This window comes from Mesoplodon densirostris, chromosome 10 (genome assembly GCF_025265405.1).
Source record: "Mesoplodon densirostris isolate mMesDen1 chromosome 10, mMesDen1 primary haplotype, whole genome shotgun sequence".
NCBI lineage: Eukaryota > Metazoa > Chordata > Mammalia > Artiodactyla > Ziphiidae > Mesoplodon > Mesoplodon densirostris.
The window spans coordinates 25,054,511-25,170,449 of NC_082670.1; the positions used below are offsets into that span (position 1 = coordinate 25,054,511).

At 43.8% G+C, this 115,939-nt stretch overlaps 4 protein-coding genes and 1 pseudogene across 5 annotated transcripts; 4 read left to right on the forward strand and 1 right to left on the reverse strand.

Moving 5' to 3' along the window:
- Positions 1 to 4,617: 4,617 nt before the first annotated feature.
- Positions 4,618 to 25,766, reverse strand: FBXO9 (F-box protein 9). The gene is made up of 13 exons (XM_060109994.1): positions 25,591 to 25,766; positions 22,515 to 22,601; positions 20,200 to 20,355; positions 17,901 to 17,958; positions 16,403 to 16,502; positions 14,252 to 14,382; positions 13,344 to 13,458; positions 10,488 to 10,606; positions 10,199 to 10,289; positions 9,519 to 9,614; positions 8,980 to 9,073; positions 7,042 to 7,193; positions 4,618 to 5,205 (listed from the first exon to the last, which is right to left on the reverse strand). Exons 1-13 carry the CDS (start codon positions 25,591 to 25,593, stop codon positions 5,097 to 5,099), a joined length of 1,311 nt encoding a protein of 436 aa, XP_059965977.1. The 5' UTR covers positions 25,594 to 25,766; the 3' UTR covers positions 4,618 to 5,096.
- LOC132497080 (collagen alpha-2(I) chain-like) lies at positions 25,592 to 26,197 on the forward strand (annotated as a pseudogene).
- Positions 26,198 to 28,976: 2,779 nt separating this feature from the next.
- On the forward strand, positions 28,977 to 46,898 carry LOC132497389 (uncharacterized). Its single transcript, XM_060110532.1, has 2 exons — positions 28,977 to 29,183; positions 46,756 to 46,898. Exon 2 carries the CDS (start codon positions 46,779 to 46,781, stop codon positions 46,896 to 46,898), a length of 120 nt encoding a protein of 39 aa, XP_059966515.1. The 5' UTR covers positions 28,977 to 29,183; positions 46,756 to 46,778.
- Positions 46,899 to 46,927: 29 nt separating this feature from the next.
- CILK1 (ciliogenesis associated kinase 1) lies at positions 46,928 to 81,974 on the forward strand. Its single transcript, XM_060110531.1, has 13 exons — positions 46,928 to 47,028; positions 50,354 to 50,408; positions 54,835 to 54,956; positions 56,223 to 56,302; positions 63,233 to 63,365; positions 64,636 to 64,807; positions 67,326 to 67,493; positions 69,752 to 70,063; positions 71,437 to 71,627; positions 71,741 to 71,889; positions 73,962 to 74,090; positions 77,352 to 77,474; positions 78,443 to 81,974. Exons 1-13 carry the CDS (start codon positions 46,928 to 46,930, stop codon positions 78,595 to 78,597), a joined length of 1,890 nt encoding a protein of 629 aa, XP_059966514.1. The 3' UTR covers positions 78,598 to 81,974.
- Positions 81,975 to 85,475: 3,501 nt separating this feature from the next.
- Positions 85,476 to 100,658, forward strand: GSTA4 (glutathione S-transferase alpha 4). 2 transcript variants are annotated; one of them, XM_060109955.1, is made up of 7 exons: positions 85,476 to 85,564; positions 86,522 to 86,626; positions 93,554 to 93,605; positions 95,091 to 95,223; positions 96,095 to 96,236; positions 98,029 to 98,160; positions 100,054 to 100,658. In XM_060109955.1, exons 2-7 carry the CDS (start codon positions 86,537 to 86,539, stop codon positions 100,174 to 100,176), a joined length of 672 nt encoding a protein of 223 aa, XP_059965938.1. In that variant the 5' UTR covers positions 85,476 to 85,564; positions 86,522 to 86,536; the 3' UTR covers positions 100,177 to 100,658. The 2 variants fall into 2 exon arrangements, with proteins under 2 accessions (XP_059965938.1, XP_059965936.1); XM_060109953.1 differs by lacking the exon at positions 85,476 to 85,564 and adding an exon at positions 86,187 to 86,297.
- The last annotated feature ends 15,281 nt before the right edge of the window (positions 100,659 to 115,939 follow it).

A 115,939-nucleotide genomic window follows, 5' to 3' on the forward strand; every position in this document is an offset into this window, starting at 1 on the left:
GCTGATTCCCTTTCAGGCAAGCCACACAGGGACCCGCTAGCAACTGTCTACCTGCCTGGCCCACTGTGACTCATTCGTGGCCCCCCGCGGACCCTACCACAGAGAGGAGGGCCGTGCAGCGTTGCGTGATGTCATGGGCGCTAAACTTGTAATTTTCTCTTGACTCTCTCAGGTAATTTCTCAGGCTCTTCTGGCTACCCCTTTTGGGCTGCTCCTGGTTAGAATTAGGAAATCATTGAAATTTGTCCAACATACTATCAAGGATTTCTCATGATCTTCCACACCTTTCCTTTTGTATCAGCCTTTGGAGCATCACTGCCTTTCATTTATTTCCCCTGAGCTACCCAAAGCCTGACCGCTGCTCTAGACGTCCAGACCCTTGCCTGTGTTAAGAGCAGTCTTATGCATTGGTCAGTGAGGAACAGAGGGTAATTATGTGCCACCCCAGTCCTGCACCCAGGGCAGGCATCATTAATCAATCAATTCTGGCATGCTTCCCTGAGTTCAGACTCAGCATCAGAATCTTTCTCAACTGCACTTCAGGCAATCCCTACCAATTGATCAAGTCCAGTCATAGATTTGACATAATCTGACTTGCCCCAGGATTAGAGGATTTCTGATATAAACTGCCCAGTTGAGATAGGTCACAATGCATCAGGCTCTGTGTATAGTCTTAGGGCTTTTTTCTCTTTCAAGATTTATGATTTTAGGATCTTCTTTCTGGGGGCTCCCAGTCATAGAGCTATTTCCCCCACCTACCTGAGTGTTACTGTTCTTTTACATAATCCTAGGCGATAATAGTTCCCATTTATAAAAGCCTATTTTGTGCCAGGGCTTAAGATGTGTAGTATTTTGCTGTCATGGCAACCCTGCAGCTCGTTACCATTATGCCTAGTTTACAAATAAGGCTCCAGGTGTTTAAGTGAATTTGACTACGATAATAAGTGCTGGTAAGGGTGGATGTTCAAACCCACAGCTATTCAGCTCCAAACTCCAGCGTGTTTCTACCATTTTACACAATTTCCATACTTCTCCCTTCAAGTTCTGAGTTAGGGGAAAACCTTACTCCTTCACATCTGGAGGAATAAGATCGTTTCCTTCCTACTCAGATTCCAGGGACTCAAAGGAATCATGCTTAGGTCTGAAGGATGCTTAGCCAAAAGAGCCTTAATCTAGAGAAGCCCCAATGTTTGTAGCTACCACTTGCTCCGAACGGTACAAGCATCTATTACTGGAGGCTTGACTTGGGAGCCCCAGGCAAGGATCTCCTCCTCTGACACGTTGCTGGTCGAGAAGGCCACAGAGGCTGCCCCTCCACTGCTCCCCGGCCCTGCATTGATGAGGATGGTCTGACTGGGAGTTGGCTCACATTTACCGAGCACCTACGATGCATCAGGCTCTGTGCTAGGCGCTCTGAGTGCAGGTCCTTTGATCCAGTTGGTGGTCTTTGAACCACACCATGTCACGGTGCTCCAGATAAACCCGCTCCTCCAGATGATCACACAGAGTAGGTGTCCACAGATGAGAACAAAGAAGGAACAAGGCAGGAAACTTGGCTTCTAGCCAGACACTTGGAGGGAATGAAAGTCATAAGGCAAAAAGAAGACGTCTCTCGGCAACTGTCCTCAGTTACCTGGGATTCTGAACAGAATCCCAGCACAGATGTGAGAACGAATCCAGAACAGACATGAGAAAAGTAGAACCTGACAAAGAGTAGAAATCAGCACTTTTTCTTGCTGTCGGTGATGCCTCACAGCAAAGTCTCCATCAGCCAAGTGCAGACTTGGTGACATTCTGAGGGAAATTAGCAGGGCCCAAAGCAGTCACTTCACACACTAGGAAACCAAAAGCATTTTCTTCTTTTCTGTCAAGAGGAAGAAAAATAGATCAGAACAAATAACCTCATTCAAGTGAAATCTGATGAAAAGCAGGTTGTAGGGCCTTGGCAATGCCTGGTATGTAGAGTGGCCATCCATCCCCACTTGCCCAGGACAGTCCCGTGTTATACTGGTTGTCTCAGTGTAATTACAAAACACACTCCTCTTTCCCCTAAAAAGTGTCCTGATTTTGACAATAACCTGACTATACAGTCACTTTGCTTCCACAGCAGGTTTCAACTTACTGCTCCTTTGGCCTGCGCACAGTATATCAGGTTGAATGTATTTCCAGTGTTCAAGGAAAAGTTAGTCTGCACAGAAATCCATGTTGTCAGAAAGAAGCCTGTGCTGCTGATGGAATTTCCACACTCTTCCCCCTCGATCTGTTGCACGCGCACACACACGCAGCATCTGCTGTCAGTCAAATCTTGGATCAGTCTTGCAAGCTTTTATGAATCTCAATTCCACGACCAAATGTCTATTGGAGTCACAGGCAGAAGGTGCAGATATAGAAGCTTCGAGTGGATTTAGGGGTGATGCAGCAAATATCTGCACTGGGCAGAAGACTGGGAAGTAGGGCTCGGGGCCTCCCAAAGTATGCAATAGTTATAATAAATCAGGCCGCGTGTGTGTCAAAAGGGGAAAGGCCGGTCTCTCTTGTGCCCCTTTCCATCTTGTCTACCTCCTAACCCGACGCCAGATGCCTCATCCCAGGAGCCCTTTTCTGTTCATTCCAAACAGGATATTCAGTTTCCTCCTGCAGCCAAGATAAGCCGGCCAGATAAACACTGGCCAAGAAGACCGGGCTTCCTTGGCTGGCTATTGAGGAGTTCAGCAGGCGGGTGTCAGGGCTCTGTGGTCAGGGTGGCATCTCATTTTGGATACACACCTTGTCTTAGTTCCTATCACGTGCAGCTTTGAAGGCCAATCGGAAGGCCGTGGGACGCCCCATTTTCCTGTGTGAAAACCAGCTCCCTCCCTCACACCGACGAGAAAAAGAAGCAAACTTTAAAGGAGTGGGACAAGAGCGTCACCTAGTGGCAAAAGCATAGTTCATTCATTTGAAAGAAGAAACGTAGTGTTGACTACTATATATAAAAGATAACTAATGAGAACCTACTGCATAGCACAGGAGCACTATTCCAGGAGCACTATTCGGTGCTCTGTGATGACCTATATGGGAATGGAGTCTAGAAGAGAGTGCATATATGTATATATATGGCCGATTCACTTTGCTGTATGGCAGAAATGAACAACATTGTAAATCAACTATACTCTAATTTTAAAAATAAAAAATAAATAAAAAATGAAGAAGGCAGTGTTGAAAGCCCCGTGGAATGTCTGCTGCTTCCTAGGGGTTAATGTTCACAGCACAGAGGTGCTTTGGGATCAGGAATTTAAGAGAAAGAGCCCCTGTCCTAAAAGAACCCAGACTTTTATCAAGGGACACTGACATGTACAAAAATTAGAATAGTGTGATACCTGCTGGGATAGAGGGAATGTGGGGTATTTTGAAAACGCAGAAAAGGGACACTTGCTGGTGGAATCAAGGAGGGTGTCACAGAGGCGCTGAGCCTAAGATGAAGTGGGACCTAGCTCCGGTCTCGGCTCACCCATCCCAGCGAGGTTGAGCATGGCACACAGCATCCACCAGCTTACACTTTCCTGTGACGTGCCCACATTTCTCACTTCTCAGACTGCTGCAAAAAGCCAAACTAAATGGAACTTTGTTTCCTAAACACACCGGATGGGGGGTTTTCATCTTTTTTGGCTGCACCACACGTCATGGAGGATCTTAGTTCCCTGACCAGGGTTTGAACCTGCACCCCCTGCATTAGAAGCGTGAAGTCTTAACCACTGGACCGCCAGGGAAGTCCGGTTTTCATCTTTAACATAACATATATTAGCTTTTTAAAAGGCCTGACCCACATTGAATTGTGGGAAATTACAAAGCATCTTTTTTTTCTCGGCTGCGTCGGGTCTTCGGTGCTGCACGCGGGCTTTCTCTAGTTGTGGTGAGCGGGGGCTACTCTTCGTTGCAGTGTGTGTGCTTCTCACCACGGTGGCTTCTCGTTGCAGAGCACGGGCTCTAGGCACGCCAACTTCAGTAGTTGTGGCGCACGGGCTTAGTTGCTCCAGGGCATGTGGGATCTTCCCGGACCAGGGATCAAACCCATGTCCCCCGCACTGGCAGGCGGATTTTTAACCGCTGTGCCACCAGCTGAGTCCCCAAAGCATCTTTTAATGTCACTATGAACTTGAAAGCAATCCTGGCTGCAGCTGTTGACTTCTGAAAGTACACAGGTACTCGACTCTAGCTGTATTTGAATCACCAAAACCAAACCTGAATCTGGTAGAGATGTGCCAAACGCAAACTCTGAAATTACTCATAGCGTCGTTCCCAGGGCAGTAACGGTACAGTTCACTTGGTGGCTGGCTCTCTCCCAACTTTAGTTCTGGAGAGAGTTAGGCCTGGGTTTATATGATCCGCTCCCGCTCTTTTAGGAACAAAGATGATTGGCTGAGCTTGTTGAAGAGTTCTGGCCCCGAGGGAGTCACCCTTTCTCACCTAATGTCACGTATCTGTAGGGGGCCTGGGTGGGGTCAGAGTACAGATACTATAGTCTGTGGTTGTGTATGAAGACCAAGACGAAAGAGGCGCTCATTCATTTGTAAGCCTTCACTGGCTACCTGAGGATTGTTTATCATTCTGACATTTTAAAAAGGCTGTCCAGATACATTTTCTTGAAAGAAACATTTATTTATGATCTTTATTGGTCAAAGTTTCAAACAAATCCAGAACAGGTGTTCACATTTTGAGCCTTTAGTGAAAGACACTATGTCACGCGTGAAATAAATGCTGATCCCGTGGAGTGCTCCCCTGATGCATTGAAATACTGGGCTGATCAGTCAGAAGACGACCTATGTGACAGAATCTGCTCAGAAATCTGCTCGAAAAAGGGCATGATTTAAACCTCACGTGGTTTTTCACAACATAAATGTACTGTAACTTATAATAATTTCAAAACAAACTCCCCAAGAATCAACTCTCTCTTTACATAAAAAAAATAATCAATTTATACTCTTCTTGAAAGAACTCCAACAATGTAAAATAAGTTCCAATTCCATATATATATAATATATGTACATTTATAACTTAGGCGCTCTGTTTCTCTATATACTTTTACTCATGCATCGTGGCAGGGGTGGACGTGAGGGCTACAGGGGCCTCTCGGAGAAGGCAGTGTAGCTCCTCACCCTGGCAAACAGCAGGGGCGTGTACATCTTGTCGATCTCAAAAGCTGTGACCGCAGTCTCTCCAGTTGATCTGGAAAGAAAGCACAGAATCCCTCGTTACCAGGAGATATCAACTCATTTGAAATCCTTGCCTATTTGGGGGGGGAGGAGTTTATTTTAGGCTTTAGCCTTTTTTTAATTTAATTCATCTCAGTCAATTCTAAATAATATAGTGTATTATAGAAAATTTGAAAAACTTAGAAAAATGTGAAGAAAAATCACTCATCATCCCATCACCTAGATACGGCCTCATGAAGCATTTCTTCCAGGTACTTCAACCTTGCTATCAAACTTTACTGCTGAGATCATACTCTACTTGTCACCCTGCTTTTTTAAACATTATGACATAAGCATTTCTTCATGTCATTAAATACTCTTCAGAAGCCATTTTTGTGGCTGCATAATATTTCACTGTCTGCTTATACCACATTTACTTAATTCTCCTTTTGCTGGAGATATAGGCTGTTTCAATGTTTGGCAATTAAAAATGATGTTGTGATATTTTTGAATATGAACAAAACAAAACAGATCCCTAAGAGTAGAATTTCTAAGTCAAAGACTATAGACTTTGTAAAGCTCTTGTTAAAATGTATTTTAGAAAGAATTATAATCCTAGAAGAGAATTTAATGAGTTCATATTTGCATGATCAACAGCACAATTTCAGGTTGGAGGGGAAGCAGGTGACGAGTTATACTACCACAGCTTTTAATTTTCTCCTAAAAACAAAAAAGGAGAAATAAACAGAAACATAAAATTCAAGTGACTTTATAGATATTATTATAAGGAAGTCAACGTGATCATTAGCAGTTACAAATGACATCACTTTTTTCTCTTAAGATGTGATGCTTTTCATTTGCTTGGCCCTACTTCTGGGTTTGGTTTCTTTCTTTGAAAAGAAAAAAAAAAAAAAAAGATTCCACTTCACAAATTACTCAGAGAAGCAAAAAGAAGATAGGAGGACCAGTAGGTAAGGATGAGAAGAGAGAAAAATGCTCTTTCTCAGCTGTCAGGACCTCCCAGATGAGTGGGAAGAGTTATTCGTAAGATGGAAATGTGACAGAGGAAGTTTTCAACAACATGGTCGAGGCTGTGAAGGAGGCTAATGGAAGCTGACCTCACAACCTGCCTCTCAGAATTCTGATTTCAACTGGCATGGAGACCCTCGGGCACACACCGGTGTTCTTTCAAACCTAACATCAGCTAAGATCTGTATCCACACGAACTGACATTTCACTTTCCTAATTCCTTTTTTTTTACTTTACTCATTTCTGCACTGTTCCTTTCTCACACATTCTCATCTGCTCACTAATTATTTCATACAAGTATATCCTAACTCATAGGACAAAGAGCTTTAAATAGGAACCAGTAATAGATTTGGCTTTGGAACACACGGGATATTTCCAGCAGACTTACTTTCCTAACTACAACTTATTTTAAATTTGGGTATAATCCCTGGAGATAAACCAAATGGAAATAAGGTGAAAAATGATAAGACTGAAACATGGAAGAAGAAAAAAGGTCTTGGTGCTTTACAACTGCCTTGAGTAAGCCAATGAATGAAGTCACGCACAGACAGCTTAGTGACCAGGCACCATCCATGCACGGAAGCTGCTCTCAACCCCACAGGGTAGGTGCCCACTCGCATTACCATGGGCAATGGGCAGGAGCTCTGAATGCTCCACTTCCTGGTCCATTTTTAGGTTTTTTCCAGTTGGCCGTTTCCTTGGTTTGAAGGATTATTATGCTGTGGTTTTGCTTTGTAATCGAACATTAACTCTGAGGAATCAAACCCTATCTGAGTCCCTCAGCTGAACAGGAAGGACACATCTAGTCTGTAACCTTGGGATTTTTACTGCATTCGCCTACTTGTAAGTAATATGACAAGAATGATGTATCCAGATGAGTTTGTTGAACCTCTGGTGGCCACTGGAACACAGCTGAAGCCCCACGTGAAAATTCTGATCGGCTTCTTGTACAGGGACACGGCGAAAATATCTGTATTTATAGTCAAGTGGTTTCTGCAAAAGAAGAGGTGCATGAGCAACAGTGAGGCCTCACTTCACTGACAGAGAGACAGAGAGATGGATGGTGCTACATCTATACATAAATACCTCAGAAACATGTTAAGTTACATACTATCTGAACATAGTAAACAGCTATTTTGGTTATCAACTGAGAATGTGTGTGAGTGCCTGGAAATACACGGAGGACTCTAAACGCAGAAGGCTCTTCCCTCCAACATCACCATCTCAGTCAGCCATCACAACAACCCCAGGTGTGACGTGCGACCGCATCGTTGCCGTGTGATGGCCGACAGGATGAGGACCCAGGGCGGGCAGCCCAGGGCCAGTGTCAGAGGTGCGAACTAAAGCTCCTGTCTCCCATCTCTAAGCCTAGTATTTCCTTCTACTCAAAAACACTTGGGAATTTTTTTTTTTTTGCGGTACACGGGCCTCTCACTGCTATGGCCTCTCCCGTTGCGGAGCACAGGCTCCGGATGCGCAGGCCCAGAGGCCATGGCTCACGGGCCCAGCCGCTCCACAGCATGTGGGATCTTCCCGGACCAGGGCACGAACCTGTGTCCCCTGCATCGGCAGGCGGACTCTCAAGCACTGCGCCACCAGGGAAGCCCCACTTGGGAATTTTTAAAGAGGGCAAGTGATAAACTGGTGAAGGCTGCAGAAAAAGCAGAGTATAGCTGATCCTTTGCGAAAACAGTAAAATAGCCAACGGAGAAATAGATGTGACAAGGTCCACTGGAATCACACTTCTGTAAATACTGCTAAAAACACAAGAATGTCGCCACTACGCACGGCTTCACTGAGTCATATTCTGCAGAGAAAGCTGGCCATCAGCATGGGAGTCCCTAAACTCTCTTATTAGATAAAATCTAAACAACTAGGGCCTCACGACTCCCCACCTCTGACCTCAGGAAACTCACAGCCAAGGTCACAGTGATAGCAAGCAACTCTGCCCCTCAGACTGTTGCCCCCGATTCCAGGAGCCAGAGGGAGCCGGAGAAGCCACAGCCGAGGGCCACAGGACTCACAGATGAAACCCGCCCTAACTATTCCCATACATGGTGCTGGGGGGGTGGGAGGGAGGGGCGTGTTTAACACAAGAGAAACTTCATTCAAGAACTATATTAATTATAAAAGCACCAGGCAAGTATTTATTCTAACTACCTCACAACTGACTTCTTGAGCACACATTAGTGTTTTCAACCAGGACTGAAAAAAGGCACATGGAGAAAAGGTGTGGAAAAAATTAGCCCCTTAATCTGTTAAGAGAATTTAGAATACTCTGGAATGTAATAATTCAGCCACCGTATTTGCTCGGCATTTTTTTTTTTCCTTTTGCAAGAAAAGGAAGAAGGAAATTATCTCACTTCAGCTTATTTCCAGTACAAACTGAAATTCTAAAAATATCCTTGTGAAAGAATTATCTCTATGAGTCCGTTTAGGAAGAAAATCTCCTAGGATTCAAAATGAGAAAAGCAAAAACATAGTCATATATAACTCTACTAGTCATTTCACAGGAATAACTAATAGTTACTTTGGCTTTACGTTTTCATGCGTAAAAAACCTGGACCAGAAAAGGAAACTTGGAGAAGAATAAGTTGATCCAATAAAAAATAACTGTATTTTAGAAACCCTCCAGCTCTCCTCAGAGATATGCTATAAGTCAACACCCATGTTGTATAAATTATGAAACAGTATTTTTCAACCTTTCTAATCAAGAATGCTTGAATGAGCAGGGTAAGGAAATTAAAAGGAAACTGCCAATTCCACCTTGCATACTCACTTCTTCTTTTTTCTTAGTTATCACAGCAAATACTTTCGTCTGATTGTCTATATCTTGTGACAAGCGATAATGACCCAGTAGAATTGCATCAGTTCTAAAAATTAAAAAAAAACAACACTTTAAATCTATTAATCAGTAATGTGTATTTATTTAAGTAATCGAGAAAGTAATGGGTTAGTTAGAAGTGTTTATTCAATTTGCCTGAGGACAATCAGCTAGGATGTGAGTAAACCTAGTTTCCAAGGCCCCAGACCTACTGAGGGACATCTCTGGGGAGAGGCCCAGGGATCAGTTTTTTTTTTCTTTTGGCCGTGCTGCACATAGCTTGTGGGATCCTAGTTCCCCAACCAGGGATTGAACCTGGGCCCTCAGCAGTGAAACTGCCAAGTCCTAACCAATGGACTGCCAGGGAATTCCCGGGATTGGTATTTTTCACAAGTGCCCCAGATGACTGCTTCTTTAATCCAGTATTAAGTTACATAATCTGCAAGTTACCACCTAAGATGTGGACTGGATAGAAAACTACAGAAAGACACTACCTGGTATTCCTGGTTCTCAAACGCGGAACAATGGACTGGGGCTCCTCAGGGGTGGTCAGCATCATCACATGGCCATCTGGGAAGAACCTTATGTACCTGTGGAAAAAGGAAAACACCAAAACACCACATGCAAATATAAAACACATCCTTATTTACTGGTACCGAAACCTATTTATTCATAGCTGTGAAACCAAAATGGAAATACCATGGACCAAAGAACTGGCAAAACATCATTGACACAAACATGACCTGTGAGGCCAGCAGAAGAGAACCAAAGTATTTGTGTGTTTTTCCCTAAAGCACTAACTAATGTCAAAAAAAAGTGAGGCCCAATGCTATTACAGAGCAGTTACCATAGCTTACGCGTTTCTCAGTGACACTAGTATCTGGTGAACAATAAGCCTGAGTAACAGCACAAGCTATCTGACAAGGCAGAAGACACGGAGGAGCTCTAAAATGACTTTATAGTAATTCTTAGATTTAGAGCCCAGGAGGAATTAACTGATTTATCTTAACCTACTGGTTCTTTGAGTGCAGTTCCTGTTATAACACTGGATGAAAATACTGAGGGCCATTTTGTGGATAAATGCAAAAGCCACAAAGAACAGATGTCCAATAACTAACGAACCAATACTTGGAGAGAGAGAATTTTTCACTCACTCAGTTTACTACAGTTGTACCTGTAATATTCCACTTGGTGCCAGGCTCTATAGAAACCATCAAGAGACTGTTCCCCTTGACGAATATATGTGGTTTTACTGATATACACTCCTATAAAAAGAAACAGATGTTTTAAAAAGAAAATAATAAAAAACTTTTACAACCATGTAACATGTTTCCAGCTTTGTTTTTATTGCGGTTTCCTTTAAATATACTTAAGAGTACTCAGCTCTGTTATAGAAAATTAAGACTGTGTATTTCTCAAAATCAGCACAACAGGTCACCATTGCTCTAAAGAGTTCAACTTACCATCAAACCGAACACGCGGCCTTTCTAAAAACATCTCTCTCCAGGATGTATATGCAACAAGTTTAATACAGCTTCTGCCCCAAACTTTCAAGCAGGCCAAACGCCATATTTCAGGATCTCTAGGTAATAAAAGCACAACATTAATACATATAACAGGTGAGTCCCTATCCGCACTCAGACATGAGAAGCATTCCTGCCACCAGCCATCTTCCATTCGGCAATATTGGTTGAATTCCATTCGGCACTGTCCTGGGCACTGGGGACAGACTGATAGACAGGGCAAAGGCCCTGCTCTTTTACAGGGAAAGCAAACAAAAAAAGAAGAAAACGAGAGAAAAGTTTCAGGTAGTGTGCTCAGTACGAAAAGAAACAAAGCGGAGTAAAAGGACAAGGACGATGGTGGTGGGGAAACAGAGACTATTTTTTTCTGGGCAGGTGTCTACGGTGACGAGGAAGGGTATCCTGGCAGAAGCCACAGCATGCAAGGCCCAAGGGCTGGAAAGTGGCCAGCATGTTCAACAAGGAGCGAGAAGGATCATGTGGCTGCAGCAAAGTGACTGGGTGAAGTGCAGTCTACGTGTGTGAAGAGGCGGTCAGGGCAGGTGACGTAGTGGTCTACAGGCGGGAGTGGCCCTTTAAGTGAAGTGGAGGCCACTGGAGGGTTCTGAGCATGACTGATGCTTTTAAAAGATGACTGGTGGTCTATGGAGAACGTGCTCCCGGTGTGTAAGAGCGGAAGCCCAGAGACCACACAGGATGCCAATGCCATAATCCAGACCAGGCCTAATGGTGGCTGAGCCAGAATGGTACTCGGAGAAACAGTGAAACGGTCAGACTGCAGATCAGTTTTGAAGACAGCACCAACCCTAACCCTAACAAGACTTTGTTATGGGATTACTGCAAAAAACGAAGCAACTGACATGGTTCTAATACAACTAAAAATAATTTTAACACCATCTTTAACGCTATCTTTAACTGAAAACATTCAGTTTTAAAGATGTAGGAATTACTTATATTGAAGCCAGATTGCAAAAAGAGATAACCCCCCCAAATTTACATTGCAACGTATTTAAATTTTTTTCTTTTAACGAATACTTTTATAACCAAATTTTATCCTACCCCTGAAAATTTATTTTCTTAATTCCCTTTTTGTTTTCTCATATGTAATTAAAAGGAAAGTTAATGGAATAACAGTGCTAGAGACTACAATTTCAAAAGGCTGGGTCAATCCACTAGATGCTTGATAGGTACCTGTTAACCAGAAATGCACATAGAATCACCAAAAAAAACCCAAAGGCTTTAAAGTAATTCAAATGTTTTACCCAAAACACAAGACTCCAAATGAAATTAGGTTATTTAAAAACAGTGCATCTGGGGGCTTCCCTGGTGGCGCAGTGGTTGAGAGTCCGCCTGCCGATGCAGGAGACACGGGTTCGTGCCCCAGTCCGGGAGGATCCCACATGCCGCGGAGCGGCTGGGCCCGTGAGCCATGGCCGCTGAGCCTGCGCGTCCGGAGCCTGTTCTCCGCAACGGGAGAGGCCACAACAGTGAGAGGCCCGCGTACCGCAAAAAAAAAAAAACCCAGTGCACCTGAATTTTAAGAACTACATAGAGTTATTTAAAAAGTTCTAGATGCTAAGGATAAAGTATTTATTTTTATATAAGACATTCATAAAGGACTACCTATCTTAAATAAAGTTACACTAAACTATGATTATTCTTCACATAACCAGATTTTAAAAGTATAACTCTTTTCCCAATTTTACTGAAAAATATTTGACACACATCACTGTAAAAATTTAAGGTGTACAGCACTATGGTCTGATTTACATCTATTGTGAAATAAGCCACAATAGGTTTAGTGAACATCCATCATCTCATACAGATACAATAAAAAGAAAAGGTCTCCTGTGATGAGAACTCCTAGGGTCTACTCTCTTAACAACTCTCTATCATATGGCGATGGTAACCATAGTCATCATGGTGTACGTTACATCCCTAGTACTTATTTGTACCTTTTGACCACCTTCCTCCCTCCCCCACCTCTGGTAACCACAAGTCTATTCTCCTTTTCTATGTAGACGCCACATGTAAGTAAGATCATACAGCATTTGTCTTTCTCTGACTTATTTCACCTAACATAATGCCTTTAGAGTCCATCCATATTGTCAGAAATGGTAGGATTTCTGCATTTTTCATGGCTCAATAATATTCCATTGTTTATATATACCACATGTTCTTTATCCATTCATCCATCCACACTTAGGTTGCTTCCATGTCTTGGCTTTTGTAAATAATGCTTCTATGAACATGGGGTGCAGATATGTTTCAGAGTTAGTGTTTTTGTTTCCTTTGGATATATATTCAGAAGTGGAACTGCTGGATCATATGGTAGATCTATTTTTAATTTTTTGAAGAACCTCCATACTGTTTTCCATAGTAGCTATACCAATTCATAATCCCACCAACAGTGCGAAAGGGTTCCCTTTTCTCTACATCCACATTTATCTCGTCTTTTTGATGATGGCCATTCAAACAGGCATGAGCTAATATCTCACTGTGGTTTTGATTTGCATTTCCCTAATGACTAATGATGTTGAGCAACTTTTCATGTACCTGTTAGCCATTTGTATATCTTCTTTGGGAAAACATCTATTCAGATCCTTTGCCCATTTTTTAATTACATTTGGGGTTTTTTGCAATTGAGTGGTATGAGTTCTTTATACATTTTGGATATCAACCTGCTATCAGATATATGGCTTGCAAATATATTTTCCCAGTCCATTGGTTGTCTTTTCACTTTGTTGATATGTTTTTCACCACTGCCAGAGTTGCTTAAAAAGAAACAGTAAGTACCTGGCACAGATGTAGAATCCTCTGCACACCTGTGACAACTGCTCTAACGATCTGAGGTCCAGGTCGCTCGACACCACCCATCGGAAGATGTACATCAGGACCTCCATCGGCAGCGCTGCAAAGGAAACTGTCCTCTCAGTGACTCTCCTTCCTATACATCGCTCTGCTGTCACGTTCTCCATGCAGATATCTTTATGTATTCCTTAAATTTTATAAACCACACCTTCAGTACTGCTCAGAGCTACAGCACAAGTATATTTAACTACCCAGAAGTAATAATGGTTCCTAACATCAAGACACAAATATCTTTGTTTCTTCAGGATTGAACAGATCCGAAGGTATTTTTATAAAGTACCCCTTTCCCTTGGAAGATCATTTCATCATCAAGATACATAAAAATAGGTATGTTAGAAAAATAGTCTAGTATGTATGTGTGTGTATGCATTTATTAACATTAAAAAATTATTTCCATCTCCTTGGAAATTTTCAATTGTCCTCCTCTGGAAAGTCCCATAGCTAATTAAACAACATTTAACATGTGAAAAGCAAAAAAAACCCATCAATTTTTAAACATTCAGCCCATCTCAGGACTACCGTCCAACTTGGCTGAAGTGCCCGATGATGCCAGTGTCCCTCCAGTTTTCTGAGGGCCGCCCCAACTCACACATTCACCCTCACAGAGCATCACTGAAAAAAGAATGGCACCCTTTAACGACTGTGCTACAAACTCCACTCTACTTCGGATCTTGAAAAGCTTATCAGTGTGCACAAATTAATTACAATTAGATCTCCCACCATACTTTGAACTACAGCAACTCTCTGACAAGCTATCTGACCTTGTAAGTTTGGAAAACGTACATCTAAGGAAAAGTATTTCTCACTGAGTTATAACGACCATGAAGTCACACCTGATATGTGAGTCTGACTGCTCTCAAGTTCGGGCTGACACAGTTTGAGCACAGACTCCTGAAACGTGAGCTGCTGCTGGAAGTAGGACAGGAGGTCTGCCATCTTGCTGTCATCATCAGTATCTTCGATGCTGAGAAAAGAAGGGAGGTGAGTGAACGCAGTGCCACAGTCTACACAACACAGCTTAGAAAATGATTTTCCACAGTACTTTCAAAATCTGCTTTAGAAAAAGTCATCTAAAAGCAAACTTCTTACTACTTTTTTTTTTATATGATAAATGGTTACCCTGCCTTGCAAAGGAGTACCATACCAACTTTTTGAAGAAAAAAGCTTCAGCAATTTTAATTCCCACAAAGAATTAGAATTTTTGGATACAGGTGTTGAGATTTAATTAATTAGTTTTATGGTAAATAGAGATTTCATGAATTAGTAAAAAGATACTTTCAAATGATTTTTTAAAATCTTATGTAAATATATCCTATTAAGTGACCATAATCCATTGTAACTGGATAAAAATAAAATATACAAATGTTATCTGAGGTGCTTACTTACCAAGGATTTTCTAACGTATGTGCCTTATCACCCTACCTTTAGAGAGGAAAATACGTAATTTTAAAAAGCAGGGTCCACAAATAATTTAGCAGTATAAACAAATACATAGTTAGAGTTCTAGAAAAATATATAGCTTTCCATTTTTGCTAATAGTAACCTTAAAAGTGATCAGACTTACAAGAAGGTTGGGTGAGGATGAAGTTAGAAAACCAGGATGGGCTTAATTATAAGACAACAAAGGGCACACGCGGCTGAGGCGAGATGGACTGCAGGGCTATGCTACCAGCTTTTTACAGAAGGCAAAAAAAACCAGCAGAGGCTTTTAGGGCCTGTTAAGTCTGATAAGAAAATAAACTGTACCCTTAAAGAACTTTCATAGCATCTGGGTTTGTGTAACAGGACGGGAGAGAAAGAAATGTTTCTTTAATGTTTTCATACAACCTTTCTTAACAGCACTTGGTGTCTATTTATAAAACTGGCTAAGAGCTGGGTCTAAAGGACTCTACCCAAATTTAAAGAAGGTTTAGAAAAAGCCCAAATGAGTCCTTTTGAGTATGAACTACCTCACGTGATTAAATCTAATTTAGTGAACAATATTATTAGCCCCAAACAGACAACAAATGCTGACTTCATCAGGATTTTTTTAATGTGGCTTAGCCAAAGCTTAAGTGTTAATACTATAAGCAGTTAAATAGCACTGGCGATCAGCGTTAAGTTATCGATAAAGGTAACCTCTTAATTGTTTCATGGCAGAAGTAATATAATATCTCATCACCAAAATTCTATTTTTCTATGTACTGCTCATTTTAAACTTGACATCCTCTTGTGGGGACAGACTCCCTTCCCTTCTAATATGAGCTTTGGGAGAGAGAGGGGTTAAGCCAATACAATTTTATAATTGTTTTACACACAGCTTCAAAAGTATTGGCTGAAAAATATGTTCTCTTGGTCTCTGTCCATATAAACAGTCAATGCTTGACCAGTCACTCCATGACCATGATGCCAATGGCATCTGTATGATGAAACACGGTTTCTTTGGTTTCTTTTAGGAGCGCTTATGTCCGGCCCGTGTTTTTAAACAAATGTTACAGTCTTAACAGTGTTCTATCTACAACAAAGTCTGGTTAGAGTCCAGCATTTTCCTAATAAAAAGCCTTTTAAAAATTGTATTATTTCAAACGGATACAAAAGGAGAAAGACTAGTGTAATAAAACACTATGTACCCAATTTCAACCATTAACATTTTTCAGGCTTGTCCTGATCACATTTTAATAGTTTTGACTTTATAGGTTTCAGAAAGTTGAAATGTGTCCTTTAATTTACTCCTTTCAGTAATCACTGCTTTTATTAAAAAAAAAAAACTTTCATCACCTAATTTTTGTTACACCTGTTTAAAATATGCATTTCTATACTTTACTCTTAAAATTTCCCTAATTAAAAATTTTCTACAACTTTATAAACAAGTCTTTATACTAAAGACTATATAACAACAGAATTAGCACCGTCTTCTTATCATTATCATGTTAAGAGTCGACAGGGCAAAGATACTTAACTTTAACAAACTCTATATATTACTGTCTATCAAATTATGTACGCACTAGCTGTTTCCAACGCCATCACCATCTGGAGACCGGGTATAAGTAATCTTGAACTCTATATCAGGTACAAGTTGCATAGCCCTACGATAAAACTTGATGGCTAAAAGAAAAAATAAAGCTAAATTAGCTATGACCATACATTTTTGTCATTTCCTTTGATTACCCTAACTGTGGTTTAATTTGGTAACTTTCTTTAGAAACAGCCAAATTCCCTTTTTCTACATGCAACAGTAGCAGTGAGCAAACTTATTTCCAAACCCTACTAGTCAGAAATAATCTTTTTCTAAAGCTCTCTCGTTACAGAAACTTAAGATGTTGCATTTTACTCTTAGCTTTTAGCCCATCTTTTCCCTCTGCCTCTCACATATTGTCAGAAATGATCTTATATATGGCTGTCTTCCTCTGTGCTTTGAAAATGCCACTGCTGCAGCCCCAACAAAAACACCTTTAAGCAAACTTCTTCCTAGGATGCAGAGTTGAGGAAAATCAAATGTTTCCTCCTGAGTAGAATAAGGAGAAGGGTTTTTTTGGAATTTATTGGAATTTATTCTTCAAATCCAACTTCCTTTAGTCTAGCTGCCTCTTATTTAGCTAAGTAACCTATACAACCTGTTTTTAAATCAATCTGCTGGCCAGGTGGTCTAGAACTAGAACACTGAGCAGTCTCTCCCACAGAGACGTCCCACAGAACTTGGGGCTGCAGAAGCCGACTAGTTCTTTCCCCACAGATGAAGTCCACTCTGCCATGTTCTGCTGCTCTGGGTGAGTGACTGTGAACTACGTGGAGACAGGAATCTCACAGGCTAATAAAGACTGGCGGGATATCACCATTTGGGCCCTTTTCATACCTCAGAGTGAAAAAACCCCTAGAAGAAACTTGCAAATAAATGCAGTAATTTTGAAAATGTTATTTGGGGGGCATTTTCAAACCACTGAAGTGTTAGCATTTCTTTCCATGTCCCAATTAACAGCTTTTCTATCAGGAAATGAAAGCCTAATTACAAACCTAATCTGGTAAACAGCCCCACCACTTGGTTTACTTACACATTTCTACTGGCCTAAGAAAAGAGACAATTAAGGCTGAAGAGTATTCCTTCTCTAAAATGTACATTAGCATTTAGAAAGCACGTACATGTTCCTCTGAAATAACGTTCACCTATAAAAGGAGTATATCCTATTTTTTCAATAGCATATCCCGCTATTTTTCAATAAGCAACAGTATTTTTAAGACTTTAATAATGAAGGATAAATACTAAACCCTAAATGTAGAAAAAGGTTATTTTACTAATCCTACCAATATGATGATGTTTCTCAGCAATATTTTTTGGAAAGAGACAGGTTATATAAAAATACAATTTTTATTTTTAAAAAATCAATATCAAATATAGAGACTGATGTTCTGTATAAATATATTCTATTTTTTAAAAAATTGGTGAATAGCAAAGAGTTCTTATTCAAAACTGTCAAGACAAGATGATCCTGGGACCTGAGTTTTTACCTTCATAGAGAGCTCCATTTTGTTCTTCTTCTACCGCTTTTAGGAAGAGTTCTCGAGCCTATAAAAATAAACAGTGAAAAACAATTTCTGAAAATCTGTACTAAAAATGAGTGTGGGTGGTAGACGGATAGCCTTTTCAACAAATGGTGCTACAACAGTTAGACATCCACAGGCAAAACAATGAATGTCAACCTCAACTTCACAGCTTACATAAAAAATGACTCGAAAATGGATCAAGGACTTAAAGGTGAAACTTTAAAAACTTTTAGAAAAAAAAGAAAGAAAGAAAATCTGGGAGACTTGGGCGAGGAGTTCTTATACTTGACACCAAAAGCACAATCTATAAAAGGAAAAACTAATAAATTAAACCTCATCAAAATTAAAACTTTTGCTCTGTGAAATTCCCTGTTAAGAGGATGAAAAGACAAGCTACAGAGTGAAAGAATTTACAAGCCACATATTCAACAAAGGACTTGTATTTGGAATACATAAAGAACTCTCAAAACTCAACAGTAAAAACATGAGCAATCCAATCAGAAAAGACAAGCAGGTATTTCACAGAGGGGCGTATAAAGATGGGAAACAGCACATGGAAAGATATTCAACATCATTAGCCATTAGGGAGATACAAATTAAAATCACAGGGAGGTATCACTACACACCTATCAGAATGGCTAAAATTAAAAAGTAATGACAACTCTAAATGGTGACGGGGGTGTGGAGACACTGGATCACTCATACACTGCTGGAGGGAAAATGGTGCAGACGCTCTGGAAAACAGTTTGCAGTTTCTTTTAATCAAACATGCACTTACCACACGACTTAGCAATTGCACTCTTAGGCCAGAGGGATGAAAACTCATGTTCATGCAAAAACCTGCATGTGAATATTCATAGCAGTTCTAGTAATAATAGCCCCAAACTATTATAATAGCCCCAAACTAAATAATAGCCCCAAATGTCCCTCAACAGGTGAGTGGTCAAACAAAGTGGGGTACGTGAACACCATGCAACACGACTGAGTGGTAAAAAGCAACAAACTACTGACACACACAACAACTGGGACGGACCTCAAAGGAATTAAACAACACTTTTTGAATATCCAAATTATAGAAATGCAGGCCAGAGTAGGGGCTGCCAGTGGTTAGGAATGGCTGGGGAGGAGGTGGAGAAGAGAGCGTATAACTATCAAGGTAGCAAGAGGGAGCCCTGTGGTGACAAAACAGTTCTGTATCTTGATTGTGGTGATGGTTACATGAAGCTACACGGCTAATTGCACAGAACTATTTATACACATACACACAGTGAAGTGCTTGGAAACCTGAATAAGCTCTGTGGACTGTACCAAGGTCTACTTCCTAGAAGTCTAGCTACGGGAGGTGTCACCATCAAGGGAGGACGGGAGGGGTGCACAAGACTCCCCTGTGCTATGAACCTGTGATTATTTCAAAATTAAAATGAAACAAAACAAATATGGAAATTTTTAGTTATCATGGAAATGTCGATTATTAAATGGCCAATTTTTGTAAAGAAAAACTTGGGTCTGATGGTATGAAGATGACAACCCCTGTGGAGTAACAGGATACAGTCAGCCCTCCACATCCCGGCTCTCTGCATCCTCGGATTCAACCAACTGCAGATCAAAAATATTTGAAAAGAATTCCACAAAGTTCTGAAAAGCAAGACTTGAATTTGCTGCACACTGCTAACTATTTACTTAGCATTTACACTGTACTTACAACTATTTACAGAGCATTTATATTGTACTAGGTATTACAAGTAATCTAGAGATGTTTTAAAGTATGCTGGAGGATGTGCGTGGTTATACGCAAATGCTACACCATTTCATACAAGGAAGGTGAGCATCCCCGGACACCGAGGGACAAATGTTGTGAAAACTGAAATGGTGGGCTGTGTGTACTTTGTGTGAACAGGCACTAGGAAAGAGGTGAACCATTAGAAAGCATTCAAAATTTTCCAGGATAAGGAAGTAATTACTGCATCACTATAAATCTGTTCAATTCAAAATATAACAAAATATTGCATTATGACCTTTGGGAAGGTGTTAACATTTGAACCAATGTTTTCCCCTTTCAGGCTTCTGTTAACAGATTCAGAGGCATCTGTCTTTTAGACCAGGTGAATCTCAGGGGTGTATATTACCAAAGAGTTCCGGCAAGACTATACCTGTAGGAAAGAAGGAGTAATGTGTCATCCAAAGGCCTACAAAAAGTGGTGAGGGATGGACACCCTGGCACACTTGTCACCATCTTGCCAAGTACAACGCCCCTAACACTTAACTTTTCTTCTTTTGCCAGCTCCTGCTTTCCTCTGGTGTCCGCTGCTCTCAGTGAAGAGCCTCTCGTTGCTCTCCAAGGTCGAGATTCTAAATTGCTCGAGCCTCCACCTGGGGCAAGTTCAAACATCCACTGAGCTCGGAACCTCTGGAGTTGTGCCTGAGGGGAGAAGAATGTTTCAGGACCCACTGAGGAAGAGGAGCTCAACTCTGGAACATTCTGTCAATAGGTCCAACACTGATGTCCACACATATACATATGCTAAGATGAGAAAACACTGTCTTTAAATTATGAAATGACTGAATACTACCATTAAATACCTGTTATCTTCCACGATAATTTTTTGCTTACGACTTTGAAGAAATCGTGAAATTTTGCCTAAAATAAGATTCTCCATACAGGAGAAATCTAATAGTATGAGAAAATCAAATTTTAATTGGAATCGAAAGTGTAAGCCATCACTTAGGGACTGAACTTAGATGCTTTCAAACATTTCTTCCCTTGGAATACATCACCTCAAATTCCTGTATGCGAGCCCCAAATCTTTCTTTTAATAACCTTTCTCGTTTTTAAAAGAAATTATTTTTTCTAATACATATGATTAAAAAGAATCTAAACATAGAAAAAGTGAAACCCCCTCTATGGCGGGCTCTGCTGTGCTGCCCAGACACCCCCATTAGGAACAGCTGGGAGCGCCACAGAAGAACAGCCCTCAGCCCTCGCCCTGCGTAGGGCCTCAGGGAGACCACACCCCTTCCCAGGTGCTCCCCACCCAACGACTGATCAAAGGTCACTCTCTGAAAGGTCATTCTTCCCCTGTTCTGAGGAAGTCCTCAGAACTTCGCAGGATTAACTGAGCTGGTCCACCGAGACTGCAGAGCAGTCCAGCTCCCCCAACCCACTCTGGCTTCCCTCCCTGCCTCCCTGGCACAGGTGCTGACTCCAACAGCACTGCTTAATAAACCTCTTACATCCACCTCAGAGTCGGCTTTCTGGGAGCCCAACCTGGGATGCCCTTCCCCCCAAAGAAGGACATTGGTAATTGGATTGTATATATTAGTGCTGGCTTTTTAAAAAAAGAGTACAGATTTAAAACATGAAAGCTTTTAATAATTTTTCTCTACATTCTGCACACTGCTTTGACTCCCACCTTCCTATTACGAATGTAACACATATACCTCTGACTTAAACATGTGGGATCTTAGTTCCCTGACCAGGAATCGAACCCAAACCCCCTGCATTGGAAGCGTGGAGTCTTAACCACTAGACCGCCAGGGAAGTCCTAGCAGCACTCTTAATGCATACTAGATGGTGCACTCCAAATGCACAAGTATTATAAAGATTACAAATTCAGTAAGAAGCACTTTACTAACTACAATGAACATTTTTCTATTTCGATGCACAAAGCTTTACCCTATCCTTTCAAACGGCTGCAGAATATTTCACTGTATGGATGCATCATTACTTAACACAAGTGATGGATATTTAGGTTGTACTCCATTTTTCCATATAAACAATGCTACAGTAAACATTTTTGTATGTGTATATTTACTCACTTCCCCTATTATTTCCTTAGGATTAACTTCCTAGAAGTAGGATTGCTGGTTCAAACGGAATGTATGTTTTTCATTTTGATCCATATTGCTAATCTTCCCTCCAAAAAAGCTGTAGCAACTTACGCTTTCATGTATACTGCGTGAGTGTTCTCAGAGCCTGGACAGCAATAGGCATTATTCACTAATTTGATCTTTTTTTAAAAAAAAATTCTTTGCTGATTTAATTTGTATTTTTAAAAAATTATTAGTGAGGCTGATTATCTCTTCTAATGTTTCATAAATATTTATATTAATTTTTTCCATTAGTTATCCATTCCTATCTTTCTATCCTCTGTTGTTACTACTTTTATAAGGATGTTACATCTGTATCAGAGATATTAATCCTCTTCCCCTAGATGGTAAATAGTTTTTCCAGTTAATTATTTCTCTTGATTTAGGAGGTCTTTTGCTATATATAGGTTTTAAACTTTTAGGTGGTCAAATCTGTCAATCTTTTTCTTTAAGGTGATGGGTTTTAGTCAGCCTTATGCCTTGGTTTGAACACTTTAAACCTACATATTGAATTACACAGCAGCAATTATTGATATTCCTTTTTACAGAAAAAGAAATCTGTAACATAGTTATAACTTAAGTATTCTAAAAACCGGTATGAAGATACAGCTACATTCAATGCAAATAAGAACCTATGAATCTTCATAATTATGACCAACTCCTGCTTATGTATGGAAAGCAACAGAATAAGAAATAAATGAAGAAACATGCCTGCAAATCTGTCTCAGCAGGGCGTTCGTTTTCATCATCATCTCCTGCCCTGACAGTGTCGGAATGACAATCTTCCTCAGCTTCTGCCTGAGTGGGGGAAAGCAAACAATGCTCAGGAATAAGCAAACACGGGTTTCCCTCAGTAACCTACATCTCCTATTCAGCTACCTGCCCAGTGAAGCACATAGCTGCCTCTCTCTAAGTATCTTCTTCACAGGTAAGTTAAATGATTCCAGTCATAAAAGTCTGATACTTTAATTTTTTAATACTGTAGAATAAACAACTTCACTGGGCTCCAGCTTAAAATGTTTTGGTAGGTGGTTAAAAAGAACGACTTTGCTTCAGAAAATAACAGTTGGTGGTATAGAGTTCAAATAGTTTTTGTTTCATGGATCTCTTAAGACCATATATAGTCCATATATGGTTGTCCCTTCTTTACACAAACTGGAATGTTATTAATGTGTGAACGACTTTAGTCTAATAATATTTTAAATGTACTAGAAAAGCTCATTCAAATCAAAGACATGTAAGAGTGAAGGTTTTTGTAAAGAAGCTCCTTCCATTTTATTTTTTTTATAAATCCAGATTTTCATATATTGGATTGACTTAAAGTGGAATAAAGCTGGGCTGGAACTACTGCACACGGCTTGGGACTTAATAGAAGCCTCAGGTCAGTTTCCTTCCATTTTTTCCTTTTATTCTCCATAAATGTTTGCTAAATAAAACTGGATCTTATGTTCCAGTGAAAACGAAATGTTGCCTAGGTGCGATCTATTACCTAACACACTTATTAGGAAATAAGACTTGCTCAACGCTTCAAGTGTTCAGTCCTATAAAGAAATGTGGCAATCAGGGAAGTGACTTTGAAGGTTAGTTAGAAATAAAAATAATAAAACCTATTTAACTTCACTCATTCCAAACATGGTAAGTTTTACAATTGCCAATTTGGGTTGTAATTTGTTCCCAGGACTAAAATGTCTGTATTAACACCTATCTCTGAGCACAGCACCCAGATATACTTGCACTACTTCATAGCACAACACAAACAAGCCTGGCTCCCTATCTTATCTCTGGCAACCAGACTTACAACAGAGGTGCCTGTAAGACGTGAACTAGTTAGTACGTGGTGAAGTGCTTGGCACCCTGGAAAGGCTAAATCAGTGAAGAAATAAATGAGAAAGGCTGAGCTTCGGATGAATTTCCAGAAAACTGGAAAATCTGAGCATTAACGCACTGTCAAATACATTTTTTTAAGTCTCTTTAAGCTGAGAGCTTTTCCCACTCAGATCATCAGTAATGGGAAATTACACAATAAAAGGGTTTGACTTTATAGATCTAACAAGTGTATTTCTCTCTCTTCTCAAATAAGGGTCTGCTTTATTACTATAAACTCTAAGGACAGCTAATGGAAGGGGACCTTGGTCCCTGGGGTATCTCAGTAATTCAGCCTCTACCTCTAGCCCAGCAGCCCCACCAAACTGACTTCAAGAGCTCCCCCTGACCTCTCCAGCCCCGCGCTTTGGCACATGCTGCTTGCTCTCTGCATCTGGAATGCCTGCATCCTCTTCCTCCTCACTTGGCTACTGCTACTCATCCTTCAAGATTCAGCTCAGGGATTATCCCAGTAGGAAACAAATTCTGATCCTTTCACTTGCCTCTTTGGTTTTCCCATTACAATTGTGCTGGTATCACAGCACTTAAGACTTGTATTGAGATTTCGTCTCTTTCGCTAGAAATTAGTGCATTGGCATCAAGATCTGAGGTCTGGCACTATGCCAGGCTGATAATAAGTGCTCAAAAAATGAATTAACAAATAAAATGCCATGAGGATATATAATGCGTATCTCAAGGATGAGGTAAGGAGACAGGAAGCCTATAATACAGACAGCATTTTCTCCCCTGAGCTGTGTTAATAGAGCTCTCATCCACTAAGACTTTGATTGTGACAGTATGATGACAATAACACGAACCATCAAATTTGGGGTTTTACTATGCTCTTCAACTCAAATACTACTAGAAATAAGTAGGTCTTTGGCTGTCATCCAGAAATTTTCACTTTGTTTTTCATAACTGAGTTTGACCTAACATCACCTTTCACTAGAGTAGCTCGTGTGTTCATCCTTTTACTGTTTTACACATGGGACTAATGAAATACAGAAAGTTAAGTGCTTAATCCTGGTCAGAGAACTATTTCTGAAAGTTTAAAAGCATAGTCAATTCGTGTTTTTCTATTCACCAAATTGACTTCACAAAATAAGTTCATTCAACCATTCGTGTGTTCAATAAACACTTCGGTGTCTACTATAAGCTAATGAGTTTGGTATCGTTTCACTCTCGAATCACTCAACTTTAGCCAGAGATTAGTTTCTCGGATGTACAATTTATTTGAAGCCAAAGCAAAGCAGCATGGGGCAGAGACTACATATGCCAGCACGCAATAGCCCCATGGAATCTACTTTGTCAATTTCTGGAGCTTTGCTCGGTTCCTCCATTTGGACCGCACTGACGCTGCTTGGGCCCTCACTGCCGTGAAATGAGACAAAATCCTTCCTACCCTAAGCCGCCAGGACCGCCAGCCAAAACCCTGCCCCAGGAACTGCCGCGTCCTGGGGCAGGTGCCTCCTAAATCCAGGACTCCTTAAGGGGTCAGAACGGCGGCTCCATGGGCAGGCTTTTTTTGGGGGGGCGGGGGCGGCGATCAACAAGTGTCTCCACTTGCCAAGGCTCCCTCCCGCTTTCAGATGTTGCGACGGCTCACCTCAATCTACGCTCGCTTTTATTAAAATTAAAGGGACGAGATTGGTTCAATGCCCTCAGCAGGCCGAGAGGCATTATTCTCGGCCGTCCAGCAAACCCGCTCTGCTCACCTGGAGACCCAGCTGGGGGGCTCGGCAGGAAGGAACCCCGGGAAGCGGGCAGGGCTAGCACTGTCCGCCACCCTCAGGCCAGGGCCCCAGGATGGTGGTAGCCGTGCAGCCCTCAACCCTCGCAGGTTTCCCCTCTCCACTTCCCCCGGGGCTCCCCGCAGGCCCGGGCCGTCCCGCCCGCCGCCCGCCCGAGCTCCTCGGCGCTTTACCATGCTGGCGGGCCAGCCGGCTGCGGCCGAGAGGCTCTGATCGCCCCCTCGGCACCGCCCCCGCGAGGAGGTGCCCCGGGAGTCCGGTGTTTACTCCTGCCGTCTGGTGCAGCGGGACTTAGCAGAGTTCTCGGTCGGAGAAGCGCACCAGGCAGCGGCAGTAACTGCGGGCCCGGCGTACGGCAGCCATCTTCGCAGGGTAGAGGGCCAGATCGCGGCGCGCTGGGGCGGCGGCCGGGGACTCGCGGAGCACAGGGACGCCTGGGGCCCGCCGAAGCCGAGGACTGTGCGCGCACCGGAGCGTCGACCCTGCTGGAGACCCCGGACGCCGCAGCGCAGATGCACCCCTGCCGTGGAAACCTGCGCCGGCGCAGCGAGCATGCGCAGTGCTGACCCGCCGCCGCCCGCGTGGGCCGCCCTGCTCCGCTGCCCGCGCACTTCCCTGTGGAGGGCTAGGGGCGTGCGCTTGCTGTGTTCGCGACGGACAGCCCGGGTGAGGTCAGCCCGGGGTGCCGAAGGCCAAACTCAGCCTAGTATTCGGCTCAGTGAACTTATGCAAACTTGAACAGGACTTAACTCAAATTTAGAGTTGAGACCCTAAGGCAAGCGGCCCGAAGGCATCGAATTGGGTGCCCGGGACGGTCACTACACGATCCTCGGCGACTGTGGTTAGAGTCCCACTCCGGGATTGCAGGGAGACAGTTAAATTCCACTATCGTCACAGGCTGTTATAACGACTAAACTTTTTAAAGACACGGTCCTGGAGGTTGAGAAAAAGAGGCGCTTAGAAGAGTAGCGGTAGGAGAGAAAACAGCCCTCCGCAACGTCCGTCTCACTGCAGATCCCATCATGCAACCCGGGAGGACGTTGCAGCTCTACGGCTCCGAACCTCGAGTCCTGCGGAGACGGCTCCCGCGGCGCAATGGGATTTGTAGTCCGCCGTTCCCCGTAGAGCGCCAGCCCTCACTTGCCGTCCGGACACCGCTTCTTACAGCCCAAACACCTGATTTCATTTCCGCAGAAGACACTCTTGTTTGTCAGGTGGTGTATTATTTTCCCACACTTTACATTGTTTTAAATACTGAATTTTGCATGCTCCCTGCTCTGTGTAAACCTAGTCTTGGGGCTTCTTACCTTCATTCAGCAAACATTTATGTAGTTTCTGAAGTTTCTACTAGGTGTGGGGTACCAATAGTCATCAGGTTTCCAAGATCCTACTCGTGGTTCCACGGGTTCACAAGAGTTTAAATCTCTTATCCATTATTTTCTTTTATTCTATTTATTTAGATCTTAGTAATGCAGTACATTTTTCTTCAGAAAATAGAGGCAAAAAAAAAAAAAAAAAGGAGGGGTGCAGAATGGTGAGCTACAATAAGGAAGCCCCAACTGCTGTCTTTTAATATTAGAATCCACCCTTCCGATGGGTGTGTTTTCATTTGCATCCTAAGTTAGCTACCTATAAAAAGTACATTCTTGTTTAACAGGGACTAAAAATTTACTAGTTTTCAGTTTTTATAAGAGACTAGGGCTTAGGTCTTTTAAGGATGATTTTCCTCCCAATGACATCTTTCAAATTGTATTTTGAAATTTAAATCAGGGGAGAAAGATTAGATGTATGGATTTATAATAGAAGAAAATGTTATGTGTGGCTCATGAATACAAAAGATCAGTTTTGCAAATGAGGAATGGGGTATTGAAATATTTTCAGAACGAGTCTATTTCATTAAACTTGTTGAATGCTTAGTCAGTTAGCACAGATGATTTCTATTATTCTAGTAAATAAACAAAAAAGTTTAATAAAATAATAATTCATACTTTTAACAATAAATTGAGCACCTACTTTATTAAAACGCTATTATGTTTCATAGCTACTAATTTTCAATTTTAGGTCAGTATCCACTGTATCCACTAGGCTTCTTTACAGGGTTGTATTATCTCATCATATTATATAATACTTACGTGGTTATAATTTTCCCGAGGCTAGGACTACTGACCTAAGCCACTTACTAGCCCAGTGGACCCTTGTTAAACGTAGATCAAGACAGTCCATTTGCCAGTTGCTTGGACAACTGAATTTGACTAAAACTGATCATTTAAAATACTTTAAAAATCACTTTTTCTGGGAGTAGTATATGATTTTTTAGGCTGCCTCCTGTCTCCCTATCTTTTCATTGACAATGACGTTCAATTTTCATTTGCCATATGGTTTGGGTGTTATATATGTAAACATGAAGGTAGATAAATGTTATACGTTTGCCAAGTGGCCAGATGACCCTTTCCCATTTGAGACAGGAAGTCTAAGGAAGTTTGTCCTGTATCTTGTAGGTTTCTTCAACAGAAGCAAGAAGAAAGAGGGATTCGGGCCTTTTGCATAGATTCGTCTTAGAAAAAACAATCTTTTCGGTTCTTAGAATTCAAAAACAAAGATAGTGAGAGAAAATTGATATGAGCTGGGGAATTTAAACTCAGAGAAAGATCCACAATGTGTGAAAGGATTACTGCTTTATTAATTAAAACTGTTGCTTAGGGCCGTGTGGTTTCCCTGACCAGTAGCATCAGCACCAAAATTCTGGGGAGAGGGCCCAGTAATATGTTTTCACAAGCTATCCCGGTGATTCTGATGCCTCCAACTAAAGCCCTCTTGGCTTGGGGCAGTTATGTGAATTTAAATTGAGGACCTCGAAGCAATTTCTTTTTTCAAAGTGGTTCAGGGCCAATCCTTATAGGATGATTTACCTCTGCAATATAACTAACAACACAAGTGACAGTGTTTAAAAAGTGTTAAGTGTTAGACTTCACATAACTAGTCAACACACAGAGGACGATTCTGTAGACCATTATCTAGTCTGTTCCCCACCTAACAATCCAGTTTTCCAAACTAAAGTTGCTCCCAGTATAAAAACTCTTGAAGTTCAAATGGATGCTAACAGGCAGTCTGGTTTTTATTTTAAATATTTTTTTATTATGGTAAAATATATATGACGCAGTTTGCCATCTTCAACCACTTTCGGTGGCACTGCAGTTACGTTTTTTAAAGCCAGAAAAGTGTGTTCACCTCGATCACCTGTAATGAGATGTCCTCCGAACATGCATCCTCAGCCTGCACTTCTCCATCCTGATGCCCGAGGCAGCCGATCTGCAGTAAGGCGAGCGTGTGGAGCTGGAGGGCGCGTTGGCGGTCGGCGGGCCTCAGGGACCCTGGGCTCCAGAGGGCCCCGGGTGGAGAGCGGAGCGCGCGGCTCGGCGCCCCCGGCGGCCCGGCCGCGGTGCAGGGACGCGCGGGGCCAGCGAGGGGGAGCTGCAGGGTAACTTTTCCCAGGGAAAGAGGCCGGTCGTCCCCACCAGAAGCCTCCCTGCCTTTTGTTTGTTTTCCTGCCGGAGGCTGGAGAGCGGCCGGGTGCCCAGCCGCTCACCATGCGCGGCGCGGCCCGCGCCCCTCGGCGGCGCCCCCGGGCGTCCCTACGCGGACCCCTCGGCCCGTCCTAGCGGGGGTCGCCCTGCTCCTGCTCCCGCTCCCGGGCCGGTTCGGCGCCCGCCCTCCGAGAAGCCGCGCTCCCCGCAGGCGCGGGCCCCCGCCTGTGCTCGCGGCGCCGGTAAGTGGGGTGGGGATTAGGGGCTTCTGCCGGGTGACCTGTCACTCGGGGTGATGGACCGGAGCTGCGAGGGCCCCCAGTGCAGTGGCCCCGCGAAGGATCGGAGGGCGAGGGAGAGGCTCTAGGGCTGTAGTTTCTCTCCGCGGTCCTGTGGGTCTCTCCCTCTTGGCAGAAAAACTCCCGCTTCCTCGGAGTCTGGAAGATTTTGGTGGGTGTTTATCTTTTGGCGTTAAAGAAGGGAAAGATCCCGGCCCGATTTGAAGCCCCTTTGGTAGGATATGGAGGACCTGCTTTCGGAATTTTCCTGACTAGGCCTTTGGCTGTCCCGCAAGAGGTCTGAGCAAGAAATCCTCACACATTTATGTGCAACCATTTTTCACTGGGTTTCTTTCTGCTCTGATTTCTTTCTTACTAATCTGAGTAGATGTTATGAGAGGGATGCTGAAGGACTTTACAGAACCACCGTTTCTTTTATAATGCACCTTTTAAAGTTTGACTTTGACACTAGCATTGAGGGCTTTTACTTTTAAATAAAAAAGTAGTTGAATGCCTTATTCTGCAGAAAAGAGTATTCGTTTCCACTTATAACTAAATAAAGAGCTGCTTTGGCTAAAGCTGAATTATACTGAGAAAATATCACCCTGAATTTTGCATCCAGAGCTAGACTTCTCTAAGGTATTGGCACTTGCTTTCTATTTTTGCCTGGAGCACTCTTTGTAGCAGTTTGATAAGTACAGTTTTCGTTTCTCACATTTTCCAGTGAGTGGGCTTTCAGGATGTGCCCCCAAAGTGAATTGTACTATTGCTGAATATAAAATTAAAATGAACTTTAAATTTGTGTAGCTAACATATAAATTATTAAGAAGAATTTGTGCCTCAACCATATGTTAGCTGTGCTAAGAGTTAATGTATTCATAAATATGCACATTTGAAATAGTTTCTGAACAAAGCACTGCAATTTGGTAAAGAATTTGGCCTTCCTGTCTATTTGAGGACCAGTAATTGTGGGTGTAGAAATAAGAGCAGTGGTGTGATTCTTTATTTAAAATGATACCCTGTACCACTGCTTGCTTCCCGAAGGTCCAGCCCTTATAGTGACCCTGCCTGTCCACTTTACCTTGTCCCCTTCTCCAGAGTCAAAACTGGTGGCAGGGCAAGAGCGGGCAACCACATTTCTAAGTGAGACCAGTTTAGTTTCAGATGATGGAAGGATGGTTGGAGGGTTGATGGAGCTTGTTTGAGTGGGCAGAGGTCTGTCCTAGCCAAGGGAACTCAGCATTTAGTCACAAAGAAATGCTTTTTTCTCACTGAAGTTTCTTACCTACAGACTGTGTGTAAACAGGCTACCAGGATAAAGAAACCAGGCTTTGGGGGTTTTATGTGTTGACTGTTTCACATCATCAAAGCTCTTTTTCTACTTTCATTGTTTTCTTCTCATTGTTTTTTGAGGTTCCCAGTAATGGTGGAAATCCTGTCAGTCTTGAACCTTTTGGAATTCTCTTTAACAGTCTTTTCCTTCATTTCCTTCATCCTTGCTATCAATGAGTCATGAAGACCTTTGACATGTGATTTATACAGCACCCTCCCTCCATATTCTAATCCAGAGGCTCACCCTTCCGCTCCTGCAGACTGGGGCAGCCTCTGAGCTAGCCCCCCAAGCTGGCTCTTCTTAGTAAGTCCTCACTGAATGTTTGCTGAATGAGTGGATGGATGGATGGAATGGATGAATGAATGAATGAGACACACACCTTCTGGTTTCTTCATCTTCTTGTCCATCTAGTCTTTTAAAACTATCAGTTCCTCACGTCTCTCCTTGCCTTGCAGCTCTCAGGTCCTCTCCCTTCTCAACTATCTCAAGTCTAAAATAATTTGCCTGATTTTTAAGGCCTTTCATAATCAGGCCTCACGCCTCCTATCTAAATTCTATTTTCAGTTCAGCATACATCTTTGCACTCTATGGGTGTGGTCTTCTTTCGAGCCTGGTCTACTAAGGGGGCCAGGATGGTTCCTGCTCAGATCGCTGTCCTAGAAACCCTCACCCCTCTCCCCCAACTCCTGTGCACATCTTACCCTTCCTCAGAGGAGGAAGCTAAGTCCTCACTTCTTCTATAACATCTTCTGTAACTATTCATTTCTCTTCTCTCTCTTGCAAGTCTCCAGATACTTGTTTCTTTTGTAATACACCTTTTAAAGTTTGACTTTGACACTAGCATTGAGGGCTTGTATTTTTATTTATTTATTTATTTATTTTGGCTGCGTTGGGTCTTTGTTGCTGCGTGCGGCTTTCTCTAGTTGCGGACAAGCCGGGGCTACTCTTCGTTGTGGTGCGCGGGCTTCTCATTGCGGTGGCTTCTCTCGTTGTGGAGCATGGGCTCTAGGCGCACGGGCTTCAGTAGTTGTGGCTCGCGGGCTCTAGAGCACAGGCTCAGTAGTTGTGGCGCACGGACTTAGCTGTGCCACCACGGAAGCCCGAGGGCTTATACTGATCTCTCATTGGTTTAGGTTATTTTAAGCCTCTTTAGGGCAGGAGGCATATTTTCTACATGGTAATGTGGGGTTGTGGGCTTTGAAGTCAGGCAGAATTGAGGTCGGGACCTCACTCCTCAGTACTCATGTGGCCTTTTGGATTCTCCAAGCATTAGTCCTTGCCTGTAAAATAGGGAAAATGCCTCCCCACCTGGCTGCAGTGTGGAGATGGTCTTGGTGCCTGAACAGCACCTGGAACACACCTGACAAAAATCTGCTCAACCCTCCAGTGACTGGGAGAGCCCTGAACATGTAGCAGATATTTGGTAGATGTTTGTCAGCTAACTTGGAGTCAAGTCATGGCTGGGTCTGGAGGCCCAGGGGATGGCAACCATGCAGAATCCTTAGTGTTACCCTGCCCTTACTTAAAACAGCTTGAGCTTAGGTTATTCCTGGTGACAGCTCTGCTTCTGGGATCTGTTGCTGTTTTTCCGTCTGAACCTTGCCAGGAACATGACTGCCTTTAAATTTTTTTTTCACTGCTTCTTTGCGGCAAGCTCCTCCATTTCATTTTGCAGGATCTTGCTGAGTTGGAGTTGTACGTAGCACTTCTGTTTTTCTGCTTGTGAGGGTATGTGTGAGTGTATGTATTTATGGTAGGACGTGTTGCCTAGCGATTTCTTGGCAGAATTCTGGGTACAGTGACCTTTCTGTGTATGTTGATCTGTCAGCCTGTGAATAGTGTCTTAACTGTAAATTGTCTCATCAGCTCTCTTGCTTGACCGTGGCCTTCTGAGAAAGGCCCGTAACTAGAACATCAGAAACCTCCTATCTGTGGGCCTCAGTGTTTGTGGTTGCTGTAGGTGACCCGGAGAATGTGCAGAGGTGTGTGCCAGATGACTTACACACATATCTGCAGTGTAACCATGTCCTAGGTTGTGGCTGTGCTTTCCTTGAAACAGTTTTAACTTCCTTATTAGTACAACTGTGTGTTCAAGAAAATTACCTGGTAAAAGCAATTTGCTGAAGTAAATCAATACCTGGGGCAGATTGCATTAAAATGCTAAGTTATGGAAGGAAGAAATCAGAGGCATCTTTACTTGTAGCCAAAGAAGTAGAAGCAGTGGAGGGTCCCCTCGAGATGGTAACCAAGGTTGATGTAGAATTCACACTCACTCTCTCTGCTTCTCGTGAGGTGCTGTCTGATGCTCGGAAAATTCTACTGCTCAACAGATCCTAGGGAAATACTCAATCCAAGCGGAGAGCTTCCTTTCTTGATTCCTTGCAAGGAAACGGAAGCATCCTTGCACTTTAAGTGCCTGGCTCACTGTGCTTTGAAAGTCGAAACCTTCGTAGAAAGAAGTGCCTGGGTTTGGACTCACCTGTGCAGCTGGCTTCAAATCCTGGGAGCGCTGACTTTTGAAGCTGTCTCAGAGTTTGAAGAAAGGACGTCTCTGGAGAGCTGCCACTTTTTTTTTTTTCTATGTAGTTTCAGGATTAGCAATACCTTCATGTACTTTTTGCAGAAGGGGAAGTGGGAGCATTTGTTACCTCTTTCATCGACTATGAAAACATTTCTTATATTCACACATTTAAAACTCTGCTGCCCTGAAGGTAACAAGAATTCTGTCCGTTGGGCTGCAGCATCTCCGCTGTAAAGTGAGGGTGTGTAGGGCAGTGATCATTCAGGTCCCTTATAGGGAAAAAAGGTCTGATTCTATAGTCAGGTTTCCTCAATATTATACTATGCCTGTGTTCAACTTAGGTCCTATTAAACTGAGCATTCAATCTATGCTAATTAGCATTAGGTTATATATTACCTTACTCTCAAGTTTTCCTAGATTTTGTTTGTCATCCTCAGTTTTTTTTATTTAAAAAATACTGTTTTTAAAATAAAATAACACAACAGTGTTATTTTCACCTTGCTCTTAGTAGCCACTTGATAAGTGTACAGTGATGGCTGAGGGCTTGTGAGAGCCACATATTTGTGAGGATAGATCAATGTGAGTCATTTTTTATCTTTCTGTAGGTGTAGTGTGGTCTATGATAAAGTGCTGATAACATGTGACTGCTCTCGTGGTTAATATAAAAGATAATGGCCCAGAACCAAGAAGATAAAGGAGTAGTGGTGTAATGTCCAACTACATATTTCACAATACCATGAAAGTTAATCTGCATGAGTTTGTAGTTCCAAGAAGACAATAGTTAATGGTTCTGTCCTCTTGGACACTGCCTGTGCTTTGAAAATGAATGTACTGATGATTGATTTAACTCAGACGGAACCGAGTGAGAAAAAAGTAGGTTATATATGCCTGCCTGTCATCTTAGCTGTTAAAAAGCAAATGTTTTCCTAAATTGTTAGAAAAGCTTTTAGAAGGATTCATAATTTTTGTGCCCTAGTCTCCATAGAGCTGTTCAGTTTTGCAAAGAATCTATGAGGGATGGCAGTAGGAGTGGGGTTGATGGTATAGGAAAATTAACAAAGTCACCCTCTATAAACCCGTAAGTTACTCATTCATTACTTTATTCATTCAACACATCTTTATTTTGAGCACCTGTTTGGGCCACCCGGGTGCCAGGTACTTGTCTGGTTGCTGGGAATACAGTTGTGAACGTAACAAAATTTCTGCCCGCAGGAAGCTTATATTCTCGGGATACACGCAGTCTGTATATGTAACCCTGTGACCCACGGGTAAAGGAGGATTATGTGGAAAGGGCTAAAGTACTCTGCCTCCATGCAGGGTTTCCTGTGTTTCAGGGTCCACACATCATGCCCTGCAGGCATGTCCTGCCGGCTGCCCGTTTTTGTAAATAGACTTGTACCGGGATGCAGCCGTGCCCATTTGTTTCCGTGTCATCTGTGGCTGCTTTTGTGCTACAGCAGAGGATTTGAATAGTTGTGCCAGAACCCTGCCACCCTCACAGCCTAACGTATTCACCGGCCCTTCACAGAAAACATTTGCTGACACCTGCTCTATTTTATTTTTATGTTAAGCCTTTACGTCCTCGGTATGTTTTATTGATTTGTTTGTTGTTACACATGGTGGTGAAGCATCTTACGCTGCGTGAGATCAGCCCTGAGTTAAACGTGCTGTGATATTTGAGGAGCGCTTGAATGTGTCACATGTTCTGATTCACTCCCTCATCTTCACCTCGCCCTCCCTTGCCCACCCTTAGAACAGAGGGTGGCAATCAGGTGAGCAACTGGGGCTGGGACCACGGCCACCGCCTGCGTGAAGCTGGGGGACTGTCACCCCAAATCATCCGCAGTCTCCCACAAGTCAGAGGAAAGTTATTCTTCCCCTGGGTCTTCAACATTTCCTTTCCCTTCGGTTCTTCACAGCCCACAGACCACAAAGAATGATGGGTCCTAGTTTAGAACTAATCTACAAGCAACGGAAGACTTTACTTTAGGTTCGGGGCACAGCGCCCATTGTGGGAGAAGTGACGGGAAGCGGTAGACCCTTCTCCTGGGATTTAGGACTTGGTGCATGAATTCTCCTTTCAGAAGCTGGAGTTGAAGGATGTGAGGGAGGTCAGGGCATGAAACAGTCTCTGGGGAATAGAAGAGGGCAGCCCAGGTAATGGACCCTCTTCTCCCATCCTTCCAATTAAGTCAGGAGCCAGAAGCATCTTTAATGTGCTCCTTGTCACAGGAAAGGCAAAGCACGTTCCACAATAAAGGAGGCTCTTTTGGCATTGTAGCTGCTGTCCCCAGTGCAGAAAAAAGCACTGGTCCAAGAGGCAAAATATTTAAAGGACATTCTTGCTAAAATGCATGTGGGCAGAAGAATTAGGTCCCAGAGAGAAAAATTAGAAATACAGATGTACTATTTTTAGTACCTTTTTAAAAGAAATGTAACAATATTAACTTTACTCTTGTAAAGTTATGAAATGTTCAAACCTAGAATTCATGCCAGTTAAGGTAAAATGGAACTCAGAAGTGCCAGGAGAAGGGCCATTGAGTGATTTTGCACATGATCTAGTTTTCCGATGAGGACAGGTGGAAGCAATGGCATCTTTTCAGTGGAAAACGATCAAGGCTCAGGGAGAAAAGCTCTTCACACAGGTCTGAATGGTGGAAGTGGAGCTGGTAAACCACGACTCCCAGAGATGCCCACTTTTGCGTACAATTTTCTGTCTCCTATCTTAAAATATGAGTAATTGTGGCATTTATTCAATGACTCTTAAGTTTTCAAACTAAAGAGCGGACCACCCTGTGCCTGGTTGGTTTCCCAGGCTGGGAATGAGCAGGGCACCCGGTGTGAGGTCCTGGCTGTGAGCAGACGATCTGCCCTACTGAAGACTGAGCCGAGGGGAGGGAACTGGGACAGACCGCAGGAAGGTTTCCCCAATGTCACCTAGCCAGAAGAACCATAGCATTCATTTCAAAGTTTGTCTGGAACCCTTTGAAAGCGAAATACAGCTGTGCTGCTCTGTGAGTTGGGTACAGCCTAACCCAGAAGCTGAAGGCCTGATCTGACGACACTGTGGGGACCTTTCTGTGATTCTTTGAGACCCAGTAATTCCAGCACCATGGCGGGAGGGCCCAGGCAGCCTGCCTGCTTTAGCCTTTCTGCAGTATTTACTATTCTCCCATTTCAGAACTTCAGAACATTTCTGCTCAGGGCAAACAATCTGAGTACCATGACTTTGCACATGAAGAAATAGAAGCGTTCTGTTTTTGTTTTTTTTTTTTTTTGTTTTTTTTTTTTTTTTTTTTTTGCGGTATGCGGGCCTCTCACTGTTGTGGCCTCCCCCGTTGCGGAGCACAGGCTCCGGACGCGCAGGCTCCGGACGCGCAGGCTCAGCGGCCATGGCTCACGGGCCCAGCCGCTCCGCGGCATATGGGATCCTCCCAGACCGGGGCACGAACCCGCATCCCCTGCATCGGCAGGCGGACTCTCAACCACTTGCGCCACCAGGGAGGCCCAGAAGCGTTCTGTTTTGAGATACTTACCAAGGGTGGTACAGAAGATACATAGCAAAGACTAAAATTCATGTTTTGACCATTCAAACCATGAGTTCCTGCTAGTGTAGGCGGAGCATGAGGTATGAGAGCAGAGTTGAAAGAAGCATGGTGACTGTCCGGGACAGGCCTGCGTGTCATTGACCACTGGGGAGGTGGGGACAGGGCACTGTGGCCTCTTGGGGAGAGAGCCGTTGGCTGTGTCTGTGCAGGTTGGGGCGGGAGGCCCTGGGAAGGTGATGTTTGAGCTGGACTCGGAGGTAGGAAAAGGAGTAGATTCTGAGCTTTGGTGTCTGGCTGAGCCAGTGAGACACTTATCCTGCTCTGGACGGGAGACGACGTATAGCACACAGGGTCCCTCTGGGGCACCGTCTGCTCTTTGCTAGCTTTTGTGCATGCGATGGGAAAGGTGGAAACGTTGATCTGTTTTTTTTCCTTAGACAAGTGCCAGCTTGATTCCTGACCCAGAGAGTCACAGAACCACAGAATAACGGAGCAGGAAACCACCTTGCTTCATTAAGTCCCATGCCCTCACCTCACAGAAATTAACCCGAGGACCAAGAGATGCTCCGAGTCACAGGTGGTCTGTGCCAAGTGGAAACTGGGACTCAGTTCCTCTTTGTCTGCAATCACTTGCCTCCCCTGTAGGCAGTGACTGCTGGCAAGGTCCCCGCTCGGTCCACTGAAGTTCAGTTGTAGAATGAGGCCAACTAGAGCATGGCCACATCACCGGTTTCCATATTTGGACTTTGAGCTACAAAGTACTTCTTTTAATTCCTCTCGTTCTCAGATCCTCAAAAGATTTCATAACCTTTGGATCTTTTGCAATCTCTCCCTTAAGTTTGGTGCAGTCGGCCCAGGTTCCTATCTCACTGCCAATACTTATTAGTTACATAACCTTGAACAAGTAGCTGGTGTCTCAGATTCCTTATCTGTAAAATAGGGGTAATAATAATAGTACCTACCTGGTGCCGTTGTGAGGACTGAATGGATTAATATGCAAAGCACTTATAACAGTATGGTATACATAGTAACTTCTGAAATTATTATTACCTTTTTGGCTTATTTGATATATTAGTAAGCTACGTGTGGATTGGTTATCGTGAGTGATTATCCAAGTTCATTCTTGGAGTCTGAGTGGTATTTAGAAGTACTGCCCATTAACATGTTAGCTGATTCCCCAAGTTAATCGATGGGCTGTTACACCCCATTCCCTTCACAGGCAGTAGTGACCGTCTATACCAGGAACTGTGAATTCAGATGCTCTCAGGGGCAGAGGAGGAAATGTCAAAGGATCAAGGAAGCTGGATATGTGCTTGTTAAACAGTAAGGAGTTGTTCTTCTCTTTTAAAAAGAGAACAACAATTTTTCTTTCCCTCCAGTTTTTCTTCGAATGAGGTTTTTTCCAGACTTTTTCCTTTGTTACTTTTTTTTTTTTTTTTTTTTTTTTTTTTTTTTGCGGTACGTGGACCTCTCACTGCTGTGGCCTCTCCCGTTGCGGAGCGCAGGCTCCGGACGCGCAGGCCCAGCGGCCATGGCTCACGGGCCCAGCCGCTCCACGGCATTTGGGATCTTCCCGGACCGGGGCACGGACCCGTGTCCCCTGCATCGGCAGGCGGACTCTCAACCACTGCACCACCAGGGAAGCCCCTTTGTTACTTTTGATATAGGCAGAGGACTAGAGAAATATTTTTCTTCTTGTAAAACAAGTGGCCGTGAAGGTGCAAAAATAAATGGCAACTAAAAAAAAAAAAAAATTAGCAACTGACACGACATTCATTTTAGGGACACAGGGAGGTTGGGGACAGTGGCGGGATAGAGGGCTCACGCTTGGCCTAAAAGGCCAGTGACCACCCTTGTCTAGCTTTTATTCCTACGGAGGACAAAGGACCTTGTGTTATCAGCTCTTCAGTTTTTCTAGAGCTACCCCAAATCTCGCTATTTATATGAAAGTTCCCATTTTAAAATATAAACTCAAAGCATATCTGTGAATTCCATCCTCAGGCTGCCTGTTTGCAACCCCTGGTCCACACAGGGTAGAATCTCCATATGCTAATGTCATCTACTGAGATTTCAGCCAGAATTGTGAAGTCTTGTCTGCTTTGTAGAGTTAAAGAGAAATACTCTCTATCGTTCAAAAAGGACTGCCTTTGTACATTGGGTAACTAAGCATTAGATTCTTGATTTCATTCCTAAGACATTCAACTTTGTATGACTAGAAACCACGGCTGCCATAGCTCAGATGACTGTGGGAGTCTTTGGGAGGTTTCATTGGATGGTGGTATCTCTCCCCTGAAGATATCAGGTCCTAGTCCCTGGAACCTGTGAGTTTTTCCTTAGTTGGCAAAATAGACTTTGTAGATGTGATTAAATTAAGAAATCTGAGATGGGGAGATAAACCTACCGATCTCTAAATGGAGATAGGTTTAGTGGGCCCTAAATGGAAACACTAGTCCTCATAAGAGAGAAGCAGAGGGAGATTTGATACAGAGAGGAGTCAGTGTGACCACAGAGACAGAGACTGGAGTGATGTGGCCACAAGCCAAGGAACACCAGCAGCCACCAGACGCTGGAAGAGACAAGGAGGAAGTGAGCCAGTACCTCTGGAGGAGGTGCCAATACCTTGGTCTCGACCTAGTGATACTGGTTCTGGACTCTGGCCTCCAGAAACGTGAGAGAATACATTTCTGCTGTTTTAAGCTACCAAGTTTATGGTAATTCGTGAACAGCAGCTGTGGAAAACTAATACTGTTAGTAAGGAAAAATTTTTTAAATTGGTTTTTGCCAGTGATGCATGCATGGATCAGTAAATGACATGTCCTTGACCAGAGAAATTAGCCATTATTTAGGGATCAGTGGCCCTAAGCCTTCCTTGAGATTTTTGGCTAGTGGTCCACATGGTGACTTCTTGCTTGTACAACTGTAGCACTCTGGTCATCTCTACCCTGCCAGAAACTTACCCCAAGGGCCATTCCCTGGTCACTGTGTGTGTTCCAGAGGAATGCTTTCAGTTGTCCTTGACAGAATATCTGATGGTGGCTTCATCAACAAAGACTTTTGATTAGGTCATATAACAAGAAATCTAAAGCAGGTATTTTCAGGGATCGTGCAGCAGCCCAGTGATGTCATCCAGGATTCAGCTTCTTTCTTTTAATCCATCCTCAGCAGTTGGGATTCTCATCTTTAGAGCTGATGTCTCATAATCACCAGAAGACTGTCTCAGCTCTGAATATTACAGCTTTATACAACCATGTTCAAGGCAGAAACACAGGGCAAACTCTTTGTCAGCTGTCTCTATCAAAGAGTAGATTCCCTCCCAGAAGGCCTTCTCTTCCCTCACCAGCTCACTTTCCTTTCCGTCTCATTAAGTCAGAGCCATAGTCCCACTCCTAAACAGTATTCAGTGGGAAGGAAGTACAATAGAATTGTTTGGCTTGGCTTCAACTGATCATTGTTCGTGCCCTGGGGCTGTAGTAGGTGGCTGCCATCCCTGATTGTACTGAATCGTGAATAAAATCAGAGCTCTATAAGCTAAGCAGCAAGAGGAACATTGCTATTGGGTAGATCAGCAATGGCATCAGTCATATTGCCCTTCTTTTTCCTAGTGCGTTGTCCGTCACCCTGCTGTTTACCCAGAGCAGCAGTGAGTTTTTGTCCTTTCCTTTCAGAGTATAACATGAGTCATCATATTCAAGCCACCACAAAAATGATGAACAACTGGACAATACTGATCTCAAAAGTCAGTAACCACTTCCTGCTAGGATATGCTCAGAGTTCACTCTGGGTTGAATGCTACTTTTTGTCTAATGCTAATTTGAATAATACCACTTCATTGTTTTTAGTTTATGAAATAATTCAGTAGAGAACAGAAAGCTCAGATAGTTGTCATGGTTCTGTTCTCTAGATCTGTATATAGTGTAACTAATTCTCCTCTCTGATGATACTCCTTTGTACCCTTAAAACAATCACCACAGCTTCCTAAGTCCCTTTTTCTTCATGTATTCTCTGTTTCTTCAACTACTCTTCTCGTGCTTTCATTTAGGCCCCTTATTATGTTCTTGAATATCTTTCTGGAAGCTTGTCATCCAAAGTTGAACAGTAATTCAGGTTTATGTTGAGATTGTCATGTCCCTTGTTCTGGATCCGCAGCTGCCATGTTGCAGAACTCCAGTGGACACCATTCATGTAGTGTTCTATGGGTACCCCAGAGTTGTGCAAGGTATTAGCATTGTCTGAATGTTGTCCTCCTAATAAGAACTCCAATAATGCACTATCTTTGGGGGAAAAAAAATAAAGCAACCTTAGAGCATCTCCAGTGAGAGGTTTTGTACATATCTCAAATTCAACACCTTAGAAAACAGAACCCATTGTGTCTCCTACTCTCTATAACATTCATCCTGTCTGGTGCCTTTGTTCAGGCCTTCCACATATTTCACCTGACTATTGCAGTACCCTCCATCTAGTCTCTCTGCCTCTAGTCTCTCTATTCTAACATCAGTTTGAATAGTCCAGGGGGGTCTCCCTCATGTCATTTCCCTGCTTAAAAGCCCCAGAGAGCTCCCATGTGGCAGGGTAAAGACCAAACTCCTGCGTGACAGATGTACGCCCTCACAGCTGGGTCCCACCCTAAGTTTCTAGCCATTCCCTGCATTTCCTTACTGCCTTCCGTGGCCTTTATGTCCTAGCCCTGTACTTCACAGTGGGGTTGCACATTACAGTCCCCTGGAGGGCTTTCTAAATTATCAAAACTCAGTCCCCAACCTCAACCTGACTCTTAAGAGGTGGGGCCTGGGCATCAGTATTTGTTAAAAGTTCCCCAGGTGATTCTGTTGTTCACCCAGCGTAGGAACCGTAAGCTCTCGTGAACATGCCAAGCTCTTACACCCACCAACCTTTTGCAGAGTTTCCTCCATCTGTAATTCCTTTCTCTCCCTTTTCTGTGTAATAAAGCTTTGCTCATTCTTCAAACCTCAATATTACCTCTTCTCTGAAGGGGTGTCTGATCCCTCCCTCCTCCCAAGAGTTTGTTGCTCTCTCTACCATGGGCTTATAGCGTTTCCTACGTTTTCCATGTACATGTTGATCAGGAGTTAAAGGAAGGACCCTTCTCTTATCCATAATATGCCCCAGAAGCCTTGCATAGTGCTTGGCATCTTGGTAAAGTTTGAATAAAATTGTCACCCTGACTTCAGTGCCTGAAGAGACTCTAGTCTGATCCATTTTACAGTCGGTATGTAATTACCTGAAATAAAATTAAAAAGCAACCGCCACGTGTTGGTGAGGGTCAAATCTTGCCAGAGAAATGGAATTTTGTTCTATGATAATGTGACAGACAGTAACAAGGAGGAATCATAGGGTGACTGTATACTGAATGAATGACCCACTCTATCATGATTTCAGTAAAGTTCTTAATTTTTTCAAGATAACTTTTTCTCAGTGATAATCTAGGAGGACATTGTCCCAATTATGCAGTTTTAGTAGATGAGGAACTAACTATCAAAGAAAGGCTTCTATGATTAATAATTGATAGATATGAATTATTATTATTATATATAATGCCATTGCAAAAAAAAGTGGGGGAGAGCCCACAGGCTACTGGAATGTAGATCGTTATTAAGTTTTGGGTGCCACAGTTCATCAAAGACATGGAGAAATGTGTGAGGATTCAGAGATGAATGCCAAAGATAATTAAAGGAGTGGAAAACAGGTCCTATGAGGAAAGGTTGTATAATTACAGCAAGAGGAGGTTGAGAGATACACATTTGATTACTAATTTGATGTACATCACATTTTCGTGAGATAGTTTCTTTATATTCACACACAAAAAAACAAAGCGTGAGGAAATTAGCTTAAATTAGAATAGGCCGGTTTCGGTTGGACATTAAGAAAAATACTCTAACTGGATTACAAAATGCAAATCTGATCATGTTATTTTCTTGTTAAAAAAAAACCCTGGTGACGCAGTGGTTGAGAATCTGCCTGCCAATGCAGGGGACACAGGTTCGAGCCCTGGTCTGGGAAGATCCCACATGCCGCGGAGCAACTGGGCCCGTGAGCCACACCTATTGAGCCTGTGCATCTGGAGCCTGTGCTCTGCAACAAGAGAGGCCACAACAGTGAGAGGCCTGCGCACCGCGATGAAGAGTGGCCCCCGCTCGCCACAACTAGAGAAAGCCCTCCCACAGAAATGAAGACCCAACACAGCCAAATAAATAAATAAATAAATTTATTAAAAAAAGAAACTTAATTGACTTCCCATTGTCTCTAGGTCAAAGCCTACTTTAAAAAAATAAATAAATAAAGCATGTAATTTATGAGTTAGCTGATTTTTGACAGATCAAAGTTCCAGTGATTTTTTTTTTAAGGAAGATGACATACAACAATGATTTGGGAATTTTAATTTGTTGGAAAATGAAATTATGAATGATGCAGAAATCATATGTCATATCAAAAATAGATGGAGATAGATATGAAAAGGAAAAAGAGGGGAAAACAAACACAGAGCCCAAAATTGCTTATGTTGTGGCCCAAATGCTCTTTCTATGTTATGCTGAGACACACCTTGAATCCAAAAGAGTCCACAGTGCACAAATCGTGAAGTGGAGGAGCCATGATGTATGATGTGTTCTGTCTTATGAGCAAGTTCATATTAGGTTTTATTAGGTAAATCTACATTAAAATGTTTTAGGCTGAAAAAAATGCTTAAGATATGTATCATCTTTTTAAAGATTTCCTTCCTCTACCATTTTGAGAATTTTTTTAAACTTTTAGTCTAGAATAATTCAAACATACAGAGTTGCAAGAACAGTACAAAGAAGACCCATACACCTTTTCCCCAATTTACCTTGTGTTAACATTTTACCCCATTGTGTGTTTGTTCTCTCTCTCTCTCTCTCTCTCTCTCTCTCTCTCTCTCTCTCCCTCTCTCTCCACACACACACACACAGAATTTTTGTTTTACCACTTGAGAATAAATTGCATATATTATGGCCCTTTGCTTACAAATCCTTCAGGGTGTATTTTCTTAGAATAAGACTATGCTGTTTCACAACCACAGGACAGACATCAACTTTAGTAAATTTAATACAGATACAATACTTTAATCTAGCATCCATATCCTAATTGTTTCCATTAATGACCTTTATAGTGTTTTCTTCTCCTTTAGTATAGGATCCAGTCAAAGCCTTATGTTTTTTGAAATGTCATTTGAGGCTCTCAGCAAGCAAACTTCTGGGGTTAACTCTTTCCAGTTCCAAGCTCCCACCTTCCCCTCCACCCCAGATTCAAGCCCCTGTGCCTTCTTTTCTGCTCCTTGGAATGCTAGAATCCCCTACATTACAAAACACCTACTTTTCTTTTTCCTTCAAGACTCAGTCTTTTATGAAGACTCTTCTTACTGCCCTCCTGAGCCCAAGTGGAATCAACCAAGTTAGAAGCCAGGGGGCTTTCTTCTTAACCCCTCCCCACATCCTGTACCCTCAGTGTACATGAAATATCTTAGTGCATATTCATGAGTATGCATCCACCCACTCTCATCCTCTGCCATGAGACTCTAAGATCTTTAAAAAAAAAAAGGACCATATTTTATTGGTCTTTGTATCCCCAGATATTAACATAAGGTCTGTCACACAGGAAGTGCTTTATAAATATTTATTAATCAGCAATAGAATCTATCACTGTAAAGAGCTGCTGAGGGAAGTTGTAAATTGTCTGATCCTGTAGAGCTTCAAAAGAAGGAAAATGCTCTTCAAACCAGGGGCCTTAAAATGGTTCTATGGGGAAATGGGAATGAGTGGGAGAGGGGCAGGTAGGCTTGATCTCTAAAAGGTTTTCCAGTTATATGGTAGAATATGGTGAAATCAGGAATAACCTTTACAGTTCTTAAGGTTTCTCAAGGTCGTGCAAAGCCTTCACAAAAACATAGACTGGAATTACTTTTTAATTTTTAATTTTGAACTAATTTTAGACTTTCAGAAATGTTACAAAGATAGTACAGACAGTTCTTAGCGATTCTTCACCCAGCTTACCCTAATATTAACATCTTCTATAACCATAGGACAATGATCAAACTCAGGAAGTTAGCATTGGCACAGTGCTGTTAACTAAACTATGACCTTATTCAAATTTCATCAACTTTTCCGCTAATGTCTTTTATCTGTTCTGGGATCTTATTCAGGTTCTCACATTGTGTTTAGTTGTCATGTCTCCTTCTTTGCCTCCAATCTGTGACAGTTCCTCAGTCTGTCCTTGCCTTTTATGATCTTGACACTTTTGAAGAGTATCGGTCAGTTTTTTGTAGCATGTCCCTCATTTTGAGTTTGACGTTTTCTCATGAGTGGATTGAGGTTCTGCATTTTTGACAGAACACCACAGAGGTGATGGTGTGCCCTCCTCAGAGCATCATATCCAGGGTACATGGTATCGTATGTCTTAGTAATGTTGATGTTGAACTTGATCACTTGGGTAAGGAGGTTTCTGTTAGATTTCTGCCTGTGGAGTTACCATCTTTCCCTTTGACATTAATGAATGTCTTAAAGATATTTTGTTTTTTTGGCTGCTCCATTTGGCTTGTATCTTTGTTCCCTAACGAGAGATCGAAGAAACTGGGCCTGGTAAGTGAAAGGGTGGCCAGGGAATTCCCAAAGATACTTTGAAACTATGCGAATAGCCTGTTTCTCCTCAAACCTTCATCGACCAATATTTGCATCCATCGGCAAATCTTGTCTGCAACAAATTATGACGTTTGCCTAATAGCGAATTTCTTATTTCCCTCTTTCCTTCTACATTTATTGACTGGAATTCTTCTGGAAGGAGAAGCTGCATTGACTGGATTTAGATGCAGAATGTCACTTATTCTATCATTCTTTTTTGATCTTTTGATTTTTCAGATTATTAGTTTGACAGATGTATTTTTTTATGTCTTTAGTGTTCTTATTTAAGCATTTACATTTTATTAATGTTTGCCTAAAGGCATTGCAATCACTTAAGTTATGTACTGCATTTTCTTCATTATAGGCAGACTGAATGACACTCAATTTTATAAATGAGAAATCAGTGACTTATCTTTTTCTTTATAAATTTATTTATTTTTGGCTGCATTGGGTCTTCATTGGTGCGTGTGGGCTTTCTCTGGTTGCAGCAAGCAGGGGCTACTTTTCCTCACATATGTGGGCTTCTCATTGTGGTGACTTTTCTTGTCGTGGAGCACAGGCTCTAGGCGCGTGTGCTTCAGCAGTTGTGGCACGTGGGCTTCAGTAGTTGTGGCATATGGACTCTAGAGCACAGGCTCAGTAGTTGTGGCTCACAGGCTTAGTTGCTCCGCGGCATGTGGGATCTTCCCGGACCGGGGCTCGAATCTGTGTTCCCTGCATTGGCAGGCAGATTCTTAACCACTTCTCCACCAGGGAAGTCCCATGACTTATCTTTTTAAAGAACACAACTGAAGGACTTTAAAAGAGACACATCCTACATGCAGGCCTTAAAAAATTACTAGTTCTTTGTTTAGCTTCTGAATATATAGTAATAAAAATAATATTAATATAAAATACTGTTGTTGCCTAGCCACAAACAGTTCATGGAGCACATGTAAGTTCTATATCAGGAGAACCTTAATTTAAGCATTTCTTGGCCTTTGTATGTTTCCATTGTTAATTGTAGCTGAATTACACAGAACACAGTATATTTAGCATGGATTCTTGTAGCTCAGCAATTTCCATCGACCATAGTTATCATGTCATGTTTGCCTACAGTGGTTAGTCAGCAGAAAGGCATCAAATTGCAGCTGATTCATTTCTGAGTCAGTGATAAAATTACTTTCCAAGAACGCTGTGTCTCATTTTATAAAAAATTGGAGAAGAGCATTATTTAGACCAGAGGTTAACAAACTTTTTTTCTTGTAAAGGGTACAATAATAAATCCCTTAGGCTTTGTGGGCCATACAGTCTGTGTCACTCCTACTCTGCTGTGTAGTGTGAAAGCAGCTGCAGACAATATGCAAGTGAGTGGGCATGACTGTGTTCCAGTAAAACTTTATTTACAAAAAACAGGTGGCAGGCTGGGGGTTACAGCTGGCCCCTGATTTAGACAGACATAGAATGTACATTAACATTTATCCTTGTCTTTCATTTTTTTCTATAGGCAGAAGACTCATCTTTGAAAATATGTATTTGGGAGATAGTCACGTTCTGTTGAATACCTTGTGCTGGTGCCGCCATAGAAAAATCTGGTTACACTCCGGGGAGGTCTGCTGCGGCTGCAGGACTGGTCCGCCTCGGCCCTGAGATGAGGGTCCGGCCTGTGCGGGCACACCATGAATAGATACACCACCATCAAGCAACTCGGGGATGGAACCTATGGTTCCGTCCTGCTGGGAAGAAGCATAGAGTCTGGGGAACTGATTGCTATTAAAAAGTAAGTTTGACCCTTCATGCTCACGAATCCATCCTCAATAACACATTGTCAACATAGTTTTAACTCTATGCTCTCCATTCCTCATCTGTGAAAAGTTTCTACAGGGGAGGCATGGAGAAGAATCTCAGACATTGATTGCTGTGGGTTAGATGACTGTGAACTCGTGTTAGAGTCTTAAACACATCCCCATGTTAGATGCACTACTTTGCATACAGCTCTAGTACTTGTTCCAAGGATCTTCTCATATGGGGAGTTAGTAACAAGCAGATTAAGAAATATTTTATAGGAAAGGAAACTGAAACTGAGAAATGAAATGACTTATTTTGGATCCTTTACACATGTGATAGTCTGGTGACTACGGTTTTGCTCCCCCCATCCCACTCGCCCTTTGCAATCTGAGTCCAGACCCATTGTATTAGTTATCTGTTGCTGCATAACAGTTTACCCCCCAAACTTGTGGTTTAAGACAGCTATCTCACAGTTTCTGTGGGTCAGGAGTCTGGGCCTGGCTTAGCTGAGTTCTCTGCTTTGGGATCTCTCATGAGGTGGCAGTCAAGCTGCTAGCTGGTGCTGGGATCTCATCTGAAGGCTGGACTGGGGAAGGATCCACTTCCAAGCTCACTCACATGACTGTGGGCCGCATTCAGTGCCTTGGGGGTTGTTGGACTGAGGGCCTTAGTCCTCTGCTGGCTCTTGGCTGGAGGCTGCCCTCAGTCCCTTGCCATGTGGGCCTCTCCAAAGAGCAGCTCACAACATGGCAACTTGCTCCATCAAGACATGGAAATCAAGAAGGCAATGAGAGTCTTCAACCAAGATGGAGGTGACATCTTATTGCATTTGTAAACTAATCACAGAAGGGGTATCCTCTCAAACTGCTGTATTCTATTGGTTAGAAGCAAGTCGTTAAAAGAAGGGGGGTTATGCCAGTTTGTGAATACCAGGAGGTGGGGGGCTTTGGGGACCATTTTACAGTCTGCCTACCACACCCATCTATATCCAGTTGCCTTCTCAACATCTCCATTTGGATGCCCTGAAGACATTTCACACTCATCATACCCAAAACTGAACTTACATACAGCATATAATGCCTGTCTTGATAAATGACACACTTCCATCCCTGCAAAGTCGGGGAGTCCCCCGACACCCCTCCCTGTGCCCCAGCATTGGTCGTCTGGTCCTATAGACTCTAACTACCAGATATTTTCTGATCCACCTACTTCTCCAATTCCCCACTGCTAACCTCCCATTCAACTCATTATCATTTACCACCTCTGCCTCTAGAATACTTTCCTCTCTAGGGTTCCTGGCTTCCATTCTTACCCGTGTCCATTCCAGCCTGAAGGGATTATATTAAACACGGGAGTCTAATTGTCTAAAATCAATTGTACCAAACCTTCTTTGCTGCCCCATCATGTCCCCTGTCCCACCTGACTTCAGCATGCTGGGGTATGCAGTGATGTGCCCGCCACCAGTATCCCACCTCAGGTGCACGTGCTTGGTCCACAGAAGGTGCCCAGCGGGACTGAGCCCCCATTGCCCACTGCAGTGTCAGCTCTGTAATGTGTCCTTTCATGGGTTTCCCCCATCTCTGTTCTCAGGTTCCCTGCTCCTTGCCCTGGGTTCCTGGAACCACCTCCCAAATCAACTCCCTGCACCCAAGTCCTTGCCTCAGGCTCTACTTTCAAGGATCCCAAATGAAGGGCTTTTAATGTCTTCCTATCAGTTTTGGGGTCAAGCCCCCAATTTTACAACTTGCTGCTTCACTCGGCCCCTGCCTGTTTTCTTTGGCTGCATTTCCTCCCACTACTCCCTTGCCTGCTTTGTCCTGGCCACACTGGCCTTTCGGCTTCTTGAACTCACCAGATACCTTTCTGCCCTCTGTCTTCCCATGCTACTCACTACCCTGTGCCTCCGACCGGGCCAAATTCTCCTGGTCCTTCAGGTCTTGGTTGAAATACCACTTCACTGGAAGGCTGTTTCCTGATACTCTAGACAAAATTAGGTCACGTTGGGGTCCACTTTCATGGTGCCCTGTCCCTTCCCTTCATGGCACTCAGCACAGAAGTCGATTGATGACCTGCCTTCCTGCTCCGAGGTTGGTTCCATGAGCAACGTCTTGCCCATCATTGTGTCTCCAGTGCCTGGGCCTCTGCCATGTGTAGCAGGGGCTAAAATATATCTGGGGCATGAATAAAGGAAATGGTCACTCAGCTGGGAGACAGTGTGGGACAGACTCTCAGAGTGAGGGCGAGAGATGAGACTTGATCTGTTATTAGCCAGCAATGAGACCCTGGTGAAATGGTATAACTTCTCTGTTTCTTAGTTCCCACCCATCCCATCTGTCTCACGGGGCTGCTGTAAGATTCAAGTGAGGTGATGTGGTTGAAGGGCCGTGAAAGAGAGAACCCTTAGACTTCTGGCCAGCTCACCAGGCTGTCTGTCTCTCCCCTCAGGCTCTGGACCAGGGAGTGGCACACTTTTCCTGCAAAGGGCCAGACAGTAAATGTTTTAGGCTTTGCAGGTCATGTGGTCTCTGTCATAACCCATCTCTGCTGTTGTAGTGGGAAAGCAGCCATGTATCATATGGAAGCAAATGAGTGTGACTGTGTTCCAACAAAACTTCATTTATGGAAACTGAAACTGGAATTTCAGATCATTTTCACATGTCACAAATCATTATTTTTCTTTTGCTTTGTTTTTCCCAACCATTTAAAAGTATAAATGCCATTCTTGTCTCATGGGCTGTAGAAAATCAGATGGTCGGGTGGAATTGGCCCATGGGCCGTAGTTTGCCAACCCCTGTACCGGAGTGTCCATCCCTGTGCCGTCCAACATGGTGGCAAGTAATCATATATCATTTAAATTTAAATTTAAAATTTAAATCAACAATTCAGTTTCTGTGTTGCCCTAGCCTCACGCCAGGTGCTCAGTAGTCACCTGTGTCTAGTGGCTACCATACTGGACAGTACAGAACATTTCCACCAATACAGAAAGTTCGATTGCACAGCTCTGGTCCAGATAAAATAAGCCTGGGAGTTTTTCCTCCAGGGCAGGGTTAGCTAATTAGTGACAGAGAAAGATAGCAGTCCAGGCCTCTTTGAAATGCCCTCATGCTAACTCTGCTGGGAAATTTTGTGCTGGAGGATTGATTGCACTGCCAGGTTTTTAAATAAAATGCTGTTTTGGATAGTACAGTATCTGGTAGAAATTGGAACCCACTTTAAGCACTGCTCTTTAGGTTCAGAACGAAAACATTTGTTTTTAAGATAAAGCATAGCCAGTTACTGGGAATAAACGTGCTATTTGTTTCTTTCTTCTCTTTCAGAATGAAAAGAAAGTTTTATTCCTGGGAGGAATGCATGAACCTTCGGGAGGTCAAGGTATTTATTAATACACAAAGGGATAATTTATGGTATGGTTGATTAAATAGCTTTATACATGCATAGATTTATAGTTGATACAGTTTGAATTGTTTCACTGATGTTGAAAAAGGAGGCAGATGATAACGTAATGCAGCTGACAGCTGAGAGGAGAAGATTGCTGTGCTATTTATATGTGTGTACTTTTTTTTTTAGTTTTTTGATGTGTGTGCATGTACTTCTTTGTAAACCTTGGTAATAGTGCTGTTAACTAAACCACAGATTTATTCAACTTTCACTAGTTTCTCACTAGTGTCTCTTTTCTTTCAAATGGTGATGAAATATACATAGTACTTACCTTTTGACCATTTTTTTAAAGCTTTGCACAATTTTGTTTACATAGCAAACTGGACAACATTAGAAAATCTGTCATACCATCCAGAAGTTGAACATATGTATTAATCACATTTTGTAGCCATCTCTGGAGAAGGCTCCTTTGCACATTTTCTGCAAACAATGCCTATGCATTAAGGTTAACAACAACTCAAAGGAAAGTGGCAGGTTGCCAGGTAGATAATCAGAGAAATAGTCCAGATTGTTAGAATAGCGATAAAGGTGTCCCGTGCTAGAACCCAAAGGACTCAAAATAGATACAGAATTGCGTATTTGACCTAAAAATGGTACAGTTCAGTGGTATTAAGTACTTACATAACGTTGTACACCCATCAGAATGGCCCATCTCCAGGACTCTTTTCATCTTGCAAAACTGAAACTCTATGTCCATTAAACAATAACTCCCCATGAATCCCTCCTCCCAGCCCCTGGCCAGCACCATTCTACATTCTATCTGTCGACTACACTAGGTACCTCATATAAGTGCAATCATACAGTATTTGTCATTTTTGTGACTGGCTTATTTCACTTAGCAGAATGTCTTCTAAATTCATCCATGTGTCAGGATTTCCTTCCCTTTTAAGGCTGATTCACATTCCATTGTATGGATCTACTATATATTGTTTATCTATTCATCCATCGATGGACACTGGGACACCTTTGGCTATTATCAACCTCCCCATATCTTTAAACTCCTTTCCACCGGCTCCTTGTCTTCAGTCTATCAACGTGCCCACCGTTCTGTCTAACCAGGCTCAGCCCTCCCTCCCGTGGAGCTCCCACCCCTTCCCCTTCCTGACCTTACCTTCCAGAGCACCCCCTCCGCTGTCACTTCCCCCCACCACTGACTTTCCACTTAACTGAATCAGGCATTCACCTCTGCAGCTCTACGGAAGTTGCTCTCCTAAAAGCCACCAGCTGTCAAGTCCAGGATCATTGGGACTTCCCTGGTGGTCCAGTGGTTAAGACTCTGCGCTGCCAACACAGGGGGCGCGGGTTCGATCCCTAGTCGGAGAAATAAGATCCCACATGCTGTGCGGCGTGGCCAAAAGATTAAAAGAAAAAGTCCAGGATCATTTTCTCAGACATTTTCTTGTCTGTGGACCACTTCCTCCTCTCCTCTCCCAGGTCTCTGTGACTCTGCTTTGACTCACCTCTTCTACCTCTTCTTGCCTTTCACCAGTGGTTCTATGATTTCAGCCTTTAAGTATGGATAATTCCTCACATTCTCTTCTCAGCAATTTTCTCCTTTGCTCTGGCTTCTCCTCCTGGGTGATTTTATTCATTTCCTCTTGCTTCAGCAGCCCCATCACATCTTTTTTCTTTCTTATGCATTTAGACCAGGGGTCAGTAAATAGCCCACTGCCTGTTTTTGTAAATAAAAAAAAAATTTTTTTAAACGGTTGGAACGCAGCCATGTCCATTTGTTTATATATTATCTGTGGCTGATTTCACACTACACTGGCAAAGCTAAGTAGTTGCAGCAGGGACCATATGACCTAGAAAGCCCAAAATATTTACTCTCTGTCCCTTGACAGAAAAGTTTGCTGACCCCTGCTTCAGTCCCATATATCCAACTGCTTAGTGGACATCAGCGTCTGAATTTTCTAGAACGTCTGCCTCCCTCAGTGCTCATATTTTCTCCCTCTTGTGTTAATTATCATTTACCCCTGCACTCAGAAACCATAGCTCATAGCAGGGGCCTGTGCTCCCCTCTCTCCACACCTCTCATCTCCCCAGCACTCAGCTGTTCACTCACCCACCATCTACCATTTATTGAGCAGCTGTTATGGGCCAGGCAGCACCTTACGTGCTCTGTCTTATTTCATATCCACAACCACCTGATGAGCAAAGTCTTAGTATCTTGAATTTCCCGATGAGAACAGCTGAGGCCCAGAGATTCCGTAATTTGCTGGAGGGAAACACAGCTCTAGGCAGCGAAGCTTGGTCTCAAGCCCAGGGTCTGTCAGAAGACTTCAGTGGGCATCCACCTGGCATCCAGGCAGTTCTCATCCCTCCGACGCTGGGTGGCCACTCGCTCCCACGCCCAATCTCTGAGCAGCTCCCTCCTGACGTGCCCTTGCCCTCCCACCGAGTTTGTCCAAGCCTGATTCTTCCTTCAAGTCTCGTGTATGAGACTCTCAGCGACCACTCAGAGCTTGCAGATTACTCCTCCTTGAAGCATCCCCCTGATGTGCTCCTTCTCTGCCTGATACGACTGTCCCGCCTCTGCATCTTTTTGGAAGCCTTTCCCAAGCCAAAACAAGATGCCTTCTTTCTGGAAATATACCTCTTGAAAATGAATCACATGAAGTCCTCCACAAAATTAATTCATGTTTTAAATTAATTCTTTTTCTATTAAACTGATATAGACTTTAACTTGCCCCTGAGCCTCACTGAGAAACAAGAGCTGGAGCCACTCTTAGACTTGGGCCAGTAATTCATGCTCAAAACACACTTGCGGCAGACGGTATCCTACTCCTTGCCTAAAATTCTCTTCTTGCAAAGCTTTGAAACCGACTTCATTTTCCTCTGAATGAATCTGCCCTGTTCATTCTGCTGCTCATCCACCGGACACCTCAGCCATTGCTGGTGGTGCATTTTAAGCAAACAAGCAGGAAAGATGCCTGCAGTCCACGAGAGTCTGGTGAATCCTTACAAGTTAGGCAATGCTTGCTACTCATGGAGAACCAGAAATCCAACCCAACTAGAAAAAGTCATCAGCCTGTTGGGTCATTCTGGAAGGATCTGGCCATTTGGCCAAAACAGCTGAGTATTTCCTGCCAGAGAGGCACTTGGCAAAAGCTTGTCTTTCAGGGAAGAGGTTCCAGAAGAGTCTTATTTTGTTCTCATTCACTGGCCGTATTTCCTCCCTCTTCCCAGCTGCTTGAAGTAACTCGGTCATATTGCACATTCCCCAGCTCTGATCCCTTGGGTGCGTTGTTACTGAGTGTCCTTCCAGATTTGGCCACTCATGTTAGCACTTTCATCTTCAGACATTCTGTTTGTTTTATAGAAGGAATGTTCCTTTGAAGGAAATTCAAAGATAAAGAGGGCTTTACAATTTATTATTATCGGACTCACGTCTCTATGAGGAAGAGGCTTTTTGAATGAAAGGGCTCAACCCCCTGCCACGGTGACCCCTTGAGGCATTCTTGAAGGAGACGGTCTATCAAATTCTGATCACCTGGTGAGCAAACCCACAGCTGGGTGTCCGGCTGTCACACATGAACTGGATTACTGCTCACCAATATGAAAGTGTATTTGTTCACTGTGGACAGAGCTAGTGATGCAAATGGAAAATAGCTTGCGCATGGCTGCACTCACGTGTATGTTCCAGGAATAGGAAAACCACACATGCGCATGGGGAATATCACAAGGTCACTTACCATTTTCTGAGCCACCCTCTGTTCCTCATCCCCCGCTTGACTTTTTTGCCTTTGCTGTTCTTGGAAGCAGAGGTGTCTCTCCCATCTCACCTCAGGGTCTTTCCAATGAGATTTCTCCTCCTTCTCCCCTCCTTCTTCTCTTCCTTTAACACTCACCTTGTAAGGAGCACTATACGTCCCATGGACACACATGTGTCCGAAGAAAGTTGGGAAAATCAGGCCGCCAGCCTCTGTCTGAGCAATTTCCTGTTCAGATTGTCTGCAGACTGCTGGCTGGTGATCTCAGCTCCCAGCAGCTGCCTCTTCAGTATCAGATCAATCAAAGCCTCAGTGGATTCCCCTCTGGCCACTTTCATGGCGTGAGTTCCATCACCTGGAAGGAGTGCACCTAAAATAGCCCTGGCCCACTGCCCGGTCCTGGGGGCAGCCAGAAGTTCCAGTTATGGTCAAGTTCTTACCTCCTGGTCAGTTAATTGAAATAATTTTTCTACGTAAAGTTAATACCAACTTCAGAGAAATACCATTTATTAACATATTGTCAATAAAACATGAATTGTGGCACTCTGTGTTTCTAGAATTAGGTGTTTCTCCCTAAGTATATGTGGATTTACTTTTTTCAACAGCAGACTTGCTCTAATTTTTTGTTTTTCTTCTTCGCCTTTCAGTCTTTAAAGAAGCTCAACCATGCCAATGTAGTAAAATTAAAAGAAGTTATCAGGGAAAATGATCATCTTTATTTTATCTTTGAGTACATGAAGGAAAATCTTTACCAACTCATTAAAGAAAGGTACAGTGTGGTCATCATGATCTTAGAAATAAATGTTGCAAAGTGGATGTGTTTTCTTTCTGCTTTTGTTTATTGTGGTCATGCTGCTTGTCCTTGGCTGTTTAAAGCTGCCCATGAGATGAAGGGCCCCATCTGCATTCCTGCTTCGGAGGCCCTGTGATAACGGCAGAGAAGCTGCTTTCAGTGCAGCCGTCTTGAATGTCTTAATGGGTTATTCACCCTAACAGGCTCAGAGATTTAACAGGTACTCTGCAGCTCTCCTTCCCACAGGACTATATGGGCAGAGTGACCACAAGTGAGGAGTGTAGCAGCTTCATTCATTCTGAGCCATCCATCGGAACTTCCAGGTTCCTTTCAGTGCCTTTCTTACTACAGTGCACAGGGCTCGCATGCTGGGAAGACAAAGAAACTAATAAAAAAAACTTACCTGTGGGGCCTCCCTGGTGGCGCAAGTGGTTGAGAGTCCGCCTGCCGATGCAGGGGATACGGGTTCGTGCCCCGGTCTGGGAGGATCCCATATGCCGCGGAGCGGCTGGGCCCGTGAGCCATGGCCGCTGAGCCTGCGCGTCCGGAGCCTGCGCGTCCGGAGCCTGTGCTCCGCAACGGGGGAGGCCACAACAGTGAGAGGCCCGCATACCGCAAAAAAAAAAAAAAAAAAAAAAAAAAAAAAAAAAAAAAAAAAAAACTTACCTGTGATGGTCATTTTGGACTTGAAAAGTAAACCATGTAGAACCTCTTGGGCACATTTTCCTGGTGGCAGGTGAATGCCATTCAGAGCATCCTTCTGAGTGATTTCAGTGAACAAATATCGTTTCCATTGTCAATAACAGCAGAGAAGCTGTGTGGTTTGCCCAACCAGAGGAAAATGTCACTATCCACTGCATCTCATAAGCCCTTCATCTGAAGGACCTCAGATTTCCCCTATCAAAAATTTTTAAGCTTTAATTATATTATGGAGAGAGGAGATTTTTATATGATACACTGGAGGGAATTTTTTTTTTTGGTTTGTTATTAAATGTTTGATGGTTTCTTTTTTGTAACGTAACTGGATATATTTGGTGCTTATAAGGTACGCTTTCTTACATGGATAAGCAGTTGTTTTTCTTTGATCTTTATTATCAGAGGATCTAGTCAGATTAGCATGTCAGCAAGTGTTTTCTTAAATTCTTACTGTATAACCAAAAGAACATGAAAGCAGGGGCTTTGTTTTCATTAACAAATTTCATAAATCTAGATTTATAACTTTTTTTCTTCTGCCCTATACAGAAATAAGTTGTTTCCTGAATCTGCTATAAGAAATATCATGTATCAGATATTGCAAGGACTTGCATTTATTCACAAACACGGTAGGTGATTTGGAGTATTGTGCTTTGGAATAGCAGTGAAATGCTGTCATCAGGTAGAAGATGTAGGAAGCATCAGTGTCTTTTGTAATTGACTCCCAGAAACAGTTGAAGAGTTGAGAGGCTGACAATGGATTTTGGAATATATTATCTTCTGTAGCTTGATTTCTGAATTTCCCTCATTATTTATCATGTCTGTGTGTTCTTATTCTTTAGGCTTTAACATTAAGCTTGTTAGTTACAGGTCTAAGTGTTATTCCTGACCATTAACTGGTGTATTAATCAGGAACCTATGATTAGAATTCATAGAAGCTTCACATATGATGTTTAACCTACTAACTAACACTGCTTTGCTGTGACTTTTCATTTTTTTAACGTATTTCAATTTCAGCTTGTTCAGAAGGGTGCAAAGTGGTCTAACAAGATCTATGCAACCCAGGAAAATAAAATACACTTAAAATAAGCAAAGAAAAAGGCAAAACAAGGCATGGACATAGCCAGGGTGAGGCTAATCGACAAAATACACGTCAGCAAGTTTTACTTAAGTAGGAGAAGCAGGCCACAGATGTGAGCCTGAGATTGCTGTCAGACAATGCAGAATGTGAAACACGACCAATTACAACCTACATGGTTCCTCCGAGGTAAAAACAGTTCAGTTGCCCAAGAGAAGCAGAACTATTCTTGGTACTGATACCAGAGAGGTTTCTGTCATGGATCCTTATGTAACATGACTTTATGGTAAACACAGTGACAAGTTACATGGGACAGTTTCAGGTCATATTCCTCAATATAGGCCAATTACATCACCTGATCAGAGAAAATGGTCCTACTGGGGCCCAGTATGATTCACTCTGGGGATGGTCTGGTGAGTCCAGGGAGAGATTTTTTTTTCTTTTTAAGATGTTGGGGATAGGAGTTTATTAATTAATTAATTTATTTTTGCTGTGTTGGGTCTTCGTTTCTGTGCGAGGGCTTTCTCTAGTTGTGGCAAGCGGGGGCCACTTTTCATCGCAGTGCGCGGGCCTCTCACTATCGTGGCCTCTCTTGTTGCAGAGCATGGGCTCCAGACGCGCAAGCTCAGTAGTTGTGGCTCACGGGCCCAGTTGCTCCGCGACATGTGGGATCTTCCCGGACCGGGGCTCAAACCCGTGTCCCGTGCATCGGCAGGCAGATTATCAACCACTGCGCCACCAGGGAGGCCCCCAGGGAGAGATTTAAGGCATCCAGAAGAATGGATGGTCATATACCCTTCAGGAAATCCTCCATCACTATTGTTCTTAGCTGAGCTTTTGAACAGTATTGAGTAGCAATGCATTTGAGGTTATATTTCCAGCAAGTCCTGAGGCATTACTGGTCTGAGTTACTAACTGGCCACAGACCCAACTTGTGTTGGGTCAATACATTCTCATGAACGCAGAGCCTCGGGATGGACGTGTCCACCAGGGGAGCCAGCAGTCCCTCAGAAGGCCATTTGAGGTTGCTTTGACATACAGACAGACGGCAAGCTGATCTTGCACAGGCAGAAATCTGTTCCCTCCCAGTCTAAGGGTATCATTGCCATTGCAAATATTGCACCAACAAATGAGTTTCATTACCCAATAAGAAAATTGGGCGGAAGCTCTTTGATGATACAGTCAGTTCAGATTTGACGCAAATTGGCAGTGAGGGGAAAAGACATTGTGCTGCATGGTACGTCTGGGACCCTTCCCAGCCTGCTCTGTGACCCCTAAGCAGCCATCACATTTAGAGGCCAAACGAAACACACACAGACAAACAGAGGCTGTCTGTACAAGTTCTTGGAAGCTGCGGGCATGTGCTGAATAATTGGAGAGTGATATGCAAGCCCGTGAACCAATTCTAGTAAAAAGTTTTCAGTAAAAGGTATCTCTGATTCCACTGACACAGGTAGAAGGGGCACTTTCGCCACAAGAATTTCCCAAGGGATGGTATGAGTTTGCAAAACGCTGAAAACTTCTGGTATGGTGTCTTTAGGGACAAATAGGAGGAGAAGGGGCACTTACTAGATTTGAGAGCCCAGGAAAAACAAATGATGAGAAATCAAAGGGATTCTCCAAAGAGAAAGGTCAACCAGAAGTTTTCACGTAGGGACCCGTCGTAGTGTCTCAGTTACTGGGGCTTTTTGCTCAGTACTGGGAACTGCATGGTGGATCTATAAGAAAGTTGATACGTGTTGGCTTTCTCTTCCTTTCCTTTTTGTTGCTTTTTGTGAGACTCAGATAGCTGTTGCCAGAAACAACTTGTATCCTTTTATCCAGGTCTCTACCAAATCCCATCAAATCAACACAGATGCGCACACACACACACCCATACTTGTGCATACACACGCACACATCTGCGTGTACATATACACATGTGCACCTACACATACACTCTCCCCCCAATACCCACAAATGCACATGTATGCACACACACACGGTACATATTCGTATCCAGTAATTTAGCATCCCTAAGTTATTGTGTCAAAACACCTCTTTGAAACTCTGCACTGTCAGTCTTCTTTGCACACCTTACATACTCTGATTGTGTTCAGAAAGGGTGGAAGGGAAAGCTCAGTTAAGGACGGTCAGGCCTCCTTTGCTTTTCTAACCCCAGCACCATGCTTCTCCCTAAGATTCTTGTGGAGACTGTCCCCCAGCTAAGTGCCAGTTCTAGTTTGAGCTTAATATCATTTCATCTGTTACCTTATTTGTTTCCTTGCCAGTTTCTCAGGTAGAGAGGACAGGTGGTATCTATTCCTTTCAAAGAAGAGGAAACTGGGCTTCCCTCGTGGCGCAGTGGTTGAGAGTCCACCTGCTGATGCAGGGGACACGGGTTCGTGTCCCGGTCCGGGAAGATCCCACATGCCATGGAGCGGCTGGGCCCGTGAGCCATGGCCGCTGAGCCTGCGCGTCCGGAGCCTGTGCTCCGCAGCGGGAGAGGCTACAGCAGTGAGAGGCCTGCGTACCGCAAAAAAAAAAAAAGAAGAGGAAACTGAGGTTCAGAGAGGTTTAAAGACCTGCCAAAGGCCCCCCTGCATTAAAGCAGTAGAGCGGAGATTAGCTCCGATATCTGTGCCCATTTGCTACACTTCTCTAGAAAAACCTGTCTCTTCTCACAGAGAACAGAGAACAAGAAGTGAAGAAAGTGGTGACAGTAATTGGAGGTGGGATGGATATTCATTTTGCAGGTTCTATCTCGTTTTCATTGATAAATGATTTTTGAAAACTTTTGAATGGTTTTCACGCGGTGTTGACCTAACTTTGGAGCTTTATGTTGTTCTTTTCCTCCAGTCGCAGAAAAAAAATAATCAAAAGCGCTTTGCAGATTTGTCTTGTGAGTTTCAGGCTCCTCCCTGTTGTCTGGTTCTCACTGTGAGAAGGTGCGTTCTGTCCCTGGGAGTGGACTCCTTTGGGAGCAGAGAACAGAGCTACAGGTGGTTGCCATGGCCATGGCTCATGTCAGTGACTACTTCCCCCCACAGGGAATGAAAACTCAGCTCAACTGGGTGCTGATCGAGCAATGCCAAAGCATATATACTTTGCAGGAATTAAATAATTAATGCAAACCATGTTTCATCCTTGTCCTGCCCTTGCAGATATCCATGCAGGAAAGCCAGAATGCCTTAGGTGGCTTAAAGGACAACGTTTGGCCCCAAGAGGTGGTTCTCTGCTACCATGTTTCACCAGTGTCTTGCTGTGCATGACCTTGAGTCAGCCCTTCGCCTTTCTGTGTGTTGCTGTCCTCCTGGCCTTCTTGATAAAAGCACTGTGGGTTTAAATTCAGTAATATCTGTGAAATTACAACTTCCCTAGCAGGAAGGTGTGCTACAGAAATTCATAATGTTTAAGTATTCTCTGGTTATTTCCATATATTCCTATCAGATTCCTCATGAACAGAATGTGGAGTGGAGAAAGCCTTCTTTGTGGCTTGATGTTTTTCTTGCCCAAGGGTTGTTAATAAAAAAAGGAAGCTCAATGCATTTTCTGCCAGGATGAAAGAGAAAATCCCTCTGTTATTCGACTGGCATGGGGTACCCTGAAATTAAATTGGAGGCCTGTTCCTGTGTTCTGAAAGCCAAACAATTTCGAACAGGAAGATTCTGTGTTAACAGCACTTTGCTGTTGCATGATCTCTGAATAACCCAGCAATAAGGGTTTCCACTGTGAATCAGAAGCTCAGAGGGAGACGTGGGCTCATTGTTACAAGCCTGAGTGCACACATCAGCAGAACACGTACCCAGCCAGGAGTCAGATCAGAACTTAGTGCCACCTCCTCACAAGAGGGGTGGGGGGCACGTCACCGGCCTCGTGAGCCTTAATTCTTATCTGCAGCAAATGGAGCCATGTCTGCCTGTCCCCCTTGCCAGGTTGTGGGGAAGATAAAATGAGAGGATTCGTACTACTGACAGTGACAGGCTCTTGCAAGGTGCAGATGTGCCAAGCACTGCACTAAAAGCTCTACAGATATTGACACGTTGAATCCTACAAAACAACCCCATGAGGTAGATGCTGTTATTTCCCCATTTTGCAGAGGAGGAAAGTGAAGCACAGAGAGGTTAAGTGATTTTCCAGCCAGACTTGAAATCAGGCAACCTGATTGGTCTACACACTTAACCACTATGCAGCGTTCCCTCTCATAGTGATAAAATCATGATGCTTTGTTAAAATAGAGATGAAAAGTAAACGTACATGACAGGAGAGTCTTATACCTTAAATTACCAAGGAATAGAACTCATGGGTATAAGGCTGATAATAGTTATTGCTATTATTCAGTAATGAAGAGAACAGAGGGCCAGATATTCTACAGACATATTCACAAATGCTTCCTAGTTATAAAGGCTTATCCTCGAATACAGTATAACAGATGACATATGTCAGCTGACAAATACAGTTTTCATCAGGCATTTTTAAAGAGTCTGTTTGCAGTTAAACTTTTTTCCTAGCCATTTTTCCCTCTGATAGTTTATTTTGGGCCTGAAGTATGATCCATAGAAAGGAAAGCTGCTTAGAGGGATAAATGGGGAACCAGAATCTTCTCTCTCCTCATTTCATTAGTGCCCACGTTCTCTGTGGAAGTAGGATTAAAGATGAGTTAGCAGGGAAAGGATAAAGCTTGACCGATGGGAGGAGGTGGTCAGTGTGTACTGGAGCGTGACCTGGGTGGAAGCAAGGTCCAAGGTCTGGAGTCCAAGAATGATGCTTGTATCTGAGTATAGTTGATGTGATAGGATGAACTGAACAGGGAGAAGATGCAGGTTTGCTGAGTGGGTGTTATATAGGTGGTGGCAGGGGCAGTTGCAGTGGGGCCTGGGGGTGGAGGACATTGCATTATCAGAGAAATGGCACTTAAGGTTTGGAAACAACAGTTTAGCCCAACTAGAGGAGAAAAAGGGAGTCTAAGAGGAGAGACAGGGTGAATCTGGACTTGAGAGGACCAGCACCACAAATCAAGATTTGGCTGTCTGGATCGACAGGACAGAGCAGAGCCGGATAGTACAAGAGCTCTGACACATTTCTTGGTAGGATTGTGACTAATTCATCCCCCGCCACCCCCATGACTCACTTTTCCCATCTGTTCGGTAAGAAAATGATGTCTGCCGTCTCTTTTTTTTCATGCTTTTGATGCTCTGAGTGTTTAGGAAGAGAGACCATCGGTCTCACAGGTCATATGTTTTAGGGGCCACAGGAGGCTTGCTGGATGCACTGGCAAAAGATCCCTTTCTCATAACTGCTTGCGTATTTACACATTTTTAAGTCAGAGAAAGGGCAGAAAGGACAGATAGGAGGTATTTTGATGGAAAATGTGACACAGCTCCATGACTGTCTGGGGACAGATGGATCCAGCATAACTACAAGCTACCTGGATATCATATCAAACGTTCAAGAAGGGGAGATAATTTGGGAGAGGAGAAGAGTGGTTTGGGACAGGTCAATGCAAGGGTGGCAGGGACATCAGCTGCTGTCCCATCAGAGACACAGGTCTGGAGAGGATTTAGCAGGCACGTTAGAGATGCAGACTTGAGCACATCAGCACAGAGGTGGTTGAGGAATAGCTGACATCTTCAGTGATAGCTCTTCCTTCCTCCCGTAAATGTGCTCCTTAGAATCCAACTTCACAACATTGGTAATGGTGGCAGGTAACCAATAACCCCATCAGCAGCATTGACACAGTTGTATTTCCGGTTTTGATGACCCATTGAGATTTAGACTCAGGTAGAATGATGTCTGTCAGTGATTCTCTCTGCAAGAGGAAGGTTTGGGGTCTTCAGAGGCGTGTGATGCTGATCTGTGGGTGTCTGAGTCTCTCCTACATGTACCCCTAAAGCCCTGCGGTAGCTGAAACAGGCTTCCCATTCAGTGAGTTATCTCTGCCTTTCACAATGTGAATTACAGATGTACCCCTGTGCTTCTTTACTGGGCAAAGTAATCAGCATTTGACATTTAAACATTTGTTTCAACACACACCAGAATCTCAGATACGAGTAGGTCATATTCATAAATCCCTTATTTCTTAAACAAAAAAATGTGATTGTGTTTTTGCTGTGATGTAAACTCTCAGTAACCCTAAGACTTGTCTTTTGAAATGGTTTTAATCTCAAATTCTTTCTGGCTGACTGGGGCAAGGTAGGCATATTTTTTTCTTGGAGTGACGATTTCTTTTTGCCAAGTTCTCTCAGCCCATAATGGAGTTTTGATATTTTAAAAGAAGTTTGCTCTCTTAGAAAAAAATTATGAAGATGAACTTTTGAATGCTTTGACATTTTTGAATTTGTCAGGGGAAATGAATGGTCCAAAGGTCTCTGCATTAACATTGAGATGAATGTAGAGCCTTCAGTGTCACCAGACTATCACTGTCATGAAAAGAGCAATACAGCTGCAAAGAGTAATGCAGACACGATCTTGCCTCTGAATTCCTTCTCCACCACCTCTGCAGGCTTCTTCCATCGGGACTTAAAGCCGGAGAACCTCCTCTGTATGGGACCCGAACTCGTGAAAATTGCAGACTTTGGATTGGCCCGAGAAATCCGATCAAGACCTCCATACACAGACTATGTATCTACCAGATGGTGAGTACCATCTTCCTCAAAGGATTTAATTGCACTTCTTTAAAAATATATGATTATACTGAGGATAATATTAATGTTTGCATTTCTTATTTTTAAAGACCATTTAAAGACCATGCGATTATACTGAGGATAATATTATCGTCACAAATACTAATTTTCCACTAAGAACACCATTTGAAACACATATGTGTAGGAATGTTGGCATTGTACAAGCTTAAAAGCTTGTATTATAGGGGCTTCCCTGGTGGCACAGCGGTTAAGAATCTGCCTGACAATGCAGGGGACACGGGTTTGAGCCCTGATCTGGGAAGATTCCACATGCTGTGGAGCAACTAAGCCCGTGTGCCACAACTACTGAGCCTGTGCTCTAGAGCCCTGAGCCACAACTACAGAAGCCTGCACGCCTAGAGCCCATGCTCCCCAACAAGAGAAGCCACCACAGTGAGAAGCCCACGCACCACAACAAAGAGTAGCCCCTGCTCACCGCAACTAGAGAAAACCCGTGCATGGTAACAAAGACCCAACGCCACCAAAAATAAATAAAATAAAAATAAATAAATTTATTTTTTTTAAAAAAAGCTTGTGTTGTAAACAGTTTTAGAAAGAAGTCCAACAGGGAGCAGAGAACTATATTCAATATCTTGTAATAAACTATAATGGAAAAGAATCTGAAAAAGAATATATGTATCTGAATCACTTTGCTGTACAACAGAAACTAACACAACACTGTAAATCAACTATACTTCAATAAAAAAATTTTTTAAAAAGGAAGTCCCTTGTGCTTTTCCATAATCTAAATAATATTATGTATATAGAGCTTCCAGAAGACCTTTTCCTAAAAGAGTTGTGTAAAAGATTCTCCAAAGACCTGTCTGAAAATCAGCCAGTTGGTGTTATTAAAACTTTCAGGCCCTAAAAATTTGATTTAAGCAGTTGGCCATAACCAAGAAGAGCCTACGGACCACTAGTTCTATATTCTCTCTCGCTCCTTTCCCTCCTCTCTCACTCGCTCTTTTCCTGTTCTCTTTCACTGTCTATATTTCTTGAAAATGCTATAGAGCAGAGGCCTGTCAAGAAATGCTCCATAGAAAACCCTGTGTAGCAGAGCAGTCCAGCTTTACACTGCAGCTATGGCTGTTGCATGATGAGTCCATGCACCGCCCTGAGCTAGACAGAAAACAGAAATACAGAAACGCTCGGAGGAGCTGATTGTGTATTTAGTTTGCTTCTGACCGGCGGGTGTGGAACTAGCTTCTCCTTGGTCTTGCAGGTACCGGGCCCCAGAGGTGCTCCTGCGGTCCACAAACTACAGCTCCCCCATCGACATCTGGGCCGTGGGCTGCATCATGGCAGAGGTGTACACCCTCCGGCCACTCTTCCCCGGGGCCAGTGAGATCGACACAATCTTCAAAATCTGCCAAGTGCTGGGGACACCCAAAAAGGTAATGATGTGGGACAAAGGCCTGTGGGACAAAGCTGCAGCTTCCTGTGTTCCCTGCCCCCCACCCTGGGCAGCCCCGGCTCGTTCTGGATCTTCCTCGCCCTGGGTAGTCCTCCACGCCCTCCTCCTCCCCTGCAGTGGAAGACTTCCTGGCTTCCTCTGCTTTTCTGCCCACGTCCTCTCCGCTCCGTTGCAGAGCTTCTGCGTTCTCGTGGCTACAACTCTTATCCGTGCAGAAGTCTCCTAATGTGATCTGTAGCCCTCCCCCTTTCCTTTATAACTCTGGTCACAGATTTACATCTTTCTCTGGGATTTTTCCCGGACACCCTCACCCTCACCTCCAACTCAGCACGTCTGACCCAGACTGCTTTTTGTTTCGCCCCCAACCAGCCTCCTTCGCTCATTCCCCACTTCTGCCTGTGGTCCCATGACATCTCAGAGCCCAGCCTTGAGGCTGAGTTTCAGTTTTACGTTCTCCCTCTCTCCCTTGCTCCCCTTTCTCTTTATCCCAGCAGTTGGCCCATAGGTCCTGCTATCTCCAGCCAGTATCTCAGACTGAAGCCCTGCCTGTGTCTGGGGAGGGGGGCGCCTCCCCAGTCTTTCTGCCTTCAAGTCTTTTCCCTCCAGCGTTTCTTCCAGTCTGTGGCCAGACTTATTCCCCTAAAGAACAGCTCCGGTGCTGTCCTCCCCTCCTAAAAATATCTACTGCCCAGCCCCCTAACTCTCATTCCTTATCCGCCACTTGCACCCCTCCTGGCTCTGTGCTCTAGAATCTCCCGCTTCTGCCAAGTGCATGTCTCACGTGCCCCAATCCCACTCTTCTTCCAAGACCCTCATAACCTTTCTCTCCCTATTCCTCTAATCTCTGCATGTTCAACTGTGTTCTGTATTATTAATATATCATCTGTGTACATAATCTGTTTCCTGGACCATAAGCTCACTCAGGGAACGGATTTGTCTTGTGTTTCTTTGCATTTATTTTACACATCCTAGCACCGTTGCTAGTACAAACCAGACCCTCAAAAAATTTTTTTTAATTATCTGAAGGGGGCTTCCCTGGTGGCGCAGTGGTTGAGAGTCCGCCTGCCGACGCAGGGGACACGCGTTCGTGCCCCGGTCCGGGAAGATCCCACATGCCGTGGAGCGGCTGGGCCCGTGAGCCATGGCCGCTGGGCCTGCGCGTCCGGAGCCTGTGCTCCGCAACGGGAGAGGCCACAGCAGTGAGAGGCCCGCGTACCGCAAAAAAAAAAAAAAAAAAAAAAAAAAGATTTCCAGACTCTCCTGCTGGAATCTCTCCCTCCTGTGGATGACTGTATCTCTACCTCTCTTGTGACCTTTGTTACTTTTTATTTTGTGTTACTGTGTTTTTAAAATAAATGTCTTATTTTCTCTTTTGGATCATAATATCTTTAAGGACAGGATTTATATTGGATTATTTTTTTGGATACCCAATAACATTAAGTATATAGGAGGCCCTCGGTAACTATCTAAGTGAATGAATGATACAAGCTATATATTCTGCCACTTCACTTTAAAAAAATAAAAAGCAATTACATCAGAATGTGTCTTATAAAACAGGAGTTTGGGGCTTCCCTGGTGGCGCAGTGGTTAAGAGCCCGCCTGCCGATGCAGGGTACACGGGTTCGTGCCCCGATCCCGGAAGATCCCACATGCCGCGGAGCGGCTGGGCCCGCGAGCCATGGCCGCGGAGCCTGTGTGTCCGGAGCCTGTGCTCCGCAACGGGAGAGGCCACAGCAGTGAGAGGCCCGCGTACAGGAAAAAAAAAAAAAAAACAAAAAAAAAACAGGAGTTTGTTGGAACTAACAAGGATCTTAAAGACTGATTGCTCAGCATCTTCTGTCATTCACTCCAGCACTGAGTGCCCCATAGGTCTGATGCATGAAAAAGTGGAGGACTTGAGACTAATAGCTCTTCTGACTGCTGGGTTTCTAAGCGTTTGTACTTTGACTCATCAAGATGGGGATATAGTAGTATGTAGGCTTTCACAAGTTTATTTGACCAAGAACAAGGTGTTCTGTTTTATTTTTTCCCCCAAAAAAATCTCATTAGCAGTTTCTAAAACCTATGTCTCATGGAACGCAGTTGGGAAAATACTAATTTGGTTCAACCCCCACATCTCAAGAGGTGAACTGTCTGGTGTTAAAGTTATAAAATAAGTTGGTGTGGGGAGTTCCCTGGTGGTCCAGTGGTTAGGACTTGGCGCTTTCACTGCCGTGGCCCAAGTTCAATCCCTGGCCAGGGAACTAAGATCCTGCAAGCCACGCGATTCAGCCAAAAAAAAAAAAAAGTTGGTGGCAAATCCAGTGTCTTTCCCACTGTCCCCCAGCCTTCCTGTTCTTTGTGTCCCTCTGTTAGCATCCTCCTGCCTTTCAGTACTCACAGTGCCACCGCCACCATAGTGAGTATGGACGTGGCAGTGACACGTCATACATGCCAGAATATAAAGTCCGATCACAGCGATTGGCTGAGCAAGATTTTCCACCTTTTCCTTCTTTCAGACTGACTGGCCTGAAGGCTACCAACTGTCCAGTGCTATGAACTTCCGCTGGCCCCACTGTGTGCCCAATAACTTGAAGACCCTGATTCCAAATGCCAGCAGCGAAGCAGTTCACCTCTTGAGAGACATGCTGCAGTGGGATCCCAAGAAACGGCCAACAGCTAGTCAGGTTTCCTTCCATTTTCTTCTGATGCGTTTCTCTCGAAGTTCATGTCTAACTGAATAATTCCTATAAATCTCATGGGAAGTATTTTATTAGGCATTATGTATGAAAACTAGTATTGAATACCAGTAATGGTGAACTATATAAGGTAGAAGAACTTAAACTAGTTTGAAACTGTCTGTGTCTAAAGTAGTTAAGGTTTAAACAATATAGTTGCTTTGCAAATTGCCATACAATTCACGTCATATATCACCGTATACGTGGAAATGAAAATAAACATATATCCACCTGTCTTTGGCAGATGTTTTCAACTATATTCTCTATGAGTTAAGATGATGTAGCAGTTTGTTTATAAGGCAGTACTGGTTGTTGAAAGGCAATTTCAAAGTGAAGATATCTTGTAAGATCCAGATCACTCATTTTACAGATGACAGAGAGAGAGAGCTAGGATAATAATTGTAATTAGCATTTTATAGCATTTTATAGTTTGCACATGCTTTAGTATGTTTTTATGTGATTTTAACGCCGTGAAGCCTCCATGAGATAGGTGTTAACTGTTTTTATTCTATACATGAGAAAACTGAATCTCAGGAAGTTTAAGTGATTTGCCAAAAAAAAAGAAAGAAAAGAAAGCTTAAGTGATTTGCCTTAGTAACTCCACCAGTAACTAGTACAGATAGTGTACTCTCAATGGCAGTTCTGTCACGTAGATGACACACCTTCTGTTTTCCCAATTCCATACCTCCTGTTTTCCCAATCCGCCCTCCCCCAAGGCCACTTTGACTTAGATTATAAAGTGCACCCAAGAGACTTGTAGTGCCGTGGGCTTCAAACACCGCCAGGCCTCCTGCCAGCTTCTTTCTGTGGTAGTTGTACCTGGCCCCTTCTCAGCTTGTCTCATTGATAATCCCACTGCTCAGAGAATCAAAAAGGTGACCAGTTCTAATCAGAGTCAGTGATTTGGCTGAACGAAAGTGACAGAGGCACTTGAAGACAGGGCTGACATGACGTTAGAATTTGTGAGTGCTGAGAGCTGACGGCTGGGGGGATTAAGGAATGGGAGAAAAGCAGCTGTCCAGTGGCTCAAAGAAGAAACAGCCAAGACCCTGGATGGCTCAGGAAGGTTGAAGAGCGCTCAGAAATGCGCTTCTGGTGATGAAATTCACAAATGGTTTCAGGGCAGGAAGGAAGCTTTCTGATGAACCCAGTTTTTTACAGATGAAAAGTTTTTTAGAGATGAAAAGAAAAAGATTCTGTAAGGAACCCAGGAACCAAGAGAGGAATGTGTACTTTTAAGAATAGTATCAGAAAAGCTAAAAATACCCCCAAGTCAGTTGAGACTTGCAAAAATACCTGGGACTACAGAGAAGACTTTCCGAGTTAGATATCAGGGTCCGGGATCACTATGGGAGTATCCACGTTATTTGCCTCTGTATCTACACTTATTATCATTACAGGTGTTTATAGCTATGTCCCAGATTCATCGAGAAAGGTTATGTTGTATTCAATGACTTCCACTCAAAAAGACTAGGGGATATTTCAGAAAGAATTGCAAACCCAGCACTTTAAGATTTATCCCTCGGCGATCCAGAGAGCGTGATTATTTTGATGGGCAAGGTTTAACTGTAGCGTGCATTACACTCTTGGCGTTTCTGGTGTTAAAGCAGATGCACCTGCCTATTTTATTTTTTTTAATTGAAGTATAGTTGATTCACAATATTGTGTTAATTTCAGGTGCACAGCAAAGTGATAGTTTTATATACATTTCTTCTCCATTACAGATTATGACAAGATCTTGGAGATAGTTCCCTGTGCTATACAGTAAATCCTTGTTGTTTATCTGTACCTGCTTATTTTATATTTGATTTTTCAGAGTCCTCCTCGTTATACTTGGCTCTCTCCATTTTATTTTTTCTCTTTCTATGGACTGAAGAAATGGGCTTAGAATGATGAAATATTATATTTAAGACACACAGCAAATAAGTTACAAAGCCAGGATACTGGCAGAAGTAGCAAAGGGCATAGCAGTGAACCTGGGCGCTTTACCCAAGTAATTTAAGTGTGGCAACCAGTCCGTGCATTTTACACTATTTTAGATAAGGAAATTCACAAAGGGTGTTACAGATTCAGGGTGCTGTTTTATCATTGGTTTGGGCTAAGCAGCTGTAGTAAACCGGTTTCGTGAAATCTAGCCAGCAACCCTGAATGGTGTCAACCTTCCTGGCCAGATTCTTCTCCTAAAACAGCCTTATGTGTCGTTCCAGGCGCTTCGATATCCTTACTTCCAGGTTGGGCACCCCCTGGGCAGCACCACACAGAGCCTTCACGATTCAGGAAAACCACAGAAGGACGGTCTGGAAAAGGCAGCCCCACGGCCTCACATGAAGCCGGTCCCTCCTGCCCAGCCCCCAGCCAAGCCACACACGCGCATTCCTTTGAAGCAGCATCAAGCCAGCCAGCCCCCTCAGCATCTCATGTACCCCTGCAAAGCCGAGGCTTCCAGGACGCATCACCTTCCAGAGGACAAGCCGAGCCCTTTGCTCTTGCCAGCCCTCCACACCAAGCAGCCCCAGGCAGTAAGCAGGAAGATTCGCTTGAGAGCCCTGTGTCTGGCCTGTTCCTCTTCTGACCCTACTTACTGAGTGAAATATTTTCTTTTTTCAGCAGATAAGGTCTAATTATCATAGATCTGTCTTTGCCATATCATGGAATTGTGAAAAGAGCCTTGGCTTTGGAGTTAAAGGTCTAAATTCAAGTTCTGGCTCTGCCTGTGAATTACAATGCCATGCCTGGGGGCCTGGCCGTGGGGTGGTGGCCGAAGGCTCGATGTGGCCCCAGATCACTAGGGTCTCACATCTCGGCTCTGCTGTTTCACAGCTTCGTGACCCCGTGCAGGGTACCTAGCCTCTCTGCTCCTCACTCCCTCATCTGTGAAATAGGGGTGGATGATGAGAGCACTGGTCACTGTTATTATCAATCCCTGTGGACTCAGTGTCCTCACCTGGAAAAGGAGGATCCGAATGCCTGTCTTGACCACCAGACAGGGAGGGCTGTTCATGGGGATCAAAGGTCCTGCTGCTTGTGAAGATGTTTTGAAAATCATCACATGCCCCGCTAATATTTGTAGATCATTATTCCTGTCAGTGCTATCAGTCGATGCTGGTAATGCCAGGCTGTTGATGGAGCCCAGCTCTTTCTTTTCCTCTTGCTGTTCAAAAGGAAACAGTGAGTGTTAGTCAATAAGATAATAATCTGACACGGGACTCTGGTTTCCATTAGCCTTACAGTGCTGTCTGAGAGTCTGATCTTCTGACACCTTTATGCAAAAGTAATACTTTATCTGTCGACGAGCATTCACTCAGTGAGTGCTGGCTCCCGACTAGGGCAGCGTGAGGTGACGGGGATGGTGTCTCCAGACTGTCCACTTTACCCCTGCCCCCCTGCAGCGGCAGTGGGTGTTTGGAAATTTCTTATTGTAGCTAATCCTGTAGTTAAATAGGATCCAGGTCTACTGAGAAGGCAAAGAAGGCATTAATTGCATTGTTTTCTATAAAAGAGCAGGTGACTGACACTTTAGCTGTATTCTCTTACTTTCTATTTAGGACCGTGTCAATCACACTAACTCTTTCAGAGATGAGCCGTTTGAGCATCCAGCCACTTTCCTCATATGTTGAGAAGTACCTTAAATTTCTTTTTTAAAATCCTTATCTTACACAGCTTTGCGTCCCCATTGAATGAAAACTGATGTAATCTGTGCAGGATGAGTGACACAGGTCTGGGACTGTGTTTGCCACCGTTGTCCTTTCCAATAAACTGTGCATATTGGGGAAGGAAACGCCCCAGAACCCTCCTTTACATAACCGAGAAAGTTCAGAATGGGGATGACTCGTGGGTGAGCTCCGTTAATGCCAAGTATTGCTTTTTCCCCCCCGCCTCCTTGTATCCACAGAAAATTCTCACTGGCCTGGAGCACAGAAATGGTGAGATCAAGCCAAAGAGTAGGAGAAGGTGGGGTCTCGTTTCCAGGTCGGCAAAGGATTCTGATGGCTGGGCTGACTTAGATGACTCGGATTTCGGCCCATCGTTCACCAGGATTGACCTGAAAAACAAGAAGAGACAGAGTGATGAGACTCTGTGCAGGCAAGTGTGGGCTCCTGTCTGTGCACGGACTGCACCTGGGGGCTGTGAGGTCGTCTTTACGTCCGAGGAGCGGCCCAGCTCGTGCTGACCGAAACCATCTTCTCCCCACTCAGATTTGAGAGTGTTCTGGACCTGAAGCCCTCAGAGCCCGTGGGCACCGGAAATAGCGCCCCAACCCAGACATCCTATCCCCGGTGCGACACGCCCACCTTGAGGTCAGCAGCCAAGCAGCACTACCTGAAGCATTCCCGGTACCTGCCTGGTAAGAAACATTCCCGCCTTTGCTCTGATCACTGATAAGAAATCATATCCCTGGAATCACGTGCTCACAAAGATCCTGTTTTGGATGGCAAGTGCTTGGGGCTTCTCTTCCGAACTGGTGGGACCACCATAGAAATATTAGCTGAAGCCCAGGCTTCACATTCTTTCTTTCTTTTCTTTTTTTTTTTTTTTTTTTGGCCACATGGCATGCGGGATCTTAGTTCCCTGACCAGTGGAAGTGCGGAGTCCTAACCACTGGACCGTCAGGGAATTCCCAGGCTTCACATTCTTATCTTCTGTAGTTGTCTAAGATAAGAAATTTGGTAGAGGAAACCGGGTCCAGTCCCCAGGGAAGGAGTAACCGGGAAGAAGCAGGCAGCTTGCCCGAGGTCTCTCCAGAAACTGCCAGCCCTGTGTGTTTTCTCAGGAAAGCAGATGGGAGCTTAGTCACCCCATGTGGCTGTACCACAGGGGTTAAGTGAAAACATTGTAGTTGGAGGGTGCCCAGACCTCTCTCCGCATTCTCTGTATTCTAAGCGCACAGTGTTAGCCAACCGTTCATTCACAAATTCATTCCATCAGTAAATCCGTATTGCACAGCGTCCCATGTGGGCACTGAGAATCTGGTGGACACAGTAGCCAAGAGGGACCACTAGGCTGCCCACCTCTAGGGCCTCCATTCACATCACAGGCTATGCGGTGACTTTAGCCAGCAGCCTGTAGACAGTATCCTCCCCCTCATATTTTCTAGTGGTGGGAGACAGACCGTAAATAAATGGACACACCATAGCCACAGATGGTGACAACTGGCGTTAAGGGTGATGAAATGGGGGCAGAGGCAGTACTTTAGACAGAGTGGTCGGGGAAGGCATCTCTGAGCAAGTGACTCCGAGCTGGGCCCCAGCGATTGGGAAGGAACTCCACGTGCACAGAGACATGCTGAGCAGAGGGAACAGCCGGTACAGAGGCCTGCAGGCAGGAAAGGGCTTGGCTTGTGAGAGGCCAACACATGGCCCGAGCCCCGTCAGAGAGAATGAGGTGTTAGACGCATGAGGCATCTTTGGGGGTCCTATAAGAAATTTGGATTTTATTTCATGAGCCACTGGAAGCTCTTGAAGGGTCGTAGCTGGTGGAGTGACATTCTTTTATTGACATCTATGTGCTGCATGGGTGAGGGGCCCACAAGCTGTCGCTGTTGTCCAGGTGGGGACAGTGGTGCTCAGACCCAGGGTGGAGACCTAGGGCGGGGAATGGAGGCCCTGCTGATGCACTGATTCCCCACTCTTGATTGGGAACAGGCCTCCTAAATACTACCAGACCTCATCAGGCTTGGCACTGTGGCCTTAGGAGATTGGCCTGACACTTCCCAGATGACGGGGTATGGGGGGGGCAAAGACTCCAGCTGCAGTGAGCACAGGCAGAGAGAGTTATTTCTTTTGGGCTCTAAGGGTTGAAGAAGGGTAAAGGATGAATTGAGTTTTTCTCTTCTGAAAGCTGCCTTCAAGGCCTGATAGGAGTGGGAAGTGGGTGGTCCGGGGGGAAGTGGTTTGTCTTGCAATTGAGGTCAAGGCAGCCTTGGGCGTGAGGGAGTCAGTGAGGGTCATTGGTACAGACCAGAGTCACCTCTGATAGTCCGTGTCAGGTTGAGAGGATGGAACCTCAGAATTCAGAGAAAGGAGAGCAGAGGGCTGCAGAGCTGGGCTTGGGGGTGTGGAGGGACAAGAGAAGAACTCGGGCAGCTAAGGCAGTGGTCTGCGAAGGCAGACGAGTAGGAAGGCCAAGGGGCACAGAAGCCCAGGACTGCACCAGGCGGTCAGGACATCAGACGTGGACAGATGTGTTGGTAGACGTTGAAGTCTGCCAGGCCGCTCACCAGGAGGCAGCGCACTCGCCCCGAAGATGGCATCTTCCCTCTGCCACCCATCTGATGGCAGCATCCTGGTCAGTTTCTGCTTTGACGGTTGAAACACAGGAAGTCTTTGACAAATTGGATTCTGCGTTCGTTTCATCTCTGACATGGGATGCAAGATTAAATATAAATTTTGCCTTTGAAAAACATTTCTTCCCTATTAGGAATAAATATAAGAAACGGCATACTCCCGAATCCAGGGAAGGATTTTATTCCATCTAATCCATGGTCTAGTTCTGGTTTGTCTGGAAAATCTTCAGGGATGGTATCGGTGATCAGCAAAATAAATTCAGGTGAGTAATGATGATTAACCCCTAAATGATAAGAAACATGGATGTGGCAGGGTGACAAGCCGTGGAACCACAAGGGCCTCTGGCGTGAAAACCCTGGGCCTCTTTTCCAGGCCCGTGCTGCTCTCTGTCACCTGGCAGCAAGCCTTGGGGACTCCGCCGGTTCCCTCGGGCTCTGCCGTCAAGAGTAGCAGGGGACGAGAGCGGTCTTCCCTGGTGCGAGGGAAAAACAGTCTTACGAGTCTGGATTCTGAGGCCCTGCTATGTGGTGGGCGACCTCCCGTGTCACACTTCACTGGGTCTGCCTTGCTCTGGCTTCTCCCTTCTGTCTGATGGCCCAGCCTTAGCCCGGGGCATCCGAACCCCTTCTGGTTGGAAGGTGGACGGTTTGGAAGCCCCTGCCTACTCTTTAGATAATAGACGGATGTATTTCAGAAGTCCTCCAGGCAGACACACCCCGTGCCCAGTAGACAGCTTCCCCTGCTGTGGGCTGCTTCCCCTTCCACATGCCAAGTAAACATCTGGGCTTCTCTTCTCCCTGCCTTTGTCCATTGCGTGTTCATGTATTTTACGGAATAGAAAAAGGAAAGAGAATATATCCACACCCACGTACCCACCACCCAGCTTATAAAAGACTCTGCAAACACACACGAAGCCCAGAGCCTTGCCTTTCCTCCCTTCCTCTTTTCCTCTCCTTCCCCACGAGCCCCACTCTGCCTGAGTTGGGTGTTTATTATTTCCATGCTTTGTTTTTAGTATACAAGAAATACCTAGTATGGTTTTGCATGTTTTAAAATTTATATGCATATAATCCTGGATCTCCACTCATTTTAATAATTATATTACGTATGCAGCAATTATACATCCATAGAATATATATCACATTATGTATAGTATTACATATACAATATATATAAGTGTATGATACACGATTTATTATTTATACTAGAATATAACTTTTTTAATTCAAGTATAGCTGCTGTTCAATATTATATAAGCTACAGGTGTGCGCTATAGTGATTCACAGTCTTGAAAGGTTATGCTCCACTTATAGTTATTATAAAATATTGGCTATATTACCCGTGCTGTGCAATATATCCTTTGTAGCTTATTTTATACCTAATAGCTTGTACCTCTTAACCTCCTACCCCTATACTGCCTCTCCTCCCTTCCCTCCCTCACTGGCAACCACTAGTTCTCTATATCTGTCTGCTTTTTTGTTGTTACATTTATTAGTTTGTTAATATTTTTTTAACATCTTTATTGGAGTATAATTGCTTTACAGTGGTGTGTTACTTTCTGCTTTACAACAAAGGGAATCAGCTATACATATACATATGTCCCCATATCCCCTCCCTCTTGCATCTCCCTCCCACCCTCCCTATCCCACCCCTCTAGGTGGTCACAAAGCACGGAGCTGCTCTCCCTGTGCTGTGCAGCTGCTTCCCACTAGCTAACTATTTTACGTTTGGTAGTGTATATATGTCCATGCCACTCTCTCACTTTGTCACAGCTTACCCTTCCCCCTCCGCATGTCCTCAAGTCCATTCTCTAGTAGGTGTGTGTCTTTATTCCTGTCCCGCCCCAGGTTCTTCATAACCAGTTTTTTTTTAATTCCATATATATGTATTAGCATATGGTATTTGTTTTTCTCTTTCTGACTTACTTCACTCTGTATGACAGACTCTAAGTCCATCCACCTCACTACAAATAACTCAATTTTGTTTCTTTGTTAATGTTTTTTAGATTCCACGTATAAGTTATATCATACAGTATTTGTCTTTATCTGACTTATTTCACTTAGTATAACGACCTCCAAGTCCATCCGTATTGCTGCAAATGGCAAAATTTTGTTCTTTCTTATGGCTGAGTAGTATTCCATTGTATATCTATACCACGTCTTCTTTATCCATTCATCTGTTGATGGACACTTAGGACATAATTTATTCATTCCTTCTCTTCTTGACCAACATGTAAGTTGTTGACAGTTTTCACAGTTAGAGCGCCGGAGTGAGCATTGATGCCCCCTATAGGTGGTGTGCACGTGTGAGGTTTCTGGGTATGACATAAACGCGTTAGCTTAAAGGCTGTGCTCATCTTGGACTTCACAGATTTTGCCCAGCTGCGGTCCAGCAGGGTGTGGGAGTTGTACTCTGCCCTTGATGCCTCTTGGTACTGTTGAGATTGTAAACGGGTGCTCATCTGAGGGTGTGCAATGGCATCTTACTGTGGCTTCAACCCGCATGCCCCATTGACTGATGAGGGTTGATCATCTTCTCTTGTGTTTACTGACTCTACGTTTTTTTCCTTCTGTGCTTTCCTTGTTCAAATTCTCTTCCCATTTTTCTTCTTATCTATCTAGTCACCAAAATTGCAAACTGTGCTCCAGCTGACCAACACGGCTCCTCACACAGGAGCTCCAGACCCTTTCTCCCACTCTGCCCTGAGCAGTTGCCAAGAATGCTCTGTGTTGTGAAGACAGAGAGCAACTCTCCCCCTCATGAACTCTTCCAAATTGATATAACTTCCGTTTGTATAACATTCTTCGTTATTCCTTGTGCACCTTGAAGCCTTAATAATAAGGCTCATTATAAATCCGCATTCACCCATCCGATACGTATCGATTACTTGCTATATGTAAGGCTTTCCATGAACCGCCTGGAACACTAAGATGAATAGCACCCAGTTCCTGCCCTTAAAACTGTCTCAAGACAGAAATGACATAAAAAGTGAACGTATTTAATATATTTTAATAAGGATTAATTTTCTGGTTCTGGACAAGAATACTTAGCATAGAATTACTTATAATAGCTAAATAATTAACATAACCTGTATGCTGATCAATAAGAGAATGGTTAAATGAGTTATGGTTTAACCATATTCTGGAATTTGTATATACTGACATGGAAGGCTAACTGTTGTATATTATGGAGCAGAAAAAGAAAATTCCAGAACAGCTTTAACTTATTATTACAAACAGAAAATTCCAAATTTCCCCTTTTTTTAAGCAAACCAACCTACCAGCCTCCTTGTGGGTACAAGCTACAGGGTCAGCACTGTCTTTGCACACCCTCGCCCCATCCCCCAGTGTTTCCAGCAGTGTGGTGTGGTGGAATGCTCTGCTCGGAATTCACTGTATTTATCCTAATTCTTTTCCCCTGAAAGTCAAACCTGGTTCTCTATTGTCCTGCCCCACTGTCCTTTACCCCCATTGGTGTCCTGTGCATGTCTTTGCAGTAACAAGCTTTTCCTTTTGCAAATCAGTTGGTTCCACCTCAACAAGTTCTAGTGGACTGGCTGGAAACTATATCCCTTCCTTTCTGAAAAAAGAAATCGGTTCTACTGTGCAGAGGGTCCACGTGGCACCTATACCTGACCCTTCCCCTGGTAAGTTCTATTTCATATTATTATTATTCATGAATTGATTTAACACACAGTTATCATACAACTGCTTTGTGCTGGCCCTTGTAGGCCTAGGGTCCACGAGTGAAGGAGACACAAAGCTTCCTGTCCTCCTGGGACTTGTACTCTACAGACAATAAGTAGACCAAATAAGATGCTCCAGAAGTGCTAAGGGGAAACTAAAGCAGGGAGTAGGGAGTGTGGGGTGCAGATGCATTTTACGTAGGGCGGCCAAAGAAGACCTCACTGCAAAGGAGCCATCAGGTAAAGATCTACAGGAGGTGAGCGAGCAAGCCCTATAATGCAGGCTCTTGGTGCCTGGGCCTCTAGGTAGGATGGGCCTGGTAGATGCAAGGAACATCAGGGAGGCGGAGTGCAGGAATGGTGTGAACAAGGGAAGGGTAGCAGGAAGAGGAGGTCAGAGAGGTGATGGGGGGGATGCCCCCCACAGGTCACTGTAAGCACGTCGTCATGACTCTGAGCCACATGGAAGCCCCCAGAGGGTTCTGAGCTGGGCACTGAGGGGATCTGACTTCTACCTCCAGGCTCACTCAAGCCCTGTTGTCACTAGACTGAAAGGGCGAGCAGGGTGGAAGTAGGGAAACCAACCAGGAGGCTGTCACGATTATCCAGGCGAGGAATGAGGCTTGTCTGGGCCAGTGGTGATGGTTGACCTGGGCCAGGTTTTGGGTAGGTTTGGAAGGTAGAGCCAATAGGATTTGCTGAAAATTACAAGTGGGATCTGAGAAAAAGAGAAGGGTCAGGGATGACACCAGTAATTCTGGCCTGACCACTATAGAATGGGGTTGTCCTTAGCTGGGAGGGAGGACTCTGAAGAGGCGGCTGCTCTGGAACTCTCCTTTGCTAATATTTTTGCCACCAAGATGCTCTTTGCTGCATTTTGTTTGCATGGGTCCCGTATCAGTCAGACCCACCTTTCTCTTTCATTGCAGGTTATTCTTCCCTGAAGGCTGTGAGACCTCATCCTGGGCGACCTTTTTTCCATACGCAACCTAGAAGCACTCCCGGGTCGCTGCCCCGGCCTCCGGCCGCCCAGCCCGTGCACGGCCGGACAGACTGGGCTGCTAAGTATGCATCTCGGCGATGACTGTCACGAAGCCCTTTGTAGGGGACAGCAGGACACTCTCCCTCAGCCAGCTGGTGTTCTACCTGCAAGAGACTTTCGGATGGTGGAAAAGCAAACACTTTATAGTTATTCTTCTGAACTGAGACATTTCAATATTCATTTTTAAAGTTTTTTTTTTAACTATTGATTTGAATGCAGTACCTTTTTTTGTACAAAGTTATTTTATTCTAAAACTGGGTCCCATTATTTTCTTAAACAGCAGCATTTTGTATATATGGATTATGTTTTAGCATTTTATACAGTCAACTTTGTAAGGAAGTTTTTAAAGATTAATTGATTTTCCTTTGGGGTTCCAGATAATATTTTATACAGATTTTTAAAAATAGAATAATAATGATGCAGTATTGCAACAGGGGTGCAATTTAAGGCTACACGATAAAGGGTTTTTTCCTCAATGTGTGCGGATATTTGTGAAGTGGTTAGATTTTAAATGTGGCATATTCGGTACTTTAGGCTTTTTTGGACTGACCCCAGCACCAGAAAACTGACCATCTGCCGTTCTCAATACCATGTTATTGGTTTGACTTTTTGATACCGCTGTGCTGTTCTAAAAGTACTATTATATAACTCACTTTGTTTTCTTTTTACTCCCCAGATGAAAGAACTCTAAGTAAATATTTTTAGAAATGTTTATAACACCCTTTTTGGTGGTTGGAGATATCCAGCTGAAACCAAGCTATGCCATGATATTCTATTTTCTTCCATTTTTGAAATCAACTTGTATAAGTACCCACAAAAAAGGAAGCTTTTCAAGCCAAAATGTTCTCCATGTAAAGGTTAACACGGTCACTTAAACTGTATCCCTGCCAAGATGCATGATCCAAAAGCTAAGTTTCAAAGCAGCAGAAGATTTTTTATTATCCTAACCCTCAGAATGTTGCATTTAGCTCAGTTTTCATGGCAACTTGGGGAGCAGGAAAGATAGATGGCAGAGGTCCCACTGGTCTGGGAAGTCACAGCCACCATGATGTCAGTGTCTGTCACGTGCCACATTCAAAGAACTCTTAACCCTTGTGTAGTTTCTTTCAACAGTGAGAACTCTATATGGTGGGCAGAGGCTGTTCCATTGAGAGGAATGTTTACAGCAATTTTGAAAATGACAAAGCTAGTTTGGAGACAGAAAAAGACAAAAAGTCCACTCTGATCCACCTCTGTGGGCACACTCGCCTCCACTCATGGTCACCTGAAAGGCAAGAGAGAAGGTCACCGTCTGTAAACGCGACATAATCTCCTGAGTATATTGACTCACCTTCTCGCAGGGCTCAAGGCACTCTCATTTGGTTCCAGGATATAGCAAGTTGAGCCAATGAAATTGTCATTTTTGTAGGTTAAAATGAATATCAGCACTTTGATATGGTTCAACCTAATAAGTTGGTAAATTTTTGCTTTGACGTATTCATAATACATTGCAGCTTGAACAAATCAGGATGGTTCCCAAGGGGCCCTCACCTAAAATCAGGGAGTAATTTGTGCTTTGGAGAGTCTGGCTCAAAAATATACTTGACCAAGCACCATGATCGCTGGGGGCATGAGAAAAGCACATGATGGATGTGGATTTGAGAGGTAATATTTTCCTGTTAACAAACTGGCAGCAAAGCTTCAGGAAATAAAGATGTATATGTAAGCACAACTTGAAGCTGAATTCATTTCTGTATTATATTCTCATTATCTCAAGCAACAGAAAATGTGTTTTCAGAGATGAGTCCTTTACCATGAGGTTAATATTTATTTCCCCTTTCTGTATTATGTATAAAAAGTAAGTTAATCTGAAAGCTTACCCAGCTTGCTGGAAAGCTGGTTTTAAATTGTAAATACCCCCTAGAGAACCAGATGGATTGTGAATACCATATTCTTGGCCCTCTAGCTTATGTTAAGGTCATTACATTTTTTTTAAATTGAAAAACCCAGTTACCTGGTTATTACACATTATAAAATTGTTTTTCTATTACTTTTGTAGGGCCCAAATTCAGAAAATATTTCACTTTTCTTCTTCTTCCTCTTTCATTTGTTTATCAGCAAACAACTTCCCTCGGGAAGCAAAACATGTTTATTCATTTGCAAGTCAAGTAGCTGACGCTGCATTGAGCAAACTAGAAGGCTGAAAAAACTATGTCAATTCTAAAGAACTAGCAAAATCCTATAAAGTTCTCTTTTCCCCCCGCCCTGAAATGGGTAAAGGATAAATTGAGCACACAAGCTGTTTACTATAGAAGCAAATAGTCACCATTATTTTGTTAAGTGAAAATGAAATGCTACCTGTTGCCTATATTTTTAGTTACTATAGACTTACAAAATGTACTGCAAGACACCAAGAAGAATGATGAGTTTAACTGTACTTATCCACGTCTGTACCTCATTTCCAGGCAGAAAGCTTTCTGGGACGTCAGGAAATGGTACAGTGCCCAAAGGTTCAGTGACAGTGGTATGCCAAAGGGTATGTGTGTGAACTGCAGGGAAAGTTGCTTGGGCATAAAAGCTACTCTTGGTGTGATTGTTAATTTGACAATAAGCTGCCATTAATTACTAAGCCCTCACCCAGCTCATGTATGATTTAAATAGGAAGGAAACTGATTTTTAAGCAATATTTTAGACATATCTCTTGCCTGAAGGACTATATACGTCTAATAAACTGACGCTATGTCATCATCTGGAGTTATCAAAAATTGAATACAGTCAAGGCAACCCATGTAACGCAAGAATCGTTTTGTTTTTAAGTACAAATTACCAGTACTGTTGGAGTTCATGGGCACCATGTTTTTTCATGAGGTGGCATCAAGCCATTGTTTTGTGCCATTTAGGAGAGAAAAAGAATGCAGGCTGTATGTTTCAGCTCAATGTATGATCCAAAGCAATATGTTTATAAGAAAATGTTTGACATACTAATTATTTTATATCATTTAAAGCATACTGTAGCAACTTGTTTGTTTAATATATGTGGTTAATTTTTAGAATTATTTTTTACAATTTCCAACCAAAGTACTGTATTTTATATAATTTATTGTGAGGACCTTCTCATGGAAACCCATAGAAGACAAACTGGGGGCATATATCACATTAATCTGTATTATCAGTTTCTTATAGTCACTGTGCAAATGTGAATTTAAAATGACCTGAACAGTCTTCTGATGTGGATATTTCAGTGCTGACAGCAATTTAGTCTCCTGGTTTGATTACAGGGGAGTAACTACGAATATATTTAATTATAAAGCAAATAGTCATGTGATGGGAAGGTAGGAGGACAGAAAACCACTTACTCAAGCCCCTTCTGAAATAAAATGTTCCTTTTTTGAATAGTTTGTCCTAAGGTGTTTAAAAACATTAACTTTACTTAAGGAAAATTCTACTCCAAATAAAGTTACAGCTTAAGAAAAATTGATTTGAGTGTTCTGTTTTTGTTTTTATGTTCTTCCATCAAACAATAACATTACTATTTCCTAATTTGGAATTTTGATATTTTATAACTTCTCCTTAACGCTTAATATAGTGTTACTGCCGTGAAATTGAAAGCATACACTTAGACTAGCAGTAGGAAGCGTTGTCTTGCAATGTGGAGGCTTTTTAAATCTAGCTTTTAGCAAGTTAGGTGACTAGGAATATTTGAAAAAGAAAAAAGCAGGTCAAAACAATTTCTTGTTGCTGATTTCATCACGATTAATATCTACCTTGCGTTTTTCTAGCTTTCATAGTACACTCACATGTACCATATAAACCTTCAAAAGAAGCTCCTAACTTCATGAATTCCATACAGAATTCCACAGGAAATTCTTCTCCCAAACATTCTTTGAAACCTTAAAAGAATTTTGAGGGAGTGAATCCGTAGGTGATGTGCCCTTCCCCATCAGAACATCCCTGGACCTGGATGGGGGAAGGGTCAAAGACTGAGATGAGTTCCCAGGGCCTCTGAATATATTGATATATATCAGGTAGGTAGAAAGACAACATGAGTAAGACTGTCGCAGGCTGGGAGCAACTCCAAGGGTCTCCAAGAATAGAATGATTTCAGGCACTTCCAAGGAGCAGAATGACCTAAGCATACCTGTTGTAGAATAGCAGAATTATTATAACAGGAGTTTTTAATTTCTCCACAAGCTTGTTTAATGAGAGTCTTATGACACTGCCTTAGTTTCTCTTTCAGGTAAACAAGATCACTAGGATGGTATGACCCCTAATTTATTAGGTTGGACGTATGAGGTGTCCATTTTTGTAAGTTAGAAAAAATTAGTAAAATACCAACAATTTGATATGGTTCAACCAATTAGAAATAAGAAAATGGAGATAAAGGTTTGGCTGATCAACAACGTTTATAATAATGCCTGTCCTACCTAGTTCAATGAAAGCGAATCTTTGTAGAAAGGTGGCTTGGAAAATATTGATAAAGTATGACCACTTTCAGCAGGTTTGGAAAATACGGCTTCTGCCTCTCTCACCTTCCAAGATGGCCCACACTGTCTGTGGAGTGTGTATTTCTATGAATAAACCTCCTTTCACTTAAAAAAAAAAAAAAGAAATATATATGGCTTCCTACCTATGTCAACTTGAGTAATCTCTGTGTTAGGTCAGAGTTAGAAAAATGAAATTGAACACATATTGCTTTTCGTATTTGAAAGTGACTTTCCTGACTCTTGGTGTGCCCAGCTGTTCTTGTTTTTTCTTCTTACTTTACATATTTTCTCTGTCTGGATAAACTCACCCTTTTGCTGCCAAGTTAATCCATCTCAGTCCTCTCTTCTGAGTTGTCACTGGCCTCTTTTTTAATTTTATTTTTATTTTTTTATTGAAATATAGTTGATTCATAATGTGTTAATTTCTGCTATACAGCAAAGTTCTTCAGTTATACATATGTATATAATTCTTTTTTTAGTATTCTTTTCCATTATGGTTTATCACATAACATTGAATATAGTTCTCTGTGCTACACAGTAGGACCTTGTTGTTTATCCATTCTGAATATAACAGCTTACATCTGCTCACCCCAACCTCCACCAGCCTCTTCAACTGTCTAGTGGACATTTCCAGTTGTACGGCTCACAGGAATGAAAGACAAACCTACTCATGATTATTTCCCCCAAACCTTTATGGAGCTAGAACCAAGGTATCGTCCTTTCAGTCATTCATTCATTCATTCTTTCAACAAGTGTTCTCTGAACGCCTTCTTTGTGAGAAGCATTATTCTAAGCAGGATATACAAAAGTATATTGTAAAAAATATGAAAATCCCTAACCTCTTGGAATATACATTCTATCAAAATTTCAGACAGATAACAAAATAAATAAAATATATAGTATGTTAGATGACAATAAATGTATGAAAAATAAGGAAGGTGGAAAGGAACTGTGTGTCTGTGTATATGTGTGTGTGTTTGGAGGGGGGGCATCATTCTAGACCTTTTCTCTTTCTCCTTTCCACCTCATTAATATTTCACCTTTTCTTACCCATCTTCTTCAAATTTATGATGCTACTATAATTCACACGGACATTTAACAGGTCTCTCTTTCCCCACCCCACACAGTCCCAATTCATCCTCCATGTTTCTGCCAGAGAAATCTATGGAAAATAAAATCTGATCTTGTTAGTTGCTGTAATTGATCAGCAGCACAGACTTCTCAAGCCAGGTACTCTCAAAAACCCCTCCTGGATGAAAACAATAATCAACAACATCTATAGCGTGAGAAATAGCAGAAGCTGCCTCTAGAAGCAAGAGAGAGTTCTGAAGGCCTTTTGGAGGCATATATTTTTAACTTTAAAATTCATGAGAATTTTTCTATACTAACCTTGACGGTTTTAAAATATTTTAAAGTTCTAACTTATTTACCAGCCAAGTTACTTTTTTAACCCCATTGATACCTCTATCCCAAGGCCCCCACTTCCTTCCATCCAAGAAGGTGCTATGTTTAACCTGTGGCTTAAAGCAGTTTTGTCGAACATGTACAAAACGAAGGAGAAGCTCAAGACGATTCACTGGATCAAGGAAGAAAGAAGGAGAGGAGAAAAAAGTATAGTATATATAAATATATATAAATATATATAATATATAAAATATATATATTATATATAATATAGAAATATATATAATATATATTATATATTATAGAAATATATAGAAATATATAGAAAATATATGTGTATATAATATATATTATGTAATCACACATTTAATAATGAGTTGTGCTACATATTTATGAAATTACTTGATCCTTTTTTTTTTTTTTATTTTTTAAGGGACATTGTCAAAAGAAAGGCAGACTGCCACATGCAGCGCCTCATTTGGATGTGTCTGGAGTCTTGGAAGCTTGACTACCCTACGTTCTCCTACAAATGGACCTTGAGAGCTTGTTTGGAGGTTCTAGCAGGGGAGCGCAGCTACTCGTATACCCTTGACCGAAGAACGGTCCTCCTCTAGCGGGGAAGGTCGTCCTCTTCGACCGAGCGCGCAGCTTCGGGAGGGACGCACATGGAGCGGTGAGGGAGGAAGGGGACACCCGCCTAGCCAGCCAGATCAGCCGAATCAACCCTGGCGATCAATGGGGTGACAGATGTCGCAGCCAGATCGCCCTCACATCCGAAGTTACACTGAAGAATAGGTAGTATATAAACCTGAAGAGATTTTTAACTTTATGCATAGGTTGACTTGTTTTCTAGTCGGATCTCTAAAAGTCACTTTAAAGTCTTAACCCAACTATCACTTAAATGATCACTTAATCCCTAAAATTGCTAAAATTGGTGCTAAAACGGGCTCAATTTGGGGTTGTTTTCATATTACCCAGCATGCCGTGCAGGTGGGAGGGGCATGCTAAATAGTGCCGTGTCTGTTGGTGAAATCCTCCGGAGCCTCGCCCACCGAGAGCGATTCGGGCCGCCCACGGGTCCCCAGGCTGCAGACCGCTTGCTGGGCGCTTTGTGCGGTTCTGGTCACTCCGAGCGGACCCAGGTCTGTCTCCCTTCTGCCGCCCCCACCTGCCCTTTCCCCTCGTCTTGTTTCTCCTGGCTCCGAGCTTCTCAGTCTCCCTCCATCCCGGAACCACCCCCGCATTCATCCTATTCCTGTCTTCCTGCCCCGGTCCTTTGCGCCCCCGCCCCCATCGGGGCAGACGGGGGCCCCTGGGCTGGGGTGGGGGTCTTGTTTGGCTGCTCGGTGTGCGTATCATGATTAACCCGCTCTGTGGAGTCGGCAACCCTGGGTGGAAGGCAGGGTCGGATTGTCCCCGGGGCGGGCCGCGCGGGCTGAGCGGCCACGCGGAGCGCCGGGAGCCTATCTCGGACGCCGATCGGTGGCCTGGGCGCACCCGGGGCTGGGGGCCCGTGTCCGGGCGGGGCGGGGCCGTGCAGGATCCGGGGCCGCCACCGCGGGCCTGCCCACCGACGCAAGCCTTGCGGACAGTAGTAATCCTCGGCCTCCCCACCTCCCTGTTGCTGTGAGGCTCAAATCTGATGCGTGTGAAAGTGAATATTTGCAGAGGTTCCATGGGTGTGTACGTCTCCTCCGCGGCCCTTGGCGTCTGGACTGTAAAGGCCGAATTTGGGAAATCTCAGATTTTCAAGGTCAAAGTATATGATGTTCTGATTCTGTGAAGTCCCGTGCTGCTAGTACAGATAGATGTCTTTACAGCAAATGGCCCCAGCTTCCCAAGATCCAGAGTAATAAATCGTAACGATATGAAACGGTATGAAAGCCAAGTGTTTTGTTTTGTTTGTTTTTTAAGTTTTAAAATGGTGGTCTGTTTTTACTGAGTGAGGGAAAACGCAGTTAAAAAAACGAAAACAAAATCCCTTCCCTACCAACCACCACAAACCCCCCCAAACAGTTTTCTGTGCCAAAATCCTGAATATTCATTTAGCGCCTGAGCTCTGGGTTCTTTTGCGAGGAGCTGCTGCGTTTGTTTTTCAGAAAACCTGAAAGGCCATGATGGCTACGAAGCCCAAACTCCACTATCCAAATGGACGAGGCCGGATGGAATCCGTGCGATGGGTTTTGGCTGCTGCTGGAGTCGAGGTACTCTACCTATATGCTGTTTCTACACAGATTTGTCCTACAACGTTGAGACTTGAGGGAAACGTCAATGGCGGAGCCCTGTCCTCTCCCACTAATATTACAGACCTGCTTCACTGAGTCAGAAGAGTCCTTCCCCTCGAGACTTTTTCTTTTTATAAATGGAATGTAGTTGATGAAATTGTATTTAACTTTCAGCTTTAATCATTGTCTTCTGATCTACCACCAGTAAATATTTATTAATGAGGAGAAAAGGAACGAACCTGCAATTTGCCAGTTAACAGCCAGAACTTTGAATATAGAATCTCTAGGTGAATTTCATATTTATTTCAGTGGCTTCAGACTGGCAGCCTTCCTATCTTGTCTGCATTCCTTCCTGTATGCTTTGGCCCACAATGGTTTTGGCCTTGTTTTTGTTCTGTTCTTGTAGCTTCTTGTTTATGGAAATTTTCGAGTACGAGCAAAGATAGGACATTGCCATGAGTTCCATGTACCTGTCACTCAGCTTCAACAACCATCAGCTTTATGCTAATCTTGTTTCATCTATCTCCTCCCCTCTGCTTGCTTTGTTGGGAATATTTTACGTTTCATCTGTGAGTACTTCAGTTTTGCTGTCTAAAAGATGAGCATTTAAAAACATAACCACAATACCATTATCGCACCCGACAAAATTAACAGCTGTTCCTTATTATCACCTAACAATCTGATTGTCTCAAACAGGCCTTGTTTCAGTCTGGATCTAAATCAGGTCTACACATTGCATTTGATTACGTTTCTTTCAGTATTTAAAAAAATCTGTAACATTTCCTCTGCATTTAAAAAAAATAAACTTTGCATTTGGAAATAATTTCAGATTAATAGAAAAGTTCTAAAGACGGTGCAGGGTGTTCCCATGTAACTTGTCTCTGTCTCCCTTAATGAAAACATCTTACCTAACCACATCAAAACCAAGAAATTAACATTGGTGCATAACTAAACTACAGATTTTATTCAAATCTGATTGGTTTTTCCACTAATGTCCTTTTACTGTTCCGGGATCCAACATTGTATTTAGTCATTATGTTTCCTTAGCTTTCCTCCATCTGTGACAGTTTCTTAGTCTTTCCTTTATTTCACCACCTTGACAGTCTTGAAAAGTATTGGTCAGGTTTTTTGTAGAACCCTCCACATTTGGGGCTTCTCTGATGTTTTTCTCATGATTAGACCGGGTTTGAGGGAAGAAGACCACGGAGTGAAGTGTCCTTCTTATTACATCATATGAGGGGTTACGGGACATCATGAGTCGTCACTGGTGCAGTTAAGCCTGGTCACTTGGCTCCTTCGTTCATCAACTAATTTTCCCTCTGTTCTTTGGAAGAGAATCATTAAATTCATCCCACACTCCCCAAGGATGGGAATTAAGCTCTACCTCCTGGTATCTGCATTTAGAATTCTTATGTAAGGAAGATTTGTCTCCCCCCCCCCCATTTATTTATTTATTCCTTCATTTATTTATATCAGCATGAATTTAAGTATATTTATTTTATCCTTTCGATTAAAATTCAATAATACTTTCTTTTGTTGCTCAAATAGCTCCAGCTTTGGCCACTGGGGCTCTTTCAGGTTGGCTCTTGTGTCCTTTCCATGTAGCCCTTTTTACTTTTTTTTTTTCCTTCAGCATTTTCTCACTTTCTGACACTCCAAGATGCTCCAGGCTCATCTTGTATTTTCCTTGCCCTAGCCCTAATACTTCTCCAAAGAGCCCTGGTCCATTTTATTAGAAAATGGTATTAGCAACCAAGATCTGGGTGCTAAGTGTCTGCATTTGTTTCTAGTGCCATTTGTGGAAGAAACTGCGTTTAGAATGCCCCCCATTCTGGATTTGGTGGTTTTACTCTCATTTTAACATGTTCTATTCTCTATATTTCCTGTAAACTACTAGTTGGATCCAGAAGTCTGATCAACTCCAGGCTCCTTTTTTTCTTTCTATCTCTATTTTTTTTTTCCTGCCAGACTGCGGCAGAGGTGATACTGCGATCATATTTCTCTTGTGCGACATCCGGGGTACATGATGTCTGCCTGTCTCATTTTCAGCGTTGCTGAGTTTGATCAGTGTGTTCCTGTGACCTTAGCCCATTCCACACAGTATGAAGTTTCCTCCATCACCCTTTCAAGTGTCGTTTGCAGGCTTGATCATCACCATTGTTAGAGGTTACAAAATGGTGATTTTTCTATTTCTATCATTTCACCTAAATTTATTAACTGTGATACTGTCATAAAGAGTAATTGTTCTCTGATGAACTACTTAATTACCTTGAAGTACAGTTCAAATAAGAAAAGCAGGATAAATGCTTGATTCTGCCACTTTATCAATTTTCAGAATAATGAGTCATTACCCTAGCAACCTCCAGAGGTGACAGATGAGGGTGGATGGGTTTGGGGTTTTGTTTCTTATTGTTGGTTTGCTTATTGTTGGTTTGCTTTCATTATAACTCACCACACAGTGTTTTTACAGTTTTCTAAATTAGTCGATATCATTTTTTATATACAAATTCTGATTTCTGTCTTCTCTTGAGAAGTTGGAAGATCTGATGATCCTGGGGCCTCATTTCCATAGGGCAGCAATTGCTGCTTCTGAGTAGGGACGGTCCCTAGACATGGACCTTTCTAGTCTGCACAGTCCCCATCATTCCCTATTGTCTCAGGACATATTTTCTAATTTTGTTAAGAGGAAAGCGAAACAATTCTTGATCCTTTGACTTGAACCTAGTCAGCTTATTTATGTCACCTGTCTAACCCCTGTATGCTTCTGAGTTTGCAATTATTTAATAGGTTTTGGAGAAGGTGTCTTATATGTGTATGTACTAGAATCCCTTGTCAAAGCTCCTCTTCCCTAGCTTCATTCTGCCCCTCCTACTCTGCTGTGAGTCAGCATTCTTGGTCAATCATAGAAACCCAACCCTAAGTAAGAAAAACAAAAAGGAACATGGGTCATGTGATCTACCTGCCCTCAACCAGGCAGACAGGTGGGGTACAGTAATTAGCCCAGCGTGGGTCTCAAGCCCACTCCTCTGACCAGGGTGGAGGGAGCTAGACTGGCCTCCCTCACGAGGGCTGACCACGTGGTTTGCAGGAACAATTCCCAAAAGGTGGTACCAGAGGTCCCTCTCCTTTCTGTGCCCAGTGACATTTTCAGCTACATTTGTGCTCGTACAGATCTGAAACAGGAGGGCCAGGCTGGCAGCTGCTGGGTGAGTTCATGATTCCCAGGGTCACGGTGTCGGTTAGAGCCTGATGTGTAAAGTATACGCATCCCAGTAACTAGGTACCTCGCACCTGCTGAGAGACAGCCTGGCCTAATTCAGGGAGTCCTCCATCTCATGCTTGGTTTGAGCCCTCAGACCTTGCTCTGTGCTGGATGCTGCTTCTTGGCTGCTTGGAGCTTCATGTGCCCAAAGACCACCCCCACCCCAAACCTGGTCAGATCCTCCTTGTGGAGAGGGGGATGAACAGTGTAAAAGAGAAGATGTGAAGGCCACAAACTCCTCATTCAGGACTTCTGGGCAGTTCACTTAGAAGAAGGGGGCGTGTGAAGAGGGAGCGCAGGCACTTCTCCAAGGATCCCAGCGGAAACAGCCCCCCATCAGGGCACAGAGACGGCTGATTGTGTGGATGGAAGCCACACGCTGTCTGTCCTTACAGCCCGGAGCAGCAGCCAGACAGTCGCTAGCTCCTCCATGCTCTGCCTGGTGACTTTTTCCCTTCCTCCCTCTCCTACCCTCTAATCTCCTGTTCCGGTGCTAGATTCTTCTTACAGACCAAGTTTTATAAAGTTTGACTGAAGAGAGTTTCTCTAGTGAGAGAGAGCATGCATTTTGCTACGTGTTCCCAGAAGTCAAAAACCAGAATCGGAACAATTTGGAAGGAATTAAAAAAACTTTTTTTTTAATTAAAGTATAGTTGATTTTGGGTGTACAGCAAGGTGATCCAGTTATATATATCTTGCACATTATTTTCCATTATAGCTTATAACAAGATATTGAATATAGCTCCCTGTGCTGTACAGTAGGTCCTTTTGTTTATCTATTTTATATATAGTAGTGTGTATCTGCTAATCCCAAACTCCTAATTTATCCCTCCCCCACCCCCTTTCCCCCCTGGTAACCATAAGTTTGTTTTCTATGTGTATGAGTCCGTTTCTGTTTTTTTTTTTTTTTTTTTTTTTTTTTGCGGTATGCGGGCCTCTCACTGTTGTGGCCTCCCCCGTTGCGGAGCACAGGCTCCGGACGCGCAGGCTCCGGACGCGCAGGCTCAGCGGCCATGGCTCACGGGCCCAGCCGCTCCGCGGCATATGGGATCCTCCCAGACCGGGGCACGAACCCGTATCCCCTGCATCGGCAGGCGGACTCTCAACCACTTGCGCCACCAGGGAGGCCCCCGTTTCTGTTTTGTAAATAAGTTCATTGGTGTCATTTTTTTTTTAGATTCCACATATAAGTGAAATCATATGATATTTGTCTTTCTCTGTCTGACTTACTTTGCTTAGTATGTTAATCTCTAGGTCCATCCATGTTGCTTGGAAGGATTCGTTTTTTAAAAATGTACATTTCTGGGCCTCCCTGGTGGCGCAAGTGGTTGAGAGTCCGCCTGCCGATGCAGGGGATGCGGGTTCGTGCCCCGGTCTGGGAGGATCCCATGTGCCGCGGAGCGGCTGGGCCCGTGGGCCATGGCCGCTGAGCCTGCGCATCCGGAGCCTGTGCTCCGCAACGGGGGAGGCCACAGCAGTGAGAGGCCCGCATACCACAAAAAAACAAAAAACAAACAAAAAAAAAAAAAAAAAAATGTACATTTCTGGTCTCTCCCATCTACTGGATGTGAATCTCTGAGGGATGAGCCTAGCGACACACACACACACACACACACTTCCCCATGTGCTTTATAAATGATCATGGTCATAAAAGTGTGAGAGCCATGGTGCAGAGGTGCACCAGCATCACACCTGACCAGCTGGGCATTTGGACAAATGCCTAGAACATTCTTGCCCTGAAGTTAGTACTTCCTGGGCCACAGATGGAGTGCCTCTAGGGGCATTGAGGCCCCCTCCTCACACGGGAGGACCCTGGGAGTAGGAGAAGCCACGCCTACACATCCTGATGCCCGTTGAGGCGGAAGAGAGAAAGGCCGTGTCTATGCTGTCAGCTCTGCTCCTCCTGGGATGATGGGGCAGCGCAGGGAGAGATGCTGGTGGGGAACCATCTGGGGACTCCGTGGGCATGTGAAGGGCCTCAGCACATTAGCACGAGTTTTATCTATCACAAGAAAAGAAACTTTGCAGTGTTTTTCCCTGCCCCACCCAGCCTTTTAGTTTGAAAACTTGAAAACCTACAGAAAAGTTGTAATAGTACAATGGACACCTTCTAACTAAACTGACCAGTTGTTAACATTTTGCCACGTTTGCTTCCTTCCCTCTTCTCTCTCTGCTTTCTTTATTCTTTGTCACTTGAAAGTAAGTTACAGACGTCAGCGTGTATCTCCCTGTTAAGAAAGAAAGAAAGAATTGTTCTAATAACCGCAATATCATTGTCACAACTAAGAAAGTTAACACTAACTTTACAACATCTAATATACAATTCATATTCAGAAGTTCCCTCTCGTCCCCCAAAAGTCTATGAAACTGTTATTTAACTATTTAGCAGTTATAACTGCCCCTCCCCCCATCCAGGATCTAATCAAGATTCAGATATTTGGTGGTTATTTCTCTAGTCTTTTCATCTATCAATAGAACAGAGCCTGCATTTTGTTCGTTTCTTCCCTACCCTTCACTTAACAGAAAAGGAATGTGTGAAGGAGGAATTGACTCTCTTGCATGAATTTCTGCCAACAGAAGTAAGGAATCACTTATGTGACTTGGAGGCCAGATGACATAAAGAATTATCAGAAGAGGGCTACCTGGCTAAAGTCGATTCCCTTTTAAATAAAGATTTGCCCCTGAGAGCAGAATTCATGCTTATGGTCGGGAAGAGGATAGATGGCTAGGAAACGGGAGCCAGACAAGTGGTGAGGACCACAGAGTGCGAACAACAGAGGCAAAAAGTCCCCCAGACCATTTTCCAAACCTTGCACATCCTGGAGGAGCTTAAAAACAAAACAGGCCATTTATGTTACAGAGTGTCCCACATCCTGGATATGCCCCATTTTCACCTTGCAGTTTGATCCAAGGTAAATCGGTTGGCGAGCTCTTTCGGCAGTGGTGCAGCGTCCTCACTGTGTCACAGCAGGGAGCACGTGATGTCTCAGGGTGTCCCCCAGTGGGGAGCTGAGTTTGACCACTTGGTTAGGTGGATGGTGGGATCTCCAGATCTGCAGAGATGTTTTTTCTTTGTCATAATAAGGAACTCGTGGGGTGACACTTTGAGATTGTGTGAATATTCTGTGTCCCATGACCCAATGATTTCAGCATCCATTATGATCCTTATCAGAATCAGTTATTACATTATAGGGTGAAAATTGGTGATTTTCTAATTTTATCATTAATTAGGAATAATTCTACATTAAGTAGTGCTAATTCTGTAAGAGAGCTTTTCTTCTCCCTTTTTTTTTTAGAATCATCATTTATGGACACAGGGATTTTTTTGTTGTGTTCTAATCCATAACTGATATCACTCTTTTCGATATTTAAATTGTCCCAGATGTGGCTAGAGAATCCCTCGGGTAGGGTCCTGCATGCCTTTGCTTTTGACATATCCATTAGTCTTTGAGTACGTCCTCACTTTCTGACATAACAGAGTCAACTTTTTCTTCTGGGAGTCCAGTTACATTTAGAAACAAGATGTGGGTACTGAGTATGCTCTTTCTCTCTGCTTTTGAGGCAGTTTAACTTGGTATTTTCAGTCCTGAACCTGTAATGACATTTCGCTTCTTTTGGGGGGGGGGCTGTCTTTTTGAATTTAGTTTGATGAAGAATTTTTAGAAACAAAAGAACAGCTGCAGAAGTTGCAGGATGGTGAGTATCAAAATGTATTCCTGTCGGTAATGCTGATTTTCTTTTCTAAGAACCCATATTTACGTGGAAGGGCAAAGATACTGCTAACACTAAGCATCCAGACCAGGATCCTAAAACCAGACAAGCAAGAGGAAACAGTAGCCGAAATTGCCAGGAAGTCTCTTCGTATTCAGTAGTTCTATAAAAGCTGGCGAAAGGGAAGGAGCCGTTCCTCCCTCCGTCCCAGTGGGCCGCCCTTCTCCATCTCTCTCTCCTCCCCCGCCCTCCTCTACCTTTCCCCTCTTTCTTCCTCTCCCTCATCCCTTCCCTCCTCATTTTCCACCTCCTCCGAATTACCTGAGGCATCTGCACCTGCTTGAAGTACGCAGGTAAAAGTCACCATTTACACTGGGCTGCTTTCTGAAATAAGTACCAAACAGGTGTGACATCAGTGAAAGGCCCCCTTTTAACTCCTGGTCAAACCCTCCCTCCACACCCAGGCCCCTGTAAGCATCCTCCCTCCCGGCCATCAGCAGGGTCCTGAGGCCCAACTCAAGGCTCCTCGGAGAGGGACCAGCTCTGCAGGGCTGTGATGCCCCTGTCATGAGTGACACTGCCTGGCGTCACTAGGCCTGTGCTGAGTACACATCTCCCCTCAACCCGCATGTGCCCCCAAGCCTTGAGCCCCCCCCAGGGCTGGGCTGTATGCTATACTTACAACTTTCCCTGACGTTTGGTGTGGGGAAAGTGTTTGAGACAGGCTTCTTGAAGAAAGTAGTGGGTTACTTTTTGACCAGTGACAGCGTACTTGGTGGTAGGTGGACTGTGGCAGTGGACGCCTGTACGTGAGTATTAGCTGGTGACTTAGGTTTCATGATCAGATTGTCAAAGCAGTGCAGTCATAGAACATTCTAGAATGATGGGAATGTTCTGTTCTACAATGGCCAGCGCAGGAGCCACCAGCCACCTGTGGCTTTTGAGCACTTGTAATGTGTCCAGGGCGACTAACGAAGTGAGTTTTAAATTTTTCAAAAGTTTGATTAATTTAGAGTTCCCTGGTGGCCTAGTGGTTAGGATTCTGGGCTTTCACCGTTGTGGGCCCAGGTTCAATCCCTGGTCAGGGAACTAAGATCCTGTAAGCTGTGCATTGCAGCCACACACACAAAAAATTGATTAACTTAAATTTAGGTTTAACTATACACACGCCGCTTGCTGACTACTGTATTGGACAGCGCACCTCTAAAACAAGGTCTTCACTATGTCTCCCCTACCCTTTGTCACTGAAGCTAGGTGTTTTTCCTGGGGTGAAAATCAAAAGGGAAGATTTGGATCAATGCTAGTTTTCAGGCTTGCTTTATGGCTAAATCTGCACCCCTCAATGTAGTTGGGGGAGCTTTACACTGTTTCCTAAGGCTGTGATCCCACTGTCCCTTTTCATTCAGCAGAGCATGTTTTGATGGGGGTGCAGGGAAGAGATCACTTCTAACTCTGGGCTTCCATTCCCAGGTAACCACCTGCTGTTCCAACAAGTGCCAATGGTTGAAATTGATGGGATGAAGCTAGTGCAGACCCGGAGCATCCTCCACTATATAGCGGACAAGCACCATCTCTTCGGCAAAGATCTCAAGGAGAGAACCCTGTACTGTGGCCCCTCTGGCGTGTTCTCACTTACCAATGCTTAACTGATTAGTTGTCCTCTACAGCACACCCGTCCACTTCATGTCCTGAATTGTTAGTGGGAACAGGGAGCAAACCCCCAGAAAGGTCAAGACCAGTTGGAAAATCAGTACAGAGAGTCTGAGTAAAACAAGAGAAAGGAATTGAATTCAGATATTAGAGCCTGTGTCTGGGGTGTGGTGCAGGTTTCAACATGTTTAAATGCTTTGATACAGTTTTTTTTTACCTTTCTTGCAAATGTATTATCGCTGAGTATTAGGAATAGGAAGCTGCTGTGACATTCAAGGCCCAGGATACTGTGCACTGGATTATAATTTGAACTCAGAGCCTGGTCCTTGTACCTCCTGGATCATGACCCAGGGCAGAGTGTTACGCTCCAGTGTCCTGATGAGTTTCCAGTATGATGGGGCTAATAACAGCACATTCCTCATAATGCCATAGGATTCAATGAAATATCGGATATAGAGTGTTTAGCACCATGCCTGGTACACACCAAGCATCCTATAAATGATACCCACTATTTTTACAAATGTGAAGCTCCACCCGCACCAAGCCTGGGTGCTGGAGTAAGGGTGGCGGAGTAGGGGCCAGGAGAAAGGACATTCGTGGCTCTTGTGCTTTGAGATGTGTGACAGGTGTTTCTGAAAGATTTTTCTGAATCACAGCTAGAATTGACTTTGCATCTTTGCTCTAAAGGCACAGGTGGAGATGAATGCTTCTTGGTGCTTAAGTTGCCAGAGCCTTAAGAGAAAAACACTCTGGATACTTAGTTGTGGAAGCCAATGAGTTCAAAGAGAGGGGTGACTGAGAAAACGCTTGTTTGTGTTTTGAAGGATTGACATGTATGTGGAGGGGACCCTGGATCTTCTGGAACTAATTATCATGCATCCTTTCCTCAAACCAGACGATCAGCAAAAGGAAGTGGTGAACATGGCCCAGAAGGCTATAATTAGATACTTCCCTGTGTTCGAAAAGGTAGGTGGCAGTGAAGCCTGTGAACACGGCATCACCAGACCACAAACGCCCCTTTCTGCTCAGGCAGAGTAAAGCTGAGCCCTGATAGACCAACCTCCTGGACTCCTGAGGGCTCACACGTGCCATCAGCACAAAGCCAGGATGTCTTGGAACCTCCCAGACTCTTCCAGAGTCTTCCATGTTTTCTGGGAAAAATATGGGCTCACCCATGTGTGCATTGTCATTGCTGACATTCGCCAGGTGCCACCTTGTGCAGGATACAGAAGAGAAGAAACCACCTACTTCATTCATTCTTTCATCATCCTACCTGATAGTTTGGTATAAAGAGAAGAACCATTGCTGTTTTATTTCTCTTCCCTGTGCTCTTTTTGTTTTCTCTTTTGTTATTTCTTGTCTCATTACCGTATCTTTCTGAGCTTCAAACTCCTCCTCTCTTTTCCTCAACTGAGAGGGACTATTTTAAATGCTTCAATTAAAAAACAAGAGAATGTGAAAATCTGGAATTGACAGACTTCCTCTGGCCATTGATGTGGAATTAGATGTAAGAAGGAAGAGAGATATTTTCTGAGTGTTTCTGTCCTTGGTTTCGTGGCCTCTTTTTTTTTTTTTTTTTTTTTTTTGCGGTACGCGGGCCTCTCACTGCTGTGGCCTCTCCCGTTGCGGAGCAGAGGCTCCGGACACGCAGCCTCAGCGGCCATGGCTCACGGGCCCAGCCGCTCCGCCGCACGTGGGATCTTCCTGGACCGGGGCACAAACCCGTGTCCCCTGCATCGGCAGGCGGACTCTCAACCACCGCGCCCCATCAGGGAAGCCCGGTTTCTTGGCCTCTTGCCCACAGGCAGTTTGTGAACGTGAAATACGATGATGCAGAAATATGCTGGGACGAGGGAGGAACAGGTGCCTTGGAGAAGGGTCACTGCCGGTTCCTCTGTCCCTGTGGCCCAGACTGTGTCAGGGCTCCACCGAACATATGAGCTAAATAATTGTCACCTTCTTTTTACCCGTAATGAAATAGAATCACAGAGAGACTGGGTGACATGCCTAAGTCAGGAGCCAAGACTGCAACTCTGGACCCTTCGTCCTCTCCCTGTCCGGCTCCAGTAGCTCTGTTTGATTTGGAGTCATATTAGAGTCCTTGCCACACACACGTAAACACACACTCACACTCATGGGCATCCGCAAAGGGCATCTTCCCTGTTCTACCACTGTTCCTTGCCCCTTCCCGATCACCATCTATTCCTATGAATCTCTGCACCTGTGTTACTCTCAAAATGGGAGTCAGGATGAACTCTCATTCTTTTAATTTTCCCTGTCTTAGAAGATGTGAAAGGAAGCCTGCTTTTTTACTGTCATGTCTAGTTTATGACTGTGAGTCCTGACACACAGAAACACAGAACTGGCAAATGATATTAGACTCCTTGGACAGGACCAGTGGCTTACGTCTTATATCACTTCCCCTGAATGCATCAGGGCTAATTCTTTTCTGTAGATACATTTATGGAATAGAGGTATCCTTTTAAAGCCCTGGATGCTAAATCTAGAATTAATATTTCCTTCCCCTTTTTAGGGTCTCATTCTGATGTAAAGCAGATACTTAAGGATGCTTTCATTTCTACACCTTTTTCGCTCTCTCCCTCTCATATAGGGAACTTCTTAGCTGATGTTATTCGTAAAAGGATAAAAGGACAAGGTTGTAGTTTCAGCCCTTCTCAGGTACTGCACTGATCCCACAGCTTCATCATTTTCTCCATCTCAAGTATTATAACCAACGTAAAATGTTTATACCCTGCAGGTTTTACGGAGTCATGGACAAAGGTTTCTTGTTGGTAATCAGCTGAGCCTTGCAGACATAATTCTACTCCAGACCATTTTGGCTCTAGAAGAGAAAATTCCTAATATCCTGTCTGCCTTTCCTCACCTCCAGGTACATAAAACAACGTTTGAGAAGATTGGCCCAGAACTCTTAGGCCTTCCTTCGATATCTGTTGTTTGGTAGGCTGTGTATGTGTGTGTGTGCACGTGTGTGTGTGTAATTCTTTTAGGTTCTAGTTAGTAAAATGAAATGAAGATGCAGACTTGAAACTGGTTTTCTGGTTCCCAGACCCTTAGAGCTGAAAGATCGTTTACATGTGAAAGAAGTTGTCCCTCGGTATTGTTGCATGACTACACTCCTGCAACAAACTCCTTACACAGTTTACCAGTAGGGACCCGCTGTAGACGTAGTTGTAGGAACCAGAGGCTGCTCATCTGCTTGTGCTGTATGTGCTGACGGGAGGACCCGATAGTCACCCTCAAAAACAGCCTCGTCATCAGGGTGTGGCTCCCTTTCTCAGAAATAACATGGTCTCAAATTGGAAATTTTGGAGCCTGAATTCTGAGAGCTAATAAGAGGCACCCTAAACATCACCCCAGAGAATTCTCACCATTCTTCTTCCTCAGATTCCAAGGACAGACTTCTGTGTGTGACTCAGTTTATGTTTCAGTGTTATTCTTGCAGGATCGATCATAGAATTTAGAAGCAGAAAAGGGCTTAAAAAGCAAGTTTCATCCAATGCCTTCAATATATTGAATACATATGAAGAAATAAGAGACCCAGGGTAAAGACGTCAGCAGCCTGATGGCCTCATTAGTGGGTATCTCAACTTTGTCTAGATTCTTAGCCGAAGATTGTCATATTTACATAGAATTAATTGACATAATTATTAGAGTTTTTGTTAATATTAGTGATATATGTATGAATGTTTCTGTATGTTTGTATGCCTGCTTAATTAAGGCTGTGCTTTGTACATAGTAGACATTTAATAAATAGTAGCTTTTTAAATAAATGACCTCTTTATTTTGAAAGATTTTGTTAGAATTATTATATATGATGGATATACAGTTCTTCGTATAGTTCAGAATTTTCACCAGATCAAATGGATTTTTCTTCTTAATTACTGAAAATTGGTAAGATTTGACTCTATTAATGAAAAATAAGATTTTTTTTCTTCCATTACAGTTTACGTGAATATCTGGTATCTGATAACTGAGCCCTAGGCTACAAAAAATGCAACTGGCCATCTTTCACACATAGCCAGAAAGAGGATTTATTTGTTAATAGGAGTAAAAATGTCAAGGCAGCTGAATCTTAAAATGTAACTTGTACTGTCTGATGAATTTTTAAAACAATTTTATTTAAGTGATTTTTATTTAAATGCATTTTTTCTGAGATCAGTACATTTGAGGTACTTCCTATGTCTTTTTCGTCCTTCCTTTTTTCATTTAAGCAAGTATACTCCTATCCTAAGTATCTTTTTTATTTTTCTGTCTCTGAAAAGAGTTCACATCTCAGTATGAACCGTGAGATTTGTTTAGAGCCTGGCCTAGATTCCAGCCACTGTTGGCAGAGATTATAAATGATCATACCAAGAGATCAGACCCTAAACAGGTGCTGGATGACAGTTCTGTTTGGATCTCTATAGCAAATATTTATTGAACGTATTCTGATGGACCATTTTGTGGGGGTTTTTTTGTTTATTTTTTTATTGAAGCATAGTTGATTTACAGTGTTGTGTTAATTTCTGCTGTACAGCAAAGTGACTCAGTTATACACATATTTATATACATTCTTTTTTATATTCTTTTCTATTGTGGTTTATCCCAGGATATTGAATATAGTTCCATGTGCTGTACAGTTGGAACTTGTTGTTTATCCATTCTATACGTAATAGTTTGCATCTACTAACCCCAAACTGATGGGCCATTTTGCACCGCCCTATTTTCTTAGAAATGAATACCTTTGCTTTTAGCCTTGAACTTTTGCATTTTCCCTTTTCAGGAGTTCACAGTGAAAATAAGTAATATCCCTACAATTAAGAAATTCCTTGAACCTGGCAGCAAGAGGAAGCCTCCCCCGGATGACATCTACGTGAGAACCGTGTACAACATCTTCATGCCGTAGGACAGCAGCACGGCTGTGAGTGAGCGCTGTCCCCCAGAAATCGCTGTGTCCACAGTTGTGTCTTAATTGAAGCCAGGCTGCCGTGATCCAGCTCTGTCATGGTGCTGTGTATATTGTTCCTAAGTTGGTCTTTCATGTCAAGGAGATCTCTTCTAGAAACATCAACCTTTTTTGTCCAGTGAGTGATTGTTACGGGACCTCTTCTGAACACCTTTTTGGAGGGGCCGGCATTTAAGTTAGATCTGTTCTGTCTACTCATTTCCTGGTAACGAGGATGGGTAGGACTTCATGTTGTCCCCTGAGCTTCTTTTCTCCTCTCCTTATCCCATTCTCAACCCCTCCAGTCTCTTCCTGTTTTTAGTGTCTAATAACAATGGAATTCACTAGATAGTGAGTAACTCTCCTCTGAGCTATAATAATAATTGATCCATGGTAGTAACGAATGCCATTGATATTTGCCAAAATAAAGGATTTACAATTCATTGCCCTGCTGCTAGAATTTTTAAATTAAATCGTTTGGAATACATTCACATGGTTCAAATATCAAAAAAGTATAAAAGGCTATACAGTTGAAAGTGTTCTTTTCAGCCCTGTCCCCCCAGTTTTCTTTGGTTCTGCTCCCTACAGGCAAACATCATTATCATTTGTATAATCCTTCCAGTTATATTTGACACAAGTATAAGAAAATATAAATATATTTAACTTTTGTCCTCTTACTATCCAAGTAGTTATTTGGAGGCTTCTAATTTTTTGCATTTCAGAACTAAAAGTACGGCTTATTAATACTACTTTCAACATGTGTTGACTTACATCTCGAATATTAATTGAGCGCCTGTTATGTGCCAAGCATGGTGCCAGGAGACAAAACCTTAGATCAGAGGTCTAGATCAGAATTTTTTGCTTTAGAAAAAATTCACCATGCAGTAGGCAAGATAGATGTGTCAACAGCAGAAGTAATTTTAGAAAAGAAAGAATTGCCGCTTTGAGAGTATCTAATAATTAGGAATTTAAAAACTGGAAAAAGGCAAGTGTTTGATCCGCATCTCATAAAGTGGACACACTCATTCCTTACTACAGGAGGGATTTTTGCCCAGATGTGAAAAACAGACAGTTGTGAGGTGATCCTTAACGCCTGTCACAGTCAATGCAAGCCCCTCAGGGTTTTATTAGAGGAAAACGCAACGCAGACGTGAAGATTGTTCTCTGTCTTCACATTTTCACAATGCAAGCACTGTGTCGTCGCTCTAATATTTAGAACTACTGAAGGAGCAAAGGCAGGGCAGCAGGTGCACCACCGGGCAGGCCCGAGGAGCATTGGTGGTCCCGGCTGAGGTTTCTGCCAGCCTCCTGGGAGCAAGAGAACAAAAAGAAGAAAATGGGGATGGAGATGCAGTAAAGAGTCTCACCTTCCCCAGAGATCACCTTGGCTTCTGGGAGGTGATCTCTAAGCCTTGGAACCTCTCCTACCATTTTGGTGGGATTTTACTATCCAGAGACATGCCTGATAGGAGTATCTTTGTTTGCCAGGGGCCCTGGACCAGCCAGATAACAACTGTATAATTTCCGGCGTAGGCTTTGAGCCGCACCACCAATGTGATGTTGGGCAGGGGCTCCGGGTCATGTGGTGTCAGCTCCACTCTGGGGGGGGCGGGGCTGGAGACAGATCAGCCACGTGGGCGGTCAGTCATGCCCACGCGATGGCGCTCCTGTAAAATTCTGGACTCAGACGCGGGTGGGCTTCCCCAGTGACAGAATTCTGTTGTCACACGTGCTTGTCAGGAGGAGTTAGCGCTGTCCATGGCTCTGCAGGATGAAGACCTTTGGGCGCTCCGAGCCTGGAACACTCCTGGACTCTGCCCTTTGCATCTCTTCCCTGGGCCGATTTTTTTGTGTGTGTGTGGTACGCGGGCCTCTCACTGTTGTGGCCTCTCCCGTTGCGGAGCACAGGCTCTGGACGCGCAGGCTCAGCGGCCATGGCTCATGGGCCCAGCCGCTCCGCGGCACGTGGGATATTCCCAGACCGGGGCACGAACCCGTGTCCCCTGCATCGGCAGGCGGACTCTCAACCACTGTGCCACCAGGGAAGCCCCCTGGGCCGATTTTTATCTGTATCCTCTCCATGTAATGAACCGAAGCCGTGAGTATGACCGTTTTCTGTGAGTTCTTTGAGTACTTCCAGCAGATTACCAGACCTGAGGGTGTTTGGGGGACACTCCCTGAACCTGCAGTTGGTTTCTGAGCGAGGGTGGTCTTTTGGATTACTCCTTCCAACTCTTCACGGAGGGGAAACGCTTTACACTCATTTGGAGATTAATTTACACGTGGGAACCAGACATTGGCTTGATAACACCGAGGGGTCTCTATCATTGAATTTTATGGGATGGCAGGAAATTTGAGCTGTTATAAGACCATTTGGCCGGGATTTTACTACCCAGGGCCACTGCCTGATACTGTTACTCAAGGACCTGCTGTGTAGACTGTAAGCCATAGCGCAAACAGTGCTTTGGGAGTTTTAATTCTCTTAGACACAAGAGGGCCCTCAAGGCTGGCTCTTTGAGAAAACAACCAGGGAGGAAGTTGGCTTCTGCACTGAATTGGAGGATTAGAGAAAATAAATATGACAGGCCAAGCTGCTTCCTCTGAAGACAGGTTCCCATGTCTTTCTGCTCACGGTCACGTGACCTTCAATTGTGCAGTTCACTTCCCACGTTGGAAACAAGCTCCCCTTCCCCATCCTGCACAGGTGGAGTCCCCCAGCTTTTGGGTCCAGACCCAACACCCTCCACCCTCCCATCTTCACGAGCCACTGGACTCCGGTAAAAGAGCAGGCAGTCAGGCAGTGGATAGTTATCCTCAAAGACGTCAGTGTGTTGAGCGTTCAGGAATGAACTAGGTAGGACCCGTGAGGCCAGGAGCCGGAGCAGAGGGGACCCACAAGGCTCACCGGCTACAGCAGCTGAGCCAACGGAGTAAAAGTGCACACCTTCGTGGGTCCTCCAGCGTCTGGGACAAAAGGGGGAGCTGGACGGGTGTGGGGCTCTGGTGTCTGACAGAGGAGGAGCTGCAGCGCCTAATGAGCCTGGGACCCAGCCTAAGCCACTCAGAGGGGCTTTGGCAGACTGGGTGCCCGAAGGAACACCTGACACTCTGGACCAGCTGCCTGGTGGGTGGGGCGATGCATGGAGGTGCCAGGCTCCTGGGGATGGGTCAGCAGAAGGTGAATTCTAGGGGGCAGGGTCTGGTTTTATATTGAATTTAATTGGCATTTGCTGCAGATGGCAATATGGTTTTGTTCTTTTCAGACACTTTACTCCTAGAATCTACACTTTACTCCTAGAATATACGCTTTACTCCTAGAATCTACAGTTGCTTGGCGACATAAGCCGATGCTGCAATTGGTTTATTAATTTGCCATTGTAAGCCTGCTGCCTTTAGAACTGCAGAATGTTCCTGACAACTTCAACATAGTGGCTATCCGGGGGGCAGCTTCCTCTGGCTCCCAGGCTGCAGGAACTCCTTAATTGTAGGGATGTTGCTGACTCTTGTTTTAAATGCCTGAAATGTGAAACAGTAAAATCAGGGTCTCAAGAGTAGTCACAACCTTTAAGAAAAACTGAAACTTTGTCATGAGAGGGAGAAGCTGAGATTGTCAGCTTGTGAGGCCCAGAGTGTTGACTCCAAGTTAATCCTCAATACACATTTCCTGGGTATTCCTGAGAAGGGTAATACAATTGCTGGCCTGTTTCTCATTAGTGAAATTTTCTTATTGAAGAATCATTGAGGGACTTACCTGGTGGTGCAGTGGTTAAGAATCCGCCTGCCAGCACAGGGCACATGGGTTCGATCCCTGGCCCAGGAAGATCCCACGTGCCGCGGAGCAGCTAAGCCTGTGCGCCACAACTCCTGAGCCTGCGCTCTAGAGCCCGTGAGCCTAGAGCCCGGGCTCCGCAACAAGAGAAGCCACTGCAGTGAGAAGCCCGTGCACCGCAACCAAGGGTAGACCCTGCTCAACGCAACTAGAGAAAGCCCGCACGCAGCAACAAAGACCCAATGCAGCCAAATATAAATAAATAAATTTATTAAAGAAAAATATTCTGATGTGTGAAAATTTTTTTAAGCTCGTCAACTGTGGTTGATGGTTACAGTGATTACGAAATGACTGTTCTGTGTAAATAAAGAGGAGGCTGATGTATTTCCAGCAGTGGCCTGCAGAAGGCACTGTTCTTGCTGTCTGCATCAAGACCAGGACCATCGAGGGAAGAGTGAGGACAGATTTCAGGCCGCAGGATCTCTCCGACACCCACAGGGATGCTGAGTATTTGGGATAGAAAAAAAGTGGCAATGACAAATCAGGAGTAAGATAATGGCTGACACCAGTAAATCCTAAGAGGAAGCAGGGGAGATAGAGAGCGTCCGGGAAACATCATTTTGCAGCCCTGAAAAAAACTTGGACAGTTAAGACAACCCTATTCCACTTAACAGAGACACCTGAGGCTAGGTTTTGCTTTGGTCGAACAATTCCAAGTAACACTGTGATCAGATATAACTGAAGAATATTTACACAAATTGACCCAAAGATTCCCTAGCCTTTGATATACACTCTTTAAGGGTAACTATTATGTTCTAAAGCTGTGAAATTTGGAACTCGGCCCCCGTCAGGGGTCTGTTTGGTGAGGGATGGAGAGCTATCCAGGGTGATGTTCCAGACCCAGCTGTGGCTCCTCCTGGAGGGGGGGTCTCTGGTCTGGAGCAGGACCCCTGCCAATGGCTTGGGGTACACAACTTTACCACTCTAAGCTGCTGCTGGTACGTCCCGCCCAGGCTACGCACTGGATCAGTTTCTGAGCATATATCCAGGTTCATGGCCTTACTTGTGAAATGACTTAATGACCCACCAGACTTCATGCTGCTTCTTCAGGACCACCGTGGGGCATGGCCTTCCTTATGCTATACCCTGTCCCATCAATTCCTCCTCCCCATTCAGAGGACGGATGGACTGATCATCAGTTATGACAACCCAGGCCAGTCAGCACCCCTTGCCCAGTAAGGCCTGAGCTCCAGTCAGTCAAAGCCCAGCCTGGGGATTGCATTTAGCAAACAGCCCCATCTCATCCCCCACCTGCACAGCCATGGGGATGGTGTCTCAGGAAACCCGGCCCACTCGGTGTGGGATGACTTTTTCCTCTGACTTTCACCAAAGCCAAGAATCTGACCTGATAGAAATTAAGTCGAAAAAGAAAAAAATTGTTTGGAGATGATTCAAAACTATAAACCAGTTTCTTTTCAGTATCATCGCATGGTCTTGATAAACAATTCAAACAGTTTGGAAGGCTTTTACAGTGAAAGATAAAATCCTTTCCTCCTTGGATTGTTTTCAAAACCAACCATTTCCTGGGTCCTCCCTCACTCCTTGCCCCAGCGCCTCCCTTGAGAAGCTGAGCACCTCATGGTTGAGTTCCCAAAGCTCTAAGCCATATTTGCCTTGTTCTGCTTCATGGGTTTTGAACACAAGCCCTAGGTCTGACCCCAGCCTGGCACTCACCCCAAAGGCACGGGCAAAGGCACAGCTCCCTAAAGCCCCAGCAGTTTTCTTTGCCCGATAATCCCATTAAGTGCAACTTGCTGTCTTTACTATAAGAGTCCTAATTGCTTTGTCCTTCCCTATAGGGTTCTCTTTGGGCCCAGGACCTGCTACACAAGCTAGTAGGGTAACTCTGGGTGCCCAAGGAAGTGAGCCTCAGAGATCCCAGTGGCCCCCAGCAACATTCAAGGTCCCACTTTTCCTCTTCCGACACCGGGGAGTCAGCTTTGGACAGAAAGAGAAGGGCAAGTGAAGGCTGTCAGCTCAAACTGCCCACTGAGATGGAGGGCGGGGCCTTGTGGGTCCTGGTCCTCTCTTCCAGGAGACGCTGGGATGGAGCTCCTGGTACCAGCCTTACTCTCCCATTTCGGGAGTTTGGAACTCTTGACAAATGAGAATTTTTCTTCCAGGTGACTATGAATCTCCCCTATTTCAGTTAAAGCCTATTTTTGTTTGTTTGTTTTGGGCCTCAGCATACGAAGAATTAAAACCTAGGCAGGGGCCCCATAATGGCCCCTCCTAGCCTGATGTTGATATTTAATCATCCCTTTGAACTCTACCCTGGACATCAAATCATGTGTTTGCTGTATGAGCTTCTCAACACAGGGCCAGAGAGAGGAAAGTTAAGAACAGGTCAGAGATGGTCGCTCCCACTTTGTCACCAGCCCGAAGCAAAATTGGGAGAGAGGGGTTGGCTTTTGGTTTCTGGTTTTTATTTTTGGGGTGGGGGAGTGGAGGGTGGTTTGCGAGTTGTGGTTATTGCTTTTAAAGAAGGAAAGGGTTTATTTGCACATATGTTTGAAAGAGCAAGTGTGAATTCAGGGACTTCAGACCATCAGGACTGCCCACATCTCATTGCGTGTTGGCCTCAGTCTCTTCCTTGTTCTGTGGTTGGCTTATCCTTCACCAGGGTGGTCCTGGGGCACAGCTACAGCCACAGCAGAACCAGGTGGAGGGGGCAAGAGAGCTTCCTCAGAGGAGTGGAGCTGGTGTCACCCGGAGAAAAAGGAGAGGTGCTGGGCAGACAGAACCCCACAGGCCCACAGCTCCCCAGTTTACAGAGAGGGAAAGTGAGGCTCAGCAGGCCCCTTACCCCACAGGCTAAGCTCCCACTGTGGTGTGCGGCCAGCATGGATTACATCCTGGTTTTAGGGATGGGACAAACTAGAGAGAGGAGGCACATTTGTCTAAGATCACAGGCTAACGAGTGGCCCAACCAGAACTTGGATCCCAAAGTTGGGACCCATGGTCTTCTCAATATATTTGTCAGTGGCCTGGTGTTCAGTTTGGGAGACTGAAGATAGGTAAGAAATAGTGTTACTGAATCAAGTCCGCTGCTCGCCACTCAAAAATCATTACTTGAGAGGCAAATGTTGGTGGAAAGGAAAGTTGCTTTAATCAGAATGCCAGGGACTTTCCTGGTGGTCCAGTGGGTAAGACTCTGTGCTCCCAGTGCAGGGGGCCCGGGTTCCACCCCTGGTCAGGGATCTGGATCCCACATGCATGCCACAACTAGGAGTTCACGTGCTGCAACTAAGAAGCCTGTGTGCTGCAACTGAAAGACCCCGCATGCCACAACTGAGACCTGGCGCAGCCTAGATAAATAAATAAATAAATATATGTTTAAACAAAAAATCAGAATGCCAGCAACCTGGGGAGATGGTAGACTCAATGTCCCCCCAAAACCACCTCCAAATATTCTGCTTGGCCATGAAAGTTTTTAAAGGGAAAAAGGGAAGTAATCTCAGTTAATCATTGAGATGGGGGGTCGGAGTCATCGCCATCCCCCACTGTGTGGAGGCTTGTGTGCAGCCTTGTCGACTTCTCAAGATTTTTCTTTAGATGTTTTCTTGTTCACACAGTTTGTTCAAAAGACTACTGAAGAGGAAGCTAGGGAAGAGATCTGGTCATCTGTTAATTACTCTTTCTTCATTTCTACTTCCTTAATCTACGGAAAGAACCAACAGGTTAGGCAAGGTATTGTGTGATCAAAAATTTGAAAGGTGTGCAAGGGCAGGAGATGAGTAAAACATGAGGGTGCCTAGGGTAAGGTTACTGTCAGGACAAAAGGGGTCTACTGCAAAGAGCTTTTTCCTGCAAAGAGCTCTTTCCTGCCAAAAGCTGCTTACAATAGATCTTTCGCAGCAAACTTGGACCTGGTGTTTCTATTCATAGCCCTCAGCAGCCATTATAATGCTATGATTAGTGTATTTCATTTTTTGCCCCAAGCCCATTCCCATCCAATATCTATTGGATCCTCCCCAAATCTTGTAAGGGTGGACTTTTTTCTTTCAGATTATTACACTATTGGAACTTGATGCATTGTTTTTTGGATAAAACTATTTACTGAAGTAAAACAATAATAAAGGGGACAAATCTTACCTTTACAACTCAATATTTTTTTGGTTTTGTTTATACAAATGCCACGTTGCTATGCTTGAAGCAGCATCACTGAGGGATAATTGATATATTATAAAGTGTTCAATAATGTTTAGTAAATTTAGATAGTTGTGCAAGCAGCATCTCATTCAAGCTTTAGAACACTACCTTCACCCCCCAATTTTCCCTGTTCAGGTTGATTGCTGTTCCTGCTGGGGAAATCTCAGAAGACCCTAAATCAGTTAAGGACTTTGAGGTATGATCTCAAGAAAATAGGATTTAATGCAAAAGTAAGCTGTAATTCAACTGGCAGTTTTCCCAAAGGGCAGGAATTTGCAGACTGTTCTAGTACTTGAACATGAATATTCTGGGCCCCCTAACGCAGAGCTTTCCCACCTGTGTGTCCTGGAGGGGTTGCAGCTGGAGCAGTCTGGTAGATTGCCCCTAGGGCTTACAAGTATTGCCATTTCTTCTCTCTGCCAGTTTGTGAAAGGTTGGGAAGTTGCCCTGGGGGTACTGATGGTGGATCCTGAGATAATAGTCTCATGAGTCAAGTCAGCTTTCAACATCACCTCACTTTCCTAGCAACGGTTCTGTGTTCATCACAGCTTCTCTCTTTTTTTTTTTTTTTACTTTTTAAATTTTATATTGGAGTATAGCCAATTAACAATGCTGTGCACTTGCAAAGCGACTCAGCCATACATATACACGTATCCATTCTCCCCATAACTCCCCTCCCATCCGGGCTGCCACATAGCATTGAGCAGAGTTCCTACAGTAGGTCCTTGCTGGTTATCCGTTTTTAATAGCAGTGTGTACATGTCAATCCCAAACTCCCTAACTATCCCTTCCCTCCACCCTTCCCCTCCTGGTAACCATAAGTTCATTCTCTAAGTCCATCACAGCTTCCCCTGTAGATTTTTCTCCAGGGTTAAGGGTGTGTTGGCAGGTTAAGGGCGTGTTGGTGTGTCAGGAGCATTCTGGTCCTCCTGGAAATTATTTTCTTCTTGTAAAATAACAGATATCTCTGGTTTGTATATATGTCTCTTATGTGTGTTTTATTGTGGTAAAATATGCATGACTTAAAATGTACTGTTTTAACCATTTTTAAGTGTACATTTCAGTGGCACAAAACACATTTACACTGTAGTGCAACCATCACCATTATCCATCTCCAGAAATTTTTAATCATCCCAAACTGAAACTGCGTACCCATTAAATAATAACTCCCCATCTCCCTTACCCCAGCCCCTCGTGACCTCTATTCTGTTTTCTATCTCCATGAATTTGCCTATTCTAGGTACATCATTGTAGTGTGTAACTGCGCGGAACTCTATGGGGACTTCCAGGGACAGGCCCCTTCCCCCAGGTCCTCTGCTTTAGTCCCTCTCTGAAATACCTAGCTAACAGTTTCTGATGCATTTTTCCTGAGTTGTTTTATAGATGCTAAAACCCCCACCAAATGGAAGAAGTTAACTCCCTGATGACCATGAGCACTTAACACCCAGACCTACTGGAGCCTCAGGATTGATAATGTTAATTAACCCCTGTGACACCATTACCTTGCCATCAACCAATCAGAGAATTGTACACGAGTTGATCACATACCCTGGGACACCCCTCCCTCATCTGGCCTTTAAAAATGCCTCCCTGGGGCTTCCCTGGTGGCGCAGTGGTTGAGAGTCCGCCTGCTGATGCAGGGGACATGGGTTCGTGCCCCTGTCCGGGAAGATCCCACATGCTGCGGAGCGGCTGGGCCCGTGAGCCATGGCCGCTGAGCCTGAGCATCCGGAGCCTGTGCTCCGCAATGGGAGGGGCCACAACAGTGAGAGGCCCGCATACCGGGGGGAAAAAAAAGCCTCCCTGAAACCCATCACGGAGTAGGGCTCCTTGTCTGGCGCCTTATAATAAACGCTGCACTTTCCTTCACCACAACCCAGCATCAGTAGATTGGCTTTGCCGCGAGCAGGCAAGTGGACCCAAGTTTGGTTCGGTAAAAATTGGAATCATACAATGTTTGCCCTTTTGCGTCTGGTGTATTTCACTTAGCATAATGTTCCCTAGGTTCATCCACGTTGCAGCATGTGACACAATTTCACACGCTGTCTCGTTTGTTTTTAACGAAGTAAGCTCCCTCCTGTTGTGTTACCTCCAAAGGCACTTTACACAGAGGTGTTTCAGGACCTGCAGAGCTGACAGACAGACCCTGGGCTGGAGGACCCTGTACATACCGTCCTTGCCCAAGAAGCCGACTGGGATCCTGTTCTTTCCGGATTCTCTAACCACAGCCCTCTTCCCCTTCACAATTTGTTCTCGGATTTATGCAACCTTTCTCTACGGTTTGTCCTTTATGTCTCATATTTAACTGTAGTGAAAGCTTTGTCCCTTCAAAAAGGAATTTCAGGTATCAGGAAATAGGTATGGATATATCAGGGATCAAGGGTCCCTCATGCTGTAACTACACAACATTGAGATTAGAGATTGCTTTAGACAAAGGTCATGAGAAAAAAGTGACATTTACCAGGCATATTCTATGGACCAGGCTCTGTTCCAGGTACTCTATATCTATTATATGATTTAATCCTTTCAACAACATTCCAAGAGACATATGATCATTTGAGTTTGCACAGGTGAGGAAATTGAGGCCCTGAGAAGCCTGAGGACTGAGATTCCCAGAGCCAGGACCCAGATGAGGGGAAGAAGTTAGGCTTGCTCCTGCCAGGGCCAAGGCGCCTTCTTCTTCCAAAGTTAATAAAAAATGATTATAAAACACAAGGCTTTAAAAAGATCCAGAAATGGTTGGGGAGAGAGTATTCCATCTCATTTCCCAGCATGACCTCTGATGGCATTGAGTCCAGCCCTGCAGGGACCTCCTTGCTTGGTCTAGCCTCTGGTGAGGGCCTTCTAATAAGCAGGTCCTCTAGACTGGTGGCCCAGGGTGGGAAGAGGGGGGTGGGTGATTCACTTTCACTTCCCTGGTAGTGGTGGTGGTGTTACCGTTACTGAGTCCAAGCTCATATTGCTCACTACACAACAGGCCAATAAATCGAGAGATGAGGTGTTGGGACAAGGAATAGAGACTTTATTCAGAAAGCCAGCAGACCAGAAGATGGTGGACTAGTGTCCCAAAGAACCATCTTACCTGAGTTAGAATTCAGGCTTCTTTTATACCAAAAGGGGAGAGGTGTGGCTGGTGGCTGCAGACTTCTTGGTGCTGGCCAGTCCCCAGCAGGGATGCAAAGCCTTTGTTCTTGCAGCTGTCCATGTAGGTCTGTTCACAGTGTTCTTATACATCTCCAACAAGACAAATATTGTTCTCTGTTCTGTAACTTTTTATCTCTGTATGTATGGAAAAGTGCCATACTTTCAAAGGTCAGAGTCTTGAGAACGGGCTCTTCTGCGTATTTCAGCCTACAGGCAACAGTCTTTTACAAAAGGTGCAGAGCCAGCATGACTAAGCACAGGAAAAGGACCAGATCTAATATGGAGTCAGATTTGTTCTTCCTTATTACAAGACAGTACTGCCTCTTTCCTGCTGTGCTGCCCATCTTCAGACCTCTCTCTATGATCCGCCAAAAGGGAGGGGCAGCCCTAGTCTCTCCTGGGGAATGGAATTACAACGCCTTTTTCATGTGAAGGATTATCCCCTACCTGAACAATTTCCAAAATCATCCTCTGTTTAATCAGGGAATCCACATCAAGAAGAGCAAAAAGATACCCTTGCAGTGTCTGGTTTGTCTATAAACTCTAAAGACAGATGTGTATTCAGACACATGAAATGAATTGAACAAAAATTAAAAACCAGGCGAGTTTGTGAATCCAGTGGTGGATTTAGGCTCAATGCTTGGCGCATAGCAGACCCTCCTCCGTAAATCTCAGTTTTTCTCTCCTTCCAAACCTGCAATGGGAAGTAGAGATTTGTGCTGATGACCCTGAAGATGACATCTGCCTCCAAGTCAGCCAAATATGAGCTAGGAGGCCTAGAAATCCACAAGAGAGATACATCTGGTGGCAGCATGGTGGCTGGTCCAGGGCAGGGAAGCCTGTCTGCTCTCAAATGCCTGCCTGGCCCTCCTGCAGTTGGGGTTTGCCCCTTAGGAGTCTCTCTAGGTCTGGGCCCAAAGTTCAGTCCTGCTCCCTGTAATTCAAAAAGAATTAAGCATTGAAAAGTGGGATTGTGAGGAAGGGGGTACTTTACTCTAGTGACAGAAAGATGAAATGAGATCTCTGCATCCTTTAACACAGGTATCTGCCAGAAAATAAATGTTCTGCCCCACGTGTCAGAACACTGCAGACATCGCTGATAGAAAAGAGATAACACCCCCAGGTCAGCAATTCTGGCTGAACAGTGCCTTGTGTGTCTTTTGACCAAAGCGAAAGATTAAGACCAACAGCCTGGGCTTCCCTGGTGGCGCAGTGGTTGAGAGTCCGCCTGCTGATGCAGGGGACACGGGTTCGTGCCCCGGTCCACGAAGATCCCACATGCCGTGGAGCAGCTGGGCCCGTGAGCCATGGCCGCTGAGCCTGCGTGTCCGGAGCCTGTGCTCCGCCATGGGAGAGGCCACAACAGTGAGAGGCCCGCATATCACAAAAAAAAAAAGGCCAACAGTCTGACTGTAATCAAGGCAGAACGCTGTGTCTGAAACCCCGATTCTTGAGACTTCAGCTGCGGGCCCCAGTGTCTCCTACCCATCGTGGTATGGATGGCTCCATCTGGAGACCACTTGGGTCTGAACTACTCACATGGTACACGCTTATCCCTCAAGTGTGGCCCCAGACCAGCAGCGTGGGGAGCCCCTAGGAGCTGAAAGGCAGAGTCTCAGGCCTGGCCCCAGACCTGCTGAATCAGAATCTGCATCTTAACGAAATCTCATGTATCTATGTGCCCACTGACGTTTTAGACACGGCCTTGTATTCTTACTCATCTTTCCAAACAAACACAGTCTTGGCACCCCACGTAGAATATGACCCTCACCAGGTGGGAGAATGTTCTATCTTCTTTCATCCCGTTTGCTGTCTATACCATAGGAATCATCAAGCATTTGCGTATTAAGGACAATTCCAAGACCCTGCCTCCGACTCAAACTAACCAGACACAAAAGGTACCCAGGAGTAGGGTTGTAGATTTAGCCAATAAAAGTCCAAGATGCCAGTTAAATTTGCATTTCAGTTAAGCAACCAATAGTTTTTTGGTACAAGTATGTCCGAAATGTTGCCTGTGTCCTGTATTTTATCTACTCAGGAGTCAAAGTCCTGGGCTGCCCTGTCCACCTCCCGGCTCTATCTCTGCCTGCTTTATATTTGAGACCCTCACATGGTCCCGGTGGCGGTGGCTTTGGTACATGTTTCAAACCCCAGTTCATGGTTTGCTTCCTTTCTTCCACTGAGAGTGAGAGGCATATGGTGAAACTGGCATCAGAAAGACCTGGCGTCTGGCTCTGGCAGCTCAATGACGAAGCAAGTTTTATCTTTCTGAGCCTGTCTCCTTCCCTGTAGAATGAGGGTATTGGTCCTCGCAACGCCATATAGATAGTGCCTGGAACAAAATGCATCACCGCTCCACCTCCCTGGCGGCCTTGATTACCTCTTCATAACTGTTGTCCTTGGATCCATACCCTTATCCAGTAACAACTCCAGAGAACGGGATGTGAACCGCACTTACGATATAAACCAGGGCTGCCTCCACGTAGCATCTGTTACTGGTCTGCCCTGAATTCAGCTCTGATTTAGGCAGTTCCTGGGTTGCAAATTTAGGTTGAGATTCTTTACTCTAGTTGCTTTCCAGGTAAAATGTGGTAATGACGTGGTTGTTATTTTTGCACCTATGGCAACTTTTTGTTTGAGAGGAAACGGTATTTAACCACCACCAATCAATGAGTTTACGTGTCAGTGGTCTAAATTGCAGTTCTAACTAAAACGTGTTTGGGATTTCCATGCATTCCACAAGGAGCGTGTCCTTTTTTTCCCCTTCCATTTCCACCTGCGTTTTCTGTCCTTTTTAACCACAATTGCTGACACCACTAGAGGTTAACAGAGGCAAGAAGACCCAATCTATCCCTGTTGGCAACTCAGTGAGAAAGGAAATTGAATTTTTCAGCGGTATTTTTTCCCAAATGGGAAAAAAAAGCTGAAATTGATGTATATATTTAATCTTTATTTTTATTAAGTATTTATACAAGCCATATATATATATTTGATAATATCTGAATAATCAAAAAGTTAAAGAAGTACCAGTTTTATGAAGTGTGTTGCTTCTACAGTTTAATTTGATTTTAAGGTAAAATTAGTAGAGGGTCCCAGCACCAGCCCTTAACGTTGCAGATGAAGCTTAGGGGTCTGGGTTACAGTTAAGAAAACAATATTTCAAAATAATAAGAGGAGCTTGGATTAAAATATTACATCTGCTTGCTTTCCTCAGTCAAGATTTTGTTTTGTTTCTTTTTTAAATATATTTTTTTAATGTGGACCATTTTTAAAGCCTTTATTGAATTTGTTACAATATTGCTTCTGTTTTATGTTTTGGTTTTTTGGCCGGCAGGCATGTGGGATCTTAGCTCCCCAACCAGGGATAGAACCTGCACCCCTTGCATTGGAAGGTGAAGCCTTAACCACTGGACAGCCAGGGAAGTCCCTGGTTTGGGGTTTTGGTTTCTGTAAACCCATCTAACATTGTTCACAATAGAGTAGTGCCCGTCAAGGGCCACTGTAAATCTCTTCCAGACACCCAAGAACTGGGAAATTACTGAAGACTGCAAGTCTATTCTCCAAAAAACCACATCCTGTAGAGACTCAGCCAGCCTGGGTACTGCTGTGGACCAGAATAGACATAAACCCACCACCTTTTCCTGCACCTTGCCCTCTGAAGCCCAATAAAAGACTCAAACTCCCACCCTTCGGTGCTGATGCCACTCTATATGTCTGGCCCCTTTTCTCCCTTGGAAAGTAAATAAAAACTCTCTTTTCTCTCATTACTAATATTTCTGTGAATTCTTTCACAACCTGTTGGCTCACCGAACAGTTTCCAGCTTGCCCAATTTTTGTTAACACGGATATTTTGACCCATGGGTTTGCATTCCGAGCCTGGACCAGGCTTGGTCTTCTCTGTTACAGACACTCACACACAACATAACTATAACTGAAATGAAAGTTTTAGCAAAAAGTACTTAGCCTTACTATGTATGATACACCCTGGTATTTACTATTATATTGCAATTGAAAAATGGTAATTAGAACCCGCTGTGTTGATTTCACAGTCCACAATGGGCCACAACCCATAGTTGGCAAACACTGGTATGGAGAAGTTCCAAGACATTGGTGTCAAATAAAAGTGCATTTGAATAGGTTCCCCACTTGTTTTAAGCTAGTCGCTTAATCTCTAGAGACATCAAAATCCTCAACTGTAAGCTTAGAATAATAACAGAATTTACCTCAAGTAATTTTTATGAACATGAAATGAGGATAAAAATGAGAAATGCCCGCTATGTGGTAGACACTAAACATATGTTAGTTCCTTTCCATATACTATACAGGTAATGTACTAACATCTCTTTCTCTAGATGGTAAAATAAAATTCACCCAGCTGTGAAAAAATACAGAATTCCAATAGAAAAAAAGGAATGAGCTTCCTCTTCTGTGGAGAGAATTTAGAAGGGCTTGGGGACAGTCAAGCCAGGATTGAGCCCCAGTTAATGTTTTTGAACAAGTGCATAATGGCAGCCAAAGACTGACACTGCTCCCTGCCCCTCTCTGTTAAGTGAAGTTTTCTGGTTTCAAAGCCCCTCACAGGCCCAAGGTGACAGCTGT

Coding starts and splice junctions, on each gene's coding strand:
- FBXO9 (XM_060109994.1), bottom strand. Junction 13,459..14,251: donor CAGTCAGACTCACATATCAG/GTGTGACTTCAT, acceptor TTTCCTTTGCAG/CGCTGCCGATGGAGGTCCTG. Junction 10,607..13,343: donor GGATTCTACATCTGTGCCAG/GTACTTACTGTT, acceptor TTTATTACCTAG/AGATCCTGAAATATGGCGTT.
- LOC132497389 (XM_060110532.1), top strand. CDS start 46,779: ATGTATTTGGGAGATAGTCACGTTCTGTTGAATACCTTGTGCTGGTGC.
- CILK1 (XM_060110531.1), top strand. CDS start 46,928: ATGAATAGATACACCACCATCAAGCAACTCGGGGATGGAACCTATGGT. Junction 50,409..54,834: donor TGAACCTTCGGGAGGTCAAG/GTATTTATTAAT, acceptor TTCGCCTTTCAG/TCTTTAAAGAAGCTCAACCA. Junction 64,808..67,325: donor TGCTGGGGACACCCAAAAAG/GTAATGATGTGG, acceptor TCCTTCTTTCAG/ACTGACTGGCCTGAAGGCTA.
- GSTA4 (XM_060109955.1), top strand. CDS start 86,537: ATGATGGCTACGAAGCCCAAACTCCACTATCCAAATGGACGAGGCCGG. Junction 86,627..93,553: donor TGGCTGCTGCTGGAGTCGAG/GTACTCTACCTA, acceptor TTTTGAATTTAG/TTTGATGAAGAATTTTTAGA. Junction 95,224..96,094: donor GATCTCAAGGAGAGAACCCT/GTACTGTGGCCC, acceptor TGTGTTTTGAAG/GATTGACATGTATGTGGAGG.